General features: G+C 37.4%; 1 protein-coding gene across 3 annotated transcripts; it reads left to right on the top strand.

Annotated features, from left to right (window-relative positions):
• The first annotated feature begins 19,515 nt into the window (after positions 1-19,515).
• LOC140140134 (acyl-protein thioesterase 1-like) lies at positions 19,516-128,672 on the top strand. Of its 3 annotated transcripts, XM_072161974.1 has the most exons (9): positions 19,527-19,574; positions 55,733-55,787; positions 101,609-101,837; positions 108,415-108,446; positions 121,439-121,504; positions 124,174-124,292; positions 125,095-125,270; positions 126,339-126,503; positions 128,340-128,672. In XM_072161974.1, exons 3-9 carry the CDS (start codon positions 101,766-101,768, stop codon positions 128,403-128,405), a joined length of 696 nt encoding a protein of 231 aa, XP_072018075.1. In that variant the 5' UTR covers positions 19,527-19,574; positions 55,733-55,787; positions 101,609-101,765; the 3' UTR covers positions 128,406-128,672. The 3 variants fall into 3 exon arrangements, with proteins under 3 accessions (XP_072018074.1, XP_072018075.1, XP_072018076.1); XM_072161973.1 differs by lacking the exon at positions 55,733-55,787 and having other exon boundaries at positions 19,516-19,574; XM_072161975.1 differs by lacking the exons at positions 19,527-19,574; positions 55,733-55,787 and adding an exon at positions 77,062-77,230.
• Positions 128,673-131,464: the final 2,792 nt, after the last annotated feature.

Below are 131,464 nucleotides of genomic sequence, written 5' to 3'. Positions count from 1 at the left end.
TGTACGAGATCTACTACCAGTTTGGTAGAAAATCGAGTTGAAATGTGGGCATGTTTTTGGTATAATGGTCAATTGAATTGACAGGTTCGTATTAAACTCAATGGGAATCTCAAGCTTTCGGCTAGGCTAAATTTTAGTCTCGGCATTATACAACAATATTTTGTAAATTTTTCTCGTAAATCAACTCGTCCATGTGTGGTATACACTCTCTTATTCCGTTTAAATAGTTAAGAATGGAAATTTTGGCCTTACGAGCGTAACAATTACGAGGTATTTGTCCGCGGTTTCGGATTCTGTTCCCTTCGCCAGTAGTGCAAGACTGTGGAATTCGGCAATGTCGAGATAGTATTTTCACGAGTTCATACCCTAAAATGCACTTAATATCACTGAGTGTCTCCCAACGAGTGTTTGTTTATTAATATCAAATGTCTTCATTACAAAAGAAAACGTCCAAACCTGTTAATTTAGATTTTAGTTTTAGAATTTCCACACATAAGGGGCTGGCATTTTCTTCGGAAAGGGGGGGGGGGGGTCCCAAATATGTCGGTGACCGAGAAATGTATGACTCCCCCTATCGTGGGCAAAAAATTTTACGACCCCTAAATTGGGTCGAAAAATTTTATGACCCCCCTTCCACCTACACAGACTCAAGACAAACTAGTATGGCGCGCGCCACCCAAAACTTTATAGTGAAGAAACTCCATGGAGCGTGTTCAATTTTTTATTGTAAGTGTAAATAAAGTAGCGCTATGCAAGCAAACATTTTGCATAGATTGTATGCATATTTCGATTGTGAAGTCACCAGCCCTTAATAATTCTATAACCCCCCCTATATTGGGTGTTAACAAAATTATAACCACCCCTATTTTTAGTCTGAAAATTCTATGACCCCCTGTATTTTTTGGACCCCCTTCCGAAGAAAATGCCAGCCCCATAACCACCTTCAAAATACAAAACACTGATTTGTTTACCTCTGATGAAGTATGTATTTATACATATTTTTAAAACTGCATTTAGGGGTTGTGCAATAATTATGAGCTCGGGGGGGGGGGGAAATTTCCAAATGGCTCGCCAAAAATTGCCAAAAAATATTTACCCCCCCTCCTTTTGCACATGCCAAACTTTTGGGATCCCAATTTGCAAACCTTAAAATGGTCTATAGGCCTTCAGGAAAATTGGCATATTTAAGCATTTCCGTACGGTTTTCCTAAGACTTTTTAGAGCGATTTATTTCAAAGGCGCCCCAAGAATATGTGCCAAAAATCATATGCCCCCCCCCTCTCAGCTTCGGGGGTCTGAAATATTTTTTCAGGGCCCCACTTTCAGACCTAATATTAATTTCAGGGCCCCCTTTCTGGCCATGATTAATGAATGTCAACCCTATAGAAAATAGTGTAAATTAATGTTCTACAAGAAAAAATTAAGGTGAAATTTTTAAAGCCCCCCCCCCGGCAATTTTTCTTTGGGCATTAGGCCCCCCTGTTACAAGTGTTTGTGAACGTTCCCAAATATGACACCTAAATGAACCCTGTGGTGTGCGACCGACTGGGGGGGTTAATAATTTGCCCCATAAATGAAATCACTCAGTGCTGAATGACACCGCACCACAGGGGGGGGGGGGGTTCAGGGGTAACATTCTCCAGTGACGAAACTAGACTTTCGCAATCAAGAGAACAGTTACATGTAGCTGGTGGGGGTAAATCTGCCACCACCACCAAAGGGGACTGGGGAAATGCTGATTTTTATTGAAGAATGTGTTCATTTGGGAAAGTGTGAGTGGGGGCAAGGATTTCAAACGAAGCTGCTGTAACAGCCCCATGCTGGAGGTATTGTGCCACTGTCCCAGCTCTACCCTAACAAATTTTCTAAAATCCTATTTTCCTTTTCAGACCCCCGGTTCAGACCTGCCAAAAGATGAGAGCTACTGTACAAGTAACAACCAACTGCCAGTCACCATTGACCAATGCCCCTGTGAGCCATTCCATGTCGCTTTTTGCAGCAGAGGCAGACAAAACAAAGGACTGAAATAACGGGAGTTCAGAAACGCACTTCACTATGTTGCTAATTCAAGAACAATACTAGTATTAAAAGTCGGGACTCATAAATTAGGTGTAATGGAATGTGTAAAAAATTATTCAGATCTAGTATTAGAAATATTCAATCTAGACAGATTGAATATAATTTAATTCAATTTTAATTTAAGGGATTAAAGATTGCTTAGATTGATTTTTAACCCTTTAAATTAAAATCAAATTAGATTGAATCGAATTGGAATTTAAAAAATCAAAGCGATTTAAAAAATCGAATTAGATTGAATTCTAGATTGAATGTTTCTAATTAGAGAATAAAGGTATTGTTTTTAACCGCTGTAGTGCATCTATCGTCTCATATAACGGGCGACATCATTATTTTAAGTAAAACAAAAATAATGATGTCGCCTTAACTCGCCGTGTTATATGAGATGATAGATGCACGACAGCTGCTAAAAACAATACCTTTATTCTCATTCTTAAACACTTCAATTCAAATAAAAATATCAAAAGAATTACAAATTTTAATCAAATTAAATCCTACATTTTGCAAGGAATTATACCTAGGGCTTAAAATCGATCAGTCCCGTTGTTGCTATGCGCCTCAATTGGTTCAAATAGCGAGTAGCGCCTATCGCGTCGATGCATATCGCTGTCCCGTGTGATATCATGTCGTATCACACGGGTAAGAACCAATAAGATTGCAGGAACATTCTCAAGTGTTTAAGAATAGATTAGAATTCAGTTAAATTTCATTTAAATGTTTTAATCCAATTTTGGACTTGTCTCTGATTACAATCACTAGTAGACTGATTTTTTTAGTTTGAGAAATTAAAAGAGAACGTATACAAGATATCTTCTTCCATCACACAATAGTAGAGGCTAGTAAAAAATTCCCATCATTTATTCTCTATTTAGTAGGTGTGATGAACTATTTTGGTTTGATTGTTTATTGATGCCAAACACAAGCAAACACAGAACTTCATACTGTTTTAATTAAAAAAATAGTGCTTTTTATTTTTTTAAATTTCTTACAAATCTCAAAATAAACAGTGATCAAAACTACATACCGCCATATTCACCATGCTTTCTTGTTGTGTTTTTTCTTGAACTCTTGTCTTTTTTATATAGTGTAAAAATAACTTTAGTAATGAATTGCAAGTACAAAAAGATCATTTGTTTGTCTATTGGCAGTCACTAGTCTTTTGGGAAGGCTTGTGTGCAGGCCTCGAATTTAAATGTGTTTTTTTTGGGGGGGGGCTTGAAAATGGGTGCCCCCCCCAAAAAAACACATTGAAATTCGAGGCCTGCACACAAGCCTTCCCAATTTCCCAAAAGACTAGCAAGGGCACCAAGGCCAACAAGTGATGAAGAATGCCTTGAAAATGACAAAGATATGGGGTACCAAGGCGAAACTGAAATAGGGCAGGCAATGGCCTTGGTAGCCTCACTGCAATTCAAGCCCTACTTTATGGTACTTTCACAAAAGACTAGCATTGACTGACACCTGCCAATGCTAGTCTTCATGAAAGAAATAGTTTGTCTGCCAATAATAAAGCATTTACAAGTCGAAGATTTAGGACCAGAAGGCCCTATCTGCAATAGCTGCCAGGTGTCATATTTTAGATATGTACACTACATTAAATGCAAAAATTATTGAGATGTCTACATGGCAGCTATTGCAATTGGGGCCTTCTGGACTTAAACCCTTGAAGTGGTTACTCGTCATATTTGCAGTATCGAGATTTTTAATTATTGGAATGAAGGTACACCTTACCCATCACTGCCACCCCCCCCCCCACACACACACCCACCGGAACCCTAGTTTGACTCAAGTTCGGTAGTGACGTTGGTGCAAAATTTTTTGGGCCGGGGTGGAGTATTGAATCGCACTCGTAAAGTTAATTGCGTAGAGCGCACATGTACAATGTTGGTAGGCTCTCAACTAACAGGTAATTATGTACTTGGGTACCGGTACCTGATTTAAATTTCGAAAAAATTTAAAGACAACAACTTTTGCTTCTATTGAACAGGCAGAGACAAATTGAATTAGTATGCATTGCTAGCTGATCAATAGAAGCAAAAGTAATTAAAATGTACAACTTAATCCAATTTTTAAATTTTTTTTATATAGCAGTATTTCTCTGGTTTCCAACCTCGAATAACAACTGAGTAATTTAAGGCCTATAACTGCCAGGTTATTTTTTCAAATTTTGTAAAAAAAAATTGCCATTTTTCAGGTACTTTGACCCGGTAGGCCAAGAACAGGCGGGAACTCAGAATTGGTGAGAGCCTTAGTTGGTTTGTAATGGCACAACCGCGAAAAGACATTGATGTCATTAGGCCTACCGAACTTGAGGCGAACCAAATAAAAATGCCTGCACATTGAACATTTCCAATCATTCTGTGCTATAATTTACAGTTTACAAAATATAGTACAAGGAACTCTGCATTGTACTTGTAGGCATCACATGTCAGTGTCACTTTTTGAGGTCCTTATTGTTTTTATAATTGGAGTTCATATTTACTAAATTACTACTGCATCGTGCATGTAGTTAGTTTATGCACAACATGTATTGCTATGCAAGTATTTAATTTCTTTTAAAATGTTAAACCTCCAGATAAGATTTTTCTTCAAAAATTTAATTGTTGACTTTATCGGTCCAGCAGCATGTTGGGAGAGTTTTAAATGCATGCAACAGATAGTTTACAGATGCCAGCTGTTCACTTCCAAATCATTATCTTTTCGGTCTTTCAAGAATTGCGCCATTATCCTCAGTTGTTCTACTGCACCTGGAAATGAGAATAAAATAAAATGTAAAATAATATTAGCCAATGATAAATTACAAATTATTATCCATGTATCAGGATTATAGACTGCCTTTTACCATGGACAGCATCCAGCGATGCTTTTAGTTTCATTCTTTTAACTCGGATGCACTCGCTTTTAAAATTGAAAATCACATTGCCACGATTTATTAAAAATTCCTGTAGTAGGTTGCAGAATAAATTTTTGTACAGTAACTGAGTAAGGGGCTGTGCAATAATTATGAGCCCTGGGGAGGGTAAAATTGGGGGGTGGGGGCAAGAAATGTTTGGTGAGCAGATAGGGGTGGGGCAAACAATTTTTGGCAAGCCAAGAGGGAGGGGCAAACGATTTTGGCACACATTCATGGGGCGCCTTTTAAATAAAAGGCTTGTGGAAAACAGGACGGAAACGCTTAAAATACGTAAATGTTCCTTCACGCTGCACTCGCAACATATATCTAGACCATTTGAGTTTGTAAATTGGGATCCAAAAAATTTGGCATACGCAAGGGGGTCAAAGAATTTTTGGCAGGCCGAGAGGGGGGAAGCGAATTTTGGCGGGCGAGAAGGGGGGGCAAGTGATTTTTGGCGAGCCGTTTGGAAATCCCCCCGGTTCATAATTATTGCACAGCCATGGTGGCAAGACCCCTCATTTTTTTGAGTTTTAAATCATCACCTTTTTAAACAAAATAATTAAATGTAAAGGACCGTTCACAAACACTAGTCTTGTAAGGGGGACTTTACAGACCTCGAAAATTTCAGGGACCTCCCTTTTTGACATGAAAATTATGGGTCAACCCCATAGAAAAGCATATAAACTCAATTTTTCCAAGAAAATTTGTGGTCATCACCTGGTCATTTTTTTCAGGTCCCCCTGCCCCCCTTAGAGAGGGTCAAAAAATTTCAGGGCCGCCTTTTTGCATCATGCCCCCTAACAAGTGTTTGTGAACGGTAGACTTAGACTAGTATTGGTTAGGGGTGGTGCAATAATTATGTGTACCGGGGGATTATAGGGGGTAAGCATTTTTGGCAGGTCAAAAGGGGGTCAAGCGATTTTTGGCAGGTCGAAAGGGGGGGCAAGCAATTTTGGCACAGATATTTTGGGTACCGTTTCTACATTACGCCCTAAAAAGGCATAGGAAAACGTTAGGAACACATTCAAATATGCAAAATTTCCTGCTCGCTGCGCTCGCATTATATGATAGGCCTAAGACAATTTAAGGTTTTAAATTCGGGTTCCCCAAAATCTTGCATGTGTAAGGGTGGGGGGGGGGGCAAAGATTTTTTGGCACATCAAAAGGGGGGGCAAACGTTTTTTGGCACGTCGAAAGGGGGGGGCAAAGATCTTTTGGCATGGCCAAAGGGGGGGGGCAAGCGTTTTTGGCAGACCATTTTGAGAATTCACCCCAGGGGTAGGCCTACACAGAATTATTGCACCACCCCTTATATAAAAGAAACCCACCTTGCAGAATCGTGTACACAACAAGCAACACAATCCAACATACATGTACAGCATGCTCAGCTAGCTGTACACACAAGCTCACACATTATGATCAACTGATGCATATATGAAAACATACGGGCAGCGCAGTATGGTAGTCAATGGAACAAATCTCGATATCTCGTCATGTTTTCGCCGTCTATTCGATGCGGGATTCGATGTCCGTGGCAATATTTATAGTCCATCTTATAGTCCATCTAAGTTGCTTCTCATACAAGATGAATTGAAAACCTATTGCAAACTTGTCAAAGCACGTCGGTAAACGAGGCAAATAATGCGATTGATTTTCACAACTATCGTGTGTATTGCATTTTGTGTGTGTGTGAATGTCCCACTGGGCGCAGCCATGTTTGTGATCGAGGTCAGAGGTGAAATCTGTCAATCAAACTACTTTGCGATATTTTAGGGAAATATTTTGCCGAAGGCATTGAGGTGGTGTGTGTTCGTGTTAAGAATTGCCGTGGTAGTACGATAAATCCTCACGTTTTTCAACAAATACGCATGGTGATTTTGTTTGAGATAGGCCGTGCGACTCAGGCTATGCATACAATTTGAGATTTTGAGAGCCGGCCACACTGTTTCTATTCTATGTTTTACGATTTTCGCATGATCAGTATATGGCTGGCCGTAACCGCCACAACGTGGAGCTGCTACGCGTAGCTTGCTTTTCGCTTCGCGGAGCTAAATTGACCAATCATGTTAGATCTTTTCATTACGCGGAGCCAGTTGATGCATCATCGTTCCAGAGAGAAAACTCTTGCCAAAATTAATGTTTACTATGTGGATTTTAAATGAATCGAATGTAAATAAACCACCAACAAATTCTTAATGACTAAATTCGCTTCACGTAATGAGTAAGTCGTACTTGATTGGTCAGTTTTACCTCCGAGTAATGAAAAACTCTAACATGATTGGTCAATTTGGCTCCACGGAACAAAAAGTCAGCTACGCGTAGCAGCTCCACGTTGTGGCGGTTGCGGCCTACTATATCAGTATCCCATATGATATTTCTATTGTAAGAAAATTTTATTTGTTGTCACGTAAATCACAGGTTTCGTTTAAATGTACTAACTGGAAATTAAATGTACTAATTAGTGAGGACCGGTATTTTGCTGTGGATATGTTTAACTGCAATTTTGATGTAAAACATTTGAAATCCTGGGTAAAAATTTTGATAATATTTAACTCTTTGAGAAAATTATTTTATAAAGGAATGCTGGTAAAACCAGGTGCAATACAATGTACATTATTGACACACTATCACGCTCTTTATCTTCGTCAATAATAGAATAATCGATTTCAATCGAATTGAATGCATGAGTTTGTAGTTGACTACTGAGCGACCTAAGCGATCGATTGCTAGCCAATCAGATAGAACTCCTTTTCTTGCGTTCAGTGAAATACCACTCGCCTGTCGCTCACTACCACTCGTCCGTCGCTCACCAACGGAGTATTAAATTTATATTTATCGTATAGGACGTCGACGGTGTGCCACATAGGCCTATATTCTCGGCGTCGGAGATAGATAGCTACCAATAATATAGATACAGGCCCCTAGTTATAGTCATTGATACCATGCAGCAGATAGCTGCTTTATTAATTTTGATACCAGTAGTACTGATAGCTACATTAATATCAATATAGTATAAAGTTACTTCATCAACACCGGTATCAGCAGTAGATAATGATTATAGGTACTTCATCAGCAGTAGGCATACATTATGTCCCAAAATACAAGCGCAACACTTGAGGCCGGTCGAGTGCAGATCCGTCGGAGCACGCTTTTCAATACGGAATCAATGCTAACCTCATCGTGACATCATCCAAGCAGCAAAGTTCATTTCCCATTGAAAAAGCGTTATCCGACGGATCTGCAGTCGACTATTCTGCTTTGTGTTGCAGCGGATTTAACAGTCATGAAAATAACTATAGATACTTGACAGACTATTAGTAGCCCAGTTCTGAACCTTTTCATTGATCATTCATAACAATAGGTATCTGATGGATCAGTGAAGATAAGAAGATAAGAAGGGATTATAATATATCCGTAACCTTGATATTATAGTACATCTCGAGGAAAAAGTGCAATGGACATGTTTTCATTTTATGTTTCAAATATCCCGCGCATGAAAATTGAGTGTTTAACCCAAAATGGAAAATGGAACAATTTATTGGAAATCTGTTTTAACAGATTTTTTTGACATCTTTTTCTGCACTGTATTATACCTAAATTAAGAAATTTGATAAATATTCAAAGACAATATAGGTCATCCAAAATTTTTTGATTTTTACACATTTTGGGGCAAAAAAGGAAAAATAAGCAAAAATATCAAAATCTGTTTTAACAGCTTCATTCATCAAGTCATAACAAACGGCCTACATGCTTAATTTCTAATAAAATATTGAAATTGTGAAAAATATAGGTATTTATTGATTTTCATGTTTTTTTTTTTAATTTTGCTAATAATATGCAAATTATGAAATTGCAAAATAAAGTTTCTACATAGCAAACATCTTTCAAGTGTGATGTTCAAAATGACAGACATCAAAAGAGATTCGATGAAATGTAAAGGTGTAGTAACAATTTTGGCATGGACTGTCTGGTTAGGCAAAGTACGGTAAGTTGAGCTGTACTCCTAAAGATGTCGCCATAAGCTTGAGCTTATGTTATACAGGGTGAGTCAAAAAAGTGCAATGTGACAAGTAATCGATAAACGTGAGAACAGAGTTTAACTTTCCCGTTATTGAACATTTCTACAAATGCCACACTAAATCACATTTTATGAAAAAAAAATTAAGTGAATCGCAACTACAGTTTAATCTTTATGAATCTTTTTACTGCGATACCTAATTTAAATGTTTATCAACGTGACACCATGAGAGCACCCAATGCGTAATAAAGACACCATATCTGAAACTGACTTTAACTTACTAAGGTTAATTTATGCGTTCTCTCAATCCTTTTTTCAGTTCAAACAAATTAGGCCTATTTAAGTACTTACCACGTCCGACTCCATCTTCTTTTTGTCTACATTTAAAATTCCGCCCACAAATGTGTAGGCCTATGTTTCTTTTATCATGTTTATAGAGAATGAACATCTTTAACATGTTTAAAGGTAAATATGAAAATAACAAAAAATAATGTTTCTTAGACCAGGGGCAATAACACTTTGGGTGCTCCATTTTACTTCATCAGTGAGGTTTTTAAAAAAAATGGCAATTGTTCCGAATCTACCTGAGATAGAGGGTGTTGGCATTCAAAATTTAGACGTCTCACGGACAAACATTAAAATTTGGTATCACTGTAAAACAGGCCAGCTTTCTTGGTGGGGGGGGTAAAATATCGGGGCAAAGACGAAAATTCCTGGTTGCATAATATCACCAGAAGGAAGCGTCTTGCCATAGCAGCTTATAATAAACTAAATCACGTTTTCAAAAACAAGAGTGTAACGCTCAAAAACAAACTGAGAATTTTCAACACTATATTGTGAGCAAACATTTTTTCAAAATATTTTGTCAATAATTAAATAACATTTTGTTAGAATGTTTTACATCATGTTTTCAAAAATGTTTTAGGCTATCAATGTTTATATTCAAAGGTTTTATACCCTTATTATAAACAGACATTGAAACCTTTTGCAAAACGTTGTGTGCTCAGTGCTGGGACATCGTGTGCCAAAAATCTCAACCCTTGACTTGCTAAAAATCAGTTCTCCGCAACATGCCAAAAATTGCATAAACAACGCCACCATTGCCCACAAACCAATGTATAGTTGCAAACCAAAAACACGGTCGGTGGCGCAAATCATAATGTATATCTCACCCAAAGTATACTCTATAAACTTTATCAATACCGGTATCCAGGTAGCATCATCCTTCGGCTGCGGAGCAGGCGATTACAAATTTCCTCTATGTTATCTTATGTTTTGTGTTGTTATGTTTTGTTGGGGTGGGGGTTAAAAATGGAAATTTACAAAGTTCACAGCCCACTCTTCAAATCAAGGTAGGCCTATTACCGAATATTGTCTGTATTTTTACAGTAAGCATACTTAGACCAAGGAAGTATAAGTATTTGCCGAAACGTGGGGGTGATATTGTGCCCCCCTCGAGGCCTCGCCCATCCAAAAACGTGGAGGGGACGTGTCCCCCGGGATTGACGTCCATGCCAATTTTTAAAAGTCATACCAGTCATTTAAATTGTTTTTTTTAATGATTTATGCGTCATGAAAAGTAAATAAATTTCTTGAGAAGGATGTTTGAATCACAAAAGTCAATCTCAACATTTTGTTGTGACTTTAAGATGGGTTATATTTCTTCCAAACTTGTAGCAATTTCTTGCATTAGAAAAGTTCTACAAGGCTTCTTTCATTTGAAACTAAGGAGAATACAAATACATGACAACGGCCATTTATTCACATTAGTAGTTCATCTCGGGAGTTCATCAATGTCCCATCTACTGCTGATAGCAAGTAGTTCATCAATGCCCCATCTACTGCTGATAGCTATAGTAGTTCATCAATGCCCCATCTACTGCTGATAGCAAGTAGTTTATCAATGCCCCATCTACTGCTGATAGCTAGTAGTTCATCAATGCCCCATCTACTGCTGATAGCAAGTAGTTCATCAATGCCCCATCTACTGCTGATAGCTAGTAGTTCATCAATGCACAATCTACTGCTGATAGCAAGTATATAGTTCATCAATGCCAAATCTACCGCGGATATTAAGTAGTTCATCAATGCCACATCTACTGCTGATAGCTAGTAGTTCATCAATGCCCCATCTACTGCTGATATCAAGTAGTTCATCAATGCCAAATCTACCGCGGATATTATGTAGTTCATCAATGCCCCATCTACTGCTGATAGCAAGTAGTTCATCAATGCCATCTACTGCTGATAGCTAGTAGTTCATCAATGCCCCATCTACTGCTGATAGCAAGTGGTTCATCAATGCCAAATCTACCGCGGATATTAAGTAGTTCATCACTGCCCCATCTGCTGCTGATAGCTAGTAGTTCATCAATGCCCCATCTACTGCTGATATCAAGTAGTTCATCAATGCCAAATCTACCGCGGATATTATGTAGTTCATCAATGCCCCATCTAGTTCTTGAGAAGGATGTTTGAATCACAAAAGTCAATCACAACATTTTGTTGTGACTTTAAGATGGGTTATATTTCTTCCAAACAATTTCTTGCATTAGAAAAGTTCTACAAGGCTTCTTTCATTTGAAACTAAGGAGAATACAAATACATGACAACGGCCATTTATTCACATTAGTAGTTCATCTCGGGAGTTCATCAATGTCCCATCTACTGCTGATAGCAAGTAGTTCATCAATCCCCCATCTACTGCTGATAGCTATAGTAGTTCATCAATGCCCCATCTACTGCTGATAGCAAGTGATGTAGTACTATTGATGAACTACTTGCTATCAACAGTATAGATGCAGGGGGCATTGATGAACTACTTGATATCAGCAGTAGATGGGGCATCGCATTGATGAACTACTTGATATCAGCAGTAGATGGGGCATTGATGAACTACTAGCTATCAGCAGTAGATGGGGCATTGATGAACTACTTAATATCCGCGGTAGATTTGGCATTGATGAACTACTTGCTATCAGCAGTAGATGGGGCATTGATGAACTACATAATATCCGCGGTAGATTTGGCATTGATGAACTACTTGCTATCAGCAGTAGATGGGGCATTGATGAACTACTAGCTATCAGCAGTAGATGGGGCATTGATGAACTACTTAAAATCCGCGGTAGATTTGGCATTGATGAACTACTTGCTATCAGCAGTAGATGGGGCATTGATGAACTACTAGCCATCAGCAGTAAATGGGGCATTGATGAACTACTAGCTATCAGCAGTAGATGGGGCATTGACGAACTACTATCTATTAGCAGTAGTTGGGGCATTGATGAACTACTTGCTATCAACAGTATAGATGCGGGCATTGATGAACTGCTTGATATCAAGTAGTTCATCAATGCCCCATCTACTGCTGATAGCAAGTAGTTCATCAATGCCCCATCTACTGCTGATAGCTAGTAGTTCATCAATGCCCCATCTACTGCTGATAGCTAGTAGTTCATCAATGCCCCATCTACTGCTGATAGCAAGTAGTTCATCAATGCCAAATCTACCGCGGATATTAAGTAGTTCATCAATGCCCCATCTACTGCTGATAGCTAGTAGTTCATCAATGCCCCATCTACTGCTGATAGCAAGTAGTTCATCAATGCCAAATCTACCGCGGATATTAAGTAGTTCATCAATGCCCCATCTACTGCTGATAGCAAGTAGTTCATCAATGCCAAATCTACCGCGGATATTAAGTAGTTCATCAATGCCACATCTACTGCTGATAGCTAGTAGTTCATCAATGCCCCATCTACTGCTGATATCAAGTAGTTCATCAATGCCAAATCTACCTCGGATATTAAGTAGTTCATCAATGCCCCATCTACTGCTGATAGCAAGTAGTTCATCAATGCCCAATCTACTGCTGATATCAAGTAGTTCATCAATGCCAAATCTACCTCGGATATTAAGTAGTTCATCAATGCCCCATCTACTGCTGATAGCAAGTAGTTCATCAATGCCCAATCTACTGCTGATAGCAAGTAGTTCATCAATGCCCCATCTACTGCTGATAGCAAGTAGTTCATCAATGCCCCATCTACTGCTGATAGCAAGTAGTTCATCAATGCCAAATCTACCGCGGATATTATGTAGTTCATCAATGCCCCATCTACTTACATTTCAAATTGTCTTGCATATATTTGTAATATATCTTTAAGTAAGTCTATTTTCCCTGATCTATGGAAAAAAGCAAAAGTAACACCAATCTATAAATCAGGTGACAAAACTGATGTTGGAAATTATAGGCCCATTTCTGTTCTTCCAATTGTTTCCAAAATTATTGAGAGGGCCATTCATGATGGTCTATAATGGTCTACTCCCTCCTGGTCTACTCCCATTTTATAATGGTCTACTCCCTCCTGATCTTCTTCATGACAATGTTTTCAACATTGATGTATTTGCTCACCCCTATAACACCAGACATGCTAATGAGCCATTCATCATTCCTACTAAATCTGTTCTTGCTGGTAACACCTCTAAAACCAGAGGACCACTTCTCTGGAACTCTCTCCTCTTAACATCAAACACTCTGTATCACATGTTGCCTTTAAAAGCAGGCTGAAAAAATGTTTCATCGGTGAATATGATTTGGCATAGACACTACATGTTTACCCTCGAAGCTTTACGGTAGTTGTGCTTGATTTTCTAATTCTACTTAGCTGCTATCCAATCTTTGTATTGTGTTCCCCATGTGTTCCCTTTGTGTGCTTTAATTATCTTCTACTGCTTGCATTCCTACAATAGTAGCCACCGAACTTCACATTAATACTGCATCATCAGAATCATCATCAGAAACCGTAGGCGTTTGTCTCCATTATGCTCTTGACGTAATTAGTAGCTATGACCTTCACTATTCTTCTCTTTCTCTTTTCTTTTCTTCCTTTCATATCCTTTTCTCTTCTTTTCTTTCTGTCGGATATGTGTATGTGTATGTTTGTGTGTCCATGAGGTCTCTGCACCTCACGCCCCGCGTTTAGCAGAGTCCTCGTCAATCATCTCTTTTCCCTCTCAATTTCCTTTGCTCAACAACCTAGTTTAGAATTGTATTACTATACTTTGTATTTATTGTATCAATGACCATTTAAAATGTATTCTGATAAGCATGCATTATTATGTTGTTGTATTTATTTATATAATACTGATATAATTGTTACTAATTGATTGTATCGATGTATAATTATACCATTAATTCTTGACTCATATTTCGTATTAATTTTGACTATTCATTATATCAATGATCATTCATATATTTTGTATAATCTAATGCTTGCTTAATCTTGCTTAATAATTAATCATGCAGTACTATATTGTATTATCATTATTATTATTATTTGTGTTATTATTATTATTATCATTATTATTATTATTATTATTATCATTACTGTCATTTAAAATGTAGTCTGCTTAAGCATGCATTATTATATTACTGTATTGACTTACATTATATTGATTTAATCGTAAGCTTGATGATACTATTGATTCCTGATTGTATTTAATATTCTAGCTTTATATATTTTGTATTACTTTGTTGGCTTTTATGTATTACATGCATTTTGATGATTGATGAAAATAAAATATGAATGAATGAATGAATGAATGATCAATTGTATATGTTTATGACTAATGCAGGTCTTCTCTCTGAAGATCAATCTGGTTTCCGTGCCAACCATTCAACTACCACAACTTTACTTAATGTAGAAGATTTTATACTTAAGAACATGGACAGTGGATTCGCTACTGGTGTTATATTTATTGATTTAAAGAAAGCTTTTGACACGGTCAATCATGAAATACTACTTAAAAACTTGAAAAATATGGTGTTCAAGGCAAAGAGCTTCTGTGGTTTAAATCATATTTGTATAAAAGATCTCAAACAGTTAGTGTAAATTCTTCTTTATCTGACTTTGAAAATGTTAATATTGGAATTCCGCAAGGATCAATCCTAGGTCCTTTGTTATTTATTATTTTTGTAAATTGTATGCCTAATGCTGTTAACTGTAAAACTATCATGTACGCAGATGACACAAGTTTAATGTGTAAAGGAAAGAATGTTTTGGAATTGCAAGCTAAATTAGAGTCAAGTCTTTGTAGTGTAGCAAATTGGTTTCATGCAAACAAACTTACTTTAAATGTTGATATTAAAGACCAAGTTTATGGTCTTTGGTACCAACCAAATGCTTGAAAAGTTTAATGATATAAATCTAACATGAGGATACTTTTATTATTGAACGAGTTCACGAGTTTAAATATCTTGGAGTAAAACTTGATTCTAAACTTTCTTGGTCAGCTCATGTAGATTATTTATGTAAAAATGTTTCTAAAAAAATTGGTGTCATTAGGCGTGTTAAATACTTCCTGCCTCGTCAAACCATTGTTATGTTATCAAATGCACTTGTTATGCCTCAATTTGATTATGGTAGTTCTGTATGGAGTAATTTTTCTTGTGAATCGCAAGCAAGGCTGCAAGTGTTACAAAATCAGCTAGCCAGGACAATTTTATCTGCTGATATTAGAACACCAATAAGTAACTTAATGAGTGCACTACAGTGGATAAAACTAAATGATAGATGGAATAATCAACTTCTTATTTTAGTTTTTAAGTGTTTAAGAAACCTGGGTCCATCTTATCTATCATCTAAATTTGAATTTGTTCATGATAGTCATATGCATATTACCAGGAATCATTCATCAAATACTCTTGTTGTACCAAAATGTAATTCAAATTCAGGCAAGCGTACATTCCATGCCAGAGCTGTTAATACTTGGAATGAAATTGCACCTCAAATCCGCAAAGAATTAAATAATATGTCTTTATATCAATTTAAAGCGCGAACAAATACTTCTGCTAAATAATTTGGGATTTCTATTCCCTTATAAATTGTACTTTTTATAAGGACATTTTAGCTTTAGCTTGTATTTTGTATAATTTTTTGCCATATGAGTTCAATACTATTTATTATGTTATTGATTTACCATGTGTAAGATGTAAATTTACTATGTATCAATATGTATTACAGTATTTTATAATTGTATGAGGGCCTGCTTGGAAAGCAGTGCTTGACACTGAAGTGGAATTACCCTCAATAAAGAAAGATTATTATTATTATTATTATTATTACTGCTGATAGCAAGTAGTTCATCAATGCCATCTACTGCTGATAGCTAGTAGTTCATCAATGCCCCATCTACTGCTGATAGCAAGTGGTTCATCAATGCCAAATCTACCGCGGATATTAAGTAGTTCATCAATGCCCCATCTACTGCTGATAGCTAGTAGTTCATCAATGCCCCATCTACTGCTGATAGCAAGTAGTTCATCAATGCCCCATCTACTGCTGATAGCTAGTAGTTCATCAATGCCCCATCTACTGCTGATAGCAAGTAGTTCATCAATGCCAAATCTACCGCGGATATTAAGTAGTTCATCAATGCCCCATCTACTGCTGATAGCTAGTAGTTCATCAATGCCCCATCTACTGCTGATAGCAAGTAGTTCATCAATGCCAAATCTACCGCGGATATTAAGTAGTTCATCAATGCCACATCTACTGCTGATAGCTAGTAGTTCATCAATTCCCCATCTACTGCTGATATCAAGTAGTTCATCAATGCGATGCCCCATCTACTGCTGATATCAAGTAGTTCATCAATGCCCCCTGCATCTATACTGTTGATAGCAAGTAGTTCATCAATGCCCCAACTACTGCTGGTCGGCCGAGTAGTAAAATTAAGATCGGTCGGCCAAATTATAGCAAGTAGTTCATCATTGCCCCATCTACTGCTGATAGCTAGTAGTTCATCAATGCCCCATCTACTGCTGATAGCTATTAGTTCATCAATGCCCCATCTACTGCTGATAGCAAGTAGTTCATCAATGCCAAATCTACCGCGGATATTAAGTAGTTCATCAATGCCCCATCTACTGCTGATAGCTAGTAGTTCATCAATGCCCCATTTACTGCTGATAGCAAGTAGTTCATCAATGCCAAATCTACCGCGGATATATAGTTCATCAATGCCCCATCTACTGCTGATAGCTAGTAGTTCATCAATGCCCCATCTACTGCTGATAGCAAGTAGTTCATCAATGCCAAATCTACCGCGGATATTAAGTAGTTCATCAATGCCACATCTACTGCTGATAGCTAGTAGTTCATCAATGCCCCATCTACTGCTGATATCAAGTAGTTCATCAATGCCAAATCTACCGCGGATATTATGTAGTTCATCAATGCCCCATCTACTGCTGATAGCAAGTAGTTCATCAATGCCATCTACTGCTGATAGCTAGTAGTTCATCAATGCCCCATCTACTGCTGATAGCAAGTGGTTCATCAATGCCAAATCTACCGCGGATATTAAGTAGTTCATCAATGCCCCATCTACTGCTGATAGCAAGTAGTTCATCAATGCCCAATCTACTGCTGATATCAAGTAGTTCATCAATGCCCCATCTACTGCTGATAGCTAGTAGTTCATCAATGCCCCGTCTACTGCTGATAGCAAGTAGTTCATCAATGCCCCATCTACTGCTGATAGCTAGTAGTTCATCAATGCCCCATCTACTGCTGATAGCAAGTAGTTCATCAATGCCAAATCTACCGCGGATATTAAGTAGTTCATCAATGCCCCATCTACTGCTGATAGCTAGTAGTTCATCAATGCCCCATCTACTGCTGATAGCAAGTAGTTCATCAATGCCAAATCTACCGCGGATATTAAGTAGTTCATCAATGCCACAACTACTGCTGATAGCTAGTAGTTCATCAATGCCCCATCTACTGCTGATATCAAGTAGTTCATCAATGCCAAATCTACCGCGGATATTAAGTAGTTCATCAATGCCCCATCTACTGCTGATAGCAAGTAGTTCATCAATGCCATCTACTGCTGATAGCTAGTAGTTCATCAATGCCCCATCTACTGCTGATAGCAAGTGGTTCATCAATGCCAAATCTACCGGGGATATTAAGTAGTTCATCAATGCCCCATCTACTGCTGATAGCTAGTAGTTCATCAATGCCCCATCTACTGCTGATATCAAGTAGTTCATCACTAGTGCGATGCCCCATCTACTGCTGATATCAAGTAGTTCATCAATGCCCCCTGCATCTATACTGTTGATAGCAAGTAGTTCACCAATGCCCCAACTACTGCTAATAGATAGTAGTTCGTCAATGCCCCATCTGCTGCTGATAGCTAGTAGTTCATCAATGCGATGCCCCATCTACTGCTGATATCAAGTACCGTAGTTCATCAATGCCCCTGCATCTATACTGTTGATAGCAAGTAGTTCACCAATGCCCCAACTACTGCTAATAGATAGTAGTTCGTCAATGCCCCATCTACTGCTGATAGCTAGTAGTTCATCAATGCCCCATCTACTGCTGATAGCTAGTAGTTCATCAATGCCCCATCTACTGCTGATAGCAAGTAGTTCATCAATGCCAAATCTACCGCGGATTTTAAGTAGTTCATCAATGCCCCATCTACTGCTGATAGCTAGTAGTTCATCAATGCCCCATCTACTGCTGATAGCAAGTAGTTCATCAATGCCAAATCTACCGCGGATATTATGTAGTTCATTAATGCCCCATCTACTGCTGATAGCAAGTAGTTCATCAATGCCAAATCTACCTCGGATATTAAGTAGTTCATCAATGCCCCATCTACTGCTGATAGCTAGTAGTTCATCAATGCCCCATCTACTGCTGATATCAAGTAGTTCATCAATGCGATGCCCCATCTACTGCTGATATCAAGTAGTTCATCAATGCCCCCTGCATCTATACTGTTGATAGCAAGTAGTTCATCAATGCCCCAACTACTGCTGGTCGGCCGAGTAGTAAAATTAAGACCGGTCGGCCAAATTATAGCAAGTAGTTCATCAATGCCCCATCTACTGCTGATAGCTAGTAGTTCATCAATGCCCCATCTACTGCTGATATCAAGTAGTTCATCAATGCGATGCCCCCATCTACTGCTGATATCAAGTAGTTCATCAATGCCCCAACTACTGCTGGTCGGCCGAGTAGTAAAATTAAGACCGGTCGGCCAAATTATAGCAAGTAGTTCATCAATGCTCCATCTACTGCTGATATCAAGTAGTTCATCAATGCCAAATCTACTGCTGATATCAAGTAATTCATCAATGCTCCCCCCCCCCAATATTTTGCTAGGTGGTGGTCCATACAATCATATCCCCCGTGTTGATGCCTGTGGGTTTCTGGAAACTGGAACATTTTTCAATTTTTTCCAACTAACATAATAAATAATGGTGTAAAAAGTGTCCACCAAATGCCTTCCATTTTATATAATTTTTCTATCGGCTCGGGGAGCACACCCCCATCAGACACCCCCTCCACCACAAGTGTTTGTGAATGGTCACTTGGAAAGTCCTGAAACAGCCCTGGCCCTGACAGGCCTGGGCCCTGAAAAATATTTAAGAAAAATATGTAAAGAGCGCCATCACTTGTGACCGACGACGTCATCTCATTTAATATTCATTGTAAAAATCCAAAGAGTAGCATAGAAGCGCACAAATCCCAGGGATTCTGCACTGGAAATTCGTAGGTACGTAAAATGTCATTATTTTATCTTACTTATTGTTTATATTCACTCAAAATGGCCATTTGCAAAACAAAAACTTTTTTCTTCTCCTAAACCACTTTGATAATCGTATAGTTACAAATCACGATGCCTTTTTTGGCACTTGAATTTTTGTTTTGGCTAATGAATCAAAATTCGTCACCCTCACTGCCCTTGCTTGCAATGCTTGCGCTTTTGAACACGTAGTTCAGTTGTCCACGTCCAACTTAGTTTTGTCAGCACAGACGTCGACTGTTATCATACTGACATTTTTTTCAACAGAACAATCAATATGACTCTACACTAAGTTGGACAATAAATAGCCCTGAAACACGTAGATCGTGATGGTCAGTATAGAGTCAACTTGAGTATTAAAAAAAAACAGTAGCGTAACTTGACTGAGACTCTGAGTAAGTTCATCCGCGCACGCCGCACAGCATGCAGCATTCATGAGTGATCATGTAGGTATGCCAGGTGAATTTAAATTTGCCATCAAACTGCATCATTTTATATAGTCCGAATAATCAGACCCAGCAGAACAAAATATTAATTTCTGACATGATCGTGTACTGGGTCTGAACTGTTTCCATATGAAATCTTGATGGCAAATTGGACAATAGAAGCACATGGTTCTACGTGACAGCTTTTTAATCCCTATTCAGGTTACGTGAATCACGCTATTGTGGACCATCCTTCTGATACCTGATTGTTAAGCGGAGCGGTTTTTGTCTACCTCTCTGTTTGTAAACAAACCAGGAGGTCGAAATCGTCCTCCTCGCCGAATACGAAAGTCAGCGTAATAGTACGGCACTGCATTTTATATATCAAATTAAAGACCTTGAGTCAAGAGTAAAGAAAGCCAAAACTGAAAACCTTTTTGTCATAGCTAGGTATGATCATCAAAGTTTCAAGTATGATATTTCACATTGAAATTGTTTTGTTTAGAAAGGTGATTATTTAACTTAAAAAATGAGAGGTCAACCATGTCTGTAGGACAAAAATTAGCAAAGTTATGGGCAAATGTATTTTTCCAAGTTCTGTGACCATCATTGACCGTAGGCCTACCTTACAATGAATTACTACAAACAAGCAAGTACATGCAACATTTTTCAGTACGGCGATCCATTTTACAGAAAAGCGATTTTATTTGAAAAAAAATTACTATCAGTGTATGATAACTTCTATATCAAGGTATACCAATTGACACTCTTTATCTTTCTACGTAAGGTTTCTGGCATCTAAATTTCAAATTTTTGTATTTTCCTATGGGGATTACACAGTTAAGCCATTTCTGTGGTCACAAGTAGGAGTTGAATGAGGCCCTCTGTAATAAGCAATGTGGGCATACCTATCATAGCACTTTCCGTGGAAAAGTTACATCTTTTCAAAGAACAACTTTCATCAAAAAGATTCTGCTAGCAAAATTCCCCAAAACAGCATTACGGGGGTGTTTCTAGATCTTAGTCTCTAGTCTAAACTATAGACGAATCCAACGAGCCAAGTCATGGTCAGGATTTGGTCGGCCATCTTTGGTTTCCCGCTAGCACCAACCTGGGGGTATTGAGCTCCTGATTGTGCAAATAAAAGCCGCCTAACACCTGGAGAAGATGCAAAGACGAGGAGGGTTAATATAATAATATATACAATAGAGGTAATCCTGTCGCATCTATTCATACATAGTCCTTTTGTTCATCCATTTGTACATCTATGAATACATGCGACGGGATTACCTCCGGAATTATCTCTATATAGTATTATTCTATTAACCCTCCTCGACCTTATCTAGGTGTAAGGCGGCTTTTATTTGCACAACTGTTGGAACTGTATTGTGTTGTAAACTTAAATCAATCTTTTGTCTACCTGTGTTTTCGCGGAAGGTGTAAAACGGGTGATGGAATGCAGTTTAAAATTTCCACCAAGGCGAATCATTTCACATTTTGGATGCATTGTAGCCGGCGGGGACCCAACTAAAGGCTGCTAGTCAGGTGTAGGGATGCGTGTATTTGGTCGCATGTCATGAATTGGTCATCTTTTGTGTAACGTAATGTTTTATGATAAAAATATCACCAATTTTGATTCACTTCAACACAACTTTTAATGAATACGTTTTAGACCATTAAAAGTATACATTTCTGGAGAGCTTATATTACAAGGATGCCAAATCAACAAAGTATAATATCATAATACAGGGTGGGTAAGGAATATACAGGGTGGAACATCAACAAAATTAACATCTTTCGTGTCATGGTAAACCCCATATTTTCTTTTTCTGAAAGCTATGTAGCTCAAAATAAATATGGATTCAGAAAGACATTGCATGGGCCCTTCCAACAAATTAGGAAGAAAGAGTTTGGTATCCCTTGCGTTAAACATACAGGGTGGTCAAAAATTGTAAAATAATTTTACAATTTGTATTCACATTATCAATCAAAACTTTTTTCCTCCATGTCTGGCACTAAAACTAATAGCATAATTGAATTCCTCATCAAATTTCTTTTAAAATATGTGTACTTTTGAATAAGCAGGGTGACTCGGGCAAGAGATAGGCCATTTAGAAATGTCGGAGCATTACGTGCACACTTTGTACAGTAACATATAGGGAAAACTGTCTTAATTAGCATTTAATTAGACAACTAATTAGCTACATCTTTTGTTACAGTTGATCTACTATGAGGTAGATTAATAATCCAGGATGATATATGTGCAATTTGGTGTTCATGCTAGTTGTACTTTTTAAGATACAAAGGTTTGAAGTTTGCCACATTTTCACAATTTTGTGTACAACCCTATGGGGCTCACCCGCCCCGGCTCACCCGCCCCAGCTCCTCCATTGACACATCTTACATATTGAAGTATAAATCTCACAGTAGTTGTCCAATTGACTTGGGTTTTTTTGTATTTGACAAAGAACATAATTATCTACAAAATGACAGCAAACTTTCCAAAATAGGTATCATACTTTTAGAATAAACTAAACTTGAAGTGGGAAGAAAGCATTTTCATGTTACGGCTCCTCCATTTTTGGGTGACCTATTTGTGACATGCGACCATTTGGATTCCTCTATAGTGCACTCTATTTATATCTTTTCCACAAATAAGAAACATCACAATATGTGGGCTCATGTCGGGCTCCAATGATGAAGACGAGGAACTCTCTCGTCTGGCTTCAATCAGGAAGCGTTGGGAGTATTTTCCAGATCCAGATCCAGACAGTTTTGGCCTGCATGGATGATTTTAATCCCATTGTACCAGAGTCTGGGCGTACATGGATGATTTTAATCCCATTGTAGGCCTACTATACTACCATACCAAAGTTGAGATAATTGATCTACATTGATCTCATCTTTTGGGTGGGTTCAACATTCCCTGAGTTGGCAAAACCTGCAATCTTCATGGAGTAATTTACTTAGTGCAAAAGCAGTCCAAGAGAGTGCCAAATATGGATCAGGAGTAGGCCTATTATATAATAATACCCTGCTATTCACATGACAATAGCTGCTCTAGGTTAATCGTATAATCTCCTTTATGTGGTTAGCATGGCTGGGCCAGGAAATCCACAAGGTCAGCCAATGTATGTTCATGTATTCGGTACATGTGCCATATCTTTTACAATGGGTGATAAATTTCTGGTTTGTTTTATTTCAAAACGCAACAGTCGATATTCTAAAGCTTGGTCCAAATCCAAGAGAAGGACCAACTCTAGTAATTTATGTGGTTTCAAATTATATCGGCCGTTGCCTTTTTGATAGAAATGGTGTTTGTTGATGTGCACAGTTTCCCATTAGATCATAACATGCTGTTGTACATCCAAGGTCAAAGGTCTTTTAATCCATATTTGGCGTTCTTCTGGGACTGAAAAGTGGTCAAAATATTGCTCTGCAAAATTGCTTTATTTTCATGATTTGGATTTATCATATTGAGCAGCATTCTCCTTGTGATGTTTCTGCACTGTGTATAGAGGGTCTACAACATCTCTGAGGTAAAACTGACAAATGCAAGATATATTTCTTGATGCTTGAAGTTTGGATTTCTTAAACGTACAGTGCATCCCTATACTACCGCTGCAAGACTTCAGGTCCGTAGATGTCATTATGTTTATGATAAAGACTGAAGTCTTGCTGGCAAGACTATCTTAGTCTCATGATGATAGCAGCTTTTTTTAATGGAACTGCTATCAAAATCCCTTTAAATTCCATGTGTGAGTGTCTCCTCACCATAAAAAATCATAATATATTTGGGTCAAGTGAAGTATAAAAAACACATAAATTTATGTAGGTTTCCTTGACCGACCTGTTCTTGAAAAAAATTGAAATTTCTATGTAAATATGTATTGTGTTTGGGCCATGGTCTAGGCGAATTTCGCTGTCAACTAGCAAATGTTTTTTAACTAAGGTTTGCCTGGCATACCTACATCATGAGCATGCATGGAGATTGGGAGCCAACATGACACAGCGAACTATAAACGGGAAGGTTTTACCCACAGCAGTAATTGAATTTGTGTGGTGGTACTTGCTATCGGGGAAACGTACACAACAAATTGCCACCGTAGCGACTAGCGAGATAGATGCCCAATATTTATGCATATTATGATAAAGGATGCGACGGTGAGATGTTTCTCACTAGCTTCATGGCTTTGCATATCAATTATCCTGATTATCTTTTAAAACAAACAGATTGGAATTTTCCATGCCTGCGCCCTCTAAAGTGTACTCAAATTCAGCTGACGCCGGTACAGCATTCAGACCTGGCGACATAACTCATCATACGCGCAAAGTTTCTTTTTGTTTGTCATGTTTGTGTACATTTGCGCTATTTGCTCCCTTTTTTAGTAGTAGTACTAGTAGTGGGACTTGTTATCAGGTGGTGTAGCTGTAGAGTGCAAGTGTTTACAAACTTTTCCCAGGAACGCACTGTACATGTATAGTCGGGACTCGGGAGTGTAGTGGATAATATTTTCTGGGTTTTTTGTATACATTGGAATGTGGAGGAACTAGGGTGAGTAGTATAAAACTACATGGTACAATGTACATGCATAGAAGTTTCGTATTTTTTTCATCCATGGTTTTAAATTTGTTCAATGTTCAGTAACATCCTGTGTGAAAGTGTGTGTCTACTTGTAGACATCCCATTTATGATGGGTTGTGTACCAAGTACAACTCGAAATCATGTGAGTCAAGCTTCAAATTTTAATTTGTTGGGGCACCCATTTCCAAGGCTACTGGGCAAAAAAGGACAACAAGTGATGAAGAAAATCTGGGGCGCCAAGGCCAAAACTGAAAAGGTACAGGCAATGGCCCCAGTGGCCTCCCTAAAATTCGAGCCCTGCATGTGATGTACAATTGTACATTGTAAAACATATTGTCTACTTTTTCATGTTTTTAGTCGATCTCAACTCCGAAACATTTAGTGATAAAATGCGATCGCCAACCCTTTGGTGACCTTTGTATGAATTTGTCTAAGTCTCTGTGTCAGAAAATTCCTGGTACCGGTACAAAAATAGAAAAAGTTTGATAGCCAAAAATGACTAATTCCAAGCCCCACAGAGGTGCAGTGTTAATGGCTATCGAACTTTACCTACTTCTATGCCTATGTTGTTTTTGCCCCTGTGGGTACCATCTAGTCTGTATTTTTAGGCATGAGAATTTTCAGTTTTGTTGTCCACATTTACACATTTTTATTTTTGTTGCCTGTTTTGGGCCCTAAGGCTGAATTCATACGCTTTTTCATGCAGTTTTCAAAAAGCCATTCTCATGTCTGATATTTTACTTGTTTCCCCATGTCAAGTTGGTGTACATACCCATCATTGTTGTGTTTTACGTCCTCGTCCGTCTGAGTACCCTCTAGGGTTCATACCACTAAATCCGCATGTGAAGCGGTTTCCGGTAAAAGTTTATCACGACTATAGTCCCAACTTTGCATAAAAATTGATGAAAATTGGTAGAATATTAACAATTTTAGTGTTAAAAATCGTGTTTTACTAGATTTTGTGAATGTGATCTGTGCAAATTTGAAAAGAAAATGCAAAAATTTGAGTGATGTTTACTATTATAGGCGCATGAACACACGAGGTCAAAACACGGTTAGCAGTCGGATGTAAACACGGGAAAATCTGGCCTTTTTATATAACGCTAATTTTCTCAAAAAGTAGACGGAAAATGTTGTGTCAATTTCAGATATGTTATGCAGAATTTTGTTCTGATTAAGTTGATATCAAATTTTAAAGTAAGAGGTAACTCGACTTATGGCCTAAAACGCAACCCCTATTTTGCACGTAAAGTCTATGGAAAGCTATTTTGTGTTATGTACATGTACCCTCTAGTCGGTATTTTCAGGCATGAGTATTTTCAGGCTAATATAATGCCTGAATTCAGGGAGGCCAAATGTTCTCAAGCCTGGTATTTATTTCCCCATGTCAAGTTGTGCCTTGTTCTTTACATGGTAGTTGTTCGTATATATCCACAGTGGCGTTACTATGCAGGGGGAGCAATGTCACCCTCAGGGGCGCCAAATTGACCAATTCAGCATCGATTCTGCGCCCCTCCAAGCGATGAAAGTCAAAATATTTGCGCGTATTTCAGTCGAAATAATATTTTAAGACCAATATTCAACTTCTAGTAACCAAATATTAATTAGTGGTAGGCCTTATTTGTCCAAAATTTTGCGCGCTCCACACGCAATTGTTTCAAGAATTGGGGGCGCCATTATGTAACCTTAAGGGCGCCACAACTCCTAGTTATAGCTACGCCACTGAGTGGGGGGGGGGGGTCGGGCACCAATTTTGCTTCTTGCCTTGGGCGCTACCAACCCTAGTTATGCCACTGGGTATCCATCATTTTATGTCGGCTCGATTTAGAGGGTTTTTACATGCACATGTATGTATGCATATTGGTTCTGTGCATATAAAATTTTACCTCTGCATGCAAAATTTTGTGATAATCAGCCATATTCGAGGAAAAACTGCAGTTGTGCATATGTGACTTTTATTTTCTGAACCAACCCCTAATTTAGGCTAGGTAAAATAAATAACATGTATATCGTCTGTACTTTCTCAACATTTGGTGAGAAAGGCCTTTATTATTTGTTAGAATTTTGCAATTGCAAAGGCTCATGTTAACACATTATAAAAACGGGGAGGCTCCTATTATTTTTGCTAACTTGAAGAAAGTGTTTGCAGTTTATAAATTGCTACACACACCCCTTTGGAGACCATTAAAATAAAAAAACATTAAGTGCACAATATGCACTCCACGCTGACTTGCACCCGGTACCTGGGCACAAAATTATCTGAAAATCACAGGCCGGGGGTGGGCACTCACATAAATGGTCTGTATGCATGCGTGACCAAAAAAGGGGTGTTTTTAGGCAAGGCAAGTTACTCATGTAATGCATTTAGGGTCTAAAAAACACTGATTTTCAAGAATAAGGGTAGTTTTCAGAAGCTGAACAACTTCTTTAGGGTACCTTTGCAAATTTTTGGTAAATTACTTAGTCTTAAAAGGGTACATTTTCAATTTTTATCAGCCAAAAACTCATATTGGGGGTATTAAATTTCTATTTTAAATTACCTGATATTAAGGGGCTAAATTTGCTTGCTGGTAGGGTAAAACTCGTTTAGAGGGTGTTTCAAAAAAATTGGGTACTTGAGTGCGCCTCCTGGGTCACAGGCTTACCAACGATATATCCATACAGGATACATACACACACTGTTCAGTTCAGTTGAGACTGGATTTTCCATGGACTATTCTTGGAGCGTGGGGGGGGCAGAGTGCCCCTGACAAAAAATGAAAGAAAAAGTGCCCTCTGACAAAAAAATAAAAGGGAAAATCAGGAGGGCAAAGGAAAAGAAAAGGGCAAGGAGCCATTTTCTAACAAAATTCAGTCCGAAAATACACAATTATCATTCATGCCCCTGATTGAATTACTTTGAGCTATTTTTAATGGGTGGCTGAGACTCACTCAGAGTGCCACTTGGGTGTGCCAGTGATGTCTTCCTGAAGTTCCAGGTCACTCTAAAGTGTACACTTAACCTGGATGGAGAACATCCAGCATCCAGGCATGTCCACACGGAGGGCTTTATGGGTTCTCGAGCAAGAACTTGGGGAAATCTGCTGTGTGAACGCGCTCAAGGATACCAATCCCTAAGTTTGCCCTCAAAATTTCCCCCAAATTTTAGGGGATTTCACCATTTCCTAGAGTGATGCTCGAGTGGTCCTCGAGTGATACTGTCATCTGAACGACATATTTTACAATTCTTGAGTGCTAAGCGTAAAATGACCTTGTATTAATTCGGGTCAATTCGGCACGCCACTAGGTGGGTCAGGGTCACAGTAAGCTTCTGGTTGCAATTCCAGAGCTGACGTCATCAGGCATTACAAAACTTTAGGATTCCAGGCTTCAATTGAGTCGTGTGAACACACACTCGGGAATTGACTTAGGAATCGCAATTCTAGATGCAAGCCAATCCTTGAGAATTCTGTGACCGTCTGAACACGACTAGTATTAGTACTATTACACTCTATTCAGGATATAATATAGCTGGTATTGCATTAGTTAAGGGATCTAAAATGAGCGTTTATTATGTTTCGACAGTATTTTTTGTGGGACATGAGAGCACCTCAGACCTATCGAATTGCATTCTGAATACGAAGCATGTCTTTCTGATATCAAATAATTTTCATTTTTGAAAATCACAATATAATACAAATTTTATGACAAATTATAAAAATTTGATATTTTTCAAATTTTTGATATATAACAGTCCTCGAAGTAAATTATATAAATCTAATGACATATTCTTAAAGTGTGTGTAGCAGGGAGGAAAAGCCGACGGTCAATTGAAAATTTTGACCTTTCATATTGAAGATATGGATTTTTTCCCAAAAAGACCTAATTTTTTGGTGTTTTGGGAAAAAAAAATCCATATCTTCAATACTGAAAGGTCAAAATTTTCAATTGATCGTCGGCTTTTCATCCCACCTACATACACTTTAAGTATAAATCATCAGATTTATAAAGTTTACTTCAAGTACTGTTAAATATCAAAAATATCATTTTTTAATGATTTGCCATAAAATGTGTATTAAATTGCGAATTTCAAAAAATCAAAATTATTTGATATCAGAATGACATTCGTCGTGTTCAGAATGCAATTGATATGTCTGATGTGCTCTAATGTCCCACAATAAATACTGTCCAAACGTTCATACCCCAGCCCTTATAGGTGGTACTACACCCTCGATAAATTTGTGTCTATTTTTTGCATTTTTCTCAAAACTAATAACACAATGGTAACAAAAGTTATGTATATTATAGGGGCATGGAATCCAATTACTACACTGGGATTTCAGTGACCCAAGACAAGCGGTTCGTTATTTATGATAAGAAATAAGGTACCACTAGGATGTACCTCATTTCCGATCATATACTGAACCGCTTGTCTTGAGTCACTGAAATTTCAGTATAGTGAAATTTCAGTATAGTAATTGGATTCCTTGCCCCAATAATAGACATACATGTAACTTTTGTTACCAGTGTGTTATTATTTTTTGAGAAAAATGCAAAAATAGTCACAAATTTACCACAGGGGTGTAGTACCCCCTTAAATTAGTAGAGTACATCCAACATACAGTATTGCACTCTGATCATGGCATAATTTAGCCTGTACACATGGTACACATTCTAGGCATGTTGTTATGCAACTACATCCAAAAGTCATTTGAGAAAATGCAGATTTTTATGTGTTGTCATATCAGCAGCATAGCCATCCTTTTAGTGCGAGTGTTTTCGTCCCCATAATTTGTCAATTTTTCGTCCCATTTTTAGTCATTTTAATGATAGGCCTACTTTACTCTTTGCCATCCTCATTTTTACCCATGACCATTTCTGAGGGAGGGCAATTTGCCCCCCTCCCTAACTACATGTAGGCCACTGGTCATATTCTTTTAAAAATGGCCATGGAAAATGCCATCTCTTGATTTTTTTAATCTGTTCATATTATAATGTTTTCCTTGACATGTTATGAGGAATATACCATTGGTGTGGAGAAGAACAAATTTTGTGAACATGTAAACTAATCAGCATTCAGCAAGGTAACCTTTTTTTCTCAAAATTTGTTGATTTTGCACCCCTGATATTCACTTTATGCCCTCCATGCCCCCCGAAAAGAAAAAAATCCGGGTGCCGCCACTAAATAAAATAAAAATTCATCAAATTATTGACCACTTCTAAAGGCCTATTATTTGCAATGCATAAAAATAGGCATGTTACACTTCACTTACAGGATTTTAAAAAGAAAAGAAAAAAATTGGCTAAATAAAAATTGTCTAAAATCTTTGCTGGGTCCTGCACACTGACCGACATGTATGGAACAGATCTTAAAAACATATCTTCCACAAAAAAAAAAAGCAATTATTCATACGATATTGTCAATTCAATTGTGCATAAGGAGCTGCTATTTTGTGAGATGAAAATGTTTTTGCCTCAGGCTCAAGGGTTTTGTGATCAAAAGTACTCTCTGCTATAAATATGACATGGCTGACCATACAAATGAAATAAATAATATGTTGTGACCTTGGAAAGGATTGTTTGAAATAGATATTTCTATCTAGATACTTGTATAGGGTGTCACAATTGAATACCTGAGTGGAAGAAGGGCCCAACTCCAATTTTTAACAAAAATGAGTTAGACCCAGCATGTTATTGCCAACAGACTGTTCTTCCTTATGTGTGAAAGATGAGCCAAAATCCACTCTCTAAATAGTCTTCCACGTACACTTAATCATGGTTTTCATGGAAGAAAGGCCCAACTCCATGGAGTTGGGCCCTTCTTCCACAAATATTGGGTTAATGAGGAATTTTTGTTCCACCATGAAATCTGCTTTTCACTACAATAAACTTTCTTGCTAACATATTACATGCTTCTACTTGTGCAATTAATAGATAATTACCAAATTTCTGTCGCTACTTATAACACATCTGCTTACGGAACTACCGCTTGCAGTATATTAGTGGAAGAAAGGACCAACTCCATCTCTTATTAAGACCTGTACCGTTGCCATGGAAACATCATATATAATTTCGAATGTATGTAATAATGTATGGCCATGTATTAAAGGTTCCCTGAAGATGAAAACATTCTGTCTATAAAACTTTTCCAAATATTAAGTTTTTTCTTAATATCTCAAAAACAGTTTTGATGGAGTTGGGCCCTTCTTCCACTCAGGTATTCAATTGTATGGAAGATGTTATTACGTTCAAAATGCGTTCCAGTCAGAAAACGTTAATTTCTATGCGGCAACAATATCGTAAGCAAAACAGACATGTGACGGTAATACCACCCGGAAGTTGAATGCAATATTTTTCTTTTCAACATGCATTTTTGCCTCTTATACAGTATCATTCCAGAAAAAAGGGCAGAAAATATAATTTTTGGTTCAAAATGATAGGAAAAGAATATATATGATAAATATTCCCCTGCCAAGATTTGAACTCGGGACCATTATGCTATACAAATGGTAGGAATTTTGAGTCTATCGTTTCATATGTATCATACAATGTAGCTACATGCACAAAAAGAGTGAAAAACCATACTTAAAGCCATATTATAACATTTGCTGAGGAGGACGCCCTCACTGAATTTTTTTAATTCATTTTTTACACGATTAAATTGTACTTTATTAAACCAATATAGCCTGCAAAAATCAAGACTCTAGGTGCTGTAGTTTTGTCAAAATCCGAGATTTTGAATAAAACGCCGGATTCAGCGCTTTATTATTACGATGGAATTATTAGTCGAACGCATACACGATGTTCATAACACACAGTACGTGACGGCGTGCGGGACGGTGATATAAACAACAAAAGGTCGTACTATAACATGACCGAAGGAGTGGTACATGTACGTCAGTGTTTACTCTAAAGCCAAGAATTTTCCGCGTTGCGGAAATTCCGCGAAAATTGCGGAATTCGGAGGTAAAGCGGAAAACGCATTTCTGAGAAAAAAACTAAAGAAAATAAGCAAAAATGGCCTAGAAAAGGAAAAAATACAATTGAAAAGAAATAAATAAAATACTAAATGAAATGGGTCTTCAAAATTCATCAAAATAAAGTAAAATCCGTCATAGATTTACCGTACAACGCCTGTCCTACCTCCCATTGCAGCCATGGTACCCAATCACCCATCCCAACTTTGCAAATCGCAATGATCGTTACAAGATTCTCGTGAAATTTTATTATGTCAGAAATGTGCTAAAATTACAAAGCGGAGAAAAGTGGAATTTAGCATTTGTAAAGCAGAAAATTCTTGGCTTTAGTTTACTCTCTCTGGAAATTGAGTGCCCCAAATGAAGCATTTCTCCCAAAAATTGACTCAATTTTGTCTCAGTAATTCCTCAAATTGACTAATTGTAATACAGCATTGCAAATTGTTGTGGGCCAAATACAGGGTTCGCAGGTTTTTGCCGCANGTGGAAAAAACCGCGGTTTTAACCNCGGTTTTAACCACTTGGCAAAAACAGTTTTTGCCAGTTTTTGTTGGCAAAAATGGCAAAAACTAAAAAAGTGATTTATAGTTCAGTTTTTTCATCTCAAAACAATTAATTAAGTTACAAAAATAAGTTCCCGAGTGTAACAAGGCCAGATTTTGTAATTGTAAGCAATATATTAAGAAATTAAAGGCATGCGTTTTCATTGCTCAAGTGCAGTTAACCGAAATGTGGCATGTATCAAATTCAAAACTTTTTCATTTTAAGGATTTAATGAGACAAAAAATATGTTGAATGATTCGTTAAAAGTTGTGTGTTACTGTTTATGAGCTTTCTGTGTCACTTTTTAATATTTGAGTGACTATATGTGAGTTTTGCCAGTTTTTGCCATTTTGCGGTTTAAACCAGGCAAAAACTGGCAAAAACAATTTTCAGGTTTTTGCCACTTTGCCGGCAAAAACCGAACCCTGGCCAAATATAATTTTCACTGGGCCAAATTTGAGACATACAGCCTCTGAGTAAACACTGAGTACGTATTGGCGACATGTGCGCTGGTAGTAAATTCCAATTTTCTTTGCTTTGCCGTAGTTGTTCGGCTCAAAAATAAAAGGGATATATCTGACAGTGAAAGCTAACATTTTATGGCAAAGAAATGCTAATCTATTTTGTTTGAATATGTTATAATTAGAGAATAAACGATAGGAGACTCAGTACACCGGTTGATCTTACCGTTTCCGATGTTGATTAAGATACTTCTTGCATCGATCCCGAGATGCGGAAAACCAATAGTCATTTTGTCCCACATAAATGAATAAATAACAAAAAAACCCCGATCCCCCGGTGGACTCACACAAAAGGTGACGTCACACCATATGATCGTCCCTTATCCTCCTTGGTCTCCGACTGACACAGACGTGCCTATCGATTGTTCATAGCACTGTGTATCAATTTCTCGACCAAGGTAGTTTCACACCTTAGGTAAAACCAAACCGGTATTGTTCGGCTGAGGATAGTTTTGACGGCATTTTCTGGCGAAAAAGTGACAAAAAACGATCCAAAACTTAGCTACATATCGTGCCTCCGTTTGTATCACGGGACACACGAGCAATTCAAAATGGCCGCTCGTTGGCGCCATTCATTTTGTTTCCCACGTAAAACAACCATTGCAGCCTGTAAGTTACAATAGATGTTTGTACATACACATTGTATTTCATGTACGGTAGGTTATTGTTGCTATGTTAGGGTGATTACTCTATCGTTATGTCTTCATTACCGTCCAATAAAGACGAGTTAATCAGATATTCATACGGTGGGGATTGGTAGGGACCCGTCTGACATTTTAGTAATAAAGTTAGCCAGTCCTTACTTTACCACTAACGTTAGCGACCAGCCTCCGTGCTCAGGTTTGCTTACTGGGCTTGAGTCGGCGTGTTGGGGGGGTAGTGCCCCCTCCCTTTCTCCTCGCTTCGCCTCGGCCCTGTCGGGCTTGCCCTTCCCTGGTGACGGAGCGGGACCCACACCGCTCTGTTTCACCCACAGGGAGTGCTCACGATCTTCTAGATGTCTTTCTTTTGCTTAGGACTCTCCGAGTTCCAGCTTGACGATTGGGATAGGCTCCGTCATCGCCATAAGACGAAGAAGAAATCTACCAAGGGCACTGGTAAGGTCGACACGGTGGATTCTGCTGTGACAGCCCCTATGGGTCATGGCAGGTCTGCTTAAGGGGCTCGGTCCCGGACAAGCAAGCGGTTCCTTCGGGACTGCTAAGCGGCGTCAAAGGCTCAGCAGCCAGCGAAAGCACTGACTATACGTCCGGAGCAAAGTAGCAGGCAGCAGAGCGGTAACCACCAGCGAAAACCCTAGCGGGTTTTGCAGCAGGAGGATACCAGTCGATCACGGTAGATTCTGCTGTGACAGCCCCTATGGGTCATGGCAGGTCTGCTTAAGGGGCTCCGGTCCCCGGACAAGCAGGCGGTTCCTTCGGGGACTGCTAAGCGCGTCCAAAGGCTCAGCAGCCAGCGAAAAGCACTGACTATACGTCGGAGCAAAGTAGCAGGCAGCAGAGCGGTAACCACCAGCGAAAACCCTAGCGGGTTTTGTAGCAGGAGGATACCAGTCCTCTAGCGAAAATCCTCACGGGTTTTTAGCAGGAGGACACCCGTCTGTTGCAGGCATATCTACGGGCTCAAACAGCCACAGTAGTAGCCAGCGACGGGCAGCATGCAAGGGTACCCGGGCTTGCCTGGGTTGAACCCTAGCATGCATGGGTTCAACAGAGAGGCGATACATGGCTAACGCTGTGGGTGTAGTCATAGCAGAACCAACTGGGGTTGTCACACGGCAGCGTTCCATGGCGGGACCGCCGAGTGATACCCTGGGCCCTAGAATAGCTGCTGGCTGTCCACAGGGACTGGCGGGCGATTATTCAGGGGTTGGGCTCGCAGTCTCTCACGGGACAGCGACCCAGGTGCATTCGGTGGCAGCGACAAAGACGAGCTACGGCTTGACTTCAGTGGTAGCCGCTATGCACCCGCCCATAGCTGCCGTGAGTGGTCCGCCACACACAGCGACCTTGGGCGAAGCTCTAGAGGGTACAGTAAGTAGCTTGAACAGCCTAGCTGATCAACAACCCACTTATGTCCTCGAGAGCCAGCGGAGCGTGGGTGATCCATTACCGTCAATGGGTCAATTACCCTCTCTTGATCGATCACTGTCAAATCAACAGGGCATAGCTCCATTGATTGGCGCTGCCTATTCAGGTGGCGAGGTGATTGATCGGGGTTATCTGCACGCTCAGCTACCCGTGGTACTAGGCAAGCTCCCTCTAGCCAAGGGACAGCCGGTATAGCGGGTACCCATACACACGCTTGATCCCCTTGCGGGGAACGCAGTGAGGCATGGGTACAGTGGTACACAGCCGGGAGCGGGCACCTACGCTGGAACCACGCATACAGCGGTACACAACCGGGAACCCTCACGGGTACCCATGCTAGTACCGCGCCGGTACCACGCCAGCACACAGCTTGATCCCCCAAAGGGGCATGGGAACAGCATCGCTAGATCTCTCGGACGCCTATCTGCATATGCCAATCGCCTCTCAAGATCGGAGGCATCTGCGCTTCTAGGTACAGGATCAAAATTACCAGTTTTGATACCGGCCATCTGGCCTGTCCATCTCTCCCAGGGTGTTTAACACTCTTGGTCAGAGCGGTGGCAGCGTACCTGAAGCACAGGGGTGTCAACATCAGTTGCTACCTGGACGTTTGGCTCATATCACGGACGCACTCCACTGAAGACTACGGGTCTCATGGGGTTGATAGTCCGTGGGGTGCGGGACCCTGGATTTTTGATCAGCTCAAAAAGTCCAGCGTGGTCCCAACGCAGACACCACTATTTGTAGGGGCCCAGATCACCCTCACGGAGGGGTTGCGGTGCTCTCACCCGGCGGGTGATTTAACATGGTGCGGTGTGCCTGACTCTTGGCGAGTCTCGGGCAAAACCCGCTGTGGCATGGATGAAGGTGGTAGGCCTAATGGCCAGTATGGTAGACCTCGTACTGTACTGCCGTTTCTCGTTAGGCTTACCCAACTACACCTTCTAGCCTGCTTGCAGGCCCAGTCGTCACCAATATCCCTCGCGGTTCCGTTGTCGGAGATCGCGAGAGAGAACTCTGGTGGTGGACCCATCAGCCCAATTTGACCCAGGGTGTCAGGTTTCCTGCACCCCGGTATGTCACGTAGTGACGCCCATAGCGTCAAAACGGGGCTGGGGGGTCCACATCCACGGAGACTCCGTCTCGGGCCTATGGGGGCCATAGAGACAGAGTTTCACATCAACCTCCCTCGCTTACGAGGAGGTGATCGTGGAATCACATACCGTTGTCCTGACGGATAACACAACCGTGGTAGCCTACCCCAACAGACAAGGGGACTCCGGGCCACTACGATTGAGCCTGCATGCACGACACCTGATAGGGTGGTGCAAGTTCAGGCAGATTACGATGAGAGCGATACACATCGCGGGCGTCACCAGCATCCTCGCGCACAATCTGTCACGAGGAAGGGTGTCGGGACCAGCAGAATGGTCCCTTGCTCCGCAGGTCGATCAGACGATCTTCAAGGGGATGTACCACCCCTCGAAAGATCTGTTCGCATCTCATGGCAATCATCCACTGCCGGTGTACTGCTCAAGGGTCGCGGACCCCAAGCATTCACCGTGGGCGCTCTGTCCATAGACTGGGGAGGATGACAGCTTATGCAGTCCCTCCGATCTCACTACTCATGAGGGTGGTGGCCAAGATCGGGTGGGAAGACTGCATTGTCATTCTGCTAGCGGCAAGGCCGCTGGCACTCCCAGTACCAGATCTACTCGGATGCCCGGAGCGGAGGTACCAGTCTATCACTAGAGCACCTGCAGTTAGCTGCATGGCCCTTACCAGGGAACACGCAGCGGAGGGATACTTTTCATCAGAAGCTGTTTTTCTCATCGCCGGGCTAGACGGAAGTCTACCCTCCGTGCGTATAGCCAGAGTCTGGCTCCATACTACGCTTGGTGCAATGAGACAAATAGCTCTCCCGCTAGAACCTCTGTGCTGCTAGTTCCGGAGTTTCTGACAGAAAAGTTCCAAGCAAGACTTCAGCGGGCCACTGGGGCCAGCTATAAGTCAGCTGTCCTCTCCATTCACCGAGGTTTCGAGGCGAATCGACTATCATAGCCGATGGTTACCTTATTAGTCTACGCCTCGACGGTATGTTCAACGAGTGTCTACCAAAAGGAAAGTGATCCTCCTAAGGGATCCCAACACAGTCTTAGATTACTTTAAGGGTCACCTTTTGACCTTCCGTCAAAAGCGGCGCTTAAATCGTAACTCTCAAGATGGCTTTCGGTTTGGCGTTGGCTTCGGGACGGCGGTGCTGAGTTGCACACGGTCTCGAGGTTAGCTTCCGTGTTCACAAACACTGGAGCGACACTGTTTCGGCGCTCTGTTCTCGTGACTACGTACGGGCGCGGTGCATACCGACATTCGTCCCTCTCCACTCCCCAGGGTTGGGCAAGGTTCGGCTGAAGCCAAAGATAGGCTGGGGTGTCCGATAAGGCGCTGCAGCACTATTTCTTCGAACACAAGCCTTGCGAGGACTCACAACCGCATTCATCACCCTTACAGAGCCTTTCGGTCCAGCCGCTGTCGCAATGGCTGGTCCAGGTGTTGGTGGGGTCCGGGGATCGCGAAGGTTTCGCGTCCCACGACCCACTCGACCTGAGCTATCTCATCATCTTGGGTATACCGTTCGGTTGTCCCTTGAGGAGATCTAGTGGGCGGTGTCCCGGAAGCCACCTTCGCCCTTCTCTACGATACTTCCGTTTACGTTAGTAATCAGAGGCGGGGCGGGAGGTTTACCGGGACATTGTTCGGGCGATCATAATACGGTGGTGTACGGGTACCAGGTTTTCAGACTATACAGAATACTCAGCATGGTAAGAACCAGTGTCGCTATTCTTAACCACCAAACTTATTAAGTAAGGAGGTTTATGTCTGTGATCGCGTGGTCTTTTTGTTTCCCGACCGTTGGGGAAAATATTTTCTGACCTCGCGAAAACCATCGTTACCGCTCCCGATCCCTGATCAGATGCTGACCAATCTTGTACCTCCATCCGTCGGTTACTTGCTAGATCGATCTTTCAGATGTTGATGCAAGAAGTATCTTAATCAACGCCGGAAGCGGTAAGATCGACGCGTACTGAGTCTAGTCCCAAACAGAAATGTTTGGTAGACTCATAACCGGTCGCGATCTTACCTTTCCGATGTTGATTATCCCGACCCCGCCACCCCTACAAGTTTGGTCCGAGTAGGGGATCCCAAGTCGGATAAGGGGCGATCATATGGTGTGGCGTCACCTTTTGGGTGAGTCCACCGGGGATCGGTTTTTTTGTTATTTATTCATTTATGTGGGACAAAATGACTATTGGTTTTTCCGCATCTCGGGATCGATGACAAAAGTATCTTAATCAACATCGGAAAGGTAAGATCGCACCGGTTATGAGTCTACCAAACATTTCTGTTTGGGACTAATTTTTATTTTGCCTATCCTCTACCGTGTGATAGGCGACAGGCAGGTCCAATATTTTGAGTAGTGGATGCGGCGCGGCGGTATCCACTATGATAAAAATATTGGACCTGCCTGTCGTCTATCATAGGTAGAGGATAGGCAAAATAAAAATTCCTATCGTTTATTCTCATTCTTAGTCAGTTAAATATTATTTTAAAAACTGTAAACAATTTTTTTAAAGCAAAAACTAAGTTACCGTCATAAAAACTCCCTCATTATAAAATGAACGAAACTTGTTTACAACTTCACGTATTCTGTTGCGCGTATTGCTAAGCGCGTTAGCGTATTCCGCACTAGTCTCGCATCCAGCGCGTTACATACGCGCATCTCTACACGCGTGTTACGCATTATCAAGACGCATGATGGCGTGGGGTGCGTCTACGGCCTGATAGACGGCACCCGAAATCATGTGATTGTCCAATCAGAAATGTGTCTACGAACTAGCTAGGCCACTCCCACTGACTAAGAATATGGCTTTAAAGTAGTGAGTACTGGGGTGCACGGCACTATCACATCCCACCAAACTTAGACTAGTAATATCTTGCCTTATAACATAATTACACCTTCAAAATTATTTGTCATGTAGTTATATTATGTGTTTTATGTGATAAATCAATGACGATATCAAAATTTAGTTAATTTTGGCCAGCTGGTTAATGTGGCCTAGATTGGCGAAAATAAAATTTTCTTAAAATATACAGTACAGTGTATGTGAGGATTGTTTTTGTCGTCAGGTGAATAAGTCGGAATGAGATTCATTTTCAGCACTTTCCTGTTTACAGTGTTCTGCTTGCTGTGGCGCATTTGTGCAGGTAATACAGATCTTGCATAGTGCTCATTGGACTGTTACAGTTAAGATCCACACCCCCTAGGGAAGACATGACCTTAATCATCCACACAAGGGGTGTAGATTTCAATTGGGCTTACCTGAATGGGTGGCTTCATTTGAAATCTATGCCACTGTGTGTGGGAGATTAAGGTCATGTCTTCCATAGGGGGTGTATGGATTTCAACTGGAATAGCCCATTATCAGAGATTGCCAACTATTGTTTGATTTCGGTATAGTGCTCATTGGGCTATTCCAGTGAAGATTCGTACCCCCTATGGAAGACATGACCTTAATCGTCCACACAGGGGGTGTAGATCTCAAATGGGGTTACCTGAATGGATGACTCAATTTGAAATCTTTAAATGGCATGTCTTCCATACGGGGTATATGGATTTCAACAGGAACAGCCCATTATCAGAGATTGCCAACTATTGTTTGATTTCAGTATTTGCCCACAAAATTCAAGAGTGGTTGCTTGCATCATGCGTGACAATCTTACTTGGAGGTTTGCCTTCAACCAGTTCCTTTAGATTCAGGGTGAATCTAAACAAATAAAGTTACAGTTTCAAAACAAATAAGGAGGAAAGGAACTGTTTGAAATGGATACCTTGGCCCGGACGTAAATACTTTTATACTAGGATTAAAAATAAATGAGAGCAGTACTAAATATATTGAGGTTTGTAATGTGTAGTAGGCTAGAACGTCAGGAAATGACAACCATTACACTGCCCCCGCATTCCCCGCATGTACATATGCATGTGCTCCAGAGATGCAAACCCTCGCAGATTGTCAGAGAGGCTCCCTGAAATTGATACATTTTTTGTACATTTCTACAAACAAATTTGATAACCTCTCTGATTCAGGAAGGTTTTGTACACGTTAGGTTGCATGTAATTCTGCATACATCGCTAATTTATGTGCGAAACCTCCCTGATTGCTGAATCTTGTTGGCATCTCTGCATTGTTAAGGGGGGTACTACACCCCTGCCCAATTTTGTGCCTATTTTTGCAATTTTTCTCAAAAATTATAGTGCATTTGTGACGAGTAAGATATGTATATTATAGGGGCCTGCTGCACTACAACTGCTGCACTGAAAATTTTATTTCAAAACATACAGCAGTTGTGGGGTTACAGTCAAAAATGAGGGAAAACCAATATTTGATCAATAAATCAATAACTATTTGCCTTGAGTTGCTGAATTTTCAGTGCAGTAGTTGTAGTCCTTGCCCCTATAATAAACATATCTTACTTGTCACCAATGCACTATAATTTTTGAGAAAATTGCAAAAATAGGCACAGAATTGGCCAGGGGTGTAGTACCCCCTTAATGTTATAGATGATACTCTTTTATGCTATGGCCATAATCATAAAAAATTACAGCACAGATACATGTAGCTACAGATATTTTATTGATGCACGTAATCATGATAATGGTATCAATGTCGTATCTGTTTAGTAATCCGGATCCCACCACCTGCCACATACATCCTGCCAGTGTGAATTGTTTCATTTGAAGCCCAGTATAGTCCAATAAGAATATATGGCAGATTCGTTTTCTCTTTTTGATACCATGTATACTATACATGGATATTTTAAATACACTAATTCAGTTGTGTAGCATCATAGGGGCATGGGGGAACATGCCTCTCTTAAAATTTGACATGTTCCTATAAAATTACCAGTAAAAAAATGGCTGAAAAAAATTAGACTCTGCCTCCCCACCAGATGACTCAAGGTCATTGGAAACCAAAGAAGACGAATCTCAAAATTCTGAGAACCAACCAACCCAGAGTTTTTCGGAACTAGAGATAGATGCCGTTGATGGCGTCTGGTCAGATGAAGGGGGCTATACCCGGCTACCTGTACATGTATAGACCCGTGACACAGACGTCACAGGTCTATTAGATCTGTCGATTAAATGCACTTTTTTGGCCCAGATCTATGCTGTTTTGTATATTTATCAGTGTTTCCAACCCTTTTGAAACCATTCTAAGGCATTCCATGCGCTACAATGTCAAAATTGTGGCTACATCATAGATATCTCGGGCATCTCGGAGCATTACCTGGTTTTTCCATATGAAAGTAATGGATGCATTTTCTAGAAATTAGGAAATGCTTTGAGCATGTTTTAAACAGATTAATTGAGTAGGGTAAAATACACTGATCAATATGCCTTTTGTTTGGAGCAAATCGGACATACGGTTTCCATAATACATCAATTTATATGTTCTTTGTATCCTATTGTTTTTGTCAATAATCAATATAGAATGAGCTAAAAGGACTGCTAAGGCTCATAAAATATGTAATTTTTGCCAATATTTTGCTAAAAATCAATGCATAAATGTTCAGGGTACTTCTTTTGCATACTTTTGCCCTGAAACTTGGTCAAAGTGTTTCTAATATGTTCTAATGTTTTATATGGCTCTGGTTTTTTTAACATGTATCAAAAGTGTGAACTGAGAGGGTAAAAATGAAATTGACAGAAGACACTTAAAATATGTCATTTCTCAAAGCAGATGACTTGAATTTTATGAAAATACAAAACTTGGAGCTTAATTCTGTTCATTTGGTCTGTAAACTTTGAAAACCCTTCGGCCAAATGAGATTTTTTCATAAAAATCAACTTGTTGCCAAAGCTAGATATTGCTTACTGTAATGCCCATTAGTTACCAAATTAGTTGTCATAGGAAAATAATGAGTCCAAGTTAATATTGACCAAATATGGCCATTCTGCGATCACTTTTAGGTAACTTTTCAGGCATATGAAACTGAAAAATGGGCAAAATAGCAGGTTTGGTGGTCAAAAATATGCTCTAAATTTAATTAATTTCATCCACATAATTGCTAATCCATATGTGAACAAGGTAATGATAACCAAGTACTGACATATCAAAATAAGTTTGATAATGCCTTTATAGTAAAAATGTAACTCTAGATACTTGTGGGTTTCGGATGTTACATTATTTTGTTAACATGCATTATTTGCAGTTATCTGGCCCTATTTTTAAGCCCATATTAGTTCAAAAATGTAAATGATAATCACTGTCAGATGATTAAACCTATCACTTGAAAATCTAATCATCATTAAATGATATTTTCATCTTACTGAAGAAATTTTTTAATTTAGATGTATACAATGTACTGATATGGCATTTATTCATATACATTGTTACCCACATCCTTATTGTAAATGTGCACTGGACATCATAATAACCCAAATTAATTAGCTCCCTGAAGCATTAAGTTGATAATACAAAGGGCTACACCTTTCTTACAATCATAATCAGGCTTTCTTTTACGTCTTCCCAACTTAAGATGTTTCGGATGTTACATTACGTTAACATGCAATTGCAATCTAATTGAACTTATTGAGGGAAACATTTGGGACATTTTATTATTTTAGCATAATATCAATCACTTTGAATCAGAAAACCTGTTGAAATTATTCAAATGATTCAAAATATGTACAAATACGTGTATAATTAAAGGCAGTGATTCGGATGTTACATGATGTTAACATTTTTAAAAAGTTTGATGGTTGGAAGTTGAATTAGCAAACATGAGATCATTGCATATACAACAGGTATGTTGCCATGATGGACACTCAGAAATTTTTTAATGCAAGGCACAATCATTTATCATTTGCACACATATAAAATATGCAAAAACTGATCGTATTAAAACAGCTCTTAAGTCTGTGTTAACAAATAATTCCCATGAAACTTGTTCTGTTTTAAGAGTATTTTTCTTAGTGGTTAATTTGTTTCCATTGATAATTTATTGTTTTATCGGACATAATGAAGCTGTATGAAGCATAGTAAGTATTTCTCCTGCTTCGTTTCTGGTGTATGTGCATAGTGATTCCAATATAGGCCTAACACATGTACATACTTGTATATATTTTATGTTAAAATGATCACTTTTTTATGAAAATGCAGCTTTTTTCAATTTTGAAATAAATGATTATGACAAAATTGCTACTTAATTATTTTCAATAAGTTTTAGATATCATCTAATGCTAAAATATTATAAATTTATTGAAATTACAACTTCATTTTGGACTTGTTAACAAAAAATGGGTAACATCCGAAACACATTTTAAATCAAAGTATTTTGCTAGTGTAATGGAGAATTATTCAGTGTAAGTTGCTTTTCAAATTTAAAATAAATTTCTTAGGACATGTGTATATGTCAGTAATGAAATTAATTTGAAAGGAGTGAACCAAATTAATTATGTTGCTTTTTATCTTATGTGTTATGCATAGAGACAATAGATATTGCAGAGCTAACAACTTGTAATTTTTTCCACTAGCAAGGTTTACAAAGGTGAAATGGAGTCAGTAATATTAGGCAAATGAGGATGTACATCATATTTACTAGAAATTCACATTCATTTAAGTGTATATTCTAAAATCTTCTTACAATGCCCTGTTATTGGCCTCACTTTCCGTTAACATTTTGCCTTGTAACATCCGAAACAAACTTGACATGTTAACGGTTTGCACACTCAAAGAACAAACCTGGGTGTGGTAAAAAATATTTCTACTATGGCCTTCCCATGATTTCCAATCCATTTGACCTTTTTATTTCCCCTCTAATTAAATTTCTTCAACAAAATGTCACTATTTCTGTCTCGGATGTTACATTTGATTCGGATGTTACCATTGTTAACGGAAATGTTGTGTGGCCAACATTTTACATAAAGTCAAGAGGAAGTGAAATCATTTTTCATTTAGATACTTGTTGTCATGTCTACTTCAACTTAATAATGAAAATTCAAAGCTAGTATTGTTCTTCACATAATTATAAGACAATATGTATTCTTTTCGGATGTTACAAAACTGTTAACGGAAAATGAGACCCATTTAAGTAATGCTTCACCATAATTTGAAAACATTCAACCGATACAAAATTTGCACTTGCAATTATTTATATTGCCCTGAGGCAAACATTTAAAGTATTTGTGTATGTTTTACATGATAAAACAATCACTTAGACCATGTTAAAAATAGAGCAAGATTGTTAACGGAAAATGTAACGTCCGAAACATAATTTTCCAAGTGCTCAAAATTTTTTCATGCTAGAAATTATTTAGGTAAATCTTGGATTTCTTGGATCTTGTAATAACATGTGTTCATAAAATATTGAACAGAATACTCAGAGCTGATCTGGTTTTCTTTTGTAAACAAAACAAATTAGTCACTTTTGTTAGGTTGACAAATTTCCGTTAACAATTGGACATTTGGTCTTGTCACAAGTAAAGAAAGAAAACTGGGACAAATTTTGTTAAGCTATGGGAGATTAGCCTAGGTCTACACTACATAAAAATATAAAAAGTTATCCGGAAATAGGTCATGTGTTTCTGCTGGGGTCTCCCAAAGTGTCATTTAGCCTTTTGATACATGTTAAAAAAAACAGAGCCATATAGTGAAGCCGCCCTCTAATTTGCATATTTGCATAATTAATGAGCTAATTTGCATAAATGCTAATTAATGATGCAAATATGCAAATTAGGGGGCGGCTTCATTTTATAATGCATTAGAACACATTAGGAACACTTTGACCAAGTTTCAGGGCAAAAGTATGCAAAATAAAAGTACTCTGAACATTTATGCATGGATTTTTAGCAAAATATTGACAAAAATTATACGTTAATGAGCTTCTCCAGTCATTTTAGCTCATTAACTATATTGATTATTGATAAAAACAATAAGATTAACTATATTGATTATTGATAAAAACAATAAGATATAAAGAAAATATAAATTGATATATTTGGAAAACCGTATGTCCGATCTGCTTCAAACAAAAGGCATATTGATAGGTGTGCTTTGCTCTACTCAATTAATCTGTTTAAAACATGTTTAGAGCACTTTTATAATGCCTCCAATACCACCTTAAGGTGTTCCATCAAAGCTTTCGTCGTGTGCTGCCACCTAGCGATGGTTCCAGGAACGTTGCATCCAGTAGAGTGATTTTTACTTGTGTTATAATGTCATTGCTAATTCATGCATCAAATTAATTAGCAATTAGCCCTTTTGTGTATAAGGAGCATAGTGTAAAGGAAGCTAAAAGTTAGAGAATAATGCATTGATAAGGGACCGTTCACAAACACTTGTTAGAGGGGGCCTGATGCAAAAAGGGGGGGGGGCCTGAAATTTTGTGACCCTCCTAAGGGGGGCCCTGAAAAAATTGACCACAAATTTTCCTGGGAAAATTGAGTTTATATGCTTTTCTATGGAGTTGACCCATAATTTTCATGTCAAAAAGGGGGTGTGGGCCTGAAATTGTTGAGATAGATCTGTAAAGGGGGGGGGCCCAAAAAATTTTTGAGATGAAATTATTTTGCATCAGGCCCCCCTTACAAGTGTTTGTGAACGGTCCCTAATGATAAAAACATGCAGAACCAGGGGGGGGCGGCCAAGATTGGCTGAATTTTGACGTTGTCATTGGTTTTACACGTAAACACAAAAATGTCTCAAATTATTCCAAAACTGTACGTATGTTATAAAAGCACTATTTTATCAGTCTAAATCCGTTGAGGTTCGCCAGTGAACCTCATTGTAAGTACTGTTTTTTGAATGTTTTGTATGAATAACGCACGGTATGTTTATGATATATACCTAAAATTTCCCCCATTGTGTATCACGGTTCGCTTGGTCTAATGGTAACGGGTTTCGCCTGCGGTGCATATAGGTCCCGAGATCGAGTCCCGCTCACTCCCGGCTATAATTTTTTTTTTTTCACATTTATTTTGAATCCAAAAATATTTATTTTTATGTGAAAATTTATACATTCACTGAGAAATATATTTTGTGCATTTTTTTTCTGTAACGGGCCAATAGAGCTAAAAACACAACTCAGCACGGGGCGTCCAATGTCCAGGCAGTGTTGCCGTCATATTGTCTGTTTTGTTTACGATATTGGCTGTTGCCACAGTGAATAATGTAGTCCACCATCGTCTGTGCAGAACAGTTCAAAACCCAATAATTGGTTGTGTGAATATTTCCACTGGTATTAGTAAAATTTCTCTCAAGATGAGGATGAAAGGTTATGGATCCATCTTGTAATAATTCCTTATCGGCAGTCTTTATTAGATGCTTCTCTGATGTAGTCATGTTGTGTCCATTTGATGGAGAACAGATTGCAAGTTCCTGTGGCGTAGCCAGGTTTTCGGAAGGGGGGAGGGGATTGTGTGAATATGTCCACTGGTATTTAATAGTAATTCTCTCAAGATGGGGATGAAAGGTCATGAATTCATTTGTAATTTGTAATTAATCGGCAGTCTAATTTATTCGATACTTCTCTGATGTAATCATGTTGTGTCCATTTGACGGAGAACAGATTACAAGTTCCAAGTACAACATGTCCTAGCTTTCAATGTTGAATACTGTATTGTTTGGAATAAATGCCCTGGTGCGTTCGTTTTTCCGTAAGGGGGCGTATAGAAGTGAATTTTCAATGAAAAAACTTGTGAAATACGACTTTCAGAACTAGTGAAATACGACTTCCGGTTTGAAATTCAACATGGCGGTGACCGGTGGCCATACAGGGACCACATTATCGGAAAATACTACAAAATTAGGTATTTTGTGCATTTTTATGCAAGAATGTGATATATTTATAGTTAACATTCTACTATATTTAATGTGGTGAATTGGATGGAAATACCGTATTTAGTCAAATAGTCGCCCCCCCTCAAATAAACGCCCCAGTTCCCCACCACTTTTTTCAACCAAGATGTTTCAAAAATTCTATGCTATCTTGTGTAGTAAGCTTACCAAGTTGCCCACATGGTCGCTAATAGCGTCACTTTTTGGCGAAAATCTGGATTGGAAACCCCGAAGTGAACCAGAAGTAGGTGTTTCTAGTTCATAGTTCGACATATTAGCATGAGTTTTAAGTTTACCTAAAAATATAATGATTTTAACAGGAATTATCGTTCTAAAATTGACCTTGACTAAACCCCCCCTTGGGAAAATGTAACACCCCAGGGCGTTTATTTGACGAAATACTGATAGTTAGGGAATATGGACCCAGTATAAAGAAGAAATAAACAAACAAACAAACAACAAACAAGTTAGAATAGGATTTGTCCATGCATTTTTGCAATCGATGACATGCCAGTTTTAAGCTTACTTGAGATGCTTGCATGTTATGTGAACTTAATCAACTTATGTCATGGAAATTTCTGCAAAAAGATGGGGGGGGGGGTTACAAGAGGGGGACATTTAATCCAAACAATACCATAAAATATTCTTTTATGGTATTGTTTGGATTAAATGAAAGTACCATTTCAAGTATTGCAAGATATTGCACGACTTTGAAACTTCCAAATTATTGATATGACTGAAAAGCTTGCAGCTTAAGCCTAGTCACAGCAACCTCTCTGGATACCAGGGTTTACAAATTTTAGTGCCGGGTAAAATTTATATGAAATGGTAAAAAAATTTGAAATTTTGATAAGAATTGCTAATTTTTATACTGATTATTTATTGATATTGAAACATTTGAGACTGGAATGCCGGGTATTTGGGCTCAATATTAACTTGAGTGCTGGGTGGAAATTAAGAGTGCCGGGCAGGGCCGCCCGCCACCACCCAGCGTAGCTACAACCCTGCTGGATACTAAAAGCAACAGAGCCTGAAAGTAGTGCTACTTTAAGCCCTGTGTTACATCTGCAATCAACCATCAAATCACACCAGTATTAGTAGGTCTAATTTAACTAATAGTGTCCCTCCCCCATGGAATTTATCAAGTGACAATGCGCCTATACCATGTGTACAGTTATATTCTGTAAAATGTCGAAATAAAATTACCATCTCAAATTTCTGGCATAGATTATGATGATTTTGCCTTCAGATGTGCTGTGTATTTTTTATTGAAATTATGTGTATAAATTCCAAATTTTAATACTTGCATATTCATCATCTTAATAAGTGCATCCCCATATTAAGTGAGTAGTGACTGACTTTAGCACCTGGGTGTTAGGTAAGGCCCTTTACAATTGATTCTTAGTTTCCTGTTTCCTGCCCGCGTCCAAAGTGGAGAATTGCAAAATATTTAATTATTTTATTTATATTTTGGATTTTCTCTTAACTTTTAATGAATCCCATTTCCTACTTTCAGACTTTGATCATATCAACTATAATGATGAACAAACAAAGAACATAAATGTACCATTACTTATGTATAAAATCAAACATAGTTGTAAAATAATTAAATGCATGTTCCTAGTCAAAAGCGGGTTGATGTAGGTTACGACAACTTGTTTTAAAATAAAGAAAATAATAGATAATTAATAATTAATAATTAAAAGTCGCCTCATCCCTTGTTTCCAACAATGAAACAGGAAACTAAGAATCAATTGTGAAGGGCCTAATGGTACATGTATAAAAGGACCGTCGATGTCAAAATTTGAAGAAAAAAAATCGATATATTGGCTACTCCCAAATTTTGTGATCTGAAAATTCCAAGTCACTAAAAGCTTGTAAAAATTAATACCTTCCACATTCATCTATACATGATAAGGCCAAAAAAACAAGTTGTTTGTTTGTCCTCCACCGCCCGCTCCTCAGATTCAGGCCTGACCAATATTTTTTTTAATTTATTTAAAAAAAAAAAAAAAAGGTAAAATTCAATTTTTTTTTCAGATTTGGAGCATCTCTGCATCTAGCTAGAGCTAAATACTAAGATCTTTCATGGTTGAAAATAAAAAAGCCCCCCAAAAACATTTTGTTTCTTCAATATGCAAAGTTATAACTTGTGTTCATGTCATTGTCTATTATTTTTAGTGACTTCAAAATACATTGAATTTGAAATCATTAAAAGACTATGAAATTATAACTTTAACTGCATATTAAAGAAACAAAATGGTTTTTTCTTAAATTCATCATGAATGATTGTAGCATTTAGCTCTAGCTAGGTCCAGGAATACGCCAAATCCAAAAAAAAAATCAAAAAAAAAAAAAAATCCGCCCGCCCGCACGTCCTCTTTCAAAGCTGTGTAGGACAAACAAACAATTTTTTTTTTTTGGCCTAATAGTTCAATCATCCCTCAGTTTTTTCATTCTTTGCTGGCATGGAAAGCCTTTCTCCTTGGTACCCCAGTGGTACGATATCATGACCTAGGACAATTGCTCATTTTCAGTCATTTTTTCACAATTTCTTGATCTTTTTTTAAAATTATTATTGGCAACTTAAATATATTGATTTTCTTCAGAAAATTATGTCAACGAGGTCGGTATTATTGGATAGTTGATTTATTGATTATCAATATATCGACGGTCATTACATGTATGTTCGACCATAATCATGTCCATATTTTAGTAAATTGTGACATGATCAAGGGAAATGAGTCGGATGTTGCTAATATTGATTTTGAGATATTGGCAAAGAAAGTGTTAAAATTCTTTTGTTTTATATTGTTTTTAGCGATTGATAAATTGACTTATTTTCACAAAGAAAAATCGTATCAACATGGGGTTTTCAGTTTCTGAAAGCTCTAAATGTCCTCTTTAGAAACGTGTGTAAAACTCATTTTCGACCAGGGCCGACATGTGACTCATTTCCCTTGGATCATGTCACAATTTGTTTTTGTTTAATTTTGATCGATGAGAAAATAACCTGGTGAGTGTAGTTGAATGTTTGAATCTTTCTACTTCTTGTTTACTACCTGCACGTATGAACTGACATTTAAGATATTAAAATACAAAACTGATTAACTGAATGAGAAAGTATATGTCTTTCCTGTTACCCTCAATATTTTTGAAATAAATCTTTTTTAGTTTGCAACTTACAAAATAGCTTAAAATGAAAATGATTATTCATGATTGTGTAGTGCCATGTATGGCTACAGTTTGTATGCACTGAGGCCTCTTCCTGTAATTGTAGGATTTCAGGATTTTCCCGGCTGTATTTTGAGTGATTTCAAGAGCCCTAGTAATACCAGCTTATAGGAGTATATCTCAAGGCATGCTCATCGGATTGAACCTTCAAATGTAGAAATGTTACGTAGAAATGAAATTCTAAGTCACTCAGAGCTCTGAGTTCACATGATGGTTTTGCCAGTGTTAGAAACCTTTGAGCCCCATCCCCTTAACCCTAACCCAACTAGGACTCACTAAAGCTCACTATTAAAACCACTCTGCGTGCATGCATTCCACGGGACTTGATGACGCATCAGACCAAGTCATATATACCCAGGGAATCGTTGGCGGGTCAACGTCACCTGTGTAGCTACATGCTGGGGATCTTCTGCGTGGCATGCGAGGGGTCCGAGGTTCGAATCCCGGGGTGCCAAGTGACTTTCTTCTTCATCTTCTCTCCTTTTTCGTTCCTTCTTTCCCTTCCGATAGCCAAAAAACCACGGGTAGGGTTAGGGTTAAAGCGACTAACATGTATGATTATTCAGTGAACCACTGAATGAAACCCTCAAATGTGTCGGCAAATGTGTCTGTACGACACACAGTGTCCGAATTAAGAAAATAAAAGGGGGTGTCCCACGGAGATCTAGGTTGTAATTTGTGGTTGTCCACCAAAGTTTTTGGTTGTCTGTAAGCTGCCATAGTCTGAAACAACTACATGTGACCAATAAAGTGGAGTGAGTGTAGTCAAGTTATGAACAATTACTCTTAAATATTTAACAATTCATCAGTTGTGTCAGGTTTGAGCAAACTAACATGCTGAAAAAGTGACTTTTGGCTGTAGATCTTTGGTTGTCCGCCGGACAACTAGAGCATTATTTTTGGTAGTCCGGTGCATGTTTTGGTTGTCCCGGGCGTAAAGACAACCAAAATTTCGAACACCGACGACACAAACCTTTGTGTTCTTGGAGTGTGCTTGGAGGTCTGAATAAATCCCGAAATATCTTGAGGTGGATCAATTCTCAAGTTTTGCTTGGGATTGTTAAACCTCTTCACTCCACACAGGCTAAACCCCTGACTGAACCATCAAGGGGTATGATCCTACTACCTTTGAGTGTGTTCTCCCATGTGACATGGCTTCATACATTGGCATGCAAGGGATCTGAGGTTCGAATTCTGGGGTAGCAAGTGACTGCTTTGTTCATCTTCTCTCCTTTTTTGTTTCTTCTTTCCCTTCCGGTAGCCTTGAATAATACTATAAGTTGGGTTAGGGTTAAAAATGATAGCACAGTTTTACAACATCTTAAAGGTCTTTTGTGTGTGACTCTTCTACCTCCATTACCTTCATTACTAGATTTAGGTGATTTAATTCAATCTCAAGAAAGGCCCTAGAGAAGATATCTTACACTTCCCACAATGCATTTCTTCAATTTCAATTTTCTGTACTGATTTGCTACCAAGTGCAACATGGGTCAATTCTGTCGGTCCGTGTCACGTCACTTCCGGTTGATGATGTTCAAGTGAAAACAAGTCCATGATTCGATTTTTGTTGATGATTTTTGTCATTGGTGTAATGTAAATTTCGATCGCAAATAGTCAGTGGAATCAAACAACCGTTTCTAAGTCTTCAGAGTGAAAGAAACTTACTTGATTTACCGTTTATATACTGACAAACTTAAAATTAAATTCCATGGTCGAGTGTCGTTTTTTTTTTTTTTGAATGTCACTCCAGCAACATCGCTATGTAGCCTCCTTCACAGCCGGTTTCTGTTGTACACAACAAACCGTGAGCCACATGCAGCTTGGGCCCGAGACTAGAGATAGCCCGGATGTCCGACCGACAGAATAGTGACAAAAATTGTCGATATTATGAACAGAGCACATCAATATGTGTATATTTCTTGATTATATGTCTATTCTCAACATGTAAACAAAGGGACCCTGTACAAAAGTAATAAAAGAGTGTCATGTCATGTAAATGAGGTGATGCGTAATATTGCAAAGGATTCTGGGAAGGGTAAGATATCTTCTCTGTAAAGGCCCATGGTTAGCATTATGTCATCATGTAGCAATCAAAATAGTTTGATTTTGAGAGGAAATGTGACAATCCAGGGTATAATGCACTACTAGGATGCAAAACATGCTCATCTGCCAGTACACAGTTCTCTGACCCCAATGTGTTTGTACATGACCTCTGACTGTGCTGGGTACAAAAACTCATACCCGTAACTTAGGGTTAAGTGTGGAGCTGTGATTTTTAAATGGGGTGGATGAACTATACCTTTGGAAGTGGTGCCATATTAGTGAGGAATCAATTGTGGCATAATTCTTGTATAAAATTGATTTCTTTTGATGTACACTATATTAGTACCTCTTGTGCCTGTAGACAAGACTTCCTGTATGTATATGTATGAGCCTGAAGGATAATGCAATATAATCCACAGTATTGTAACGCACTGTATAAGATTTTGCATGAAAATATTCAATGCATTGAATATTACATATCATAGAAAGCATGATAGTAAGTCGTTGAGAACATGATTTTTTTGATGATGTCCCATTCTCCATCTCTACCCTATTCCCCCTCTCACACTCTCTCTATTTCATTCCCACTCTCTAAATCCTCGAATTAAATGTCAAAAAGAATTAGGGCTTTTTTTCTTTCATAAAAATAATTATGATATAGATGTCATCTTCAAGTATCTAGTCGGATTATTTTGGATAGAAAATACCTGCTATAGTAATAGTAAATAGACATTGTATACATGAGCTTTAATATTTCCGATGGCAATAATCTGCCACATTGTAAACAGTAATAGAAATCAGATGTTGTAGACAGGCCTCAGAGTGATGCATAGGGGCAAGTGGACATCAATAATATTATTGTCTCGGAAGAATACATCACTACGTACGTCGTACCAGTACATCTAGTATCTTTTTTTAGTTTTGTATTATGTATTTCCCTCATTTTGTGGCCAAATTTGTTCAGCAATTTATTTAGGAAATCTCAAATGCTAACCAAATTGTTTTAAATTTACCAAGTATGTAACCCTCTTAAAGGGGTATTGCGTGATTTGAGCATCCTCTTTGGAGGATATGGTTCAGTTTTTATCCACGAAAAAAGCTAATTTCCAAAATTTCAGGTGATTTGGACATTGAATTTGTGTGTTACGCATAATTGTGTGTTACATACTGCACCCTACTGGCAACTGTGATTTGGCAGCTTGAAAATACAAATTGGACAATATCTTTGTCAAACAACAAAACCTGCAAGAACGCTCCAACTTTTTTTGGAGTAAGTTGGGGGACGAGCCTGTGGTTCACAAAGTGCCCCTTTACTTAAAATTCAAGGAAACAATGGAGGCATAAATGAGTGGAATAAAACAAACATTGTGTTAGGTTTCAAGTGAGTTTTGCAGGCACTTTGAAAGGAGGAGACAGGTCCTAAAATTAAGTATGTTACGATGGCGAAACTGTTGAATTCCTTATAAAAATACACATAAGAAATAAAGGGTAATGTCACATACTTTACACCCAGATAATATGGCACTAATGTAAAAAACAAGCGAGCAGAATACGGTGAATATGGTAATGATAATTTTATTGACTTTTCCTTCATTTTTAACTTATTCATAAGAAAAGGTTTATTGCTTGTGTGGATATCTGATACATGTAGTGCTTTTAAAATTTGTCACTATTTAAACTAGGGCAGTACTTACTAGTACATGTGTAGAATGCAACGAAATTGGGATGGGATGTGGTTGAAATTGATACGTTCATCTGTAACTTAAAGATGAATTGAGTCTTTTACTACATGTGTAGAATGCAACAAAATTGGGATCGGATGTGTTTGGAATTGATTCGTTCATTTGTAACTTCGAGAATTGAGTCTTCCTTCAATGTGTCTTTGTTTTGGGGAATGAATATGATCCCAATTGTAAGACTACCCTGAAAGATTTCTGTGAAACAGTAAAATTTCTCCTGCACAGGTAATTAAAATGCAAATGAGGTCAGCAGCCCAGGGGCAGGAGTGTCGAATATAACCCTTCTCAGTCAGAATAACCATTTAAAGCCATAAATGTGCGATCTTATAATATGAAATTGGTTAATTTTTTTCAAACCTGATTTTTTTGCATATATTTGTAATGTTTACACATGTCCCTTGCACGTAAAAGGAATCAGCCAAATTTGTTGTCTTTGTAGGTCAACAGAGCAAAGTTTGACATATATTATCATAATTTTAAAAATTGTGTGTTAAATGGCCAAAATAACCAGTGGGGTTTCTTTCATTTTACCTTGTTATTTCAACTTAAAATGGACAGCAACCCTTCCCGGCAGTTATTACTATTATTATTTCAACATTTTGAATAAAGAATGAAAAAATTAAAATTTGACAGAAATCGTACATTAAGGCTTTAAGACCATGCAAATCATGGGTATCATCATCTACATGTAGATATTGAGATGCTTATGGATCACTTCTTGGAGCAGACATACATGTAGGCAAGCAATTTTTGCAGAATATCACTGCATGCCCCATTTCTAAATACTGGGATTTTGAACTAGATATAAATATATTAATACTGAGCTTAAATGATTTTGATGGGACCTGTTTAGCTCAGACATGTCTGGGAATTTAAATTAGTAATTTGCAATTTCAAATAGCACCATCAGTCAAGCTCAAGTTCTACTCTGAAATGGCTAAATAGTTCCAATGTCTGTCTATTACGTACAAGGATCTCGAGCACACGGCCAATGAGGGAAACAATCCCAGTAATCAGTCCGAACATAAATAGTGCAAAACGCATGCACTGATGGCATTGTCTGTGCAGGTACATACATGTGTATTATTGATACACAGTTATAATTGTAGATTGAACATTGTAGATTTACCATTAATAGCTACATGTAGCTATAAATGGTAAATCTACAATGGTCTTAGTGCCTCTCATTTTCACCAAAACTACGGGTCCAAAATGTGACCCTGAAAACATAAACCAGACCTTTGTGCCTTCTGGGTTCCAGGTTGCCATACATGTATAGTGGGCTTTGGCAAGATTGAAAACATATACCGTATTTCGTCAAATAAACGCCCCGGGGCGTTACATTTTCCCAAGGGGGCGTTTATTCAAGGTCAATTTTAGAACGATAATTCCTGTTAAAATCATTAGGTAAACTTAAAACTCACGCTTAAATGACAAACTATGAACTAGAAACACTGACTTCTGGTTCACTTCCGGGTTTCCAATCCAGATTTTCGCCAATTATTGACGCTATTATCGACCATGTGGGCAACTTAATAAGCTTACTACACAAGATAGCATGGAAATATCGGCATCTTTGAAACATCTTGGTTGAAAAAAGTGGTGGGGCGTTTATTTGAGGGGGCGACTATTTGACGAAATACGGTAGAAACATTTTATTACAGTTTATAGGGAGAGCATGGCTCCATGGTTAGAATACTCGCTTCTGGTGCAAGAGGTACTGGGTTTGATTCTCGACAGTGGAAAACTTGCTAAGTATTGACTTCAGCAGTAACAACACCAAAGTGCATAAAATATCAAATCCTCACTGGTGGTGTTGATCTCAATCAAGCAAATGTGTGGGGACAAAGTTCTGGAACTATATGATATATGTATGCATATTTATGCAATGATGTACATATATGCTGGGATCAAAAACTCATACTTCACACTATGAGGTCAGTGTGTGAGCAATGTCTAGTGAATGGAGGTTACTGAACTTTGCCATTGATTTTTGAAGTGAGACCATTTTGAGTTATATAAGGACAGTGAACATCAGCATATGTGACATTCAATAAATCACTCCTCTATTATGTTTTTAATTTTTGTTTTATAGACAGAGTTGTGCTCAAGAGGGTCACCCAAGCGGGTATTTAATTTCTTCCGGAGAGGTATGTGATTTCGGAAACTTAGAATTTACACATTTCACAATCATAATCATAAACTTGTCTTGTCCTATTTTGTCTGTAATTTCATCCTCTAACACACACACACACACACTTTAATTTGGACAATCACTCTAACCTTAAAACTAATAAACCTTCAGGTGATGCATGCCCTTAACATTTATTCTAAGACTTTGAAATTGAGATTGTAGTGGATTTACCATAGTGTTCACAAGGCAAGTCTGAATCGGCTCTCTTTGAGTCCAATTTCGAAACGATCTTCACATGAATTTCTTTGAACTCATCATTTTGATCATGTGTTGCTTTTCATACTGCTGATGTGAAGGTAATGTTTGAAATATGCATATCGACTGTTGATGCCAGAAGTGAGTTAGTGTAGTGGCTGCACTGCAGGGGTCTCATTTAAAGAGTTTGCGCGTCCAGGGACTCCTTATTTTTTGATTTTGCCCATTTTGGACTCCTTAAATCTCAAGTTGAAAGTGACCAAAGGGTCCGATAAAAACTGCATGGACTCCTTAATTTCATGATGCACGGAGGCATAAATCATCAATTAAAAATAAAAAAATAAAAGATCAGTAAATCTTTTGAATCACCATAGTTCAACAACACTAATAATTTCACTGGAATATTTGACAAGTTCTGAAGTTTAGAATTTCGGACAGATGGACTCCTTAAATTCTCATCGGACCCCTTAAATGTTGGTTTTGCACATACCAAAGGGTCCAGAAAAATTAAATTGGACCCCTTGATTTTTTGTGCTCGCGCTACCTCTGCTGCACTGTGAACATTTGGCGATTTCCCGGCCCCAGTCATTGTACTCACCTACACATGACAGCTACACATGGCAGCTATTGTTCTTTTACCCACTTCTGGCAGTGAGTAGTCGATATGTCTAGAGTTTGTGTTCGTATTGTGATCAAAATATGTAAATCCTGGGTTTGTTTTCCGGAAGTCAATTTGATCAAAATTCCTTCCCAATACGATATACAATATGCATATTGCAGTAACACTAACAATGGAGATGTTTTAACCCTTGAGCTATGTACGGTATCTATTGTTATGCAATATGCCTGTTACCTTATGGGATGGAAGATAAACCCACGATCCATGTATTGCGTTCAAGTTCAACACAGCTTCAATGCCTCAAAAGAAATTCTGTTGTACGTGCAAATAATAGCATACAAAAAAAAAATTGTGTGCATATGTATGTTACGCTGGAATGATGCACAATGTTGCACAGAGCATACCATATTCATTCCATTAATCACCCAGGGCACTTTAAAGTCATTTTGGGTGGGCGCTTATTTTTTACATTGTTTAGGCCTATAATATGTAAAAAAGGCCCAATATATTCAACCATCATTATCATCATCAGTGTGTCATATGTTTCAGACCATGATCCAGATTTGTATGGGCAGTTAATATCACAGTTTGTTTGTTATGTGGGCGGGCTCTTATAGGGGCATGGGCGCTTAATGGAAGAGATACGGTACAGTTAGAGTTTAGCCTTGATTAACAACTGACTGTGGACACAGACCATATATAATATACATGTATGTCGATGGTATAGACCACTTGACATGTGACGTCATTGCCTGGCAGTATGGACACAAATTATGGCAATTTCTATTGTTCTTTTCCCTGCAGTGTGCATACGCATCGTAATTTGCTCAGGGCATGTGCATTTTAAATCGCCCCTCACATTTCATATAGTACAAGAAAGCCATTGAACAGTGTAACGGTTCATTCAAGCATATTGATAGACCAGTCCCTCGCCATTGTTGATAAACAATGATGTCAAGTGGTCTATACTTAGGGGTTCCCAATCATTTTCAACATAGAGAACAGTATTTTGTCATTTTGACATGGCAAACTAGCGACATCAGTGGGCGGACACTGTCATAGATGTAATTTACTTGACCATTCAATTGTTGGGTAGTTTTGCGGACCCACTTATTGAATTTGCAGTCTCATTTGATGTCGCTATGAGACCCCTACCCTATGCATTTTCACATTTAAATCAACATAACATTTTTTTTTTTTTTTCTGTGGTTTACCAGAAAATAATAAAACACCAAACCTTGAGGGCACTGAAAGCACTCTTCATGCACACTCAAACTCGGGCACTTCATGCATTTTGCAAAATATTTCAATTTCATGTTGGAGAGTTGATGCATGCTTCGTCATGCACACATTTGATTAAGTGTTCAATTCCATAATCATCATAATACTCAAGACAACTCGGATGAAGATGCATTGTGTTTTCAGGGAGCAAATCAAATTATCGAAGTAAGTCCTTTGCTCTTAAAAAGCATCAGTGTTATAATTTTGGCCCATTAAGCAGTATGCCAGACTTTTTATTATACGTAAAATATTGTATGTAAAATATCTCGTTATTTAATCTATTGCCATTCTATTTCCAGTAATGTGTAAGTTCTGTAACAAATGTTTGATGACGTAAAATCGATAATATATTTCTGCTAGATATTATGGACATAACATATTATCGATTTTTCGTTTTTTAACATTCGTTAGAACTTAAACATTACTGGAAATAGAATGGCAATAGATTAAATAACGTAGATATGTTACATACAATATTGTGCGTCTAATACTCGGGAGTCTGTGGAGCGCTTTATGGACGGGATCAGCTCCAAAGCAAAACTAGTTACGTTATAGGGCTTCATTGATCTGTTTCCATTAGAGATATATTGATTACCCTGAATGCTCACATCTATAAGTTGCCAGACTTGAGTTCTGTTTATTAAGGACAGTCTGTGTAGCTCAGTGGTTAGAGCGCGCACCCCGCAAGCGAGAGGTCTGGGGTTCAAGTCCCTGCATAGGCAGGTATGTCTGGAGTGTTTACTCTGGTTTATATGCCACTTGTAATTTCATGTTAAAACTGTATTGGTATTGATTAATTTGTCACAATAAACATGAACATTATCAACGTACAGTTTCGTTTTACTATGAAACATTTGCATAGCAATTGTAATGAAAACATTATATTATTTAGGCGATGTTCATCATATAATTATGTCTATGTTGTAAAAAATTGCTAAGCTGAAATTTGCGAAGCAAGTTGTCCAAAATGGGGAGCATTTTGCTCTGCTACACTAGGTATAGAATGCTGATATTCTGACAGCAATGATAGGCATCAGTGTGGTATTGCTGTTGTCAGGTCCTCATTATATAATTACTTGTGCTCATATAAGCTGTCTTAAAATATTTGAAGTGCCAAGTGATGTCTCAGTTCAATCACAGATGAGACTACATTTTTACCCTGTACACATTTGGAGTTGAAGGGGAGGGGATAACCCTTTTGGTTATAGGATTTATGGATTGTCTTCAAACTTGAATGCAAAGAAAGAACTGGTAGCGATTCAAGACCTAGCCATTATAGTGCCGTCGAAAGCACATTTTTTGTGTGTAGATTTGTCACAATAAATTTATTATGATGTTGATACATGTGTCGACATAACTCATACCTGTAACAGGATGCCATTTGGACTCATTAGTGCACCAGCCACCTTCTGGTGACTTATGGAGTGCTGCATGGGTGACCTCAATCATGATGTTTGACATGCATTTATTTTTGAGTAGTTTATAAACTGGTAAGACTAAGAACAGAATGCTAGTGATTTTTGTACAGCGTTTTGAAGTGATAATTAACCATTTTTACTCAAATTCGGTCCTTTTTCCCCCCTGTTTTGTTGTTGTTTTGATTATGTCAATAATGGGAGAAATGATGGCGAGATGTCAAGTTATGGCTCATGGTAACATGATGTTGATATAAGGTGTGAGTCCATGGTAGGTAATTACAGGAGGGCCTTAGAGGCTGAAGCAGGCTGATGAATTTGCATGATTTTTGCAGATTGGCAGTGGGTGCTAGCATCGCCACCACTCCCTGGATGTGTTTGTCAAATCGTGAAATTTTCAAATAGTAATTTTGACTGCCTCTTCATACTCCTATAACTAGATTTGCTTGCCGTAGCATGGTACTTATCATGCTTAAAATGTCTACATGCTGTACAAATTTATTATGACTACCTTGATCAGAGTGATGACACTTTTGGTAACAGATGCAGCTGAAATGGGACTATGTAATTAAAATAGCCGCAGGGTATTTCAATATTTTACACAAACAGTGAGGTGTTTTGGTAGATTTGTAGCTAGCTTTGTTACTAATCACCCATGTCTAATGCTATTTGGATTGGATTAAATTGGCACTGGTAGCTAGTGTCGTGGTAGAACACCACAAGAGCCTCATCCCAATGGCATAGTCCAATAACCTCAATTACATAATCATAGTGCAACATTTGACCTCAAGTTGCAGAGTACGAGTTTTTGTACCCAATCCTTCAAAGGTCATTCAATGAATGTACAAATGTATTGGGGTTTAAGAACTGTTCCCCTGATAGATGAGCATGTTGTGGATCCTAGTGGAAGTGGAATTCTGCACACAGGGTATGTGTATTTTTAGTACAATTTCAAAATTGAGTGAATAATATGTGAATATCCACCATGAATGGACTACAATGTTGGCATAGCTTGTTTTGAGATAATTTTATGGTCCAGTAAACTTCTCAGAATCAATAGAAAACAAAGGATTTCTTAACTCTTTCACTGATTTTCATTACTTTGCAAACAAGCAGCAGGGACATGTAATATATCATTGTAAAGCTTATTTGAAAATACAGACATTACACTTTACATCAATTTGTGGTGGATGGTCATTGGTCACATATAGGCCTAAGTACTCTTTTTTAGAAGATTTGGGGGTGGTGATGTTGACTATGTAGCCACATTGACCACACGCCACCACCACCCCTTCCCACCAGTTTTCATAATATCTCAAACATGCCTTTTGTACATTGCCTGATGGAAGGTTTAGTGATAATAGATGAGCATGCAAAAATGGGTCTTAAAAATTACAAGTAAATGACAGTGAGTGATGACAGTTCTTCTTGACAGGAATACCTATTCTTGTGTCGCAATTAATAATATCAGTTTTCAGTTTAGTGAAACACCTTCCCTGTTCTGTCCTCCCAGTAAATATGCTGTATCTGCTAAACTGTTTTAGCCATATTTTAACATTTCCATAAAAAATAGATTAATCTTTCTTTTCCATGTGAATTGCAGGGGGACATTCAGGGGTGAATTTCAGGGGGGGGGGGCAAAATCAACCAATTGGGGGATGTCCCCTTGCCCCTATAATGCCAACACTGAGCAAATGACACATTGCTATCTACAGTAGATAGCAATTGACACATGACTATCTCCTGTAGATAGCAAATGACACATTGCTATCTTCAGTAGATAACAAATGACACATTGCTATCTTCAGTAGATAGCAAATGACACATTGCTGTCTTTTGTAAATAGCAAATGACACATTGCTATCTTCAATAGATAGCAAATGACACATTATTTCTCATGTAGATACAAAATGAAATGTAGTAAGTGACACATTGCTCTCTTCAGTAGATAGCAAATGACACATTGCCATCTCTTGTAAAAAGCAAATGCTACATTGCTATATTCTGTGGATAGCAAATGACACATTGCCATCTCTTGTAAAAAGCAAATGCTACATTGCTATATTGTAGATAGCAAATGGCACATTGCTATCTTCAGTAGATAGTAAATGACACATTGCCATCTCTTGTAAAAAGCAAATGCTACATTGCTATATTCTGTAGATAGCAAATGACATTGCTATCTTCAGTAGATAGCAAATGACACATTGCTGATAGCAAATGACACATTGCTATCTTCAGCAGATAGTAAGTGACACATTGCCATCTCTTGTAAAAAGCAAATGCTACATTGCTATATTCTGTAGATAGCAAATGACACATTGCTATCTTCAGTAGATAGCAAATGACACATTGCTATCTTCTGTAGATAGCAAATGACACATTGCTATCTTCAGTAGATAGCAAATGACACACTGGCCACATGTCCCTCACAGATGAGCCAAGAAGTGGACATCCATCAAGTATGTTTAGTTTCTTTACAGGTGGCGCTAGATGTAGGCGCATAACCTTTTCATGATAAGATCCTCCACTTTCTTGAATTTCTTCACGGTGGCCGCATCATCCGAAAGTGATGGACGTCCACTTCTTGGCTCATCTGTGAGGGACATGTGGCCAGTTTGGAAATTCCTTTTACAAAAAGCAACAGTGCCATATGATGAGCAATCATCACCGTAGATAGCTTTCATTTCATCATAGATTTTCTGAGCATTGTAGGCCTAACCCTTCAAATGCAGGAACTTAATCACGCTATGCGTGCCTCAATTTTCACCATTTTACAGGTTATGCGCCTACTGCCCATCTAGCGCCACCTGTAAAAAAAGTAAACATACTTATGAGACCATTTTTGGACCATAATGTAGAGAAGGACCAGTAATTGCACTGACAAAATTTCATTGATATAGCTGCTTCGCTTCTTGGTGATGTCAAAAACTTTTGGATACCCCCTCGTATTTATTAATCATTTTTGACTTGACAAATTTCAGTACTTCAAGCAGCCCTATATTATTTCCAATTTTTCCTATATTTTGGAACTCTTCTGATATTTTCCTATATTCTGCCGGTCTGTGCCACGTCACTTCCGGTGGATGATGCGACTCAGTCGAGTGAAAACAAGTCCCTGATTCGATTATTGTTGATGATTTCTGTCATTGGTGTTATGTAAATTTCGATCGCAAATAGTCAGTGGAATCAAACAACCGTTTCCAAGTCTTCAGAGTGGAAGAAACTTACTTGATTTACCGTTTATATACTGACAAAATTAAATTCCATGGTCGAGTGTTGTTTTTTCCGAAATTGAATGTCACTCCAACAACATCGCTATGTAGCCTCCTTCACAGCCGGTTTCTGTTGTTCATAACAAACCGTGAACCAAAGCTTATAATTCCTTTATTTTTTCCAAATTTAAGAAAATTAACATTTATTTTCACTTGCAGTTGCACGGGTGAATTTTATGTAAAATTGAAAAATTACGCAAAATTTGTATGCAGTTGTCATATATTTTCAGCAGGTCAGCGGGTAGATTTTACTGGCCTCTAATTTTCGCCTAGTTATAATATTTATAGACTATATCAGTCCATAATGCACTCATCATGCATTTGTTACTTGTTCGCCAATGTTCAGGACTTTGGGACTTTGGGTTGCTGATACCCAAGTGCTGTATTTGGCTTCTGCTGTCCTATATTTGCCCTAAATTTTCATTCAAAATATTTTGTAAGGGCTGACTTGAAGCCCTGAAATTTCCCATTTTTTTGGTCATCTCTCAAGGTCCCTTTAACATTGCACACAAGATATAGTCCCTGCATCAATTTAGCTAGGGATGGGCTTTACAATGTTCAAACATACAAACACTTTGGAAACGTTAATGTTCACTGCCAGGAGGCAGATAAGTAAATACGTTGTAAGAAGCAACCGCATTTTATCTGGCATCTATATCTATATGGATGTAATGTTTCCAGCATTGGCAAGATGCTTCAAATTGATTCTTCATGTAGGCTGCAAAAGTGGGCATTTTCGCGGAGTTTTAATTTTCACGCCTTTCATGCTCAAAACTGCTACAGTGAAAATAAAAACGTGCGAATATGTTCTCTAAATGCATAATATTGGTATATGTACGAAAAATGAAAGTTGCGAATTTAAGAACAAGTAAAATATAGTTCAAAATGGTCAAAACACAAAAAATATACATTAATCAGATCTGCTTAGACTATAATTTCTTCGTACCTGTTGGTATTGTATTGAATCATTAGAAATATCCTTGATTTTGCTCTAATTTTCACTGGATTTATAATGAGATTTTACATCTTCAATATTTTGCATATGATTGAAATTTTGTTTGATTTTTATTGCATTCATAGTTCCATCTATCCCAAACCACACTCTTTGCCACGATTGTCAATTTATTTCATGTTTAGAATATTTACTCTAAGCATAGCCCCTACACTAAGTACATTTGCTGGACACATGAGAGACAAAGTCGTAATTCTTCCACCCGGGCATAAGGAATTATACATTCAAACCCAAGAGGGACATCATCTTAAAGACGGCCTTAACCTTTCCATTGTCTTCATATTTGATCAATATTTCTGTTTAGGTTTTAAAATATTTCCCAATTATCAACAATTTTTAAAACAGATAATTTTACAGATTTTTTGTCCTTTGCTGATCTATGAATGTCTCTTTACAGAGTGTTAAAATAGTTGAAAAAAGAACAAAATTACAAAAAACTTTTAAAATCTAAACCAAAAAAAACAACATTTATTTTTAAACAAAATAAAAATTAACCAATGCTGCAAAAAATACCATAATATTCATCCCAGCAGTGCATCATGCAAGCAGCAAATCACCCATAAAATATCCATTAATGTTCCCATCATGTGTAACATGCCATCAATGTGTGTCACGGACACTTGAGCATTTATAGATGCACTTTATGATCCAAACGTTTTCATTAAGATTTGCATGCTTCTGTGTGCACATTAATGAGGAGATGTTCGTTGCTACTCAAAAATGCAGCGTTGTCATCAACAAAGTTCGGATTTGTTTCTATGGGTATCATGTAAACACAGCCAAATTAAAGAGTCACCACTAGTTCCATCCCCATTTAATCAGAGTCTGATGAGTTTATGGCAAAATAATTCATATAATAATTTTCTATACAATTTTCTATACGAATGTATAGAAAATTATTATATGAATTATTTTGCCATAAACTCGCCAGACTCTTGATTAAATGGGGATGGAACTAGTGGTGACTTTTAATTTGGCTGTGTTTATTGCCCACAGTAGAATGCAATTCACTGTGATTTACTAAGATATTAGATATAGACCTATATACAGGAAGTTTATACAGGAAGTCAGGCATAGAGAATTAAACCATGATATATTCTTCAAAATTGCAATTTAAAGTACCCATAATTTGGATTGGGATTTTCAAATGGGAGGTTGTCATTGTGTGAATTGAACTGTAGTTCCTCTAGTCTTAAACCCTAACGGGGTAGTAACGGTCCAAGTGCCGTTGGACGAAATAGAAGGGAAAGAAGGTAGGAATAAGAGAGAAGATGAACAAAGAAGTTGTTTGTTTCAGCGGAAATTTGAACCCCTTGTGTGCCAAGCACTATGTTGGCCACCGGTTGCCATGGGTGTTTCGCTGGCCCGGCCAATGAAACCGTGTGTGTATATCACTTGGGGTGAGTGCATCACGTGAGATGCATGCATGCTTAGTGTTTAACTCACATAGTATTTTGTTGTATGTGGTACTGTTAAGGTTAATTATCAACTATTTAAAACTGTTGCGACTTGTTAGCTCACAGCATCTTGTGAATGGTAGTGAGTTTTGGCAAAAATTACATTGATCATTTCATAGCGAGTGTGTAGAAGAATTCAAATACCGGGGTACCACAGATATACTTTTGTAGGCCCTGTGGAATTGCACCTTTCTTGGGATTTGTTGAACGAATTCAATGAATGACGTCTTAAATCTGAGCTAAAAGATGCAGCTATAGATCTGTCTTTGTTTAGGATATACAGGTGTGAAACTAACTAGTACCATAAAGCCTTAATGTACAATTTCCTTAAATTTTAATTTTGTTATTCTGTATTCAAAATGTTGATGAGGACATAAAAGTCATAATTTTCTAAAATTATGACTCTGTCGAACTTTGCTCTGTTGACCTATAATAACAACAAATTTGGCCAATTCCATTTAGGTGCAAGTTGTGACATGTGTAAACATTACAATTATGCAAAAAAAAATCAGGTTTGAAAAAAATTAACCAATTTCATATTATAAGATCGTACATTATGGCTTTATCTTTTGCTGTCTGTAGATGGTGCATGTACATAGTGTTTGTTGTATACATTATGCTGTCTGCACTTTCAATTACCTGAATAAGATGCAAACATCAAAGTGCAAGTTCATGTGTTTTCAGGGAAAGACAGGATGCAAGAAATTGACCAAGAAATAGATTGTGACAAACATGAGACGCTGGTTAACCTAATACAAAGTGGTCAATTAATGCTTGCCTTTCAACTATAGTGAGCGAGAAAGTAAGGAATAGTGAATTTATGCAGCACAGCATAAGAATTTAAAGAAAAATGTAACAAACAAAATCAAAACTAATCTAAAGCGGTCAATTAACTTTCGACAATCCCGGGCGACATACAAGCTGTATCAAAATGATGCTGGCATGAGAATTAACCTGCTTTTGCTGGATTTCCTGCTTTTTTGTGGTCAAAATTTCCACACTTTCTTTCAATTCCAGCCCGTTTTTGGCCTTTTTAGCCTCATTTCATGCGCTTTTTCAAACTTTTCAGGTTTTTTATGGATGATCATTCTCATGCCTGATGATGGGTACCCATTAATGTCCATTGATAATGGATGAGTCTGACACATCAACATTTAACACATGATCCACATAAAATCTAGATGAATTGTATATGTATAACAAGTCATTAACTATTAACTATTAAATATTTGCTAAGGGAGTGGTGGGTGGGAAAGAAAGAAAACTTAGTAAACACAAGCTGTCTTGTTGAAATCTGACAAAGTAATGATGACATGAGAATCAAACAACAAAAACATGTCATGACAACGGGACCATACCATTATTCCACAGGGTTCCATTTTGTTTTCAATTGAGGGATTGAAAACTATTAACTATATATTCTGGACTTTTCAAGAGTATCCAATGTTAAGCGGCTGAGAAGGGGTTGATGGAGGGGCCACATCCCTCTAAATTTTTCCATGGGGATGGCCCCTTAAATTCCTAATAGAAGAAAAAAAAGTAATAATTGCTGTTACATCTTCCTTTTTAGCCCGAAAAACCCCCATGTTTTGGACCAAAATGTTAAAATACACCTTCATGATAGTCATGCACAATTGTCCCAGTAAGATTGGAACAACAAATATTTGCCCCCTAAATGTTATTGCTTCCAGGGATATGAGATAAACCCGCCACTGCACTGTGTAGATGTTTCATTTCATCTCATCTCCTCTCGATCTGTCAGTCCTGCATTCATGAAAGGCACACACTGCAATGGGCTATTCCATTTAAAATCCACACTACCCCTGTGAAAGATTTTGGAAATATCTACCACAGGGGGAGTATGGATTTCAATTGGAATGAGCACAATAGGCAGCCCCATTTGAAACTCACCCTCCCTCTGTGGAAGATAGGTTGAATCTTTCTCAGAGGGTGTATGAAATTCAAATGGAACTGGCTAATATGCTGATTTCATTTGAAATTCGTACTCCTCCTGTGGCAGATATTTCCAAAATCTTCCACAGGGGTAGTGTGGATTTTAAATGGAATAGCCCAATTTAGATCCCCTTCAGGAATTTTGTTAGTACTACATGTTAACATAGTTTAATACAAAGTGTCATATCACAGAAGCTATAGAAATATTCTTTCTATAGGGAGTGTGGTCATATACATGCATCTTATAAATTATTCAGCTCATTTTCTAATCTTATACATGATTACTGTATTAGGGCATCATAAATAATGCAAAGCATTGGTATACGTGTGCAAGTTGAGTTGTGAAAAAAAGATAACAAACAAGCAAACATAAAAACAATGTTATTTTAAACTGTGGCTGCCAGTGGACTTTTTATGTTTAGATTGTCTGAATATGAACGGAAGAAACACGAATTTAATGTAAAAACTTGAAAAGCTAGGAGTATGGCCATATTTGATGGTGACAAGATTCATATCTCTCCCTTGCTCTCTCCTCCCCCCTCTCTCCACCTTCTCTCCACCGCTCTCTCCTTCTCTCACCCTCTTTTCCCTTCTCTCTCCCGCTCTCCTCTTTCCCCTCTCTCCCCTTCCTTTTTCCCTCTCCCCCCCCTTTCTCCACTCCCCCTCTTTCCACCCTATCTCTCCCTCTCCACTATCTTTCCTCTTTTTCTTCCCTTCTCTCTTTTCACTCTCTCTCCCTTCTCTCCCCTCTCTCTCTGCTCCCTCCCTCCCTCCCTCCCTCCCTCCCACTCTCTTCTTCATTGCCCACCCTCTTCTAATCCCCACTGCTTTCTGCTTTGTACCATGTCTTTATCGCTGCCATTCTCCTTTCTCTCTGATATATTACTTCATCCTAAATCATTTCCACCTCTTTCCAATAATCTGCATCTCCACGATGCTCTAAATTCACCTTCCATCTTGTTTTTCATCTATTCAATCTACATCCTCCTCCTTGTGTCCCTCTCATTCCCTCAATGGGCTATTCCATTTCAAATACACACTACCCCTGTGGAAGATTTTGGAAATATTTTCCACAGAGGGAGTATGAATTTTAAATAGAATGTATAAATTAGGCATCTCCATTTGAATTTCATACACCCTTGAGAACGATTCAACCTGAATTTTCCACAGTGGGAGGCTGGGTTTCAAATAGAGTTGGTTAAGGGGGTACTACACCCATTGGATTTTTTTGCAGGTTTTCTGCATTTTGTGGAGAAATGAGAAAAAAAAATTGGTCAAAGTGGTATGCAAAATGAAGGGGCAAATCTTCTCGTTCTATTGGTGGCATCGGTATCAATGTAGCTTACATGCTTTTAAAGGTAGAAGCTCGGAAGAGGTACATAGACCTTGATTCACAAAATCGAGTTTCTTTAGAATTTTCAGAATTGATACCGTTAATCCAATCACACACACTTGTTAAGCATTTGTGACAGACGTTAAAAGTATCAAAATTATTTTTTTGGGGAAATTAATTAATTATGCACAGCTTTGAAAACATTAATATGCATCAATTTCATGTTATCAATGAAATTAAACTTATTTCCCCCCTTCTAGTTGACAATGATATGCAAAATTTGTGTTCGCAAGGCAGCATATTTGTTTCAGGTTTGATAAGGTTGAAATTAAAGAAAAGTCAATGCCTTGGTTTTCAGTATTAGGTAAATTTTTGCTCAGTTTTCTGAGGAAATACGGGAAGCTTACAAAACATGATTTATAATGCATTTGTAATTCGGTATGTTCACAATGATAACAGCTAAATGGGACACCCTACTAGTTCATGTGTAGTAACAGTTTCGTCACTTACCTGTACCGCATGCTGAAATCATTCCACTTTAAACAAATCCAGTATAAATCCAGTATAAATCCATGAAACTCACTGTATTCGCTTGTCGAAAGACTTCCGCATACATTTTTGTACAGACGCCATGATTTGGTTTTTCTAGCGGTGGGCGATTCGATACCATTTTGGTATCAGTCATTTTCTGATACAATACTTTTATTTTTATGGAACGAAGGCCTATTGAAAACAAAAATAATTATTCGAAAATTGAAAACAAATATTAAAAAAAAAATCTTTCATTCTCTATTAGCGACTTCAGGTAGCGAATAAATTGTGTGTGGTAGGCCTATAGGGACCGTCGACCGTTCAAAAACATTTGCTGGGGAGGGAGCTGAAGCAAAAAAAAATTCATCACAAAAAATTTTCGGGGCCCCCTTTAGCCTAACAGACCTCCTATCATTCACATTTAAAAGTGTATAGAAACTAGTTTACGCTAGGAATCCTCATTTCATACAATTTTTTAACAATGTTTTACACACCCGAAGTTTTCGTGTTCTTGAGCATTGTAAAGTTGCAATGTTCGAATCCAGTCAAAGTAGGCCTAATTGCAAATCTTTTACAAAATATTTTACAAACACCACGGTTATATGTTATGAAAGATTTGAAACTATAGCCAATGTATTGGTTTTGTTTAATGTTTACAATTAATTTCAACACAAAAATTGTGTTAATAATGTTTTAAACTTAAATTGTCAACAGAAAGAGTCAGCTGATCATCAGGTTTTATGTCTTCTTTTAACAAGAGTGGAAACAAAGGAACCCGAAGAATGTGCAAAGTTATTGACTTCGCTAGCATCTTAAATTTAAACTCTGAGTCAAAAATAAGCTTTGTTTCATTAATTAAAAAGAAAGTTGTAAAGTTGTTGTCGGGGGGGGGGGGCACTTCCATGACAGATATGCATCATGTGCCTCGGGATAGACCCCCTTTTTCAAACCGGCTTGTACCCAATGACCCCCTTTTTGTGTTATGGTCCTACCTATTACCCAATGACCCCCTTTAAAAAAATTCATGTACTCAATGACGCCCTTTTTCAATTTCCTGCTATACCCAATGACCCCCCTTTTAATTCCCAAATCTTCCGCATACATTTTTGTACAGACGCCATGATTTGGTTTTTCTAGCGGTGGGCGATTCGATACCATTTTGGTATCAGTCATTTTCTGATACAATACTTTTATTTTTATGGAACGAAGGCCTATTGAAAACAAAAATAATTATTCGAAAATTGAAAACAAATATTTAAAAAAAAATCTTTTGACCCCCTTTAAAAAAATTCATGTACTCAATGACGCCCTTTTTCAATTTCCTGCTATACCCAATGACCCCCCTTTTAATTCCCAAATTTAGGTGGTATTTGTGTTCTCCTCCAGAAATAATGATATTGTTCACATTTCCAAGGTGTCCAAGTTGTTTTTACTCAGTTTGGCACTTATTTATGTGTACTTAATGATACTCTTTTGGCAATCCTGTACTCAATCTCCCATTTTACTTTTTGTTACCCCGATGACCATCCTTTTTTCAAAGTTTCATACCGAATGACCCCATTTTTTTCAGGTTGTGTACTGAATGACCCCATATTTTTGTAATTGTACATTTGACCTGAATGCCCCCTACTTTTAACATGGCCGAGGCACATCCCTGCCATTTCAGATAGGGAGTGCCCCCCGGGGTTGTTGTATCTTGTTGTAAAGTGAAGTTTGCTACTGGTTTTATTATTACCTGTGTTGCGATTCGAAATCCCACAAAGAGTAAGTAAGTTCGTTATTAAATGTGGTAGGCCTCAGTACCCCCCCTCCAATCCCCAACATAGGCCTACACATTGACTCAATAAAGGCGCGGATTCAGGTGGCTGACGCCCCACCCCAAAAAAAATAAATAAATAAAGAGAAGAGAAGGGAAGAAAGGAGAAAAGAGAAGAGAAAATGGAGGAAAGGAGGAGAGAAACTAAATTGCACGTAATTGAGTAGGCCCATGTGTAAATAACCGCACAGTCGGGACGATTGGAAGTAGGTCCTATATAGGCCTCACGATTATTTTAGGCATTGCTTGAAGACGGGTCCTCGTCCTAAAAGCATGTGAAAATATACTGCGGGTCCGCCGATATGCAGGGCCCCTCACATTTTGCCACCAAAGTCAGTATTAAGACGGACTCCATACCGACTTCATCGATTTATGCATGCTTTAGTAATTGCCAATCTCAAGTTTTGCAAATTGAGTTCGGGCCCTTTTTTCTGTTTAAAGCAATTGATTCAAATAGTAGTGTAAAAACAATGCACCAATGGCTTCAATTCGACCTTCATTTTGCAAATTTTTCAAACTTCTCAGGGGGTACATCCCCTCAGACTCTCTGCATGTAGTGGATAAACATATGATCATTTTCGCTCTTCTTCCAACATTTGCAAATTTAAGCCCAATTTATGTATAGGCTTACAGGAAAACTTGTCCAAGGAAGGTTTCATGGACCATCATTTAACAAATTTGCGGCTTTTTCAAACTAAAATTTTACACACTAGTTCCAAAATGGTCCACCAAAACACTTCAATTTTCTTCATTTTCGATATACAAGTGGCCATTTTCGCTTCTTCTTTCGCCGATTTATGTTTAAAACAATTTATAGGCTCTACGACAATAGGGAAACTTGTCCAAGAAAGGCTTCATGAACCGCACCATTTCACAAATTTTCGCCGCCAAACTAAAATTTTACACTAGTAATAGTGCCAAAATTGTCCACCAAATCGCTTCAATTAGATCTTCATTTTGCACAAGTTTCTTACTTCTGAGGGGGGAACATCCTCCCTCAGACAACCTCCTGCGTCGCGCAAGCGCGCTCCGCGGCCATTTAAAAAAAAATTTAATTTAATTTTTTTCTAAAAATTCGGCCCCCACCCCCTGACTGCTCTAGATCGACATTCGGTACCAAAAGCTGGTATCTCCCATCCCTATGGAGATTGACATCACAGACCAGGCGGTGACGGAAGCGATATCGCCAATTTTGAGGTAGCCATAAGATTAACACATAATCATGAAATCGTCACAAACAATTCTAAATTTGTTATGTGGTGTCAAATCAAAATTATCTTACTCCAAAACCGTCGGGGTACGACAAAGTACCCCACTGCAAGTATGATTATTATTTTTTTTATACTTTCTTTAAGCAGGGTAATCCCATCAATGAAAACACTGATCTTCCTGGGGGCCCTGCAAGAGCCGTACATTTACAAATTAAAATACAACTTAAATAATATTTATAGTAGTACATGTACATGAGGAAAAATATACATATTTGAATATGAAATAATTATGTTTGTAATTGCTAACCGTGTATTTTGAATGGGGCTGTCAGTGTATCTACGCCAGCCTCGTACGTCACATGTTGCGCTTCCTACGCCGCCTGTCACAGACGTAAAAGTGGATCGCTAAAAAATAAGCGCCCTTACCAACCAGTCAACTTTGAGACAAATGGGTGAAAGAGGACACTTTTACGAAGTTTTTTCATAATTATTTTTATTTCACATGATCCGTGCATATATCGCCTAGCTATAAATGAAAAAATATTTTTTTAGACCAATCAAACCAATATATGGGTGTAGTACGGCCTTAATGTGCTAATTCCATTTGAAATTTATACTCCTTCTGTAGAAGATATTTATTTCCAAAATCTTCCACAGGGGAATGTGGATTTTAAATTCCTTCCTCTTCTTTATTTTCCTTACCACCCCTCTCCTGTTATTTCTTGCACAGTTCCTTTCTTGTACTGACTCATTTCCTTCCTTCTCCCCCCCATGCTGCATTTTGAATCAGAATGGTCTCACTTCCAAGTGCGCAGTTCAGTAACTTACATGTCTTAAAAGTTGACCTCAAACTGTAGAGGATGAGTTTATGTACCCAACACACCTAAAGGTCATTCAATGACTGTATTGGGGTTAAAGAACTGTGCTGCATGCTATGTCAGATGAGCATGTTTGAGTGAGGTTCTTATCGACTGCTCAGTGCCAGAAGTGGGTAAGTGCAATAGCTGCCATGTGAACGTTTGGCAATTTCCACAAAGACAAAGTATATTATACTCATCTACACATGGCAGCTACACATGACAGCTATTGCACTTGCCCACTTCTGGCACTGAGCATGCATTAGCAAGCAATATTTTATGCATCCAGAAAATTCGCTAATAAACTGGTTACACGACAATGGGGCATGAGGCTCCTACATGTACATGTTTTGTCATTCATTAAAATGACACATAATCTCAGGTGTAATATCTTACTGGGTTATGAGAAGTATTAGCCTTCTGATGATGTCAGAATAGTGGAGGTGGGGGATGCCATCAAGTAGGTCACCCACCTGTAATTAAAGGCCCATTCAGTGATTTGCTCATTCAGAAAAGAAAAAAAAAATCTGTTTTTTTTGCACCTTTATGTTATAGTGTTATAGCCTGCAAATGGTTACGCCGAAAGCAGTGTATTAAAGATAAATAGGAAAGTTTGAATGAAAATATAATTTCTCACAGTTGAGAAATTAACTATAGTAGATTCAACCCATCGTGGGGCATTTTCCAACAAATCCGGCTACCGGTCAATCATTTGCCAGTCATGCATAACATGACATGCATGATCGCCTGGTAGCTTGAATTTGTTTGAAAAACGTCCCACGATGGGTTTAATCTCTATGCATATATGTGACGTGTCATGTCAAAGGAGACACTTTTGGGCAGGATCGTAAATGGAGAAATAGGCAAAAATCTGCCCGGGGTGATTTTTTTCACAATTTGGGTTTGTTGCGAATTTGTGATGTTATTAATGTTAAAACTAGAGCGATAACCGCACCATAGCTGAACCATGTGGCTTCGGCAGTATATTGTGGTAGGCCTATACCACTGTCATCATTGCATTTAAATTTCAGCTCAATTGAAGCATTTTGAAAACTTGGCATTTGACCCCTTTATTGCCCCTTAATGAACTTAAATGAATTTTAAAATATTTTTTACATGTTTAGAATGTCATAAGGATCATTGCGTTTAAATTTCAGGTCAATTGAAGCATTTTGAAAACTTGACCTTTGACCCCTTTATTGCCCCTTAATGACCTGAAATGAATTTTAAAATATTTTCAACAGGTTGACAATGTCGTAAGGATCCTTGCCTTAAATTTCAGCTCAATCGGAGCATTTTGGAAAACTTGACCTTTGACCCCTTTATGACCCCTTAATGACCTTAAATGAATCTTAAAATATTTTTTAAATGTTTAGAATGTCATAAGGATCATAGCATTTAAATTTAAGCTCAATAGGAGCATTTTGAGAACCTTGACCTTTGACCCCTTTATGACCCCTTAATGACCATAAATACATTTTTAAATGTTTAAAACATGTTTAGAATGTCACAAGGATCATTGCATTTAAATTTAAGCTCAATAGGAGCATTTTCGGTTAAAATGACCTTTTTTGACCCCTGTGACCCATGGATGACCTCCGACGCTTGGAAATATTTTTATTATATTCTTTATGTTTCCCTCTTTCATATGACACCACTCATGGGGTCATACCTTTGTGGCATTTAGAGATATGTCCATTTCAGACCAAATGGTTAGTCAGTAAGCTAGTAACTTAGTAAGTAAGCTAGTAAGTAAGCTAGTAAGTAAGCTAGTAAGTAAGCTAGTAACATTCGCTCTTATAGGCTGATACCATTTCATGGTTCAGCAAATATTGTCTAATAGTTTCAGACCGGAATATAACTAGCATCTTGTATTTTTTGAGACACGTTTCAAGGTAAATCCTACTCTCAACATTGTCAATAATATTTTTAATGGCCGATATCTCAATTTCCAATTTAATAATACTATAACTTACAAACTCAATATCTTCGCTTAGGAATGTCCAATTTCATTGGGGAAAACGGCGTTGTGGAGCAAAATATCTCTATATTTAAGATATGTAAAAACCTCAAAATTGATAACCTGCCCAAAAGTGTCTCCTTTTGACATGACACGTCACATATTTGAATGCTGGGATCACTGAATGGGCTTTTAAACATGAAAGAGAGATACATTGTACTGCTAACATGAAACTCCCAAGAGTGGATCTCACCTGAGAATCGAGTGCATGTCAAATTGTATAATTATGTGAGCACTGCAGAGTAATTTCACATCATTTAATTGCCATCAAATTTTAGTTTGTCCAAGAATAATAAAAGGAAGATTGGAAGGGTTGATGATAGAACTTAATGGGCTATTCAATTTAAAATCCATACACCCCCTGTGGAAGACACAATTTTAATCTAACACACAGGGAGTGTGAATTTCAAATGGTGTTACCTGAATGGGTGACTCCATTTGAAATCTATACCCCCTATGTGGGAGATTACACCGGTGTGTCCAGAATCTTTTCCTGCGGGGGGCTAAGAGGGGCATTAAAAAAAATGACTGATTTTACATGATTTTTAAGTGTGGGGGGCTTCAGCACCCAACCCCCCCTGGACACACCACTGGATTAAGGTGATATCTTCCATAGGGGGTGTATGGATATTAAATGGAATAGCCCAATAAACGTGTGTAATAATTGTCATTGTAGAGTATCCCATCGAGATGAAATGATCCTCCCGTGTTAAAGCGAGGTATCTGCTTTGTAATTACTCGTAGATACATACATTGGGAGCAAACGGATACAAAATTCAAAATCCCAAGGCCTCAAATTTGACGAGAATCACAGAATCGATTCACGTAATGATCATCTTCTGTCATTGAATCATGTAGTAAGTGAAGCGACTCGGATGGTTTTTGATTCGCGCAAACTGGCACGAAATTGAGGCACTGAAATCTGGCTCAAGGGATGGGTACTTGAATTACATATTGACTGGAACTCTGTAACCTGTAACCATATTTAAAGATTTTCCCCCCTAAAAAAACGGCTGAATTTGATAGTTTTTGACCATTTTTTTCTTCAAAACCCATGTTTAAGGATTTTTTTAACCTAAATATAGGCCGATTTGACTTTTTTTTTTAACATTCTTTTGAAATATTGGGACCCGGACCCATGTTTATGGATTTTTTTCCCTCAAATAAGGCTTTCTTGCAAAAAGCGACCCATTAGAGTGACTCATCCCCCGTATACCTTTTAATACATAAGTATCCCCTCCTCCCACACAGTATCTGCAGACTTATTTAGGCACAGATGCTCAGCAGCTGCATTTTTACTTGGGAGCAGAACACATGGCTCTCAACTATAAAGGCGGTATCTGCTGTTGCTTATTTGCATACGTACGGGTAATTCCATTCAAAATGGAAATTTTCAAAAACTCATTTAAGACAAATGACAGTAATTGGGCAATTCCAAGCGCATCATTCTGCAACGTGTGCTTATGAATTTCTTTTTAATGCAGCAGCTAAACATGTAGATAAATAGCATAATGGAAACTATTTTTGGTAAGTGAATGATTAAAGTAGGAGAAACTTTTCCAAGCCATCCTAATTTCCAATAATTTGCATATAAAAACTTCGCGTTGCGGAATGATACTTGGAATTGCCCATTTACAAAATGTGGTGTCATTATGAAAGGGAAGAATGACGTATAAGATCTATCATTTGAGTGGGTGGGCTTTCAGTCAACTTGAATGACATTTAGTATGAAAAAATGCTGAAAAAATTCAAATTGGGGGAAATTCTGCAATGATCACCTTTCAAAATATACTACTTTGTATTGAGCAGATAACGGCAATGATACAGTAAAATCCAATGTTATTATGGCAGTTACTCTACTATAGATGTCAGAATGAATGATGGAGGAACTCAAAACCAGAATAAATTATGTTGAAATTGTTCTTAGTGATGGCATGATTAGCATCAAATCACACAAAAATATTGACTTGGGTAGAATTTAAAGCTGAAACGTGCGGTAGCATAGTTTATGGAAAATCCAACTAAATGACAAGCTGTCATGGGTGTTTATCATCACCATGTCACAGGGCGTGAGTTGTAATCTGGCGCATGAAATCAACAAAATTTGTCCTCTTTTCATGTTGCCCGTGTACTAATAACACTCATTTTAGCTTGGAACTATCTAGAAACACTAAGTCCTTCCTGTCGTACATACAACATCCTTGCAGCATTGCTAAGAACAAGTTTAGGACTAATAGAAGCATGCAGTGCTGCCGCGTCTGTATGCTGTAGGCATTTTATCGGACATCTATACGGGGTTGTTCCGTTATAGATACAGGGAGATAGTGTGTTAGTGAGTGGGTCACCAGTGGTGCGTTGACAATAATTTGTACTACTAAAGCATGGACATGATTGTGTTGTCCAGTGTAGACACAATCAATACAGGTAAATTGTGGATGATGTATTTTTAAGCCAGGCAGCATGTTGTCTGTGTGGTTTGTGTTTATCCAGGTTACATCGATGTATTAGCCATTTGCTAAGTGAGTCTCTTCAGTATTTGTGTGCATGTGTGTATTGGCTGTTATTAAAGGCAGTAATATATGGACTATGCTATATTAACTCTGCTGGATTTAAAGCGACAACATTGTTGATGGTTAATCTGCAGTTTAATCTATTAGCTATGCAATACAATCATTTTATGTGAATATTAAATGGCAGAATTTTGATTTGATTAGTACAGGTGCACTCTTGTGCACATTTTGGAGTGAGCTTGCACGTCTGTGTACTGACCGTATGGAAGTAACGTGCCCCTGGGTATTTCCAATAGCAGAGGACTCTTGAGAAATAAAAACTGATAAAGAAGTGAAGATGTTCTCGCTCTCTTGTGCCTAACTGGTCGATTTAAGCTGTCGGCTTGGCACTCATGCCTGAATCGTTGCCGTTATAGAATCCCGGAATGGGCGAAGGAATGCCAACGGCCATTAAAGATTTTCTTTTGAACACAATGCGGAGTACATTTCTCCAGCCGCATTGAGCCACAGTGATTTGGTTTCAGCCCATTCAGGATGCACTATAATAGAGACTCGTATCTTTTATCATGTAGCTGTACATCCTCCATGCCTTGCATATGTATTTAGTGTCATCCGTTGCCTGGGGATATACAATGGTTATTGTCAGTGAATAGTTTGTCTTATCGGTCGAACTATTGATGAGGCACTCTAGTTGTGTACACAGGTTTGTTTTGAAATTGTGTCAAAGTTGACAGAAACTGTCTATAGGTTTGTTGAAGCACACCGTTGCTTGTTTGTATTCTTTGAATTCTACTTTTTAATAATCATATTCAGCATGCATCTTTTATAAATTTCATTTAATGGGAGTCGAAATTGTTATTTTGGATGGTTTAAAATTTACAAAAAATACAATGCAAAATGACTTGTATTTGAGGTGGGGGGATTTATTTTAGGGGATCGGAGGCATTATTCTGTTCCTTTTTTTTCGGTTGAAACTCAGTGGTGTAGCCAGCTGGGGGCCAAATTGTCCCCAAAAAAAAAAAAAAAAATGCAGGGATAAAATGTGGGACGTCAAAGAGATAAGTGGTGTTAAAATGACTACAAATGGGACCAAAAATTACCAATGAAGATGAAAATTTGGCTTTGCCCCCCTCCCCCCAAAAAACCGAACATACTCAAATCATGACTGTTGAAATCTCCTTTTAAAAGACCACACTGATTATAAAAGCCATGGATTTGAACAGTTTTGTTGAAAGCATGTGATATCTCCACTTTGTCCATATATCTTGAGTTAAAAGCAACTAGTCCTTATAAAAGTAGTCATTATATTAGGTCTTTGAGGAATAGGAATTACAAGTATGCATTAGGGATCAATACTATCTGGTAATGGCAATAAGCTTTCTCTGAATAGCTCCCTTGTAAGATTCTTGTTCAGTTCCTTTTTCCGAAAAGATGACATTATTACTATAAGTTTAGATGATTAGTGTTATTATAGGAAGTAGTCAAGCCAGTTAATGTGCTGTGTAGAGGATATGATCCCCATGCAGATATATGGTCAATTCCAAGCAACCTCTCCCAAATTGTCAAAATTTAAAAATCAAGTCAAGTATGTGATTTTGGTCTCATATTGTAGCTAAAAAGCTATATTTTCTGAAAACGTACTTTTTTAGGAGGAAATGGTGTCCATTGTTAGAAAAACATCCTAATTTGCATAAATTTGCATATTCTTGACTGGTAAAAGCAGCAAAACTAAAAACACAGCAACTGCTCTGCACTGTAAAATTTTGGAAACAAATTATGCATGTGAATATAAAGTTTATAAGTAGCTCAAAATATAAACACCAGAAATTTTCAAATTTTATAACGTGTAGCTTCGTCAGCATTGTTTGAGTACCAATTTTTAGAACTTTCTGAAATGCATTGCACAGAATTATCTTTACAGTAATTGATGTATCAGCATTGCCTGAACCATGGTAAGTGACATAACTCCACAAAACCCCCTGCATCATTCCGCAACGCCATAAGGATTCATGGATTGCAAGGATTTTTTCTTTAAATTTACGATAAAATAAAAACAGTGATGATTATTTCTTGATAGATGGTGATAGTTGTTATGTTACATCCTATGGCTAACACCCAGTGCTAAATTTCACTTCCAAGAATTTTAGACTAGCAAAATGTTGACATAATTTTAGTTTCAAAATGTGACCATGCAACACAAGTTATCTGATTTAAAAAATCGGTGATAAATATTTTTGGATAAATATTGATATTTGTCAGCTAACATAAGTAGCCAAGTATATAAAACACAATTTACTCAAATTTATTGATCTATTTATTTTTATTTTCAAACATGGACTGCTTTTCATTTTCTATGGGATTTTACACACAGCATCATTCCGCAACGCTCCTTGCATCATTCCGCAACATGACCTAGTGTCGGAAAATTTGGCATAAAGAGGCAATGCCCAATTTTTTTTTTTTTAATCGATACTGACAATTGTCAGTTTACATCCTAAGCTTTAGATTAAGTGGCAAATTTAATTTCTCAGATTACTAAACTCACAGAGTTTGTCAAAAATGTTTTAGTGCAAAAATACTGGTCCCGTGCGCATCATTCCGCAACGCGAACTTTGCATATGCAAATTAGGAAATTAGGGTGGTTTGGAAAAGTTCCTCCTACCTTAATCATTCACTAACCAAAAATACTTTAACATTATGCTATTCACCTTGTGCTGTTAATACATATTTGGCTGCTGCATCAAAAAGAAATTCGTACAAAGGCAGTTTGCATCATTCCGCAACGCTTGGAATTGCCCATATATACAAAATGGCATATTGTGAACCCTGGAAAGGGGAGAAACATTGCTATCTACAGTAGAGAGCATAAAATGGATAGAATTTACAGTAGAGTAGGTAAACAGTAAAGGCAAATCCAAAATGCTATCAATTTTTTCTAATTTAACAATGGGCAGCCATAATATTTGTGCTCAAACATAGGGAGGATCAATTCAAAATGTTAATATTTTGTTATAGCTGCCTTAAGTGATAAATAACATTGCAGCATATAGTTTGCTTTGCAACATGAGCGAAATGCACACCTATGTCACTACTAAACTCAAAGTGAAACCAGGTGTAGACCATTTCGTTAATTCCCAGAAGTTACAGGTGCACATCGTTACTGCAAGCAGCTGAGCTCACGTTCGCAGTAACGATGGTGCCGAATAATGTGCACGTATGTAGGGTTAACTTGCAAAGATTTGATTTGGTCTATTCAAAGTCGTATTCTCTTGACAGTCAAAAGAGTGTTAGGGCAGCTATTTATCGCACAAGATAAAATTGATTAATTATTTTTTCATCTCCTAAGATGTATTTGGAAAAGAGTACTGCATGATGAAGAGCTTTGATTTTTTGTTGTTGATCTGAAAGTGTTTTAATGGACACACAGACCACTTTGTGAGAAAAACTCACACCTGCGTAAAATCAGTATCGACTCTATGTGATACAAGGAAGAAAATTGGGTCTGATGTAGCATCATGTAGGTAAAATTGATTCCATGGCACGTTGGAAAGAATTGTTTAAAGTGAGTGGATGTCAGAAGCCATATTTGTCCAGTGTAAGCTATTAACTCCATGAGAACTACCTGGCTATTGGTCAAAAAGAAGTTTTCATTATCAATTGGACCAACCAGCAACATTGTTACAATAATTTCACCACATAAAAATATTGGGATTAATTATTTGCAAAGCTCCATTCTGATTGGTGATTAAAATGAAGATATCATGTAATTGACCAGTCAGAGGCAATGTTAGATCGACAGGTAGTGCTCAGGGGGTTAAACTGAACACTGCAGTGTATTTCGTAACGTTATTCGTAATTATTGGAAATGAGTCAAGGAAGCTGCATTACCTTTTCCATAGATCTTGAAATATCAAAAAAAAAAGTTCCTAGTGTTTCCCCCTCGACCCTGAGAATCATGCACATGGGCCTAAAATTACACCGCCTTTGGGATATCCTTTATAGAGCCCATACTATTCCTCTTGTGTGTCAGCTTTCTTTGTGTCAATATTTGTGTGCAGGGTACTTGTTAAAATGATGAACATTGAATGCAAAATGCAGCTTTCTCCAATAGATAGTACAATTTGAATTTATAGTAGAGTAGGTAAACACATACACATAATTTTGAAAGAAACATTGCTATCTTCAGTAGATAGCATAGTAGATGGTATATAATAAAATTGATGGTACGGTATTGGTAAAGGGTGAAGGAAAATGTTGATATGCAAAGCCACATCAAACTGATGTACTTGTTGGAAAACACACTTTGAAATGATTAAGTTATGATAAAATAATGAAAATGAAAAGAAATTTGACAACAGTTTTCATTATAATTCATGAATACCTGATCTGATCTTTCTTTTAATCTAGATCTACAATCTTTTTTCATCAGTTTTGAGAGTTTTTAAAATGTCTTGTTGGAAAAGACACTTTGAAATGATAAAAGTTATGATAAAATAATTAAAATGAAAAGAAATTTGACAACAGTTTTCATTATAATTCATCAATACCTGATCTGATTACAATTTGTATCAGTTCAAGAGTTTTAAACAATGTCTTTTAGAGCCATTTTAGTATCTCAGTCACATGTGAGATGACTGAATTGTAACTGCTGTGCATCATTTTGATGTGCCTGACACGATGCTATCTACAGTAGATAGCTTCTTCAATGATGAAATATATCGCTAGATATATATATGCATAGCTTGTTTTGCTCGATTGCATGATCACAGGTGCATGACTCATGACTGTGTAAACAAAAAATACTTTATTGCTGTGCTGTGCTGTAAAGAAAATACATAGACATGATTTAAATCCATAATATACGATCTTTTCAATAATAAAAAAGAATTCAAGCCTGATATTTTTGGCATATTGTAATGTGAATACATATTCCAACTTGCATCCAAATTTGTTTGTTGCGTAAACGGCAATGTTGGATTATTGTCTTGATGTTGATGATAATTGCCTTGTATTATTCAATGGCCAGCTAATTAGGCAATAGATAAGAACCAAATTAGTTCCCATCTTTTGATCCAGCATCGATGCTTGGTCGATCTTACTATTTGAAGAGCTTTGTTTCAAAATCTTACATCCACTTGCCCAGTTTGAGAACATCAAAAATCATCAAAATAATCACTGATATAAGGTGTTTTCAACAAAGCAGTTTTTGGCAGGATGCTCATCCTACCCAAGCATCCTGCCAAAAACTGCTTTTGTTTCAACCCATCATACATCAGTGATTTTTTTGACGATTTTTTGATGTATTCTCAAAAATGGGCAAGTGGATGTAAGGTGTTTTGAAACAAAGCTCTTCATTTATGGAATTAATTAGCTAAAATAAATTGTTATAACATTTTAATCTGTTTACGTAATGCATTGTCCAACACTATTTTACCATTACATCTGATTAACTAGTTGATAGTTCATTAAGAACAAGCATCCAAGCAGCATCAACGGTCGATACAAAGATCAAACAAATTTGGCTGTGGTGCCTAATTAGCTTTTCTTTATTTTTTTTATGCCTCCACCGCGAGGCATACTGTTTTTGCAATGTCCGTGCTTCCGTGCTTCCATCCTTCCGTGCTTCCGAGCTTCCGTGCTTCCGTCCGGACGCTATATCTCGGGCATGCATGTGCGGATTGACTTCAGATTTTCAGGATAGGTGGGTCATGGTCAAAAACTCGGGCTACTTTTTTTTGGGTGAGGTTCAAGGTCATATACTGAGGTTAAAGGTCATTTGAGGTCAGGGGGCCCATTTTCCTTATTTACCTCTTTTCTCAGAGACTAGGGGTCGACGTTCCTCAAACTTGGTGGGTGGGTGCATCTTGACCCCAGGCAGAACAAGTTTGTATTGGTTAGTGGGTCAAGGTCACCTGAGGTCACCCAGGGTCATCTGAGGTCAAATGAGCAAAAACTGTTGTATGGCCATGATACTTGGTACCACAGAGGAGTAAGATAAGACAGAGCGCGTACCACCAGTCAAAGTCTCCGCCTCATCCGATAATGAGGGCCGATTGTTCCATGAAATGCGACAGGCGAGACTGCTACGCAATTACCGCACAGATTTTCACGGTCTATCGCAGATCGCGAAAGCACGCAACGCTCTATCGTGTATACGCGAAGGCACGCAACGCTGGCGTGATTGTTTGACACAGCACGATCGAACAATCGGCCCTCATGAATATGCGAGAACTGGTTCCATACAATACACGGGGACTTTGACTGGTGGTACGCGCTCTGTCTTATCTTACTCCTCTGTGCTTGGTACATACAATCAACATTTAGAGCCAAATTTTTGGAAGGTCATTATGGGGTCATCTGGGGTCACCCAGGGGTCATCTGAGGTCAAATTAGTAAAAACTGTCGTATGGGCATGAAACTTGGTGGGTACAGTCAACATTTAGAGCGAAATTTTTGAAGGTCATTTTGAGGTCATCCAGGGGTCATCTGAGGTCAAATTAGTAAAAACTAGCATATGGGCATGAAACTTGGTGGGTACAGTCAACATTTAGAGCCAAATTTTTGGGAGGTCATATTGGGGTCATCCAGGGGTCATCTGAGGTCAAATTAGTAAAAACTGTCATACGTGCATGAAACTTGGTGGGTACAGTCAACATTTAGAGCCACATATTTGGAAGGTCATTTTGGGGTCATCCGGGGTCACCCAGAGATCATCTGAGGTCAAATTGATAAAAACTGCTTTGTATCAACTTTTGAGTGCCACATCGCTCCCTTTGGTGGAGGCATCACGGTCGACGCTGTGCGTCGAAAACCGCGACATCCGAGAACCGCGGTCCATCTAGTTTTTCATTATTTTGGTTTACAATGGATAAAATAAACCTGACAATTAATAATTAATATTATTGTATCATTGATGATACACATAGAATAAAAAAAAATTGACAGTTCATCATATCGCTCATTCTACAAAATCCGGTGCCAATAGCCTTTTTTCCATTCTTTGGTCCACAAACACTTTGTCGAGCATTTAGGGCATCAAATATGTTGTTTTTCTGGTAGAACTCAACGAGATCTACACGGACATATATAGTTTTCCATACTTTAAATGCTTTCTTCAGCCTGATTAACCCTTGCAAAGGCTCAAAAATCGCTAAAAATGTGTTTCCACTGCTCAAGTGTCACATCTAACCCTGAATATTTTCTTTGAATAAGGGACCGCTCATTATTAATGTGGGAGGGGGGCCGGGGAAAATGTAGGGGGGGTTATGTGATTTTCACTTTGACAAACCGGGGGGGTTATGTGATTTTATTTTTCCTGATAGGGGGGTCATGTGAAATTTAATAGTCATTCACTATTTTTTAATACCAAGAATCCTGGAAGGTCTCGCATACAGTAACAATATCAATCATACCATACATAATTGTCTAACTTGACTTATTCGCACAAAATTGTTCCCATTTTGCACCATATGTCACCATTTTAGCTTCAATTGGGCCAAAAAAATTTGCGCTTCGCGCGCATTTGTAGTTATAAACATAGTCAACGGCCAAAATGTGCTGGATTCACTATACCAAGTTCAAGAAATATTTTCTTTTTCCTACCCCATCCCCCCAATGTCAAAAAGAAATCTCACGCCACTGCCACATGCTACACACACCTCTCACTCTCACCACATGACCACCCCACCTCCACTGAAGCACACACCTATAAATTTTCTCATCAAAAGTAGGCTATAGGGGTAGATCCCTGGGGATGGGTGGGGGGTTAAATTCCCCCCTATTTTGCCAGGGGGTGGTCCATACAATCACATGTAGGCCTATGTGGGTTTCTGACCAAATTAACCTTATATTTGGCAATTTTAGTCACAAAATTGTAAGTTTTTGTGCGCTTCGCGCGAACTTATTCCACTTTTGCATCATATTTCATCAATTCAGCTTCAAACTGGCAAAAATTTCCTCGCGCTGCGCAGCACATTTGTACAAAACCTACACTCATTTTGTTGCCAAAAAGAGCTGGATTCCCTATGACTTCAAGAAATTGTTTCCCACCCCATCACCCCCCAATGTCAAAATCCCAATCTCTGTGACTGAATTAATTAATGTTTAAGTTTGCTTGAAGGGGGGGGGGGGGCTATGTGATTTTGTTTGATTCAATAGGGGGTTACGTGAAAGTGATTCATCGCAATAGGGGGGTTAGGTATTTTTCACCCATAAAGCTCAACATTCCTCCGCCCCCCCCTCCCGCATTAATAATGAGCGGTCCCTAAATGCGATTTCTTAACATATTTGTTGCTTTTTAATTAGATAACGCACCATCATATTGTTTATCAACATTATTTTTAGTGATTAAAACGCGTCTTTGTGTAATTCTAAAATAAATTGCACTTTCCACCAAAATGCTGTGAGCTACGCTAATTACCCTTTTTAACACACGTTATTGGAAAGAAGTAAAACAGAGGTATCAATATAATTTGCGGTTTTTGAAAGGAAACACTCATAGGTTTTAAAATCACAGTAAAATTGTGATGCTGTAGCATTTTGGCATAGAAATGTTGTCAACATTGAAATTTCGACCGACCATGTTAAGATTGGTGAGCTACGTTACCAGGATTCTATAGTATGCACTTGTATTACATGTACTTCCTAATAATATGTGAAAGCTACCAGTGGTCGAACCCCATTTATATTAGAATTAACCGACATAACGCTCTAACGCTCGCAAATCACATCAAAAACATTAAAAACCCGTGAACTACGTTACTGTGAGCTACGTTACACACTCATTTACGCATCTTTAAACCTTCTATGAAATGGTGAATCTGGGTTTACATTTCACTCAAGTGATCTTTAGTTTGCTTTTTATGACCTTGGATTGAGTAAAATCAGCCCATTTTGTAGCCGGTAACGTAGCTCACATTACATTGAGTTTTAGTGTTAAAAAACATCATGACATCCTGAAAGAAAAATATGCAAGTAGTGGTGTTTGCAATCTTTTACATATGAAAGTAGTGATACATTTACTCTTAAAAAACACAACTTTGAACAACTTTTATTTTTTCAATTTTTACAGTGGATTGGCAGCCGATTTTGTAGAATTAGCGATATGGCTTAAATGATACAAGCTGACTTTTTGTGACATGTCAAAGCTTGTAGAGATGTATGTTTTTTTTTACTTTCCTGTACTATACGTCCCTCAATAAGGTGCACCAAGCAGAGAGAGATACATTGTACATGTGGAGATATTGAGTGTGAGCAAGAGAGAGAGAGGATGTGACTTAGAGAGAGTGGAAAATTAGGTTAAAAATGCACCTTTAATTTAAACGTGTGTGTGTTGAGGTGCATACCAATGACATTCTGATCATATTCTTACCCGGAATGTTTGAGTGCATTAAATTTCACACTGTTTTGCACCTGGCAAGGATTCATGAAATAATGCCTGCAAATATTTTCATTTTCCAGCCCCCCCCCCCAAAAGGCAGCGTATGAAACAACTCACTAAAATTTAATGCTGGGAAAATTTTGGCGGTTTCTTTTCCTAATAGTGAAAATTTTGTACAACAAAACTAGTATGCTTAAATTAGCAATATTTTCAGCAGCAGAAGAGAGGCTTGATTATTTTATAGTACTTATAGAATTTGTTCAACTCTTAATTTAATCTGATTTGATGTGATGATAGGCATGGTAAGCTTGCCATAAGTAATGCAACAATCATTTATAGGGTTTACCCAAATTAGCCCATAAGTCAATGTGGTGTGTACATGATGTAACTTTTCATTATTAAAAATAATATTAATATTTAATATCAAATGTTAAATGGAATAATATTGGTATATTATCTGAACAAAATTAACCCTCAGTTTTTCAAATTGCTTTTCAAAAAAAAAATCCGAAATTTTAGGCAAAATAGTAGCGTGAAAAAATTATAAGTCATGATTTTTAAAGCTATGTGCACCAGTCTTCTGAGAGAAATTCATTAGCCTTATAGCAGCCCAGAAGCTCCCAAGCAGTACAATACATTTCATGTTTGAAAAGATTTCACACCAATTATGAGGGTGAAAATGAATAATTCTGTATATTTTTAATGAAAATTGGACCTCAATTTTGAATTGCTTACATTTGACATTCTCAAGAGTATGGGGGAGGGTTTATAAGGCCAAAAAAAAAAAAAAAGTTTGTCTCAAAGCTCACGAGTGGATTGAAAACAAATGCGAAATGCGATTCTTTTTTTAATTTTTTTATTCCCGACTTTTTTCATGGTATTTGGAGAAAAAAATCAGATTTTCGCAGAATTTTTCTGGAAAAACTAAAAAAAAAAAAAAATGAAATAAAAAAAAAATGCCACAGTTCTTTTTTTCCAAATCTCACGATTTTACAAATGTGTGCGCGAGCTTTGAGACAAACTTTTTGTTTTTGCCTAATGCTTCACATATCGTTGTTGGGCAGGAAAAAGCTCCTATGTACTTGTGGCCCTTGAACATGTTTAAAACAAAACTACCAAGAGGTTACATGACAGATTTTGCTTTAAACATGTTCAGGGGCCAATGACACATATGAGGTTTTTCCTGCTCAACAATGATATGCAGCAAAATGGTGTAATTTCCAGTGGTACAGTTCAATGATATACATACAAGCATAGCCCAAATGTTGACCTCAAGTTGCTGGGTATGAGTTTTTGTACCCAACATATTCAAAGGTCATTCTATTCATGTAGAAGCCTTGGGGTTAAAGAAATATGTACTGACAGATGAGAATGTTTGTGAATTTTTTGTGGTTATAAAAGTGTGTGACTCGATCATGAAATGTTAGATTGAAAAATTGATATGAATTTTCAATCGTTTTATGATCAATCTTTTATAACCCAATTGTTCCATGCTACTAAGCATTGAATATTGTATGAAAATTTGTATGAATTCTTATTTGGTTTATTATTATTCTTTAGAGCCTATTTGTTCTGTGGGACAAGAAATGAATATTGACTGTGTTGAATATTCATGACAAGATGTGCTTTGTATGAATAATTGGGTAAATAAGGGATGCTGAATTCTGCACACACGTCATGTGTCAAGGTATAAATAGTGTAAAGTCTGCACAAAAATGAAGGCACCAGTTTTTGAATATGACACCACAGTTTAAGTGAGATTACCAGGGTTGGCAATATTTTTGATTTAAATCGGATTTTTTTGATTTAAATCAATTTTTTTGATTTTTTTTATCCCAAGAACTGCTATACCCCATGATAAAGTCTAAAGAGACCAGTGGAATGCTAGACATATGCACAATCCTATCAGGTATAAACAAAAAATCAAAACATGTTTTCAGATCAAAAATCAAGGTGACCAAAATGTGCGCCAGGATGTTTTCTTTAATTTGAGATATCAGACGGTAATGATGTAGAAATAACCAAGTTATAAAAATGAAAATCGGTGGAAGGTGCAGATTCACAAATTGCACGTATCATTTTCCATCAACATTTGCCATCTGGCAAGCCACATTGTCTACATTCATGCATGCTCTTGATTGAAGGTTATTGTCATGAAGGCCCCATCAGTGTGCACTCAAGACATACCGATAAAGTCAGGAGAAGAAGACTACAATTTGCTGGTCACCCGGCCGGTCACTGTTTAAGAAATGCAGGGCAGGTAGTGTCGGATCAGGAATGGATCTAGTGCTGTGGAAACCCATCATGGCAAAAGAAATGTGGGGCGGCCAGACAAGATTTTCTTTGTGTGGACACAGGACTTGAACCAAATGAATAAGGAGCTGCTTGCAGGACAGACATCTGGAGAGTCATCACATACCGACATCGCCTAGCTAATAATTACTTGGTACAGCAGATATACTAAAATGAATACCCGGGATCGATACGTGAATGTGCTATGCACGATTTGATATTCAGACGATAAATCTTTGGATACCGGGGTAGAAAATGATGAATATCTCCCGCAATTGATTTAGTCTAAAGAAGCAAGATTTTGTTCCTTGCACTTGAATATACGTGATTACGTGTTCAACGGATATGGTAGTCGTTAGCTTGCGTCTTGAGAAAGAACCATCGCGCCTTGAACTCAAAAACTGACAAAAATATTCTGATTTTATATGTGCGAACTATAGTGCAGCGTGGGCTAGCTGCACTCACTCGTGCAAGCAGTCTAAAAGCATATGTCCATTGACCTATTGTCAGTAGCCTTAGGTCGGATGTCCCTCGGCTCATTATGCGTCTCAAAGGTCAGAACAAAATGGCTATGCGTGGCTGTGGATACAACTTACCATGGCGATTTCTGCCATGAAGATATCGGGGCGATGACACTGTGCATCATAGGGGTCCAACAGAAGTCGACCGAGTGAGATAATGATAACATGCATTATGTGCACAAATCAATGCTATTTATAAATATCTACATTTATTTTATTTTTTTATTATGATGACAATGATAACATTGATGATGATGATGTTAATGGCGATGACATTGATGATGATAATGATGATATGCGCAAAGTGTCTTCTGATTTTTTTCTGATGAAAATAACAATATAAAAGGAATACACATTCAATTGTATATGACAGGCGTGTTTAATATAATGTCATTGACTTGGTCGTATTTGTCTGCTTAAGGGGAGGGGTATGAACCTTTGGACAGTATTTATTGTGGGACATGAGAGCACATCAGACATATCGAATTGCATTCTGAATACGAAGAATGTCCTTCTGATATCAAATAATTTTGATTTTTTTGAAATTCGCAATGTAATACACATTTTATGGCAAATGATTAAAAATTGATATTTTTGATATTTAACAGTACTCGAAGTAAACTTTATAAATCTGATAATATGTACTTTTAAAGTGTATGTAGGTGGGATGAAAAACCGACGATCAATTGCAAATTTTGACATTTCGTATTGAAGATGTTTTTCCCCAAAACACCAAAAAAAAAATCCATATCTTCAATATGAAAGGTCAAAATTTTCAATTGATCGTCGGCTTTTCCTCCCAGCTACAAATGTACATACACTTTAAGAATATCTCATTAGATTTATAAAATTTACTTCGAGGACTGTTATATATCAAAAATGTGAAAAATATCAAATTTTAATAATTTGTTATAAAATTTGTATTATATCGTGAATTTCAAAAAATGTAAATTATTTGATATCGGAAAGACATTCTTCTTATTCAGAATGCAATTCGATATGTCTGATGTGCTCCCATGTCCCACAAAAAAATACTGTCGAAACGCTCAAAACACTCATTCCAGATCCCTTAGTAGTCAAGGGTGAAAATATAAGAGCTTTCTACCAGGACTAATTTTGTGGAAACGTAAGTCCTGCTTCATCTGAATTTAGTGGCGACCAGGACTCACTTTTTGAAATAGTAATATTGAGTAATTTTGAGTACTATTATATTATGAACCTTGCGTATTTGACACCGATCAAAGTATAGATTGTTTTGAAGGTAGAGGAAATTCATATTCAAAGTAAACAGCATCTGAGAGCCGAAATTAGGGTTAGGGTTAGGATTAGGGTTAGGATTAGGGTTAGGATTAGCTTACACGAAATAATTACATGAAGGATCACCCAAACTTTCAAACTTGTAGACACCGATCAAAGTGTAGATTGTTTTTGAAGGTAGAGGAAATTCATATTCAAAGTAAACAGCATCTGAGAGCCGAAATTAGGGTTAGGGTTAGGATTAGGGTTAGGATTAGGGTTATGATTAGGGTTATGATTAGGGTTAGGATTAGCTTACACGGAATAATTACATGAAGGATCGACCAGTATTCTGAACCTTGCGTATTTGACACCGATCAAAGTATAGATTGTTTTGAAGGTAAAGGAAATTCATATTCAAAGTAAACAGCATCTGAGAGCCATTATATATTTTCAAAGTCAATATGACATCTAGCTAGCATTGTGTACACAAGACTCGCATCATATGAATAGCCGGCATACAGCCTGTATGCTTGTAGTTGAATTGGTTGTCTTGTATCACATACATAATGAATACACAATTGAAATTAATATTGAGAACAACTGGATGGAATCAATAATGGGCTATTCCAGGTGAAATCCTTACACCCCTATGGAAGACAGGACCTTAATCTGACCCACAGGGAGTGTGCATTTCAAATGGGGTTACTTGAATGGGTGACTCCATTTGAAATCTACACCCCATGTGTGGGAGACTAAGGTCGTGTCTTCCATAGGGGGTGTATGGATTTTAACGGGAATAGCCTCCTCTTTATCTATGCATGCATGTCTACATGTGCGTGCATGCATGCTTGTCATCACTTTAGTAGAGAAAGCAGTGTAGCAATATGTCCATTCGTCTTTCTATTCTGAGGTTACGGGAAAAAGGTGGCAAACATGGTCCATGTTGGGTCCATGCCAGGGCAGTAGCAAGCGGGGCAGCAAGGGCCTCCCCAATATGTGAGCAATTTCTTGTGTATTTCGACATAACATCATCAATTGTGACATGATCAAGGGGAATGAGTTGGATGTCTTCAATATTGTTTTGAGATATTGGCAAAAACAGTGTTCAAATTCTTTTGTGTTGTATTGTTTTCAGCCATTGATAAATAGCTCATAGCCATGATAACTTGGTAGCCAGATATCCGATTTTCGTAAACTACCAGAAAATGGTATAAAAACTTCTAATCGAACATTGCTGACATGTGACTCATTCCCCTTGATCATGTCACAATTTGGACCCAAAATCTGATTTTGGCCACCTCAATTTCTTGATAGCCACACCATTATTGTTTACCTTGCTAAAACCCTGGCTTCATGCGTCCATAGGCTCAGCGCTCTATCGCCTGAATGTTCCCTGTGCTCCATGAACCTTTACAGAGTTGGGGAAAAAAAGTTCCAATTTGATAGAAAAATTCATTTTAAAGGGCGCTTGAATAAAAATGTTCATAAAATGCCACAAAATTAGGGTAAATCCACTTTTTCATAATAGCCAAAAAAAGGACCACATTTTGGAAGTCCTGCTTCCTGAACAAAATCCCTAGCTATCGGGTATAATTTTGTTTCACTTTGCGAGAATCTGCATGGATTCTGGCAACAGCATTTTGAGAATCTTTAGATTCTCCATCCCCATTTAAGCTGAATTTATACTCGCTTTTGGAAAGAGATGGGCAATCGCTGAATTGTGCGATGCATCGCTCGTCACTTTTGCAGTATACTTATCATGGTAATAGAGATTAGAACATCCACTGCTGTCAATAATTATTGCTTTGAATTAATTCATCACCTAATCATCATAATCAAGAAAAGTAAATTAATTATCAAAATAATAGATCAAGCTCGGAACTTGAGATTTCTTCAAGTGCAAACCGACATCGTTTTTGCCTTGGCGATTTGTATCGATTAATCAGCTTGATGCTCTGAAAATGGAAGTAAACACTGAGCATGCATGAGAATCGCTTTTCTGCAAAAGCGATCAAGTATAAATACAGCTTAAGTGTGTAATTCCAAAAACTCTTTAGATTTACGCAAATCAGAAAGAGAATCTCTGCGAGAACGGATTCTCTGATTCTTGCTGAATTTCTGAGTCCATGTCTGTGTGTGTATAAAGAAGCCTGTAATAGATGCATTTTAAATTTATGATCTAGCGTTTTGTTGACATTGTGAGTTGATGCATGACTTGACAGATAATAGTCTGTCCTACTTCTGCCCATAACAATAAATCTATGCAGCTCTGTGGATTATACAGTACCACATTGCTTCCTGTAATTTGATTGGTGGTGTATAATTTCAATTAAAGCTGAATTTCCCAACAAACATGCAACATTTTACAGAAAAGGTTGAATGTCGGGTTGAGGGTAAAAACGTTTTCAAAACATTTTTCAAAACGTGATGCAAACCATTCTAACAGAGAGAATGTTATTTAACTGTTGACAAAATACTTTGCAAAAATGTTTGTCCAAAATATTTTACAATAATGTTTTTCTGACATTCTCCCTCTGGCAACAGCATTTTACAATTCTGGCAACAGCATTTTGGTAACAGCATTTTACAAGAATCTTTAGATTATCCCCATTTACTTTGTGTTTAAGTCCAAAACCTCTGCGAGAATATCTTTAGATTTACGCAAATCGGAAAGAGAATCTCTGCGAGAACAGATTCTCTGATTCTTGCTGAATTTCTGAGTCCATTAGCTATTCATGTCCGTGTGTGTATAAAGAAGCCTGTAATAGATGCATTTTAAATTTATGATCTAGCATTTTGTTGACATTGTGGGTTGATGCATGACTTGACAGATAATACTCTGTCCTACTTCTGCCCATAACAATAAATCTATGCGACTCTGTGGATTATACAGTACCACATTGCTTCCTGCAGTCCCTTGATTGGCGGTGTATAATTTCAATTAAAGCTGAATTTCCACACAAACAGGCAACGTTTTACAGAAAAGGTTAAATGTCGGGTTGAGGGTAATGCTTAATAACTTCATAAAACATTTTTGAAAATGTGATGCAAATGGTTCCACCATCTAACAGAATGTTATTTTTAACTGTTGGCAAAAATGTTTGTCCAAAATATTTTACAATAATGTTTTAACATTCATGATCTTTATATATTTCAACATTTAAATGTTATTAAAACGTATTGAATAAACGTTTTAAGATCATTTTTGTGTTTGCTGGGTTATTCATATTCGGATTATTCACTTCTGCAAAACATTACAATAGTGCATGTTTTTTATATTTTTCAAAGACTTAATAAATTGATACTCCCTACCTCTTACAAAAGCAATATCACTTTATATGTTGACAAATTGAGCTCAAGGGTAATGTCAACTGTACTTGAAGTCGATGTGAAATTCCTGGAAAAGGTTATAAAGGAGAAAAAAAAGCTTCTTGTTTCTGTGTGAGTCATCATGCAATATTTATATATCCACACGAATGAGCCGTAAATTTGGCCCCAGTCAATTTTGTTTTATTTTGGGTTTAGAAAATATATGTCACTAGATTTCGCGTTTCTCGGGTTGTGCGGTTCTCGTAATAGGCCTATCTCTAATTGCCCAACACCCGTTACCCATATAGCTGCCCTGACCTATTAAACTCATAGGCCTCACCGTCTCTCAATGATCAAGATCCAACTTGACACAACTCTGTTTTGTAGCTGTGACGCTTACTTCGGTACTTTAATCTGGAAACCCATCGTTCGCCTCTTCCAAGCTCTGAGTGTCCTGCTACTACGTTGGGCGGCGGCAGTACTCTGAAATTAATATTTAGATTGGATATAGGCCGTTACTAAAGTAATGAAATCAATCGGGAGAAATGTCAACCCAATAAGGCCTAATATTACGAGTTATAGGCCTTACCTGATTATTTTATTAACAGATTATTTTTATCATAATGTTAACCATTCTGGAGACCTCGGGAATAGTCATGTTCTGCTGAAATAGGCCAATGCACGCGATCCGTATTGAAATATGTGTTGAAAGTAGGCCTATTGGTCCGATGAGGTGCACCTGTTAGTCATACTGTAGGCCTAATGCTTTCCGATGCATGCACTGCGCCCGTCGGCACTCCGCGGTGATACTACGCGATAGCACCCCACGAAAGCACGCTTATTGTGCACCGCTGGATGCTGAACGCGATAAGCCATGGACAGAGAGACAGACGGATCCCACGATTTGACAAAAAACAAATGCGGCAATTTTTTTTATTTTAAAATTTTTTTTTTATAGTTTTTTCCAGAAAAAATTGGAGAAAATCAGACTTTTTTCTCAAAATACCATGAAAAAAAGTCGGGAAGCCTTATACATACCTAGACAAAATTCATTGCTTTGTAACCCACCACTTGAACATGATTTAGCCAAAGCAAACAAAGACTAGAGCTTAAAAGGTGGTTGACTGGCGCTATCAAAATGAGATACATGTTGCACCAAATTGAGATACCTATGAATACGACCTTCATGCACATTTTACACTGTAGCTCAGATTACAATTTAGGACATTTACGGCTCAATCGTGGTGTACGGTCACATTCATTTAGATCACAGCACTGGATCATCTGTAAATGTGTGAAATGATCAAAATTGTAAGACAATATATTAATAAAATTAACATTTTGCTGTCCACAAAGTCCTAAAATTAAATTCCATGCTTGTATATATTTGTGATTTGTTCAAAGGGGAATCCCCGGAGGAAATTAAGTGAATTCAGGAAACATAACACAGAGGAAATAATGTGTGTAAATAAAAGAGCATTTTCTGTACAAACAAGGAAGTTGATTTCTAGCTATAATATGTAGCCATGTTCACTGCGGAATTTATACAATGTCAATTCATGTATCCTTATGTTCGTGATGAACGGTAAGTTTGTAAACATGTATTTTATGAACAATTTCATGGATGGGATGCAATGGCTATCACAAAATAACTTTTATGACCATTTGTATGACTTTTACAATGTTATTATCCTCTATACATATTCATCAAATTGATGATTTTTGAGTTGTAAAATGAAATCAGTGTTGCTACAGTACAGATACTGTTTGAGTCAGTTATGTACATGCTACATTATTATAATGATCATACACTTTCATATTTATGACAAGTAACATATAATTGCTGCAAAAATGGCTTGGTGTCACAGCTGGCATAGGCAGAAAAGAAAGCAACCTTGAATCATCATTTCAGATGTTTTTTCAGGGGGTGCTACACCCCTGGCCAATTTTGTGCCTATTTTTGCATTTTTCTCAAAAATTATAGCCCATAGGTGATAAGTAAGATATATGTATATTATAGGGGCAAGGACTACAACTACTGTACTGAAAATTCAGCTACTCAAAGCAAGTAGTTATTGATTTATTGATCAAATATTGGTTTCCCCCCATTTTTGACTGTAACCATGGAAGAAAGAGATAAGAAGGAACCACAACGAACGCATTCACTTTGTACACTCCCTTTACCGACATTTAATTGACATTGTTATTCATGAGGATTTACTTTGAGCAATACCCGCGTTAAATAGGTGATTGGTATTGTACTCCCATGTATTTGCATGTCTTCTGGAGCGTGTCTGAAGGATGATTTGAACTAATGACCTTCCGTGCAAGCACCCTATAGGATTTTCTCTGGTGACGTGATCATCGGTCATTGATGGCCTACATCTTTTTCTTCCATTTTGCCCAATTTTCCCGAACTTTGATGACTTTTTTCTCAGAGTTGGCAGTCTTTGGCACTGAACCGAGTTAGCTCGTTTCGATTATACACATATAAACTATTCAATTAAACATGTTTTATATACCGGACTCAACCTGAACATTGTGCATTATTTAAGAACATTTTACATCTATTTTTCATCGAAAAAGTCACCAAAATCTTACCTTATTTGCTAAAGCTGAAACTCAGCAAAAAAGCTTCCGATTTTGACGACCTTTCGATGTTCTAAAGGACATTTTCTACACAATACGATCAAGAAAACAGTTTGAATGTAGATCCCAAAACAAAGCTACTATACATGTTCAGAGCATCAGTGAAATTTCAGAATCTTACTTCCGTGTAGCGTTTGTTTGTTTGTGGATGGGTTTGTTATAGTTTTTTCCAGTAATGATTTCGCCAAGCATCGATCGCGGTAAATGGATCATACATGAAAGGAGGTACCATTGATAGCTTTTCTTTTCATGCGTCAATAGATAAGCGGATTAAAACTTGGCCGATCGAAGTCGTTGTGGTTCCTTCTCATCTCTTTCTTCCATGCTGTAACTCAATTCAGCATCGAAGTGGTTACGTAATTCTCTTGGTTACCGGATCACGCTACTTTGGTATGCCTTCGAGTGCCATATACTTTATGTGGTGATCATTTCGATCGTGGTTCATTACTCTAGCGCGTGATCCCGTTGACATAGTAACATTACGTAACTTCGATACTGAATAACTGTTGTCTGTGCTGAAATAAAATTTTCAGTGCAGTAGTTGTAGTCCTTGCCCCTATAATATACATATCTTATTTTTCCCTAATGCACTATAATTTTTGAGAAAATTGCAAAAAAAAGCACAAAATCGGGCAGGGGTGTAGTACCCCCTTAACATCTGAAATGATCAGAAATTTACAATTTAAAAATTTTAAATTGTGTTGTAATTTAGTACTGATACATAAATTCAATGTGTGAAATTGAAAAGATTTTTTTTTGATAGGGAGTCAAACAGTATCGCTATCATGCCTTTCTACAACTAGTGGAACTGTTTCTACAGCTAGTAAAACTGTTTCTAAACTAGTGAAACTACTACAGCTAGTAAAACTGTTTCCAAACTAGTGAAACTGTTTCTAGTAAAACTTTCTACAACTAGTGAAACTGTTTCTACAACTAGTAAAACTGTTTCTAAACTAGTGAAACTACTACAGCTAGAAAAACTGTTTCCAAACTAGTGAAACTGTTTCTAGTGAAACTTTCTACAACTAGTGGAACTGTTTCTACAACTAGTAAAACTGTTTCTAAACTAGTGAAACTACTACAGCTAGAAAAACTGTTTCCAAACTAGTGAAACTGTTTCTAGTGAAACTTTCTACACTAGTGAAACTGTTTCTTACAGATAGTAAAATTGTTTCCAAACTAGCAAAATTGTTTCTGCAACTTGTGAAACTGCTTAAAGTATTTGCAACCCTTTTGCAATAGCTTATATTACTAGAGTTGAAGCCTTACAGCGGGCCTTACAGGTGGGTCACTTAGTATGCTCATCCACCTGTCAGCTGGTGAATTCATTTGAAGGCATTGAATTCATGAAGGCATTTGACTATTATCAAAAGTTTCACAATATTTTTCACAAGATGAGATCAGAGCAGATCAAAAAGTGCGGGACAGAGAATTGAGTAGGTATTCATTATTAATTCATTATTACCCATATACCATGCTCCTACTGCAAAGAAAATCAACAGAAAGAGATTTACGACATATTTAAAAACACAATTATTTATTTGTATATTAAAAAGTTTGTTAGAAATCAACATTTATTCAAAATAATGAAATATTTGGCCAGCAATTTGTTTTGAGCGGAGTAGGGTAACGGGAAACTTTGAATCGACTTTCATTAGCCTAATGACACAACAATGTATTCATCTCCATCATATTTAGTACTGGCATTGATTACCAAATGGGTCTGGTTCTGGTTGAGGTGACATTGCAGCACTCCAAAAGGTCACAGAAAATAAGGATTTTTATGCAACATTAAAGCCATATGTTACGAGTCGTACTTGACTCAAGGCCAAAATCACCTTTTTCCCGAACTCACACGAATGCACAACACAAATACACTGTTTGTTTAAGCTAACAAAATCCAAGTCTTTAATTGAAAACAGAGTATGATTGGTACATATAATAACAATATCGCATATGGTCATTTTCACGGTAAAGGGTGTAACTTTTGATTTTTAGGGTCAAAATTTCAAACCACTTAAATATGTTTCTGTTTACTGTAATCATGCATAGAAGCAACTTAAATTCCAGTAAAATAGTGTTTCAAGGCTTAAACCTTTTGATTTCTGATAAAAAAATTGACATTTCCATAACATTTTGGTTAAAATCTAAGAAAAAATGTATTTTACATAAGCTCAGAAAATTATGACATCAAAGCTGGAATACATGTGAAATCCCATTCCAAAGTAAGTCAACAGATATAAGTTAAATTTTATACCATGTTTTGCTATGTTTGTAATTGCAATTTTGAAAATTTTTAACATCAAGGGTCATTTGCAATGGAAATTTCCCAACCTTAAACATATTTTTTAAGTTTTAATTGGGTTCCTAAAATAATTTAAATGTCTAACTTCATGTACAAATACTACTTGATGAAAGGAACCTCCCAGCCAAGTTTCACAGAAATTGGAGTTATTTTTTAGAATTGGCAATTCAAGCGATTTGTGTTTCGGAGGCTTCAGTTAACAACACAGGTGATCATAAAAGTAAAATATTTGGCTAACTACTACAAGTTGACATGAAAAAATAGGTAAAAAATATCACAATTACCAATTTTCATGCTTTGCTTCTAAGTATTGAATTTCAGTTGTGACAAAAATTAAATTATCACAGCAAGTCATTTTTTTTTTGTTTCGAGGCTTCATGTTTACAATGGTTAAACATGGCAGAAGTAGTTTTTTGAAAACAACACTGTTGGGATCATCTAAGCTGTTATTTTCTTGTGTGTATTGAATCAATGATTCTATGCGGCAGATATTGCAGATTTATAACATGATAATTTTTTCACCCATTTGTTAAGTATGGTGTTATTTGCATGTGAAGCCTCCGAAACGGGCTTTCTTGGATATCAGTATATTTTTCAAGCATTAACCATAATATCAATTTTTTTAAATTTATGACATTCTGCACATATCATGCAACAATTACAATGCAGATATCAATATGGAACATACCAATTTAGATATGCATAGATGATAATTAAGTTTACTGTTGTTTCGGAGGCTTCATTTGTTTCGGAGGCTTCAATTGTTAACGGAAAGTTTGTATTGGGTCCCATTTTCAAACGGTGATATATATCTCCATGATTTAAAAACAAGTGACTTGAGGATCTACTTTGCTACATTTTGATAAATAGATTGGATGAGCTCTTTTATTTATATTTGCCCAAGCTTGCTGAACAGTTTGTTTCGGAGGCTTCAAAAAAGTTAACGGAAAATCGGCTCTTTGAAGTCAAGATTTTATAAAAATTTTAAAAGCTTGCAAATCAACTAATTTTTGTTATCCATTTCAAGTTAAGATATCAACTGTTATGAATCAAGAAGAAGTGAAGAAATAACCAAGAATTATGAACCAAAGCTATACCCACAAAGTTTGTTAACAATTGTTAACGGAAAATGAAGCCTCGAAACGACAAATATCAAGTCCGGTTCTCAAAAATACAGGGCTGTTCACAATTAAATCTAATGTGGCAGTGTTTACTGAACATATGACCGTACTTTCAGGATAAGAAAAATTATCCATGAACTAACTGAAGAAAACACAGGGTTTTACAAAAATGTTACTGTTTTTTACAGTTTTTCAAAATGGCAATATTAGGTACATTTAAGCCTGCTAAAACTGAACGCAGTAACTCCCGAAGATGATTATGCTACCCAAGGTAGCTGCTAACTAGATGACTTATGTGGCCAAAAATCATGGAATTCTGTGGCTTTATTAGAAAACTACGGATCAAAATGTTAAAAATCCAAAGTTACACCCTTTACCGTGAAAATGACCATATACAATAAAATCACACAATGACAGTTTTACTATATCAGTACTTAACCAGCTGTCTTCTTGTTGGTGATCCTAGAGTTCTTGCAATGTTCTAGACGACTGGTGTATTATATCCTTATTCACTTGTCCTGCGAAAACCAGCGAAGTCCAGTGCACTCTTGCGTTTATAAATATCCTTGCGTATGAAATCCTCACACGAAAATGAAAAAGCTTTTTATATCAGTACTCATGCAAAAAACCCATCATCTATTAATAAACCATTACTTCAATCACATTTTCACAACATTGCTGCAATCTTGGGATTTCCCAAGATTAATTATACACATTCACATTACATCACTTCCTGGGGGTTTTCCTGATGGTGCAATAATGAACTGGGGCTTTCCAAGTTCCAAACATAGCTCTGACTTTGTTTACAATAATTTGGGGAATTCCAAAATACAAGGGGTTTCCCATCTCATGAAATACTTTCAGCTTGTAAACAAAGTTAAATAATTAAATTAAATCAAATTACTCAGGGCACATCACACATATTATAACATTTGCTGAGGAGAACGCCCTCAATTTTGTTTTAAATTCTGGTTTTTACACAATTGTAATGTACTTCAGTCAATAAAGATATTCTGCAAAAATCAAGACTTCAGGTTCTGTAGTTTTGTCAAAATCCGAGATTTTGAATAAAACGATGGAACCAGCGCTTTATTATTACGATGGAAATATTAGTCGAACACGTATGCACAGTACGTACACAGCGTCTTGCGGGATACACACACACCCCTCAAGATCGTATCAGTATTACAACCGCTGGAGTAACATGCATGGGCGCTAGTAGTAAATTCCAATTTTCTATGCTTTACCTCACTTGTTCGGCTCAAAATTAAAAGAGGACATATCTGACAGTAAAAGCTAACATTTTATGGAAAATAAATACTAATCTATTTTTACAGAAATGTTATAATATGGCTTTAATGCTAAAAACTATTGAAATAGAGACTTTATATGTCATGTTTTTAGTTGAGGAAGCTTATAAATTGATTATTACTTTAATTTTATTTCGTTGTTTTTATTTGTATCTTTCTCTACACAGATTACTAGATGTGGAACTGAATGCTCATAGCTGTCCTCAATAACCGCGTCTTGCTCGCAGCAAGAAGAAATAGCTTCCTGCAGAGACGTATAGCGCACTCTCCAGTCAGCGTTGGCATTTCGCTACTCTCTTTTGCTCTGTGGGGCTTGTACGGTGCATGTGTGGCAATTCAGTGTCGAGCATGGAGACCCCGGTGATCGTGGAGCCGATGGGTACTCATACCGCAACAGTAAGTTTCACAAATTGGCTACCGTAAAAACTGTGCTTACTATCGAGGACTTTTAAAAGATGCAAACATGAAGAGCCCCATCCACAAAACTGTAAAGGTTTTTGAGCAAATCATCAATACACATAGTTATATACGAACACCCCAACCTGCAAATGTGTGTTTCAACCCCATTAGCTCAGTTGATAAAGTGCTGGACTTTGGTACAATTTCAAGTTTCAAAAGCGCTTGATAGTTTACAAGCACATATGCTAACTATCAAGTTTTTACGGTATTCCAGTTCAAATCCAAAGAAGACATGACCATAATCTTCCACACTGGGAGTGTGAATGGGGTTTCCTAGATGGTGATTCCATTTGAAATGTACACCCCTGTGTGGGAGATTAAGGTCATGTCTTCCAAAAGGGGAGTGTATGGATTTCAACTGGAATCGCCCATTGCAAAAATCACCAAATCAGGAAGTATACACCAGTACAAAAAGAAACTCGTCAGTATAGTCATCCTTGCTGTTCAACAACCTGATAATTTTGGATTATTCTGAAATATACATTTTGTTTTCTCATTTGACACCCTGTACGTGAAAATCAAACAAGAATTGACCAAGATATGCACCTCCAAAACCTTTAAACCCCAAAATCAAAAGTTGCAATTTGAACGATTTTCAATGAGAACGAATCGTTGTATTGCACACAAGCACCACAGGACAATCAATAAAGCACACAATGTAACAGGTACAATTGAATCGTTAAAATTGCAACTTGATTTTCATGAACAGGGTGTCAAATGAGAAAGTAAAGTCCATTTAACAAAATGTGTGTTTCAGAATAAACCAAAATGATCAGGTTGTTGAGCAACAAGGATGACTATAACTGACGAGTTTCTTTTTGTGCCTGGTGTATGTTATGTTGAAAGTTGGGAGAGAGCTGTAAAAAAAACAAGAGGCTCGTTTTAACAGTTCAGTCCTATCTGTTTCTTGTTATGCAGTAAATTTTTGCTAACAGATTCTTATAAAGGAAAAGGTACCATATTATACAAATATTGACTGTTATGAGGGGCATGGTTAAAATTATAGGCCCAAGGTGATCCCAAAACCATGACTATGCCCGAGGCGTAATTATGCCTAGGGAATAGTTACTTTTGTGGGCATAGTTAAAATTATGCCCGCTTCAACCAATCAGATGGCGGAATCTTTAGATGAGGTATATAATTATTGTTAGTTTACACCCTGTATAATTATGTTAGATGCTTTTTTTCTTGACCAAAATATGTGCATGTTATAAGGCCCATGGAAATCAAAGCTCACCATAAGCGGGATGATTAAGTCTTCAGCAAGTTACAAATAATGAAGAAAAGATGTTAAGCAAGATAAGCATGATTCATCCATAGCTGTAGCATAGCCCAGGGAGAATTGGCTCGGCTCGATCAAAAGAGGCAACAAATAAGAGCTGGAGCCTCTGCATTTTATTTGCAGTTATTAAATGTTTTTGCGAGTGGATTCATCTTAAGTGGTACGGGCAAAACATAAACATGTGGCGTGTCAAAACAGAAGGTACTTCCTACTGCGACATACACATCCTTTCGTTTTTAAAGCAAGCCAAGCTTATTTGAATTGCACTAAGTCCGATAGTAAAGGATTATTGGAATGGTTGCTGTTAAAGTGGATATTTTCATGTGTGTAAATTTTCGCGTTTTCTGATTTACCATTTTCACTTTTTTTTAATTTTGTGATTTTGAGTTTTTTTACATAGACCTATACAATAAAAGAACATATTCGCGTGTTTTTATTTTCCCGGTAGCGGTATCGAGGGCGAAAAGCGCGAAAATTAATGTACCGCAAAAATTAACACTTTTACTGTATTTGGAAATGGGCTATTCGAGTTGAAATCCCTACACCCCCTATGGAAGACATAAACTTAATCGCCCACACAGGGAGTGTGAATTTCAAATGGAGTTACCTGAATGGATGACTCCATTTGAAATCACACTCCCTGTGTGGGAGATTAAAGTCACATCATCCATAGAGGGTGTATGGATTTCAACTGGAATAGTTAAATGTTGCCCATTCTGGGTTGATTTTAGCTTCAGCTACACCTGTTGAAGTGGCAGTTTGGAACTTTATCTCACTACAGTCCATTTGGCTCCTGGGTTCGTATGGGTAGGGGTGTGCCACTGAGAATTTGAAAGTGGACCCATCAATATAGGAATTTTTCAAGAAATTTTGACTCATCAATATGATAAAAGTCAAAAAATTTTGGCCAAATTTAACACAAATTGTCTTGGTTTTGCAAATTGTCCCTAAATTTCAGCGAAATTTCAAACTTTTTGGCTACAGTGAGTCCAAATTGTGCTATTTTCTGGAAAAATTAAGACAATTTTGAAAAAGTATCCATTCATACCAAAATTGGGACAGAAAAAGAGGTCATATACCAAAAGGCTGAAAATGCTGTCCCAGGCTTTTTCGAGACATTGTGTGTGATACATGCACAATCTATGGTGGTGTGTCTGTAGGGTGTTGTCATTTTGCACCGCCTCACACGCTATAGATGCACTGACACTGCCTTTGTGTGCATCACATGTTACTTGTTACTGCCTCGAGAAAGTCAAATGGACTTGTAATTACAAGCCTGTTGCTTTTTCTAAAATAATACCAACAATTGAGATTTCATGATTTCCTAGTGGAATTTGAATAGATATCTTGAAATTGACTAAATGTTTCTCCAATTTGACAAGATTTCTGGCCAAATTGGGCTATTCCATTTAAAATCCACACTACCCCTGTGGAAGATTTAGCTCAAGTCTTCCACGGAGGGAGTATGAGTTTTGAATAGAATGAACAATTGGGTAACTTCCATTTGAAATACTCCCTCCAGTTGTGGAAGATATAGGTAAAGCCATAATATAGGGAGAGTATGGGTTTCAAAATGATTAACTCTGACTAACTACCATGTGAAAAACATACTCCCTCTGTGGAAGATATTTCTGAACTCTTCCACAGGGGTAGTGCTGGAATAGCCCATTGACCGCAACATATTTAAAGTGGACAACAGTTTCATCTAATGACTCAATGTATATGTCGCTGCCGACATAAGGATCCTTAGTAGCAACGCATCACATATTTTGGTTTATTACAAGTGTAAGTGCATTGTAAATGAGTTTATGCAAGAGTCTCGAGGGAAAGGAAGTGGGAGCTTTGCTAATAAAGCTAGACTCATTTTAGATGGTTATTTTTTTCTTTCTATTTTTCATTCTAAAGGGGAATAAGCTAATGTAATCCATCAAAATATCAAGCAATACCGCTGTGATCGCCTCGATGTATTCGGAGAAATAATGGCATGTTAGATGTCTTGCTGATGCTGTGACCCATATTAGGTTTACGTAAATGATTAGAATTGGATGTATATGCTAGTAGAACACTTGCTTGTTTTTCTTTGTGAACAAGAGAGTGAATTATAATTGATGTCTTTAGGGTTTGCAACTTGGCATTAAAATGCATAAAAACTATGGTAAAAATGTCTTATACTTATATTTTTCATTGGCTTTAACAGCCGCCCTTGAGTGCTTGACTCCAATAGGGTTCATCAAAGAGTTGCCTATGCACTCGAATCCATCAAAACTATGGTAAAAATGTCTATAGTTTTCAGCAAGGTTCTTCAGTGGTCCGATTTGGTATTGTTTATGGCGTAACATGGAAGTGGGGTTCTGATTGGCTAATTGAGTCACATCATCATCACATCGGCACCTCATTCGCTGGTCAAGCTGCCTAGTATCGCGTGATCTGCTCTTTTTAGAGCATATGAACATTGCGGAAGGAATTTTGCTGAATACTATAATATCCAAGATTTTATAGGGGCTTAGCCCCCTTGAGTGCTTGACCCCAACAGAGCTCAGCCCCGGGATGCCAAAAGGGGTCTATGCCCCCTGGATCCATATTATACAGAAACTTATCAAGGAATTGTCATGAAATCCAAGATTTAGCACCTGGGGATGGTGATTCTTTGTTGGATGTGCCGATTATCACCTGCTTACTACAGATTATGGAATGCTTTTCCTGTACCTAGAAAGCTAGGCAAAAATTGGCTATTCAAATTGAAATCCATACACCCCCTATAGCAGACATAACCTTAACCTCCCTTGCACACGGAGTGTGGATTTCAAATTGAGTTACCAATTCAGGTAACCCCATTTGAAATTCACACTCCTTTATGGATGATTAAGGTAACATCTTCCATACAGGGTGTATGGATTTCAACTGGAATAGCTTATTGCTATCTGTGCACAAGCTTGTCACCTGTCTCTGTTAAGATGCTGGATTTATTATACTGTTAATGCCGTGATATACCTGGACTTTACAAAACTTGTTTGACAAGCGATTTCAGTTTGGTTGATGGCATCAGGTGATATTTTCCAGGGTTTAGTTGCGTGGGAATAGGTCTGGCACATCCCAGGGCTATCATAATAAATATCTACATTTATATTGGCTGGTCATAGATGGTCATCACATGGGAGAATTTGGCACAAAATGTGATTTATGTGCTGCCTTGTATTAGTATTACTTTATTAATCATGTGAAGCGTTCAGATGCAAAAACGATATCTATTTTTGCTTCCCCCACCAGAAGTCTATTCTTTCCAATTTCCTGCGCACCCCAAAAAATCCAAAATTACAACATATCCACTTTTTTGTGGCAATTTTCAAGTGCAAAATTTGGTGATTTTTCCCCCATGGCTAAAATTCACTTTGCCCCCCCCCATTCCTGGCGTTGCTACTGCCAATTCACCCTTTGCACAGATCCGCCATCTTGCTACCAAAACGAGGTTCTCCCTGCAAATGCATGCACACAAAGTGCATTTTTATTTCTTGTGCTTTTATAGCAACGCGGCAGAATGCTTTTACAAAGCGTATGCGGTAATTAAAGCACACATTTGACAGGCGTATGCACATACGACACACAATTTGCGGGTAGAACCTCGTTTTGAGATAACTGTGCAACGGGTTAATTATTATGTAAAAGTGGAAATTGTGCACTTTTTTTCGCGTGAACTTTTTCGTGTTCCAAGTGGCAATTGCAAAAATGATAATGCGGTAATAGATTCCTTTTGTGTATAAAATTATATATATATGGAAGCTTAGAAAAGTGAATTTAAAAAATTGTAACTGTTCACAATTGGCAAAGGACAAATAAGTCCCACTTTTACACTACTACAAAGGTATCTCATTACATGAAATAAAAAGGCAGCTTTCAGGTATATTGCCTTGTTTTGCATCCAAACCCATCACCCCTATCTGTCCTATTCTGAATGCCAATTAACTAATCACCGTATTTATCCCCCCAGTGTAAAGCTACTGACTGAGTGGCAGTATCAAATTCTAATTTTAATAATGAATGAAAAACAAATTTTATGATTTAGTGTGCCTGTCATATTAAAATGCAAGTGGTTATCGGTTGAAGAAGGTTGGGAGTGAATTGTAATAACAAAGCAACCACAACCCTCCATTTGTGGTATTTTATTTGTTTGTAAGTGTGTTTATAAAGCAGGTTCCATAGTTGTTGTTTCAGGCTTTGAGTTTTTAAAAAACTTGTGAGGAGTGCTATTTTGTGAATGAGGAGTGTGATTACGCTTAAAGGTGATGTAAGCTTGAAGATTAAGGAGTGTGATAAATCACCCTCCTTATGATCATTTAAGGAGTGCGGAGGAGTGTGACCTTTGAAATGTCAAGGGTCCTCGTCAATTTTCAAGGGTCCGACCCGGACCCTTGCCTTTGAAATTTCAAGAGAGAGAATTGGCTACGGCGATCATTAGAATATATCAATATAGAATATTAAAACCCGGGTTGAAAACTTGATGGGGAACTAAAATGAAAGTGCAGGGAGCTGGACGTATTATGTGAACCAAATTTTCCAGTGGAACAACAAAACTAGGATTTTCTGCTCTTTGCTTGGTTTAATTTTTTACGGGTCACGCGGACCCGCATCAGTAGGAAATATGCGGGTCCGCAGCTACTTTCAAGGGTATTTGACGCAAGGACGCGCCTTATTTCGAGCGCTGATACATGTCATCTTGTAAAAATCAAAAACTATTTAATGACTCGACAGTTTCGACCATCTTGGGCAATTGCAATCTTCAGAGTAATGTTTGATGATCCAATTTCTGGTACACCAACAGAGGGTGCACTAATGCCCAGAAGAGGATCGTATTTGTGACTAAAGATTATGTGCCCCTTCGTCTCTGTTCTTGATCTCATTTCTAATACCTTGGGTCAATAACATCCATTCAGCAATTATAGCTCAAAACGTGTCCTCAAGTTGCGGAAAACGAGTTTTGTAACCAAATTGAGGGCGAGTGAAGATATTAAAATATATTTCAAACTAATTTGGTTGTAATGATTTTTCTGTCTCTATAATTTGTTTTTGTATTCTTATGATCTTGCCAAATAAAAAACAAACAAACAAACAAACAAACAAACAAACAAATACTATTTATATTTTTCTCTCCACCTGTGTTCTTCCAAGGTTCCAAGTGAAGAAATTCAAGTATGTTTCAAACTTATTTAGTTTTGTCTTATTTATATTTTTCTCCAGGTGTTCTTCCTACATGGACTTGGTGACACTGGGTAAGTATCTGTGTAGGAAATCCAGCAAAAAATTGTACTCTAAAAAAGCCGGGACTAAAAGTGGGTACTTGTTCACAAGACACATGCCGTGGGTGTAATTTATAAAAATGGCAGAAATCACAGAAATTTGATAAGTTGCCCTTCTTTAAATTTCACCTGCTGTAAAATAAACATGCACATGTTTTGAAAAGGCATACAGAATTAGACATGTCTCTATTATAATTATATTCTGCTAACAAGGCACTGTAGGGTTTTCCAAAAAAAGTTACCATGTGTATAGGTTATGATATATGCAAAATATCATGATTCTTGGTTTTTGCTGGAAAATGACCCAAAGGTTCAATCTTTCTTTTTGTCCTTGTCGGTTATTATCCACTGTATCATGATTATCCAATTTACCGTACTCAAAGTGATACAAATTGGTTATTAAGTTGTTTTGAATTTGTTTGCATTGATGATATATGCATTGTGCAATGTGATTTCAATCTTGTGGTCACATATTAAGAGGAACTATCTGTTATTTTTGAGAATAGAGTTGCCACGGTCAAAAATAGATTTTCTTTATACTTTCATATTTGATGCACCTTGACCTCAAACTAACACACATGGGATAAATTTCGGAAAAATATCCCGTTGCCATGGTAACAGGCAAATTTCAATTTTAGGCCTATTTTCACAATTTTTGCATTTTCAGCAGTCAAATTGTCAAATTTTGAAGCCAGTGTTACTAATATACACAATATATATATACTGTTTTCTTTATAAGGTATGAATAGGTCAAACCTTAGATGCCGCAATGAAAGTATAAAAATAATCACCAGGTGTCAGGGTGGGTTATACCATTTATTTGAAATAGGGTGTTTTTCAATTTTTCAAAGTATGAAAATATACCAACTTTGTATAGCTCATAAACCATATGGTAGTGTTCCAATTTCAACATCGACCACAGCATGTTGAGATGATACATTGGTCTTATGAAAAGTTACATTTGAGCTTGGGGAAAACACATCTGTATATACAGTGTTGCCAGACATTTTCCTATTTTTCAAATTCTACACAAATCTCACCTTAAGTTAAATGATGTGAAAATGAACCATCATCCTTTCAAGGAACATTTATTAGAAAGAGAGTTTTTATTCATATCAAATTTGATCAGTTATAATGGTCAGTGTTGTTTTAAACCACATGGGTGTTGCCATAATTAGGGTTTAATTGTGATTTGTGGATATTTTCAACTTTTTACAAGTCATAAAAATACCAAAATGCATTTCTATAATAAAGAAAGAAACATCGACCTCGTCATGTTGAGATGATATATTGGCCTTATGAAAAAGTTATTTTGATGTGGGGGGCGGGGGAAGACATCAGTTTATACAGTGTTGCCAGATAAACCACATGGGTGTTGCCATAACTGGGGTTTAATTATGAGGTGTGGATATTTTCAACTTTTTACAAGTCATAAAAATACCAAAATGCATTTCTATAATAAAGAAAAAAACATCGACCTCGTCATGTTGAGATGATACATTGGCCTTATGAAAAAGTCATTTTGATCTGGGGGGTAAAACGTTAGTTTATACAGTGTTGCCAGATATTTTCCTATTTAAAAAAAAATTCAACACAAGTCTCGCCCTAAGTTAAAAGATATGAAAATGAAACTTCACCTTCATACGGAACATATCTTTTTATAGAAAGAAAGTTAATTTCATATTCAATTTGATCATCTGGGATGGTCAGTGTTATTCTAAGCCATCTGGGTGTTGCCATAGCTGGCGTTTAATAGGATGACAATTTAGATATTTTCAGCTTTTTACAAGTCTTAAACATAGTACACATCCTTAAAATTATTGTGGAATGAACGCAATATTAAGGTTAAAATTACCCTAAGAACACTTAGTATGTGTATTAAAATTTTAAATATTTCCTTCTATACAGTATTGCCAGTTATTATCACATATATTCAAAATTCAACGTATGTCTCACTTTAGGATTTATATTGTTTAAATCGCTGCCATGAATAAACCACATGGATGATGCCACTATAAATGGAGTTAATAGTGAAAGTTATAGCTATAGTATTCCACTTTTTCACAAAAAACACCCAAAAAGCACACAAATTTGTCCTAATTTGGCGCTTTTATGGGCACTTTGCCTTAATGCACCCAATTTGGCGTATTGTCTCCACTGCAAACCCAGCAAAATTGCTAAGGTACCCTCAAAACCGTGGCACCATAGGTATCCTCTAATACCTATGGTGGCACATCCCCGTATACGTTTAACCAGGGAGAACCCCCTCCGGGGTCATGTCATAGGTACTATACTGTGCCGAGTAGTCCTCTTTTTCTACTTGAAACGGATATTTCCTCAGACAACTCTTATCAACATTTGGTGATTTTTTATTTTGCTTTAACCCTGCAAGTATCTGCAAAAGTGTTCATATAAATCTCCTTCAGTCTTGAAAGCTTAATTTTAGTTAGCTGCTTCCTTTTTACAAGCTCATACAAATTCATGTCATCAATGAATCAATGCTTGAATGATAGAGAATTAGCAACAATATCATGCAACATTTCAATGGTCATCTCTTCTTCAGCATGACTTTAAATGTCATACTTTCGACTCTCCTGCAAGCTCATCTCGGGAAAAGTAACTGGGCATTAATTTGTCTGGCTGTGAAAAGGTTCTGTGCATTATTGTTTTTGACTAGTCTCATATCTTTCGAAACATTTGCTGGATCTATATAGTTTTTTGCCCATTTCTTCCCCATATCTTTTTTGCAAGTATAGTTGGGATGTGTGCTTTAATAATATGGGGTAGGCGTAATTTAAACATGATCTTATACTCTTATATGCATCTTTTTGCAATGTAACAATCTTATGTTATTTTAATTTATTTTGGCCTAGCTAGTATGTGTATATTGGTATATTGGTATATTTACTTTTGAGATCTGTTAAATTTCAAAAATATCAATTTTTAATCATTTGGCATAAAATTTGTATTATATCGCAAATTTCAATATATGTCTGATGTGCTCTCAGGTCCACAAAAAATATGCGAAAACGTCGCTATTTGAACCCTTATGACTCACATCTCACTATTAAACCCTAATTATGGCAACACCCATGTGGTTTGGAACAACACTGACCATTTATACAACTGATCAAATTTAATATGAAAGTAAATTTCATTTAATAAACTTTCCTTGTGAAGGTGAAGTTTCATTTTCGCATCATTTAACTTACGGTGAGACTTGTGTTAAATTTCAAAAAAAAGGAAAATATCTGGCAACACTGTATAAACATATGTTTTCCCCAAGCTTAAGTGTAAATTTTCCATAAGACCAAATATGTATCATTTCAACATGGTGAAGTTGATGTTTTACTTTCACATATTTTTTAAGGAATGCATACCATGGTATTTTGGTATTTTTAAAACTTGTAAAAAGTTCAAAATATCCACACCTCGCTATTTAACCCTAATTATGGCAACACCCATGTGGTTTGGAACAACATTGACCATTTATACAACTGATCAAATTTAATATGAAAGTACATTTCTTTCTAATAAACTTTCAATTTCAACCTAAGGTGAAACTAGTGCTGAATTTCGAAAAAATAGGGAAATATCTGGCAACACTGTATAAACAGATGTTTTTCCCCAAGCGCAAATGTACATTTTTCATTAAACCAATGTATCATCTCAACATGATGCGGTCGATGATTCATTTTCACATCTTTATTTTAGGAATGCATGCCATTGTATTTTGGCATTTTTAAGACTGAAAAATAGCTGAAAAAGCTGGAAAAAAAGCTCAACATACGTTGAATTTTGAACATATGTGGCAATACTGTATAGAAGGAAATATTTTCCGAACTCAAATTTAAAATTTAAATTCACATACTAAGTGTTCTTAGGTTAATTTTTAACCTTAAAATTGCGTTCCTTCAACAATAATTTTAAGGATGAGTACTATATTTAAAGGCTGGAAATATCTACATTGTCATATTAAACGCCAGCTATGGCAACACCCATATGGCTTAGAATAACACTGACCATCCCAGATGATCAAATTGAATATGAAATTAACTTTCTTTCTAAATAGATGTTCCATTATGAAGGTGAAGTTTCATTTTCATATCTTTTAACTTAGGGCGAGACTTGTGTTGAATTTTGAAAAAGTAGGAAAATATCTGGCAACACTGTATAAACTGATGCTTTACCCCCCCAGATCAAAATAACTTTTTCATAAGGACAATGTATCATCTCAACATGACGAGGTTGATGTTTCTTTCTTTATTACAGAAATGCATTATGGTATTTTTATGACTTGTATGTAAAAAGTTGAAAATATCCACAAATCACAATTAAACCCCAATTATGGCAACACCCATGTGGTTTAGAACAACACTGACCATTATAACTGATCAAATTTGATATGAATAATAACTCTCTTTCTAATAAATGTTCCTTGAAAGGATGATGTTTCATTTTCACATCATTTAATTTAAGGTGAGATTTGTGTTGAATTTCGAAAAATAGGAAAATGTCTGGCAACACTGTATATACAGATGTGTTTTCCCCAAGCTCAAATGTAACTTTTTCATAAGACCAATGTATCATCTCAACATGCTGTGGTCGATGTTGAAATCGGAGCACTACCATATGGTTTATGAGCTATGCAAAGTTGGTATATTTTCATACTTTGAAAAAATTTAAAAACACCCCTATTTCAAATAAATGGTATAACCCACCCTGACATCTGGTGATTATTTTTATACTTTCAATGCGGCATCTAAGGTTTGACCTATTCATACCTTATAAAGAAAATAGTATAATATAGTGTGTATATTAGTAACACTGGCTTCAAAACTTGATAAATTGACTGCTGAAAAGTGCAAAAATTGTGAAAATAGGCCTAAAATGAAAATTTGGCTGTTACCATGGCAACGAGGATATTTTTCCCAAATTTATTTCATGTGTGTTTGTTTCAGGTCAAGGTGCATCAAATATGAAAGTTTAAAGGAAATCCATTTTTTGACCGTGGCAAACATTTTAAAAAAATTCTCCAAAATAACAGATAATGCCTCTTAAATGTTTTGCCATCTTGCATGACTTGCAATGTTGATTTTGTGATCGGAAGAAGAAAAAATTGAATTTATGTGGCCAATATATTTCCAGTTGTATGAAAGGTGGTTTGTGTGTATACTGGTTGGGTAACCAAGCTTGATAAAAAAAAAGGACACCAGCCGGGGGCACTTCAACTTTGGAGGTGACGCGTATGTAGGGCTGTTAAGACCCCCTTTAAAGACCCCATATTTTTACGAACACATGCTCTGTCCTGGCTCTGTCATCCGAAGACGCCTATTTTTCCATTTGATCTGTCACCCAAAGACCCTTACAAGTTCAATTTGAATAGCAACTTTCATTTATCACTGATTTTGTTACTTATTTAAAAAAAAAAAAAGAAATTTAAAGCCATTTAGAACTAAAAATTCGATTTTCGCGGTTTCTGTGACACTTTTTCGGTTCTCACCCAAAAAATGATCATGGTCTCACCCAATGACCCCATATTTTTTACATTTTGCTCTCACCGAATGCCAAAAATCATGCAATATAGGGTATTAAAATCAGCATAAATGTCAGTGGCGGCACTAGGAATTGGGGGGGGGGGGGGGATTGGGGGCAAAATCAAAAAAGTTTGCTCAAAATTGCTGCAAAAAGTGGAAATTTTTCATAATTTTGGGTTTTTACTGGGAGGAGGGCAACTGGGGGGGGGGGGAAAGAGTTCTGACTGGGTGCCCCCTGGCACCGCCACGGCATAATGTATGGCTCCAGAAGTCTAATATTTGATCACAGACCTGTCTCGTATAGGGTATTCTTTCACTCCTGGTATTGTCATGCAAATTTTTCCACGGGGTTAACTCCATTTGTATTACCAGCCCAATTATCAGACTCTAATAGAAGTATAGGCCTATATAACAGGATATTCGAGAAAATTAGTGCACCCCCAGATAAGATAAATACTTTCCCATACAAGAACGTCTCCAGGATTTCCAAGTTTGCTTTCTGAAAACAACTAGAATTCCAGTTGCCAATGTTACTGAAAAAGCTTGAAAATGAATTCATCATGATGAGAGATGTCCAAAACAAGCTCTCAAATTGAGGATTTCTGATTTTGAGTTATTTTGCTGTTGGAATGTTTTTGCCTTTGGACACTTTAGTGGATTTCCAACAATCATGGCTGGACAAAAAGTCCAGAAATCTTAACTTCTCTCTCTCTTTGAGGGGGAGTGCATCTATTTTCTGTAATATGTGACATGATCTGGTCCATGGGGCCAAAGGCGGCAAATTTGAAACTGAGATAAAGGCAAAAATATGGAGTCAAAAACAATAGAATACAGATGAAAATAGATATGCTAGACCTTTGGTGTTTTCAGTTAATGATAGTCTATTGTATGTGTAATGTAATAATTACAGTAACTCAATTTTCAAAAATGCCTCCATTGGCCCCTATGGACCAGATCGTGTCACATATTAGTCCCGGGGGGGCCACTGGTCATTGAGAAGGGGGTATCATGCGTGGCCAAAAAATCACGTAAAAAGGGTCTTTTTTCACGATCAGGCACTGTACGTACGTATCGTGAATAGGGTGTCAAAAACATGGAAATTAGAGAAAAGGGTATCTTTTTCACAACAGATTTACGTATTTTGGGTCCATCCAGACTCCAGTCCTTCATAAGTTTCATGTCCTTCATGTTTATCCCTAGACTTGACTGTGTAGTTCTCTGTTTAGTCTCTTCTTTAAAGTCCATAAAGATTGCCGACTTCGCCCAGCTGGCCCTGTTAATATTTTTCCATTAACCCATTCAATGCTACACAACCCTACAACATTCAGTGGTGATGTACACATGCAGTACATGTACAATGTACATGCACAGCACGTGTATACTCTGATTTTAAGAGTTTCAATTCTCCTTTATAAAGTCCAAAGTTTCTCATTTCATTTTAAAATATTTTTACTATTATTTGAATTGTATTATGGATAAAAATAAAGATTTTCAAGCTAATTTTCATGTGTATACAATTATTTAACCACAAATATCTATGGTAGAGGATTGATTGATTTGACCTGTGACCTATATTATCCGCAAAATAAATAAATAAAAACATGCATGTTATTATCGTCAAAAGCATCATATTTAATTTTTGTCAGAATTTTGTCACAATAGGTGATCTTGATTTTATTTAAAAAACAAATTGTAAACTTTTGAATAAAATGTGAAAACATCAAATGAATATTAAAAGGTAAGATGGATATGGTGCAGAATTAAAATACGTTTTTGGATTGGTATCAAATTCTGCAGTCATACACGAATTCTTCAAGTCTTGGCTGAACTGATTGAGCACCATGCATCTCAGTCGCTATTTACCGACTTATTTTCATCCTAATACTTTATTCAACTTATGAAATAATACCACTATTATTCATCCGATTCCTTCCAGATGTAGGCCTTAATTGTTGTCATTTTAAGCTTTTGAAATAAATTATTATGCACTTTTCATCTTTTCGCAATAAGGCCTAGGTCATAAAAAAAATCTGACCACTATTTTCATGATTTTATGATTTTTGTCTCACTTTGAAACATGATTTGTAGGTCTATAATAATATTTGGAGGATGGAGAATAAATTGTGGAAACTTTAATAGGGCCTATACAAAAATGATATAAAAACATTTCTTGACTTCTTTTTCTCTATTTTCTTTTCTTCATTTTTTTTTTCTTCTTAGAGTTTCGTAAATTTTCTTTTCATTTAATTCCCTCTTACTCACAAGTCTTAGGCTCTCTGATACTATAAATCAGCTTAAAATAATGTAACGTTTTTAAACGTTTATTTTGTAATTTTAAAATAACTCATATTCTGCCCTGGTAGCAGAGCCATTCTGATGAGTTACTATTAAAGAAATCAATGAAAATGGAGCTTCAAGTAGTACTAGGCCTATTACTTGCTTAGGGTGTCGAAAATATATGTTTTACTTGCTAAGGGGTAAAAAAACGCCAATACTTGTTTAGGGTAGGATATTACACTTGTTATACTTATTTAGGGGTGTATTTTCAGTCGTTGCACATACTTGTTTAGGGTGCTTCTTGAAACTCCATGGCCACGCATGATACCCCCTTGTCAATGACCAGTGGCCCCCCCGGGATATTAGTCTTGTATCCTACTTTATAATTATACATCTTTTGAGCTACTCAATAGAGATAATGGGAAGAATTAAGATATTCAGTAGGGCTGAACTCTGAAGGGGATGGAGCTAAAAATTGCTAATAGATGTAAAAGATCTGTTTTGATTGGATGATATCACATGAAATTAACCAATCAATGGCACTGTAAGAAAGATAGTAGTGCCATGGGTGAAGTGGATATGAACGTACCTCAAGCGATTTCCATTTTGCTCAGGTTGTAAAACCATGTATCCATCCACTGAATATAAGGTCGTGTGTCCTGAACTCACCGCCCTTAGTGTTACATGACAAATATTATGAATTTTTACACCAACTGGGTTTCTAATTAGATTATCTCGACAATCATCAACCCTAAACTAGCAAAAGTATACATTTTTGGAAAGCTGAAGGCATAAGCAATTCAAATATATACATTTCAACTCATTATACAGGGTGACCTGCAAGTTATACAGGGTGGAATAAAAAGATTTTGATAATGGGTCACTCAATGCATTGCTTATTACCAACTTACAGTAATAAACTGGAAGTATTAAAAAGGTTCAAGTATTTCTTTTTACAGGGTTGAAAGTGCATTTTATTTAGCAATAAAATGAGACCACAAGCATGACAAATACCTTCTTGCTTGACAGAGATATCATCATTTGTTTTGAGTCGACTTTGGCAAAATGTAACGTCGCCACCTTTTTTTGGTGGCGAGCTCAAGACACACAACCATAAACCAAAAGGGAAATGATCAAATAATTTCCAATAACTAAACATCCCTTTAACCAATTAATCATTCCGCAGCTCTCCTCTAACTGTGAGGCATAAATGCATCGAGTGAATATTAATAATGTTCTGGTCCATCATTTGTAAACAAATCCCTGCAACGAGCATTCCATTTTGCAAATATTGTGTCAAGCCGCTAACATGACAACTTTATTAATTGTATTTTACCACTATATTAGCTACGGTTTCAACTGGCAAATACAGCAACAATTCAGTTGATGTTTTGTGGATTAAAATTTAGTCATCTTTTTATTACTTTTGTTCATAATTTTTTAATCAAAATTTCTAATCACTTTTTAAATTGATTTGTGTTTGTTTTCTGTTGCCATTATGGGCTATTCAGTTGAAATCCTTACACCTCATATGGAAGACATGACCTTAACCTTCCACACAGGGAGTGTGAATCTGAAATGAGGTTACCTGATTGGGGCGACTCCATTAGAATTTCACACCGTGTTTGGAATATTAAGGTCATGCTTACCATAGGAGGTGTATAGATTTCAACTGGAATAGCCCCGAAAATTTACAAAATGTATCTTAAAATGAAAAGAATACATGTATTTATAACATAGCTCACAAAATATAATAACTAGGATTTCAGATTTTATTCATATGTGGTATCATCTTAAGAATATTTAAAAAAAGATGTTGACAGAAATATATTTAATATGGATGAGTTAGTGAAGCTTACACAAAATAATTACATGAAGGATCGACCATGAAGCAAGAAAAACAAGGGCACAGAAAGATGAAGATTATAAAATTAATAGGCATAAAAGGGGCATTTGAAAAACGAAATGCAATTCGATATGTCTGATGTGCTCCTATGTCCCACAATAAATACTGTCCAAATGTTCATACCCCATCCCTTAATACATCTTCAACAAAAAAATGTCTGGTACTAAAACATCTTCAAACAAATGAGAATACTTCAAGTAGCTGTCAAATTTTGTGCCCCTGAACATGAAACTGTTTCGAGAAAATGGAAAAATAAAAGTACATGATAGGCTAGATATAAAAGTATCGATGATGCTTGAAACAGTCAGACATAACATCATAGTGCCTGCATGCAGACAAGAGGAGACTGAGGAAAGTTTCCCTTTTCATTAAAAAAGCATTTAATATTTTATTTGTCGGCATTGTCAGAAAATTACAAAAATTGGAATCCCATGACCAAGTTTTATATTGTATTCAAAGTGGAAAAAGTAGGCTTTTATTCATTAAAGTGTACCTCCAAATTGTATGTCGTAAAGTTGTTCCCAGGCATGAGAATTTTCAGGCTTTTGTCTGAATTCAGGCAGTTTTGTTGTCCAAATTTACATGTTTTAATTTTCAGTCTGTTTTAGGCAGTTAAAAAAAAGCAATTCTCATGCCTGTGTTCTGAGGAAATTAAGTAGGCCTATATGTTGAGGTATTCCAGAAATAATTTTTTTTTAAACTTTATATTTACAGAGGTGTAAGTCTTCGGAAATTCCCGAATTCTGGAAATGTGGCCAAAATAAAAAAATTCGAAATGTAAAAAAAATTTCCGGGATTGGATGATGATAATTATTCATAAAAAGAGCAAACAAAAATTTTTTTTGAGGGGGTGATACCCTGCAGCCTATTCCCGGACAAGCCCGTGCACTTCCGGAAATTGGGAGGTGCTGCCTTTGGCTCGCATGTTTTTCAGGGAGTGGATCGTTACCTCGCTTACACCTCTGTATTTACCTATTGCGCAAGGTTTTACTAACGCGCGCGGGAGATTTGAGACAAAGGATTTTTTAATATAGTCTAAAATATAAGGCATAATGTTGTATTGCCGTAGTGTTCCTTTAACATGGATTTACATTTTTTTCCCAAAACAAAAAATATATGTCCTTTGTTTTTGTGAATATCTAATGGCAGCTTGCTACAAGGTATAATAACTCCTAGTGCATTTCGCCCCTGGAGCTGCAGATTGTCGCTCTGAATATGATATGTTCTTGACATCGATACATTATTATTTCATTTAACAGATTTCAGTTGCTGGGGGAAAAAATTCTTATTCTGTGAAATTGACTACTACAATGATACTCTCAGCAAACAGCCCCACATATATATGCCAAAGAACACTTAAGCCTCAGAATTTTAGCTATTATTTTGTTTTACAGATTTCAGTTTGGGAAAAATTCTCATTCTGTGAAATTGTATTTAAAATGACACTCTCAAGCAGCCCTAGATATGCCAAAGAACACTTGAGCCTCAAAATTTTACTTTTTGTTTTGTTTTACAGATTTCAGTTGTTGAAAAATTCTCATTCCGTGAAATTGTATAGTACAGTGGGCTATTCTGGGTGAAATCCACACTCACCATGTGGAAGATTTTGGAAATATCTACCACAGGGGTAGTATGTTTTCAAATGTAATTGTTCAAAGTTCAACATTTTGAAACCAATACTCCCTCTGTATTATGGCTTTACCTATATCTTCCACAACTGGAGTGAGTATTTCAAATGGAAGTTAACCCAACTGTCTATTCTATTTGAAACTAATACTCCCTCTGTGGAAGACTTTAGCTAAATCTTCCACAGGGGTAGTGTGGATTTTAAGTGGAATAGCCCATAGTACAATGACACTCTCAAGCAGCCCTGGATATGCCAACGAACACTTGTGCCTCCAAATTCTAGCCTGGGATCTTATCTTTTTTCGGGCAAAGACAGAGTAGGAAATGAAAGCTCTCTTTAGCTTTGATTTAAGCATGTTAATTTTGTGGTTGAGTAGCATCATTTGCCTGGCTGAGAGGCAATGGTAGATCTGATTACATTATAACAAGGCAGGTATGAGATGAGCTGGGCTAGAGGAAAACAAAATCAGATTTTCACAAATTTTTTAGATGATATTTATGGTATTTTTTTTCCTAATGCAGGATTCTCTTTTTGCTACAGGTATATTTGCTATAAAACTATGGTATACATTTCCTACCTTCCTTCCAATACTGTGCAGCTCTCAGATGGCTGAGAATAAATGCACAACATTTAGTTTAGTTTAAAATCTTTATTAACATCACACTCTCACATAGAGACCAGACAATTCTGGCTTATGAGTGACAAAACAATAATATACAATATAAAAAAAAATATAGCATATTTACATATAAACATAATATGTGACACGATCTGGTCCACGGGGGCCAAAGGCGGCAAATTTGAAACTGAGATAAAGGTAAAAATATGGAGTAAAAAATGATAAAATACATAAGAAAATAGACATCAAAAAACTTCATAGCTTTAGAACCAAGTATGCTAGACCTTTGGTGTTTTCAGTAAATGATAGCATACTATAAGTATATTGTAATGATTGTAGTAACTCAATTTTCAAAAAATGCCTCCTTCGGCCCCATGGACCAGATCATGTCACATTTAGTCTAGGTTTTTTAAATAAAAGTTCCTTTAAAAAGGAATGGGGTGCCCAATTGAGCTTTGATGTGATGTGCTGAAATTAGGAGGCACTCCCACTTTGGAGGTGACGCGTATGTAGGGAGACCCCTTTTCACCATCGCTGTCAACCAAAGATCCCATTACCAGCACATGCTTTGTTGCCCAAAGACCAGGCTATAAAGACCCCCTTTTTCACCATCGCTGTCACCAAAAGACCCCATTACCAGCACATGCTCTGTACAAGGAAATGTTAGCTGAACCTCATCAAACACCCATCATGCTATAGGCCTTAAGCCAACAGAACAAAATGAATGCAACAAGCCGCACATGACCAATATGACAGAAGCGAGTATGATGGGAAGTGTACATCGAATGAGCGTATTTCGTATAGCGAATACTGTATACTTCTATGTGATCGCAGCCTGAAAGACACATCATATAAATTATGTCATGTGTTTTTGATGGATTGCAAGCAATTAGTGGACACTTAAGGTGTCATGTCTGTGTGTGTATGACTGATGTGTGATAAAGCTGTAATAATGCCTGATAATTAATGTAAATGTCAACCCTTTTATCTCATTTGCAGGCATGGTTGGGGACAACAGATGAATGAGATTAAAGCACCACATATAAAATATGTCTGTCCAACAGCGTGAGTATCATTATCGGGCTATTCCAGTTGAAAGCCATACACCCCCTATGGAAGACACCACCTTCATCTCCCACACAGGGAGTGTGAATTTCAAATGGTGTTTACTTGAATGAGTGACTCTTATTTGAAATCTATGCTCACTGTATGGAAGATTAAAGTTATGCTTTCCATAGGGGGTGTGTGGATTTCAACTGGAATAGCCTGTTTGACCTAATTAACACCCGGGTGCTTGAAGGCAGTTCCAGTTGAAATCCAAACACCCCTTATGGAAGACACCACCTTCATCTCCCACACAGGGAGTGTGAATTTCAAATGAGGTTACCTGCATGGGTGACTCCATTTGAAATCTACACCCATGTGTGGAAGATTAGGTTATGCCTTCCACAGGGGTGTATGGATTTCAACTGGAATAGCGATTTGACCTAATTAGCACCGGGTGCTTAAAGGCACTAGTGATCCCCTGAAAGGAATAAAATAATTTTCATTGAAATTGAATATTTTCAATATTACACGCAATTCTCTTTGATCAAGGGGAATGAGTCGGATGTCGCAAATATTCTTTTTGAGATATTGGCAAAAACAGTTTTCAAATTCTTTTGTTTTATACTGTTTTTAGCCATTGATAAATTGCTCATAAATCGGTAACCAAATGTCCTATTTTGATGGGGTTTGCATCAGAATGTAGCATTGGTAAACTGCCAGAATATGATGTACAAAACTTCCAATTGAAAATTGCTGACATGTGACTCATTTCCCTTTGATCATGTGGCCTCTCTGCTATTATGTGAAATGAAGTTGAAAGCCATGTGAAACAAATTCCTTGTGCAGCACATCATAAGACAGGTCCACCAGCAGTGGTACTGCACTGCTTCTACACTCCCTGGTACTGCACAGTACCAGCTAACTAAAGCTTGTCTGCAATGTTTCGAAATAGGTACTTTGACCATTAAGCCTGTATCATACTATAATTGTTTCAGTAGTGACATCAGTGCTTTTTAGCGATTGCGCTGCAAATGTGCCAACAAACCGCCCTTATTACACGGGCATGTACACTCTACGTGATTAACTTTACGTGTGCGATACGACTTTGTGGCCAGCTAAGTACGCACATATATATATCACTACTAAACTTGAGGTGAACCAAATTATAACAATGGCAGCGTGCGATTGAGCTAACTTGACTGCTTAAACATGGTATTAGTGCACAGGTATCACTACAAGATTCCTATTGCGGGCACCTGCACAGGTACACCATCACTATGGTGCACACAAAGCACCTACATGTACATATAGTACCAATGCTGCTACTGCACAGGCCCCACCAGCAGTGGTACCGCACTGCTTCTACACTCCCTGGTACTGCACATTACCAGCCAACAGTGTGCAGGCGGCACCAATATCAATCTTGTAGTGTAAGAAGTGTCAGAAATAAGACAGATCCTTGGGCACAATCCTGTGGATATTTATGAGACCTTGTAGATTTTAGAGCTCATGCCCATTACATACTAGGCAATCCCAAATAACATTGGGTTTTATAGAGGTTGTGCATATTATGACCGTAAATATGGCGTACTACTCAAATGCATTCAACAAAAGCATGATTGCAATCTACCGCGACAGTTCGTCTCACACACATAACAAATGCGCTACGATCAAATAGGCTGGTGACAATATTTGATTGAATGGACTGCACTGCACCATGATTTATACAGTGAAGGATACCGTTTCAAATCCTCTGTTTGGAGCCAATCAATAATTTCATGCACAACCTCTATTGGGGCAAAATTTCAATCGCTTATCCAAATAATGATTGCTTATATCTGATCAATAAAAATCGCAACCAAGCTCTAGTCTGATAAGCGTTTGTTCACTAGTGATTTTTTAATTGCACGCTGCCATTGCTATAATTTGGTTCACCTCAAGTTTGTTAGTAATGTATATATGCGTACTTTGCTGGTCGCAACATCGATTAATCGGGTCATATACCTTTGGTGACTTGTAGTTGTAGCGCCCTACATCCTTGTTCAGATATGGTCGGTTGGCGCTGATGTGGATGGCTTCCTTAACTCTCTCAAACCAACGGGGCTCCCTATTCAAAATTCAGGTCAATGTGATGGCCCGGATGTGTTTGGAAAGTTCAGACGAAGTGGTGCTTGGATGTCTATGTTCAAGAAATCTGGTCTTTTTTGAGAGAATGTTCAGTCTCTCTGATGTATGATTCTTGGCAGGTTCCTCATGTGGTCTTCCCCTGGCATAGAATCCTATACACCGGACCAGTTCTTTCTCTTGGTTTTGTCCTTTGGTGCCAAAATAATAATAAAAATAAAAATATTGGAAATAATAAAATATTCATAAAATTACGGAGGTAAATATTTTTTGGCTGCACAAAAAAGGCTGTAGTTGAAAATGACAGAGGTAGATATTTTTGTATTGAAATCAAGAGTTAAAATCTATCTATTATGGATTACCAATACATAATGTCGTTGGCCATGAAAAACTTCCTATGTGCTTGTGGCCCTGAACATGTTTAAAACAAAACTGCCTACGGGTTACATAGGAGATTTTGTTGCTTTGAACATGTTCAGGGCCAAGGACTCATAGGAGGTTTTCCTGCTCAACGATGATACGCACTTCCATGCTAAGCTTTTCTTTTCTTTGGTTCGTAACAGAAAACAGATACCAGTAACATTAAATGGCGGAATGAAGATGAATTCCTGGTTTGACATCAAAAGTCTTTCATTCGATAGTGCACAAGATGAAGCTGGTATTACAGGGGCTTCAGATGACTGTAAGTACATATTGTCAGCCCACATCATATACTGTTATATCTCAATAAAAATTCCTTTAAAAAAGGAATGGGGCGCCCAATGGGAGCTATGATGTGATGTGCTGAAATCTGGGGGGGGGGCACTCCCACTTTGGATGTGACACGTATGTAGGGCTATTCTTTTTCACCATCACTGTCACCCAAAGACTCCATATTTTCCCATTAGATCTGTCACCCAAAGACCTAGACCCTAATATTTCCATCTGAACAGCAACAAGTCGTCTATCACTGATTTTGAGGCTTCTTTTGGCTCTCACCCAAAGACCCCATTAAAAAATTCATATTNTCACCCAATGCCCCCCTAATTTAGATCCAAACGGTCCCTCTCTCACCCAATGACCCCATATTTTGTACACTGATTTTTACTCTGCACAGAATGCCAAAAATCATGCTCTCAGGCTTGAAATGACCCCATATTTTTTTATATTTTGCTCTCACTGGATGCCCCTTACTGGCCAGCCCTACACCTATATCCATTTCATATTGAAGTGCCACCCCCAGGGCTGAAATGTAACTGTTTGGATACAATTTTTCTTTAAAACAATAATGTAACATTAGCATAGTAAGCAAAGAAAGATTAAATAGGAAAAGTAAAGCATATTTGTTGCAGTGAGAGAGGTGTAAAATCGTACTGCATGGGATGGAAGAGGGTTGGTTACAAATAAAAAACAATAAAGATCTTACCATTTCGGTTACTATTGTTAGGAAATCATGTTGTTGAGGGTTTTATTTTATTCTCTAATTTCTTTTCTTTCTCTTTCAGTGAAGAGTTGGATAGCACAGGAGGAACAGAATGGTATACCAGCCAGCCGTATCGTTTTGGCTGGTTTCTCACAGGGTGGTGCCGTGGCATTATACACAGCATTAACTTTAGAGAAGAAAGTGGCTGGGGTTATTGGTCTAAGCACATGGTTACCTCTACATCACAAATTCCCTGATGTGAGTAAAAAACAGGATTATCCAATGTTTCACCATGGTGAAACACATATGTGACATGATCAAAGAGAATAAGCCGGATGCCGCTAATATTGTTTTTGAGATATTCGCAAAAACTGTGTTCAAATTCTTTTGTTTTATCATTATTGTTTTCAGCCATTGATAAATTGTCACAACCAGATGTCAGATTTTGATGGAGTTTTCATCAAAATGTGGCATTCATAAACTGCCAGAAAATGATGTAAAAAGTTTATAATAGAAAAATCCCCTTGATCATGTCACATTTATTTTTAGTAATGCCATTTCTTAAAACAAATGTTATTTTTAATTACCCAGTGATTTTACATTACCATCATAACCAGTGTTGATGATTTTTTTTTTTTTTAAATAAAAAAAAAATCAGATTTTAAAAATTTAAATCGATTATTAAAAAAATTTTGATTCCAAGAACTGTTATACCCGATGATAAAGTCAAGAGTACCAGTGGAATGCTAGTTGTGTGCACAATCCTTCCAGGTATTTACAAAAGTTCAAAACATGTTTTTACATGTGAAAATTTCAAAGAAAAAATTTGGTAAAATCATATTGAACAAACCTGTTGAATTCTGCACCTTGAAGATGAATTTTTAGCAATAGATGAAGTGACATCATAGAGGTATTTTAATTGTATCCAAAAGTTGTAGAAGCATTAAGAATGAAGTAAAACAGTCAATTTAAGTAAGAAATTAACTTACATTTATCTAAAATTGTAAAAAATGGAAAAAGTTGATTTAAATCAGTGATTAAAAAAAATAAATAAAGTGATTTAAATCAAACAACCCTGCTAGGGACTATTAGTAGATACTTAGATTGAATGGGCTATTCCATTTAAAAGCCACACTACCCCTGTGGAAGATTTTGGAAGTATGAATTTCAAATGGAATGAACACAGTAGCAGCTCCATTTGAAACTCACCCTCCCTCAGTGGAAGATTCAGGTTGAATCTTTTTCAGAGTGTGTATGAGATTCAAATGGGACTGCTTAATGTATTCATTAACTAATTAAACCTTAACTTTGTACTTTATTTTTCAGGCAATAAAAGGGGTCAAGGACTACCCATTCCTACAGTGCCACGGTGACATGGACCCTATGGTGAATTATGCATTTGGCAATATGACCAGCGAAAAATTGAAAAAGTTTGCCAGTAACCATGAGTTTAAGACATATTCAGGAATGCAACACAGTTCATGTTATGAGGTAAGCTGAGATAATAAGACCACATGCAAAAGGGTGTGAACGGCACCCTATAGCGCATAGCCATATTCACTCGGTCGGACATCCGGGAACATTGTCCCCTTAGTCCCCTTTGCACAAGCGCGCACATAGCAACCAGCTCGAGAAAGGGGAACTGCACATGCGCACACTGGTTTTACAAGGCTATTTCCCCTTTGTGACGTCAGCCCGACCAAGAGAATGCGCTGGACCTTTTTGCAGGCATTTTGTTTATTTTTTTTTAAAGTGGTCTAAGCATGCACAAGAAATTCCATAAAAAAGGTCCAGCGCATACGGTTATGTGCTAGGATGGCGTTCATAGTTGATGCTCCTTGTTTCTAACCTCTTTGATTTATTCAGACCTGAAAATTGCTTCACTATAATAGTCCATATATCTACCTCGAATCACCGGCAATAGCTTTGAAGCTCAGCGTGTTCTGCGTTAGCTTTGCATGCGTGTACATACTTTTACGCACATGATCAAAGTGGCACGTATGTACATGCAAGAAACAAAGCTAAGCCAAAGTAGCACAAAAGCTAGTGCCGGTGTCTGGAGGTAGATATATGGATTATAGGAAAGTTGCTCTCTTCAGTAGATAGCACGAAGACTGGAGCCAAAATATTGTGTCATATCACACGGGTCGGCCCGTGTGCTCGCTATTTGAACCAATTGGAGGCACATAGCACCAACGGGACTGATCAATTTTAAGCCCTAGGTAGTTCCTTGTAAAATGTAGGATTTAATGTGATTAAAATTACTTATGATATTTCTATTTGAATTGAAGTGTTTAAGAATGAGAATGAAGGTATTGTTTTAGCCGCTGTCGTGCATCTATCGTCTCATATAACACGGGCGACATCATTATTTTTGGCGTAAAATAATGATGTCGCCCGTGTTATATGAGACGATAGATGCACTCCAGTAACTAAAATCAATACCTTTATTCTCTAAATATCATCAGATATACTTGTACATATTCTTAAAACATTTTACAATTTGAGACGTTCCTATCATAATTAGATTTATTCCATACCTCAACACCATTGTAGGAGAAAAGAAATTTAAACTGGTTCTGGTTCTGGTTTCAATACTACCAAACACCCCTAAAAGAATGGTGCAGAACGGTTATATCTTGTTTGCATACTGCCGAGATAACGCCACCTAAAACTTGTCCTTGTCTTCTATTGATGTTATGTGGTCAGGCAGAGAATTCCAACCTACCAATGTTTTTGGTATGAAAAAAAAATTTTATTTGCTGATATTTGGGTGAATTTTGAATGCGCGTTGGACTGGGCGTAGGACCTTTTGCATTGGGACAGCAAGGTGACCCAGCAGAGCTTGAAGGAATATTGTTACTCTTGCTATCCTCCTGCGCACTTCCAAACCGACCCGCTCTGTTTTGTACAGCCTCTAGTTTCTGTGCGAGTTATTTGGTGTAAGGTTCCTATACGGATCCGCTGAATTCCATACATGGGCTGACAAGTGATTAAGCTATATTTTTTATGTTTTGGGAGCAGGAATACAGATTTCTTCATCCAAACTATTCTGTATCGTTGCCATTAGAGCAAGGTGGCAGTGCTGGCAGACCAGCTTCAGCTTGTCTTGTATTCACCTCATGATTATCAGAATAATACATATTTAAACTTGCAAGAAAGATTTGATGGCACCAGGGCCATTTAAGGATTTAAAGATATTAAGAAGTACTTGGCATATAGGCCTACACATGTTCTCCATCCATGAGAAACAAACAAGTTTGAAGTTTGAGCTCTCCTGAACTGTGATAACTGACAAATACTTTATTTTTTCTTCCTATTTTTCAGGAAATGGAAGATGTGAAGTCTTTTCTGAATCGAGTCCTTCCAGCAAGCCCACCTTCAAACCACTAACCTCCATCTGTGATATAATAGAATTAGACATTGTTGTGCAGGAAAAATAACCTCCTATATGTGTCATTGGCCCCCGAATATGTTTACAACAAAACATCCTATGTAACTTCTTGGCAGTTTTGTTTTAAACATGTTCAAGGGCCACAAGTGCATAGGAGGTTTTTCCAGCCAGCGACGATAATAGAATTATACATTGGTTTGTTTCAAGTTCGGTAGTGACGTCAATGCTTTTTCGCGGTTGCACTGCAAGCGTGCCGACTAACCGCCCCTGTAATTGTGCGTGTACACGCAGCACGTTTAACTTGTATGCACAATTTGCTACTGCCACTGAAATACGCACATACATCGCTACCTAACTTGAGATGAACCAAATCGTAGACATCGTTGTGTGAGAATAAGAAGTTTGCCAAACGAAGCACAAACCTGGGTTGCCAAACCGGTGATTTTGGTAGCCCAATTGGGCAATTGTTGAAGATTGAACCTGTAACTTTTGACAATTTCCTGTCCCATAGAAACCAATGGTCAAGTTAAAAATTGGGTGACTTGGGTGGCTTCTGCAACTTCCATTAGTTTCCTGTCCCATAAAAAGCAATGGTTATGGGAAAAATTGAGCGACATTTTTGATTATTTGACCCACGATTTGGGCTGAAATGTTTTGGCAACCCTGGAAGAGAACAAAGCAAGCTAGATCTTGCACTACAGCAAGCAATCACAGGCTGTGGGGAGTTGATTGTCAGATGCAAACTAGTCTTTAAATTCAGTCTCGGATTATCGGTGTTCATTTGCTTTCTCCTTATCTCATACAACAAAATAATATAGGCTGTATAGATTTGTCAATATCAATATATTGTTGAAGAGGCAGAATTTTTTATATACAAGTATTACGATAACACTGTATATTACAATAACATTCACATTAATATTGCACTTGATCATACCACTAAGACCTTATTTAGGAAAGTCCCCGGAGAGACTGTTATAGTCCGTATACCTTCCTCGAGTCAGTAATTTAGATATTGGTTTTTTATTGTATCGCTAAACGTAATAATGATAAGTATATATACATTTTCAGAGAGGATATGATGACGCAAAGAATCCAACTAGCATAACAGATTACTGCAATAATGAGCAGTTTTTGACAAAATTATAAAATTTGATTTAACTTGACTCCTCGAGGAAGGCATACGGACTATAGTGTGTACTCGTCAGCGAGGACGTACCCGAGTACGTAGTTATGAATCATTATATCGAATCGCTGAGCACGTTGATTGCTCTACTGTTAATTGGGGTGGGTCTATTTTGAATAGAAAAGTAGCCAAAAATTATAATACTTTCTCTAAAAGTTTAATAAGGCCTAAAAAAATTGTTTGATTGGCGTAACATGAAAAAAAAATAAGGGTAGGTCGGCGGGCAATTAAAAAAAAAAAATTTTTACACACATTTTAAGCTGAAAATCACGAATTTTTTCTTTCTTTTTTTTAATTTCAATCTTTTTTGATTTTTTTATTCATTTTTGCAATAAAATAAGAGTCTAAGGTTGGACCTATTTTTAAGGTTGGTCGGGTTACGCCAATCAAACAATTTTTTCTTAGGCCTAAGCTAAGGAATGATAATTGTAAAATTATTATAAAACATTAAAGCTATTTATAACTTAGTGGTATGATATAAAATATATTTGTTTATTGGGTTCGGCGTTGATTTAATTTGAGAGGTTATCATTCATTCTCTCGGTGTAATACCAGCCTTAGCCATTGGTAATTTCACACACCAAATCTCCTCTTCACCCATTAATGATGCCATGGTTCCTCTCCTAGCATTTAACCATATGGTACAAGGTCACACAAAAATGTCAATTTCACACATAATTTTCAAAATCTCAACTGTTACAAATAAGCATCTGTAAATTATCTGTAAATCATCTAACAGCATTTCTGATTGGTTGATAACTTGAAATGCTCATTTCAATTGCCAATTATGACTAGGCTTTAAACTTTTTATGGTCAAAGCTGCAGTTGCAGATGATCTTATTAATACCATCCTTGAATGGTTCAAAATTTGACACAATATTCATTTTGGCCAATCGGCAGGTAGTTCTCATGCAGTTAAACATGCATAGAAATGGGAGGGAGAGGAATTATGGCAGAGAAACAGGGCTTGATTGTGTACCAAACCCTGATGTAACATATAAAAAAATAGTTTCCAATTTTGGAAACATGTCAATCTTGTTTTTTTTCATTCTATTTAATTTGTATTAGAACCACCTATCTGTCGGGTTAGTAGTATATGCATGCAATAGAATCTCATACACGGCAATCTAGAGGACACAGTTCATTAACCCCAATATGCTCCTACACTCAAAGAATGACCTTTGGATAAGTTGGGAACGAAAACTCACGTCCCACAACTTGAGGTCAAAATGTGAGCTTTGCTTGTTTAATGGTAGACTAATTCCATTCAGCCGTCTACACTGCGCATTTACTGTGTTATGCTTCGTAGTGACGACTGATTATCTTACCGTCCATATCGTGACGGACTTCTGAAAACTATTTAATGCGACTTTGGTTGTGCGCCGTGGCGCGACTGACTAGCGGCGCCGTGTATCTTGCCCGCTGTGACAAGATCGCGCTTCGAAACTTCTAAAAACAACAGACTCGGTCAAAAGATCAATTTGGACACAACTGTGCATACTCTATGCCACAGGAATCCTGTTGCAAAATCGGTCACTTTTTTTCCACATAGTTTTCTCAGTCTTCAATCCAGACGGTTGATGACTGAGGGCAGCAGTCTAGTTTAATGGGGGGTCATTGGGGATTAGGTCATTGTGGCTCAGTGTAATGGTGGTAGAAAGCAAGTTATGTAATTTCTGTGGTTGCAATAATGTACTTAATAAGAAAAGAGGGCAATGATATTTGGTAGATGGACTTACTAATGTATTTATTTGGAATATAATGGTTTTACTCGGTTATCTGAACTGTTACCTGGTTATCTGTGATGGGTGAAGTTCATAAGTTTATACATAAGGCTATAAAATGGAATTTGTGATTTTTTAATTGCGGTAA

This window comes from Amphiura filiformis, chromosome 18 (assembly GCF_039555335.1).
Source record: "Amphiura filiformis chromosome 18, Afil_fr2py, whole genome shotgun sequence".
In the NCBI taxonomy this organism is placed as follows: Eukaryota; Metazoa; Echinodermata; class Ophiuroidea; order Amphilepidida; family Amphiuridae; genus Amphiura; species Amphiura filiformis.
Note: the sequence above shows the minus strand (reverse complement) of the source record. Positions and strands in the feature narration are given on the sequence as shown.

Coding starts and splice junctions, on each gene's coding strand:
- LOC140140134 (XM_072161973.1), top strand. CDS start 101,766: ATGTGTGGCAATTCAGTGTCGAGCATGGAGACCCCGGTGATCGTGGAG. Junction 108,447..121,438: donor CATGGACTTGGTGACACTGG/GTAAGTATCTGT, acceptor TCTCATTTGCAG/GCATGGTTGGGGACAACAGA. Junction 121,505..124,173: donor AAATATGTCTGTCCAACAGC/GTGAGTATCATT, acceptor GGTTCGTAACAG/AAAACAGATACCAGTAACAT.